This window comes from Eschrichtius robustus, chromosome 5 (assembly GCF_028021215.1).
Source record: "Eschrichtius robustus isolate mEscRob2 chromosome 5, mEscRob2.pri, whole genome shotgun sequence".
Taxonomy (NCBI): Eukaryota; Metazoa; Chordata; class Mammalia; order Artiodactyla; family Eschrichtiidae; genus Eschrichtius; species Eschrichtius robustus.
The window spans coordinates 99,495,703-99,639,881 of record NC_090828.1 but is presented as its reverse complement, the minus strand read 5'-3'; positions in this window follow the sequence as shown (position 1 = coordinate 99,639,881).

Genomic DNA, 144,179 nt, shown 5'->3' with positions numbered 1-144,179 from the left:
ATCATGCTGCTACTAGCCTTATGACGTTGATTTCATGGCTGAGTGATATTCCATTGTACCTAAGGACCACAACTTCTTTATCCATTTTTCTCCTTCCTGGGATATTTAAGGTGGAATGAAGTGGAGGTTCTTGTCAACAGAGCAACCCTAAACTTTGGAGTGCCTGTGCCTTGCTGATTTTTAGTTTTCCCAAATTAGACGCCCGTGAGTGGAAGTGCCCTATGCTATCTAAGCCGAGTTTTTTTAGATGTTTCAGGACACACCGTACACTTGTCCAGAGTGGCTGTTGGCAATTTACATCCCGCCCATCAGCGTAGCAAGGCTCCCATTTCTCCATGGCCTCTCCTGCATTTCTGGTTTTGACACTTTATTCAGCATGGCCCTTTTGACCGATGGGAAGCGAGACTTCTTTATAGCGCTGATTTGCCTTTTCAGGTTGCTTGGTTGGCCAAAAAGGGCGTATGCGTTTTTTCCTGAATATATTCAGGAAAAAACGCATACGCCCTTTTTGGCCAAGGGCATCATTGTCGAGGTTCTGCGCTTTTCCTGTGCTTTAAAGGCGATTCGAATCTACCTCCTGAAATCTGTTTCCTGCAATTCTGCCTTGCTTTCAAATCCTCTTCGTTGCCTTCCCTCAATATTTTTGTGGGCGAGAGTTATCGTTTATAACTCTGCAGGTTTGTGATTTGCAGTGCCCCTGAGCTCCATTTTTCAACTCGCTTTTTTGGGAGCTGGCCGCAAAAGCGTAGGATTGCTTCAGGCCATATTCTGGTTCCGGGCGGCAGGCTGAGCCTGTGGTTAATTCTTCTTCCTGATGGGAAAATAGAGTGACCTGTGCCTGTCCCAACACCTAGAGCTAGTCGCTCATTGGTTCCCCCTCTTCCCGTTCATCCTCAGGACAAATTGCAACCTGTACGGAACAGGAGGTTAAACGTGCTGATTCTCCAAGGAGGGAGATTGCTAGTAAAGCGGCTGGAATGGCGAACTCGAGCACAAGGAGATGAGAAATGAGGAGCGTTTTAGAACCCTTTCCCGATCACACGGTGTACCATCTTCTGGGTTTCTCATGCATGTTTTCGATGTAGGAAGATGCCCTTGAACCTGGAGATTTGGGACCCATGGGACGGGTACCACGCAGTATTACTTTAAAGGGTCTGCGTTTGCTCACCCAACCTCAGCAAACCTCTCAGCCCCAAGAGTGTCCACCCTTATGTCTCACTCACCTGTGTGTCTAGATATGGTCAATCCAGGTGGCATCACAGCCCCTGAACGAATTTTGTAACAATTTCTCTCTCTTTCACTGTCTTTGTTTCACGGGTTTTTAAAAGTAATTGATTTTCCTAATGGGGTTTAGCTGCTTTTCACTGCTGTGTTTATGCCGCTTTACACCCACTTGACTCACTTCCAGAGAGATATCAATACATAGGTTTGAAGATTCTTACTAGTCAGATATATTCTTGGTCGGTGAATAGGGGGTGTTGAGTCCACTTCACTGAGCAAGGAGTAGGTCTTGTCTATTACATATTGGGTTTATGGAACGGTATCTGAGCTAATTTGAAACCCTTGTTTTATGCATCACCCCACCTCAGCTTTCCCGTTAGGCAGCCATAGTATGTTTTCTAAATGTGTGACTCTGCTCTGTTTTGCAATTCACTTCAAGTGTAGCGGTTTGTACATTCCCTCTATAAGTGATATCTTATGACTAGTGTCTTTTTCTGTGTGACTTATTTCACTTAGAACCGTCGTACCTGAATCCACTCATCATGCTGTTACTAGCCTTATGACGTTGATTTCATGGCTGAGTGATATTCCATTGTACCTAAGGACCACAACTTCTTTATCCATTTTTCTCCTTCCTGGGATATTTAAGGTGGAATGAAGTGGAGGTTCTTGTCAACAGAGCAACCCTAAACTTTGGAGTGCCTGTGCCTTGCTGATTTTTAGTTTTCCCAAATTAGACACCCGTGAGTGGAAGTGCCCTATGCTCTCTAAGCCGAGTTTTTTAGATGTTTCAGGACACACCGTACACTTCTCCACAGTGGCTGTTGGCAATTTACATCCCGCCCAACAGCGTAGCAAGGCTCCCATTTCTCCATGGCCTCTCCTGCATTTCTGGTTTTGACACTTTATTCAGCATGGCCCTTTTGACCGATGGGAAGCGAGACTTCTTTGTAGCGCTGATTTGCCTTTCCAGGTTGCTTGGTTGGCCAAAAAGGGCGTATGCGTTTTTTCCTGAATATATTCAGGAAAAAACGCATACGCCCTTTTTAGCCAAGGGCATCATTGTCGAGGTTTTGCCGCTTTTCCTGTGCTTTAAAGGCGATTCGAATCTACCTCCTGAAATCTGTTTCCTGCAATTCTGCCTTGCTTTCAAATCCTCTTCGTTGCCTTCCCTCAATATTTTTGTGGGCGAGAGTTATCATTTATAACTCTGCAGGTTTGTGATTTGCAGTGCCCCTGAGCTCCATTTTTCAACTCGCTTTTTTGGGAGCTGGCCGCAAATCGTAGGATTGCTTCAGGCCCTATTCTGGTTCCGGTCGGCAGCCTGAGCCTGTGGTTAATTCTTCTTCCTGATGGGAAAATAGAGTGACCTGTGCCTGTCCCAACACCTAGAGCTACTCGCTCATTGGTTCCCCCCCTTCCCGTTCATCCTCAGGACAAATTGCAACCTGTACGGAACAGGAGGTTAAACGTGCTGATTCTCCAAGGAGGGAGTTTGCTAGTAAAGCGGCTGGAATGGCGAACCCGAGCACAAGGAGATGAGAAATGAGGTGCGTTTTAGAAACCTTTCCCGATCACACGGTGTACCATCTTCTGGGTTTCTCATGCATGTTTTCGATGTAGGAAGATGCCCTTGAACCTGGAGATTTGGGACCCATGGGACGGGTACCACGCAGTATTACTTTAAAGGGTCTGCGTTTGCTCACCCAACCTCACCAAACCTCTCAGCCCCAAGAGTGTCCACCCTTATGTCTCACTCAGCTGTGGGTCTAGATATGGTCAATCCAGGTGGCATCACAGCCCCTGAACGAATTTTGTAAGAATTTCTCTCTCTTTCACTGTCTTTGTTTCACGGGTTTTTAAAAGTAATTGATTTTCCTAATGGGGTTTAGCTGCTTTTCACTGCTGTGTTTATGCCGCTTTACACCCACTTGACTCACTTCCAGAGAGATATCAATACATAGGTTTGAAGATTCTTACTAGTCAGATATATTCTTGGGCGGTGAATAGGGGGTGTTGAGTCCACTTCACTGAGCAAGGAGTAGGTCTTGTCTATTACATATTGGGTTTATGGAACGGTATCTGAGCTAATTTGAAACCCTTGTGTTATGGATCACCCCACCTCACCTTTCCCGTTAGGCAGCCATAGTGTGTTTTCTAAATGTGTGACTCTGTTCTGTTTTGTAATTCACTTCAAGTGTAGCGGTTTGTACATTCCCTCTATAAGTGATATCTTATGACTAGTGTCTTTTTCTGTGTGACTTATTTCACTTAGAACCGTCGTACCTGAATCCACTCATCATGCTGCTACTAGCCTTATGACGTTGATTTCATGGCTGAGTGATATTCCATTGTACCTAAGGACCACAACTTCTTTATCCATTTTTCTCCTTCCTGGGATATTTAAGGTGGAATGAAGTGGAGGTTCTTGTCAACAGAGCAACCCTAAACTTTGGAGTGCCTGTGCCTTGCTGATTTTTATTTTTCCCAAATTAGACGCCCATGAGTGGAAGTGCCCTATGCTCTCTAAGCCGAGTTTTTTTAGATGTTTCAGGACACACCGTACACTTCTCCAGAGTGGCTGTTGGGAATTTACCTCCCGCCCATCAGCATAGCAAGGCTCCCATTTCTCCATGGCCTCTCCTGCATTTCTGGTTTTGACACTTTATTCAGCATGGCCCTTTTGACCGATGGGAAGCGAGACTTCTTTGTAGCGCTGATTTGCCTTTCCAGGTTGCTTGGTTGGCCAAAAAGGGCGTATGCGTTTTTTCCTGAATACATTCAGGAAAAAACGCATACGCCCTTTTTGGCCAAGGGCATCATTGTCGAGGTTTTGCCGCTTTTCCTGTGCTTTAAAGGCGATTCGAATCTACCTCCTGAAATCTGTTTCCTGCAATTCTGCCTTGCTTTCAAATCCTCTTCGTTGCCTTCCCTCAATATTTTTGTGGGCGAGAGTTATCATTTATAACTCTGCAGGTTTGTGATTTGCAGTGCCCCTGAGCTCCATTTTTCAACTCGCTTTTTTGGGAGCTGGCCGCAAAAGCGTAGGATTGCTTCAGGCCCTATTCTGGTTCCGGGCGGCAGGCTGAGCCTGTGGTTAATTCTTCTTCCTGATGGGAAAATAGAGTGACCTGTGCCTGTCCCAACACCTAGAGCTAGTCGCTCATTGGTTCCCCCCCTTCCCGTTCATCCTCAGGACAAATTGCAACCTGTACGGAACAGGAGGTTAAACGTGCTGATTTTCCAAGGAGGGAGATTGCTAGTAAAGCGGCTGGAATGGCGAACCCGAGCACAAGGAGATGAGAAATGAGGTGCGTTTTAGAAACCTTTCCCGATCACACGGTGTACCATCTTCTGGGTTTCTCATGCATGTTTTCGATGTAGGAAGATGCCCTTGAACCTGGAGATTTGGGACCCATGGGACGGGTACCACGCAGTATTACTTTAAAGGGTCTGCGTTTGCTCACCCAACCTCACCAAACCTCTCAGCCCCAAGAGTGTCCACCCTTATGTCTCAGTCAGCTGTGGGTCTAGATATGGTCAATCCAGGTGGCATCGCAGCCCCTGAACGAATTTTGTAAGAATTTCTCTCTCTTTCACTGTCTTTGTTTCACGGGTTTTTAAAAGTAATTGATTTTCCTAATGGGGTTTAGCTGCTTTTCACTGCTGTGTTTATGCCGCTTTACACCCACTTGACTCACTTCCAGAGAGATATCAATACATAGGTTTGAAGATTCTTACTAGTCAGATATATTCTTGGGCGGTGAATAGGGGGTGTTGAGTCCACTTCACTGAGCAAGGAGTAGGTCTTGTCTATTACATATTGGGTTTATGGAACGGTATCTGAGCTAATTTGAAACCCTTGTGTTATGCATCACACCACCTCACCTTTCCCGTTAGGCAGCCATAGTGTGTTTTCTAAATGTGTGACTCTGTTCTGTTTTGTAATTCACTTCAAGTGTAGCGGTTTGTACATTCCCTCTATAAGTGATATCTCATGACTAGTGTCTTTTTCTGTGTGACTTATTTCACTTAGAACCGTCGTACCTGAATCCACTCATCATGCTGCTACTAGCCTTATGACGTTGATTTCATGGCTGAGTGATATTGCATTGTACCTAAGGACCACAAATTCTTTATCCATTTTTCTCCTTCCTGGGATATTTAAGGTGGAATGAAGTGGAGGTTCTTCTCAACAGAGCAACCCTAAACTTTGGAGTGCCTGTGCCTTGCTGATTTTTTGTTTTCCCAAATTAGACACCCATGAGTGGAAGTGCCCTATGCTCTCTAAGCCGAGTTTTTTTAGATGTTTCAGGACACACCGTACACTTCTCCAGAGTGGCTGTTGGCAATTTACATCCCGCCCATCAGCGTAGCAAGGCTCCCATTTCTCCATGGCCTCTCCTGCATTTCTGGTTTTGACACTTTATTCAGCATGGCCCTTTTGACCGATGGGAAGCGAGACTTCTTTGTAGCGCTGATTTGCCTTTCCAGGTTGCTTGGTTGGCCAAAAAGGGCGTATGCGTTTTTTCCTGAATACATTCAGGAAAAAACGCATACGCCCTTTTTGGCCAAGGGCATCATTGTCGAGGTTTTGCCGCTTTTCCTGTGCTTTAAAGGCAATTCGAATCTTCCTCCTGAAATCTGTTTCCTGCAATTCTGCCTTGCTTTCAAATCCTCTTCGTTGCCTTCCCTCAATATTTTTGTGGGCGAGAGTTATCATTTATAACTCTGCAGGGTTGTGATTTGCAGTGCCCCTGAACTCCATTTTTCAACTCGCTTTTTTGGGAGCTGGCCGCAAAAGCGTAGGATTGCTTCAGGCCCTTTTCTGCTTCCTGGCGGCAGGCTGAGCCTGTGGTTAATACTTCTTCCTGATGGGAAAATAGAGTGACCTGTGCCTGTCCCAACACCTAGAGCTAGTCGCTCATTGGTTCCCCCTCTTCCCGTTCATCCTCAGAACAAATTGCAACCTGTACGGAACAGGAGGTTAAACGTGCTGATTCTCCAAGGAGGGAGATTGCTAGTAAAGCGGCTGGAATGGCGAACCCGAGCACAAGGAGATGAGAAATGAGGTGCGTTTTAGAAACCTTTCCCGATCACACGGTGTACCATCTTCTGGGTTTCTCATGCATGTTTTCGATGTAGGAAGATGCCCTTGAACCTGGAGATTTGGGACCCATGGGACGGGTACCACGCAGTATTACTTTAAAGGGTCTGCGTTTGCTCACCCAACCTCACCAAACCTCTCAGCCCCAAGAGTGTCCACCCTTATGTCTCACTCAGCTGTGGGTCTAGATATGGTCAATCCAGGTGGCATCACAGCCCCTGAACGAATTTTGTAAGAATTTCTCTCTCTTTCACTGTCTTTGTTTCACGGGTTTTTAAAAGTAATTGATTTTCCTAATGGGGTTTAGCTGCTTTTCACTGCTGTGTTTATGCCGCTTTACACCCACTTGACTCACTTCCAGAGAGATATCAATACATAGGTTTGAAGATTCTTACTAGTCAGATATATTCTTGGGCGGTGAATAGGGGGTGTTGTGTCCACTTCACTGAGCAAGGAGTAGGTCTTGTCTATTACATATTGGGTTTATGGAACGGTATCTGAGCTAATTTGAAACCCTTGTTTTATGCATCACACCACCTCACCTTTCCCGTTAGGCAGCCATAGTGTGTTTTCTAAATGTGTGACTCTGTTCTGTTTTGTAATTCACTTCAAGTGTAGCGGTTTGTACATTCCCTCTATAAGTGATATCTCATGACTAGTGTCTTTTTCTGTGTGACTTATTTCACTTAGAACCGTCGTACCTGAATCCACTCATCATGCTGCTACTAGCCTTATGACGTTGATTTCATGGCTGAGTGATATTGCATTGTACCTAAGGACCACAAATTCTTTATCCATTTTTCTCCTTCCTGGGATATTTAAGGTGGAATGAAGTGGAGGTTCTTGTCAACAGAGCAACCCTAAACTTTGGAGTGCCTGTGCCTTGCTGATTTTTAGTTTTCCCAAATTAGACACCCATGAGTGGAAGTGCCCTATGCTCTCTAAGCCGAGTTTTTTTAGATGTTTCAGGACACACCGTACACTTCTCCAGAGTGGCTGTTGGCAATTTACATCCCGCCCATCAGCGTAGCAAGGCTCCCATTTCTCCATGGCCTCTCCTGCATTTCTGGTTTTGACACTTTATTCAGCATGGCCCTTTTGACCGATGGGAAGCGAGACTTCTTTGTAGCGCTGATTTGCCTTTCCAGGTTGCTTGGTTGGCCAAAAAGGGCGTATGCGTTTTTTCCTGAATACATTCAGGAAAAAACGCATACGCCCTTTTTGGCCAAGGGCATCATTGTCGAGGTTTTGCCGCTTTTCCTGTGCTTTAAAGGTGATTCGAATCTACCTCCTGAAATCTGTTTCCTGCAATTCTGCCTTGCTTTCAAGTCCTCTTCGTTGCCTTCCCTCAATATTTTTGTGAGCGAGAGTTATCATTTATAACTCTGCAGGTTTGTGATTTGCAGTGTCCCTGAGCTCCATTTTTCAACTCGCTTTTTTGGGAGCTGGCCGCAAAAGCGTAGGATTGCTTCAGGCCCTATTCTGCTTCCGGGCGGCAGGCTGAGCCTGTGGTTAATTCTTCTTCCTGTTGGGAAAATAGAGTGACCTGTGCCTGTCCCAACACCTAGAGCTAGTCGCTCATTGGTTCCCCCTCTTCCCGTTCATCCTCAGGACAAATTGCAACCTGTACGGAACAGGAGGTTAAACGTGCTGATTCTCGAAGGAGGGAGATTGCTAGTAAAGCGGCTGGAATGGCGAACCCGAGCACAAGGAGATGAGTAATGAGGTGCGTTTTAGAAACCTTTCCCGATCACACGGTGTACCATCTTCTGGGTTTCTCATGCATGTTTTCGATGTAGGAAGATGCCCTTGAACCTGGAGATTTGGGACCCATGGGACAGGTACCACGCAGTATTACTTTAAAGGGTCTGCGTTTGCTCACCCAACCTCACCAAACCTCTCAGCCCGAAGAGTGTCCACCCTTATGTCTCACTCAGCTGTGGGTCTAGATATGGTCAATCCAGGTGGCATCACATCCCCTGAACGAATTTTGTAAGAATTTCTCTCTCTTTCACTGTCTTTGTTTCACGGGTTTTTAAAAGTAATTGATTTTCCTAATGGGGTTTAGCTGCTTTTCACTGCTGTGTTTATGCCGCTTTACACCCACTTGACTCACTTCCAGAGAGATATCAATACATAGGTTTGAAGATTCTTACTAATCAGATATATTCTTGGGCGGTGAATAGGGGGTGTTGAGTCCACTTCACTGAGCAAGGAGTAGGTCTTGTCTATTACATATTGGGTTTATGGAACGGTATCTGAGCTAATTTGAAACCCTTGTTTTATGCATCACCCCACCTCACCTTTCCCGTTAGGCAGCCATAGTGTGTTTTCTAAATGTGTGGCTATGTTCTGTTTTGTAATTCAGTTCAAGTGTAGCGGTTTGTACATTCCCTCTATAAGTGATATCTCATGACTAGTGTCTTTTTCTGTGTGACTTATTTCACTTAGAACCGTCGTACCTGAATCCACTCATCATGCTGCTACTAGCCTTATGACGTTGATTTCATGGCTGAGTGATATTGCATTGTACCTAAGGACCACAACTTCTTTATCCATTTTTCTCCTTCCTGGGATATTTAAGGTGGAATGAAGTGGAGGTTCTTGTCAACAGAGCAACCCTAAACTTTGGAGTGCCTGTGCCTTGCTGATTTTTAGTTTTCCCAAATTAGACACCCGTGAGTGGAAGTGCCCTATGCTCTCTAAGCCGAGTTTTTTAGATGTTTCAGGACACACCGTACACTTCTCCAGAGTGGCTGTTGGCAATTTACATCCCGCCCATCAGCGTAGCAAGGCTCCCATTTCTCCATGGCCTCTCCTGCATTTCTGGTTTTGACACTTTATTCAGCATGGCCCTTTTGACCGATGGGAAGCGAGACTTCTTTGTAGCGCTGATTTGCCTTTCCAGGTTGCTTGGTTGGCCAAAAAGGGCGTATGCGTTTTTTCCTGAATATATTCAGCAAAAAACGCATACGCCCTTTTTGGCCAAGGGCATCATTGTCGAGGTTTTGCCGCTTTTCCTGTGCTTTAAAGGCGATTCGAATCTACCTCCTGAAATCTGTTTCCTGCAATTCTGCCTTGCTTTCAAATCCTCTTCGTTGTCTTCCCTCAATATTTTTGTGGGCGAGAGTTATCATTTATAACTCTGCAGGTTTGTGATTTGCAGTGCCCCTGAGCTCCATTTTTCAACTCGCTTTTTTGGGAGCTGGCCGCAAATCGTAGGATTGCTTCAGGCCCTATTCTGGTTCCGGGCGGCAGCCTGAGCCTGTGGTTAATTCTTCTTCCTGATGGGAAAATAGAGTGACCTGTGCCTGTCCCAACACCTAGAGCTACTCGCTCATTGGTTCCCCCCCTTCCCGTTCATCCTCAGGACAAATTGCAACCTGTACGGAACAGGAGGTTAAACGTGCTGATTCTCCAAGGAGGGAGTTTGCTAGTAAAGCGGCTGGAATGGCGAACCCGAGCACAAGGAGATGAGAAATGAGGTGCGTTTTAGAAACCTTTCCCGATCACACGGTGTACCATCTTCTGGGTTTCTCATGCATGTTTTCGATGTAGGAAGATGCCCTTGAACCTGGAGATTTGGGACCCATGGGACGGGTACCACGCAGTATTACTTTAAAGGGTCTGCGTTTGCTCACCCAACCTCACCAAACCTCTCAGCCCCAAGAGTGTCCACCCTTATGTCTCACTCAGCTGTGGGTCTAGATATGGTCAATCCAGGTGGCATCACAGCCCCTGAACGAATTTTGTAAGAATTTCTCTCTCTTTCACTGTCTTTGTTTCACGGGTTTTTAAAAGTAATTGATTTTCCTAATGGGGTTTAGCTGCTTTTCACTGCTGTGTTTATGCCGCTTTACACCCACTTGACTCACTTCCAGAGAGATATCAATACATAGGTTTGAAGATTCTTACTAGTCAGATATATTCTTGGGCGGTGAATAGGGGGTGTTGAGTCCACTTCACTGAGCAAGGAGTAGGTCTTGTCTATTACATATTGGGTTTATGGAACGGTATCTGAGCTAATTTGAAACCCTTGTTTTATGCACCACCCCACCTCACCTTTCCCGTTAGGCAGCCATAGTGTGTTTTCTAAATGTGTGACTCTGCTCTGTTTTGCAATTCAGTTCAAGTGTAGCGGTTTTTACATTCCCTCTATAAGTGATATCTTATGACTAGTGTCTTTTTCTGTGTGACTTATTTCACTTAGAACCGTCGTACCTGAATCCACTCATCATGCTGCTACTAGCCTTATGACGTTGATTTCATGGCTGAGTGATATTCCATTGTACCTAAGGACCACAACTTCTTTATCCATTTTTCTCCTTCCTGGGATATTTAAGGTGGAATGAAGTGGAGGTTCTTGTCAACAGAGCAACCCTAAACTTTGGAGTGCCTGTGCCTTGCTGATTTTTAGTTTTCCCAAATTAGACACCCGTGAGTGGAAGTGCCCTATGCTCTCTAAGCCGAGTTTTTTAGATGTTTCAGGACACACCGTACACTTCTCCACAGTGGCTGTTGGCAATTTACATCCCGCCCATCAGCGTAGCAAGGCTCCCATTTCTCCATGGCCTCTCCTGCATTTCTGGTTTTGACACTTTATTCAGCATGGCCCTTTTGACCGATGGGAAGCGAGACTTCTTTGTAGCGCTGATTTGCCTTTCCAGGTTGCTTGGTTGGCCAAAAAGGGCGTATGCGTTTTTTCCTGAATATATTCAGGAAAAAACGCATACGCCCTTCTTGGCCAAGGGCATCATTGTCGAGGTTTTGCCGCTTTTCCTGTGCTTTAAAGGCGATTCGAATCTACCTCCTGAAATCTGTTTCCTGCAATTCTGCCTTGCTTTCAAATCCTCTTCGTTGTCTTCCCTCAATATTTTTGTGGGCGAGAGTTATCATTTATAACTCTGCATGTTTGTGATTTGCAGTGCCCCTGAGCTCCATTTTTCAACTCGCTTTTTTGGGAGCTGGCCGCAAAAGCGTAGGATTGCTTCAGGCCCTATTCTGCTTCCGGGCGGCAGGCTGAGCCTGTGGTTAATTCTTCTTCCTGTTGGGAAAATAGAGTGACCTGTGCCTGTCCCAACACCTAGAGCTAGTCGCTCATTGGTTCCCCCTCTTCCCGTTCATCCTCAGGACAAATTGCAACCTGTACGGAACAGGAGGTTAAACGTGCTGATTCTCGAAGGAGGGAGATTGCTAGTAAAGCGGCTGGAATGGCGAACCCGAGCACAAGGAGATGAGTAATGAGGTGCGTTTTAGAAACCTTTCCCGATCACACGGTGTACCATCTTCTGGGTTTCTCATGCATGTTTTCGATGTAGGAAGATGCCCTTGAACCTGGAGATTTGGGACCCATGGGACGGGTACCACGCAGTATTACTTTAAAGGGTCTGCGTTTGCTCACCCAACCTCACCAAACCTCTCAGCCCCAAGAGTGTCCACCCTTATGTCTCAGTCAGCTGTGGGTCTAGATATGGTCAATCCAGGTGGCATCACATCCCCTGAACGAATTTTGTAAGAATTTCTCTCTCTTTCACTGTCTTTGTTTCACGGGTTTTTAAAAGTAATTGATTTTCCTAATGGGGTTTAGCTGCTTTTCACGGCTGTGTTTATGCCGCTTTACACCCACTTGATTCCCTTCCAGAGAGATATCAATACATAGGTTTGAAGATTCTCACTAGTCAGATATATTCTTGGGCGGTGAATAGGGGGTGTTGAGTCCACTTCACTGAGCAAGGAGTAGGTCTTGTCTATTACATATTGGGTTTATGGAACGGTATCTGAGCTAATTTGAAACCCTTGTTTTATGCATCACACCACCTCACCTTTCCCGTTAGGCAGCCATAGTGTGTTTTCTAAATGTGTGACTCTGTTCTGTTTTGTAATTCACTTCAAGTGTAGCGGTTTGTACATTCCCTCTATAAGTGATATCTCATGACTAGTGTCTTTTTCTGTGTGACTTATTTCACTTAGAACCGTCGTACCTGAATCCACTCATCATGCTGCTACTAGCCTTATGACGTTGATTTCATGGCTGAGTGATATTGCATTGTACCTAAGGACCACAAATTCTTTATTAATTTTTCTCCTTCCTGGGATATTTAAGGTGGAATGAAGTGGAGTTTCTTCTCAACAGAGCAACCCTAAACTTTGGAGTGCCTGTGCCTTGCTGATTTTTAGTTTTCCCAAATTAGACACCCATGAGTGGAAGTGCCCTATGCTCTCTAAGCCGAGTTTTTTTAGATGTTTCAGGACACACCGTACACTTCTCCAGAGTGGCTGTTGGCAATTTACATCCCGCCCATCAGCGTAGCAAGGCTCCCATTTCTCCATGGCCTCTCCTGCATTTCTGGTTTTGACACTTTATTCAGCATGGCCCTTTTGACCGATGGGAAGCGAGACTTCTTTGTAGCTCTGATTTGCCTTTCCAGGTTGCTTGGTTGGCCAAAAAGGGCGTATGCGTTTTTTCCTGAATACATTCAGGAAAAAACGCTTACGCCCTTTTTGGCCAAGGGCATCATTGTCGAGGTTTTGCCGCTTTTCCTGTGCTTTAAAGGCCATTCGAATCTACCTCCTGAAATCTGTTTCCTGCAATTCTGCCTTGCTTTCAAATCCTCTTCGTTGCCTTCCCTCAATATTTTTGTGGGCGAGAGTTATCATTTATAACTCTGCAGGTTTGTGATTTGCAGTGCCCCTGAGCTCCATTTTTCAACTCGCTTTTTTGGGAGCTGGCCCCAAAAGCGTAGTATTGCTTCAGGCCCTATTCTGGTTCCGGGCGGCAGCCTGAGCCTGTGGTTAATTCTTCTTCCTGATGGGAAAATAGAGTGACCTGTGCCTGTCCCAACACCTAGAGTTAGTCGCTCATTGGTTCCCCCTCTTCCCGTTCATCCTCAGAACAAATTGCAACCTGTACGGAACAGGAGGTTAAACGTGCTGATTCTCCAAGGAGGGAGATTGCTTGTAAAGCGGCTGGAATGGCGAACCCGAGCACAAGGAGATGAGAAATGAGGTGCGTTTTAGAAACCTTTCCCGATCACACGGTGTACCATCTTCTGGGTTTCTCATGCATGTTTTCGATGTAGGAAGATGCCCTTGAACCTGGAGATTTGGGACCCATGGGACGGGTACCACGCAGTATTACTTTAAAGGGTCTGCGTTTGCTCACCCAACCTCACCAAACCTCTCAGCCCCAAGAGTGTCCACCCTTATGTCTCACTCAGCTGTGGGTCTAGATATGGTCAATCCAGGTGGCATCACAGCCCCTGAACGAATTTTGTAAGAATTTCTCTCTCTTTCACTGTCTTTGTTTCACGGGTTTTTAAAAGTAATTGATTTTCCTAATGGGGTTTAGCTGCTTTTCACTGCTGTGTTTATGCCGCTTTACACCCACTTGACTCACTTCCAGAGAGATATCAATACATAGGTTTGAAGATTCTTACTAGTCAGATATATTCTTGGGCGGTGAATAGGGGGTGTTGAGTCCACTTCACTGAGCAAGGAGTAGGTCTTGTCTATTACATATTGGGTTTATGGAACGGTATCTGAGCTAATTTGAAACCCTTGTTTTATGCATCACACCACCTCACCTTTCCCGTTAGGCAGCCATAGTGTGTTTTCTAAATGTGTGACTCTGTTCTGTTTTGTAATTCACTTCAAGTGTAGCGGTTTGTACATTCCCTCTATAAGTGATATCTCATGACTAGTGTCTTTTTCTGTGTGACTTATTTCACTTAGAACCGTCGTACCTGAATCCACTCATCATGCTGCTACTAGCCTTATGACGTTGATTTCATGGCTGAGTGATATTGCATTGTACCTAAGGACCACAAATTCTTTATCCATTTTTCTCCTTCCTGGGCTATTTAAGGTGGAATGAAGTGGAGGTTCTTCTCAACAGAGCAACCCTAAACTTTGGAGTGCCTGTGCCTTGCTGATTTTTAGTTTTCCCAAATTAGACACCCATGAGTGGAAGTGCCCTATGCTCTCTAAGCCGAGTTTTTTTAGATGTTTCAGGACACACCGTACAGTTCTCCACAGTGGCTGTTGGCAATTTACATCCCGCCCATCAGCGTAGCAAGGCTCCCATTTCTCCATGGCCTCTCCTGCATTTCTGGTTTTGACACTTTATTCAGCATGGCCCTTTTGACCGATGGGAAGCGAGACTTCTTTGTAGCGCTGATTTGCCTTTCCAGGTTGCTTGGTTGGCCAAAAAGGGCGTATGCGTTTTTTCCTGAATACATTCAGGAAAAAACGCATACGCCCTTTTTGGCCAAGGGCATCATTGTCGAGGTTTTGCCGCTTTTCCTGTGCTTTAAAGGTGATTCGAATCTACCTCCTGAAATCTGTTTCCTGCAATTCTGCCTTGCTTTCAAGTCCTCTTCGTTGCCTTCCCTCAATATTTTTGTGAGCGAGAGTTATCATTTATAACTCTGCAGGTTTGTGATTTGCAGTGCCCCTGAGCTCCATTTTTCAACTCGCTTTTTTGGGAGCTGGCCGCAAAAGCGTAGGATTGCTTCAGGCCCTATTCTGCTTCCGGGCGTCAGGCTGAGCCGGTGGTTAATTCTTCTTCCTGTTGGGAAAATAGAGTGACCTGTGCCTGTCCCAACACCTAGAGCTAGTCGCTCATTGGTTCCCCCTCTTCCCGTTCATCCTCAGGACAAATTGCAACCTGTACGGAACAGGAGGTTAAACGTGCTGATTCTCCAAGGAGGGAGATTGCTAGTAAAGCGGCTGGAATGGCGAACCCGAGCACAAGGAGATGAGAAATGAGGTGCGTTTTAGAAACCTTTCCCGATCACACGGTGTACCATCTTCTGGGTTTCTCATGCATGTTTTCGATGTAGGAAGATGCCCTTGAACCTGGAGATTTGGGACCCATGGGACGGGTACCACGCAGTATTACTTTAAAGGGTCTGCGTTTGCTCACCCAACCTCACCAAACCTCTCAGCCCCAAGAGTGTCCACCCTTATGTCTCACTCAGCTGTGGGTCTAGATATGGTCAATCCAGGTGGCATCACAGCCCCTGAACGAATTTTGTAAGAATTTCTCTCTCTTTCACTGTCTTTGTTTCACGGGTTTTTAAAAGTAATTGATGTTCCTAATGGGGTTTAGCTGCTTTTCACTGCTGTGTTTATGCCGCTTTACACCCACTTGACTCACTTCCAGAGAGATATCAATACATAGGTTTGAAGATTCTTACTAGTCAGATATATTCTTGGGCGGTGAATAGGGGGTGTTGAGTCCACTTCACTGAGCAAGGAGTAGGTCTTGTCTATTACATATTGGGTTTATGGAACGGTATCTGAGCTAATTTGAAACCCTTGTTTTATGCATCACACCACCTCACCTTTCCCGTTAGGCAGCCATAGTGTGTTTTCTAAATGTGTGACTCTGTTCTGTTTTGTAATTCACTTCAAGTGTAGCGGTTTGTACATTCCCTCTATAAGTGATATCTCATGACTAGTGTCTTTTTCTGTGTGACTTATTTCACTTAGAACCGTCGTACCTGAATCCACTCATCATGCTGCTACTAGCCTTATGACGTTGATTTCATGGCTGAGTGATATTGCATTGTACCTAAGGACCACAAATTCTTTATCCATTTTTCTCCTTCCTGGGCTATTTAAGGTGGAATGAAGTGGAGGTTCTTGTCAACAGAGCAACCCTAAACTTTGGAGTGCCTGTGCCTTGCTGATTTTTAGTTTTCCCAAATTAGACACCCATGAGTGGAAGTGCCCTATGCTCTCTAAGCCGAGTTTTTTTAGATGTTTCAGGACACACCGTACAGTTCTCCACAGTGGCTGTTGGCAATTTACATCCCGCCCATCAGCGTAGCAAGGCTCCCATTTCTCCATGGCCTCTCCTGCATTTCTGGTTTTGACACTTTATTCAGCATGGCCCTTTTGACCGATGGGAAGCGAGACTTCTTTGTAGCGCTGATTTGCCTTTCCAGGTTGCTTGGTTGGCCAAAAAGGGCGTATGCGTTTTTTCCTGAATACATTCAGGAAAAAACGCATACGCCCTTTTTGGCCAAGGGCATCATTGTCGAGGTTTTGCCGCTTTTCCTGTGCTTTAAAGGTGATTCGAATCTACCTCCTGAAATCTGTTTCCTGCAATTCTGCCTTGCTTTCAAGTCCTCTTCGTTGCCTTCCCTCAATATTTTTGTGAGCGAGAGTTATCATTTATAACTCTGCAGGTTTGTGATTTGCAGTGCCCCTGAGCTCCATTTTTCAACTCGCTTTTTTGGGAGCTGGCCGCAAAAGCGTAGGATTGCTTCAGGCCCTATTCTGCTTCCGGGCGGCAGGCTGAGCCTGTGGTTAATTCTTCTTCCTGTTGGGAAAATAGAGTGACCTGTGCCTGTCCCAACACCTAGAGCTAGTCGCTCATTGGTTCCCCCTCTTCCCGTTCATCCTCAGGACAAATTGCAACCTGTACGGAACAGGAGGTTAAACGTGCTGATTCTCGAAGGAGGGAGATTGCTAGTAAAGCGGCTGGAATGGCGAACCCGAGCACAAGGAGATGAGTAATGAGGAGCGTTTTAGAAACCTTTCCCGATCACACGGTGTACCATCTTCTGGGTTTCTCATGCATGTTTTCGATGTAGGAAGATGCCCTTGAACCTGGAGATTTGGGACCCATGGGACGGGTACCACGCAGTATTACTTTAAAGGGTCTGCGTTTGCTCACCCAACCTCACCAAACCTCTCAGCCCCAAGAGTGTCCACCCTTATGTCTCACTCAGCTGTGGGTCTAGATATGGTCAATCCAGGTGGCATCACATCCCCTGAACGAATTTTGTAAGAATTTCTCTCTCTTTCACTGTCTTTGTTTCACGGGTTTTTAAAAGTAATTGATTTTCCTAATGGGGTTTAGCTGCTTTTCACTGCTGTGTTTATGCCGCTTTACACCCACTTGACTCACTTCCAGAGAGATATCAATACATAGGTTTGAAGATTCTTACTAGTCAGATATATTCTTGGGCGGGGAATAGGGGGTGTTGAGTCCACTTCACTGAGCAAGGAGTAGGTCTTGTCTATTACATATTGGGTTTATGGAACGGTATCTGAGCTAATTTGAAACCCTTGTTTTATGCATCACCCCACCTCACCTTTCCCGTTAGGCAGCCATAGTGTGTTTTCTAAATGTGTGACTATGTTCTGTTTTGTAATTCAGTTCAAGTGTAGCGGTTTGTACATTCCCTCTATAAGTGATATCTCATGACTAGTGTCTTTTTCTGTGTGACTTATTTCACTTAGAACCGTCGTACCTGAATCCACTCATCATGCTGCTACTAGCCTTATGACGTTGATTTCATGGCTGAGTGATATTCCATTGTACCTAAGGACCACAACTTCTTTATCCATTTTTCTCCTCCCTGGGATATTTAAGGTGGAATGAAGTGGAGGTTCTTGTCAACAGAGCAACCCTAAACTTTGGAGTGCCTGTGCCTTGCTGATTTTTAGTTTTCCCAAATTAGACACCCGTGAGGGGAAGTGCCCTATGCTCTCTAAGCCGAGTTTTTTAGATGTTTCAGGACACACCGTACACTTCTCCACAGTGGCTGTTGGCAATTTACATCCCGCCCATCAGCGTAGCAAGGCTCCCATTTCTCCATGGCCTCTCCTGCATTTCTGGTTTTGACACTTTATTCAGCATGGCCCTTTTGACCGATGGGAAGCGAGACTTCTTTGTAGCGCTGATTTGCCTTTCCAGGTTGCTTGGTTGGCCAAAAAGGGCGTATGCGTTTTTTCCTGAATATATTCAGGAAAAAACGCATACGCCCTTTTTGGCCAAGGGCATCATTGTCGAGGTTTTGCCGCTTTTCCTGTGCTTTAAAGGCGATTCGAATCTACCTCCTGAAATCTGTTTCCTGCAATTCTGCCTTGCTTTCAAATCCTCTTCGTTGTCTTCCCTCAATATTTTTGTGGGCGAGAGTTATCATTTATAACTCTGCAGGTTTGTGATTTGCAGTGCCCCTGAGCTCCATTTTTCAACTCGCTTTTTTGGGAGCTGGCCGCAAATCGTAGGATTGCTTCAGGCCCTATTCTGGTTCCGGGCGGCAGGCTGAGCCTGTGGTTAATTCTTCTTCCTGATGGGAAAATAGAGTGACCTGTGCCTGTCCCAACACCTAGAGCTACTCGCTCATTGGTTCCCCCCCTTCCCGTTCATCCTCAGGACAAATTGCAACCTGTATGGAACAGGAGGTTAAACGTGCTGATTCTCCAAGGAGGGAGTTTGCTAGTAAAGCGGCTGGAATGGCGAACCCGAGCACAAGGAGATGAGAAATGAGGTGCGTTTTAGAAACCTTTCCCGATCACACGGTGTACCATCTTCTGGGTTTCTCATGCATGTTTTCGATGTAGGAAGATGCCCTTGAACCTGGAGATTTGGGACCCATGGGACGGGTACCACGCAGTATTACTTTAAAGGGTCTGCGTTTGCTCACCCAACCTCACCAAACCTCTCAGCCCCAAGAGTGTCCACCCTTATGTCTCACTCAGCTGTGGGTCTAGATATGGTCAATCCAGGTGGCATCACAGCCCCTGAACGAATTTTGTAAGAATTTCTCTCTCTTTCACTGTCTTTGTTTCACGGGTTTTTAAAAGTAATTGATTTTCCTAATGGGGTTTAGCTGCTTTTCACTGCTGTGTTTATGCCGCTTTACACCCACTTGACTCACTTCCAGAGAGATATCAATACATAGGTTTGAGGATTCTTACTAGTCAGATATATTCTTGGGCGGTGAATAGGGGGTGTTGAGTCCACTTCACTGAGCAAGGAGTAGGTCTTGTCTATTACATATTGGGTTTATGGAACGGTATCTGAGCTAATTTGAAACCCTTGTTTTATGCATCACCCCACCTCACCTTTCCCGTTAGGCAGCCATAGTGTGTTTTCTAAATGTGTGACTCTGTTCTGTTTTGTAATTCACTTCAAGTGTAGCGGTTTGTACATTCCCTCTATAAGTGATATCTCATGACTAGTGTCTTTTTCTGTGTGACTTATTTCACTTAGAACCGTCGTACCTGAATGCACTCATCATGCTGCTACTAGCCTTATGACGTTGATTTCATGGCTGAGTGATATTGCATTGTACCTAAGGACCACAAATTCTTTATCAATTTTTCTCCTTCCTGGGATATTTAAGGTGGAATGAAGTGGAGGTTCTTGTCAACAGAGCAACCCTAAACTTTGGAGTGCCTGTGCCTTGCTGATTTTTAGTTTTCCGAAATTAGACGCCCATGAGTGGAAGTGCCCTATGCTCTCTAAGCCGAGTTTTTTTAGATGTTTCAGGACACACCGTACACTTCTCCAGAGTGGCTGTTGGCAATTTACATCCCGCCCATCAGCGTAGCAAGGCTCCCATTTCTCCATGGCCTCTCCTGCATTTCTGGTTTTGACACTTTATTCAGCATGGCCCTTTTGACCGATGGGAAGCGAGACTTCCTTGTAGCGCTGATATGCCTTTCCAGGTTGCTTGGTTGGCCAAAAAGGGCGTATGCGTTTTTTTCCTGAATACATTCAGGAAAAAACGCATACGCCCTTTTTGGCCAAGGGCATCATTGTCGAGGTTTTGCCGCTTTTCCTGTGCTTTAAAGGCGATTGGAATCTACCTCCTGAAATCTGTTTCCTGCAATTCTGCCTTGCTTTCAAATCCTCTTCGTTGCCTTCCCTCAATATTTTTGTGGGCGAGAGTTATCATTTATAACTCTGCAGGTTTGTGATTTGCAGTGCCCCTGAGCTCCATTTTTCAACTCGCTTTTTTGGGAGCTGGCCACAAAAGTGTAGTATTGCTTCAGGCCCTATTCTGGTTCCGGGCGGCAGGCTGAGCCTGTGGTTAATTCTTCTTCCTGATGGGAAAATAGAGTGACCTGTGCCTGTCCCACCACCTAGAGCTAGTCGCTCATTGGTTCCCCCTCTTCCCGTTCATCCTCAGGACAAATTGAAACCTGTACGGAACAGGAGGTTAAAGTGCTGATTCTCCAAGGAGGGAGATTGCTATTAAAGTGGCTGGAATGGCGAACCCGAGCACAAGGAGATGAGAAATGAGGTGCGTTTTAGAAACCTTTCCCGATCACACGGTGTACCATCTTCTGGGTTTCTCATGCATGTTTTCGATGTAGGAAGATGCCCTTGAACCTGGAGATTTGGGACCCATCAGACGGGTACCACGCAGTATTACTTTAAAGGGTCTGCGTTTGCTCACCCAACCTCACCAAACCTCTCAGCCCCAAGAGTGTCCACCCTTATGTCTCAGTCAGCTGTGGGTCTAGATATGGTCAATCCAGGTGGCATCACAGCCCCTGAACGAATTTTGTAAGAATTTCTCTCTCTTTCACTGTCTTTGTTTCACGGGTTTTTAAAAGTAATTGATTTTCCTAATGGGGTTTAGCTGCTTTTCACTGCTGTGTTTATGCCGCTTTACTCCCACTTGACTCACTTACAGAGAGATATCAATACATAGGTTTGAAGATTCTTACTAGTCAGATCTATTCTTGGGCGGTGAATAGGGGGTGTTGAGTCCACTTCACTGAACAAGGAGTAGGTCTTGTCTATTACATATTGGGTTTATGGAACGGTATCTGAGCTAATTTGAAACCCTTGTTTTAGGCATCACCCCACCTCACCTTTCCCGTTAGGCAGCCATAGTGTGTTTTCTAAATGTGTGACTCTGTTCTGTTTTGTAATTCAGTTCAAGTGTAGCGGTTTGTACATTCCCTCTATAAGTGATATCTTATGACTAGTGTCTTTTTCTGTGTGACTTATTTCACTTAGAACCGTCGTACCTGAATCCACTCATCATGCTGCTACTAGCCTTATGACGTTGATTTCATGGCTGAGTGATATTCCATTGTACCTAAGGACCACAACTTCTTTATCCATTTTTCTCCTTCCTGGGATATTTAAGGTGGAATGAAGTGGAGGTTCTTGTCAACAGAGCAACCGTAAACTTTGGAGTGCCTGTGCTTGCTGATTTTTAGTTTTCCCAAATTAGACGCCCGTGAGTGGAAGTGCCCTATGCTCTCTAAGCCGAGTTTTTTAGATGTTTCAGGACACACCTTACACTTCTCCAGAGTGGCTGTTGGCAATTTACATCCCGCCCAACAGCGTAGCAAGGCTCCCATTTCTCCATGGCCTCTCCTGCATTTCTGGTTTTGACACTTTATTCAGCATGGCCATTTTGACCGATGGGAAGCGAGACTTCTTTGTAGCGCTGATTTGCCTTTCCAGGTTGCTTGGTTGGCCAAAAAGGGCGTATGCGTTTTTTCCTGAATATATTCAGGAAAAAACGCATACGCCCTTTTTGGCCAAGGGCATCATTTTCGAGGTTTTGTCGCTTTTCCTGTGCTTTACAGGCGATTCGAATCTACCTCCTGAAATCTGTTTCCTGCAATTCTGCCTTGCTTTCAAATCCTCTTCATTGCCTTCCCTCAATATTTTTGTGGGCGAGAGTTATCATTTCTAACTCTGCAGGTTTGTGATTTGCAGTGCCCCTGAGCTCCATTTTTCAACTCGCTTTTTTGGGAGCTGGCCACAAAAGCGTAGGATTGCTTCAGGCCCTATTCTGGTTCCGGGCGGCAGGCTGAGCCTGCGGTTAATTCTTCTTCCTGATGGGAAAATAGAGTGACCTGTGCCTTTCCCAACACCTAGAGCTAGTCGCTCATTGGTTCCCCTCTTCCCGTTCATCCTCAGGACAAACTGCAACCTCTACGGAACAGGAGGTTAAACGTGCTGATTCTCCAAGGAGGGAGATTGCTAGTAAAGCGGCTGGAATGGCGAACCCGAGCACAAGGAGATGAGAAATGAGGTGCGTTTTAGAAACCTTTCCCGATCACACGGTGTACCCTCTTCTGGGCTTCTCATGCATGTTTTCGATGTAGGAAGATGCCCTTGAACCTGGAGATTTGGGACCCATGGGACGGGTACCACGCAGTATTACTTTAAAGGGTCTGCGTTTGCTCACCCAACCTCACCAAAACTCTCAGCCCCAAGAGTGTCCACTCTTATGTCTCAGTCAGCTGTGGGTCTAGATATGGTCAATCCAGGTGGCATCACAGCCCCTGAACGAATTTTGTAAGAATTTCTCTCTCTTTCACTGTCTTTGTTTCACGGGTTTTTAAAAGTAATTGATTTTCCTAATGGGGTTTAGCTGCTTTTCACTGCTGTGTTTATGCCGCTTTACTCCCACTTGACTCACTTACGGAGAGATATCAATACATAGGTTTGAAGATTCTTACTAGTCAGATATATTCTTGGGCGGTGAATAGGGGGTGTTGAGTCCAGTTCACTGAGCAAGCAGTAGGTCTTGTCTATTACATATTGGGTTTATGGAACGGTATCTGAGCTAATTTGAAACCCTTGTTTTAGGCATCACCCCACCTCACCTTTCCCGTTAGGCAGCCATAGTGTGTTTTCTAAATGTGTGACTCTGTTCTGTTTTGTAATTCAGTTCAAGTGTAGCGGTTTTTACATTCCCTCTATAAGTGATATCTTCTGATTAGTGTCTTTTTCTGTGTGACTTATTTCACTTAGAACCGTCGTACCTGAATCCACTCATCATGCTGCTACTAGCCTTATGACGTTGATTTCATGGCTGAGTGATATTCCATTGTACCTAAGGACCACAACTTCTTTATCCATTTTTCTCTTTCCTGGGATATTTAAGGTGGAATGAAGTGGAGGTTCTTGTCAAGAGAGCAACCCTAAACTTTGGAGTGCCTGTGCCTTGCTGATTTTTAGTTTTCCCAAATTAGACGCCCATGAGTGGAAGTGCCCTATGCTCTCTAAGCCGAGTTTTTTAGATGTTTCAGGACACACCGTACACTTCTCCAGAGTGGCTGTTGGCAATTTACATCCCGCCCATCAGCGTAGCAAGGCTCCCATTTCTCCATGGCCTCTCCTGCATTTCTGGTTTTGACACTTTATTCAGCATGGCCCTTTTGACCGATGGGAAGCGAGACTTCTTTGTAGCTCTGATTTGCTTTTCCAGGTTGCTTGGTTGGCCAAAAAGGGCGTATGCGTTTTTTCCTGAATACATTCAGGAAAAAACGCATACGCCCTTTTTGGCCAAGGGCATCATTGTCGAGGTTTTGCCGCTTTTCCTGTGCTTTAAAGGCGATTCGAATCTACCTCCTGAAATCTGTTTCCTGCAATTCTGCCTTGCTTTCAAATCCTCTTCGTTGCCTTCCCTCAATATTTTTGTGAGCGAGAGTTATCATTTATAACTCTGCAGGTTTGTGATTTGCAGTGCCCCTGAGCTCCATTTTTCAACTCGCTTTTTTGGGAGCTGGCCGCAAAAGCGTAGGATTGCTTCAGGCCCTATTCTGCTTCCGGGCGGCAGGCTGAGCCTGTGGTTAATTCTTCTTCCTGATGGGAAAATAGAGTGACCTGTGCCTGTCCCAACACCTAGAGCTACTCGCTCATTGGTTCCCCCCCTTCCCGTTCATCCTCAGGACAAATTGCAACCTGTACGGAACAGGAGGTTAAACGTGCTGATTCTCCAAGGAGGGAGTTTGCTAGTAAAGCGGCTGGAATGGCGAACCCGAGCACAAGGAGATGAGAAATGAGGTGCGTTTTAGAAACCTTTCCCGATCACACGGTGTACCATCTTCTGGGTTTCTCATGCATGTTTTCGATGTAGGAAGATGCCCTTGAACCTGGAGATTTGGGACCCATGGGACGGGTATCACGCAGTATTACTTTAAAGGGTCTGCGTTTGCTCACCCAACCTCACCAAACCTCTCAGCCCCAAGAGTGTCCACCCTTATGTCTCACTCAGCTGTGGGTCTAGATATGGTCAATCCAGGTGGCATCACAGCCCCTGAATGAATTTTGTAAGAATTTCTCTCTCTTTCACTGTCTTTGTTTCACGGGTTTTTAAAAGTAATTGATTTTCCTAATGGGGTTTAGCTGCTTTTCACTGCTGTGTTTATGCCGCTTTACACCCACTTGACTCACTTCCAGAGAGATATCAATACATAGGTTTGAAGATTCTTACTAGTCAGATATATTCTTGGGCGGTGAATAGGGGGTGTTGAGTCCACTTCACTGAGCAAGGAGTAGGTCTTGTCTATTACATATTGGGTTTATGGAACGGTATCTGAGCTAATTTGAAACCCTTGTGTTATGCATCACCCCACCTCAACTTTCCGTTAGGCAGCCATAGTGTGTTTTCTAAATGTGTGACTCTGTTCTGTTTTGTAATTCACTGCAAGTGTAGCGGTTTGTACATTCCCTCTATAAGTGATATCTTATGACTAGTGTCTTTTTCTGTGTGACTTATTTCACTTAGAACCGTCGTACCTGAATCCACTCATCATGCTGCTACTAGCCTTATGACGTTGATTTCATGGCTGAGTGATATTCCATTGTACCTAAGGACCACAACTTCTTTATCCATTTTTCTCCTTCCTGGGATATTTAAGGTGGAATGAAGTGGAGGTTCTTGTCAACAGAGCAACCCTAAACTTTGGAGTGCCTGTGCCTTGCTGATTTTTAGTTTTCCCAAATTAGACACCCGTGAGTGGAAGTGCCCTATGCTCTCTAAGCCGAGTTTTTTAGATGTTTCAGGACACACCTTACACTTCTCCAGAGTGGCTGTTGGCAATTTACATTCCGCCCATCAGCGTAGCAAGGCTCCCATTTCTCCATGGCCTCTCCTGCATTTCTCATTTTGACACTTTATTCAGCATGGCCCTTTTGACCGATGGGAAGCGAGACTTCTTTGTAGCGCTGATTTGGCTTTCCAGGTTGCTTGGTTCGCCAAAAAGGGCGTATGCGTTTTTTTCCTGAATACATTCAGAAAAAACGCATACGCCCTTTTTGGCCAAGGGCATCATTGTCGAGGTTTTGCCGCTTTTCCTGTGCTTTAAAGGCGATTCGAATCTACCTCCTGAAATCTGTTTCCTGCAATTCTGCCTTGCTTTCAAATCCTCTCCGTTGCCTTCCCTCAATATTTTTGTGGGCGAGAGTTATCATTTATAACTCTGCAGGTTTGTGATTTGCAGTGCCCCTGAGCTCCATTTTTCAACTCGCTTTTTTGGGAGCTGGCCGCAAAAGCGTAGGATTGCTTCAGGCCCTATTCTGGTTCCGGGCGGCAGGCTGAGCCTGTGGTTAATTCTTCTTCCTGATGGGAAAATAGAGTGACCTGTGCCTGTCCCAACACCTAGAGCTAGTCGCTCATTGGTTCCCCCCCTTCCCGTTCATCCTCAGGACAAATTGCAACCTGTACGGAACAGGAGGTTAAACGTGCAGATTCTCCAAGGAGGGAGTTTGCTAGTAAAGCGGCTGGAATGGCGAACCCGAGCACAAGGAGATGAGAAATGAGGTGCGTTTTAGAAACCTTTCCCGATCACACGGTGTACCATCTTCTGGGTTTCTCATGCATGTTTTCGATGTAGGAAGATGCCCTTGAACCTGGAGATTTGGGACCCATGGGACGGGTACCACGCAGTATTACTTTAAAGGGTCTGCGTTTGCTCACCCAACCTCACCAAACCTCTCAGCCCCAAGAGTGTCCACCCTTTGTCTCACTCAGCTGTGGGTCTAGATATGGTCAATCCAGGTGGCATCACAGCCCCTGAACGAATTTTGTAAGAATTTTCTCTCTCTTTCACTGTCTTTGTTTCACGGGTTTTTAAAAGTAATTGATTTTCCTAATGGGGTTTAGCTGCTTTTCACTGCTGTGTTTATGCCGCTTTACACCCACTTGACTCACTTCCAGAGAGATATCAATACATAGGTTTGAAGATTCTTACTAGTCAGATATATTCTTGGGCGGTGAATAGGGGGTGTTGAGTCCACTTCACTGAGCAAGGAGTAGGTCTTGTCTATTACATATTGGGTTTATGGAACGGTATCTGACCTAATTTGAAACCCTTGTTTTATGCATCACCCCACCTCACCTTTCCCGTTAGGCAGCCATAGTGTGTTTTCTAAATGTGTGACTCTGTTCTGTTTTGTAATTGAGTTCAAGTGTAGCGGTTTGTACATTCCCTCTATAAGTGATATCTTATGACTAGTGTCTTTTTCTGTGTGACTTATTTCACTTAGAACCGTCGTACCTGAATCCACTCATCATTCTGCTTCTAGCCTTATGACGTTGATTTCATGGCTGAGTGATATTCCATTGTACCTAAGGACCACAACTTCTTTATGCATTTTACTCCTTCCTGGGATATTTAAGGTGGAGTGAAGTGGAGGTTCTTGTCAACAGAGCAACCCTAAACTTTGGAGTGCCTGTGCCTTGCTGATTTTTAGTTATCCAAAATTAGACGCCCGTGAGTGGAAGTGCCCTATGCTCTCTAAGCCGAGTTTTTTTAGATGTTTCAGGACACACCGTACACTTCTCCAGAGTGGCTGTTGGCAATTTACATCCCGCCCATCAGCGTAGCAAGGCTCCCATTTCTCCATGGCCTCTCCTGCATTTCTGGTTTTGACACTTTATTCAGCATGGCCCTTTTGACCGATGGGAAGCGAGACTTCTTTGTAGCTCTGATTTGCCTTTCCAGGTTGCTTGGTTGGCCAAAAAGGGCGTATGCGTTTTTTCCTGAATACATTCAGGAAAAAACGCATACGCCGTTTTTGGCCAAGGGCATCATTGTCGAGGTTTTGCCGCTTTTCCTGTGCTTTAAAGGCCATTCGAATCTACCTCCTGAAATCTGTTTCCTGCAATTCTGCCTTGCTTTCAAATCCTCTTCGTTGCCTTCCCTCAATATTTTTGTGGGCGAGAGTTATCATTTATAACTCTGCAGGTTTGTGATTTGCAGTGCCCCTGAGCTCCATTTTTCAACTCGCTTTTTTGGGAGCTGGCCCCAAAAGCGTAGTATTGCTTCAGGCCCTATTCTGGTTCCGGGCGGCAGGCTGAGCCTGTGGTTAATTCTTCTTCCTGTTGGGAAAATAGAGTGACCTGTGCCTGTCCCAACACCTAGAGCTAGTCGCTCATTGGTTCCCCCCCTTCCCGTTCATCCTCAGGACAAATTGCAACCTGTACGGAACAGGAGGTTAAACGTGCTGATTCTCCAAGGAGGGAGATTGCTAGTAAAGCGGCTGGAATGGCGAACCCGAGCACAAGGATATGAGAAATGAGGTGCGTTTTAGAAACCTTTCCCGATCACACGGTGTACCATCTTCTGGGTTTCTCATGCATGTTTTCGATGTAGGAAGATGCCCTTGAACCTGGAGATTTGGGACCCATGGGACGGGTACCACGCAGTATTACTTTAAAGGGTCTGCGTTTGCTCACCCAACCTCACCAAACCTCTCAGCCCCAAGAGTGTCCACCCTTATGTCTCACTCAGCTGTGGGTCTAGATATGGTCAATCCAGGTGGCATCACAGCCCCTGAACGAATTTTGTAAGAATTTCTCTCTCTTTCACTGTCTTTGTTTCACGGGTTTTTAAAAGTAATTGATTTTCCTAATGGGGTTTAGCTGCTTTTCACTGCTGTGTTTATGCCGCTTTACACCCACTTGACTCACTTCCAGAGAGATATCAATACATAGGTTTGAAGATTCTTACTAGTCAGATCTATTCTTGGGCGGTGAATAGGGGGTGTTGAGTCCAGTTCACTGAGCAAGCAGTAGGTCTTGTCTATTACATATTGGGTTTATGGAACGGTATCTGAGCTAATTTGAAACCCTTGTTTTAGGCATCACCCCACCTCACCTTTCCCGTTAGGCAGCCATAGTGTGTTTTCTAAATGTGTGACTCTGTTCTGTTTTGTAATTCACTTCAAGTGTAGCGGTTTGTACATTCCCTCTATAAGTGATATCTCATGACTAGTGTCTTTTTCTGTGTGACTTATTTCACTTAGAACCGTCGTACCTGAATCCACTCATCATGCTGCTACTAGCCTTATGACGTTGATTTCATGGCTGAGTGATATTGCATTGTACCTAAGGACCACAAATTATTTATCCATTTTTCTCCTTCCTGGGATATTTAAGGTGGAATGAAGTGGAGGTTCTTGTCAACAGAGCAACCCTAAATTTTGGAGTGCCTGTGCCTTGCTGATTTTTAGTTTTCCGAAATTAGACGCCCATGAGTGGAAGTGCCCTATGCTCTCTAAGCCGAGTTTTTTTAGATGTTTCAGGACACACCGTACACTTCTCCAGAGTGGCTGTTGGCAATTTACATCCCGCCCATCAGCGTAGCAAGGCTCCCATTTCTCCATGGCCTCTCCTTCATTTCTGGTTTTGACACTTTATTCAGCATGGCCCTTTTGACCGATGGGAAGCGAGACTTCCATGTAGCGCTGATTTGCCTTTCCAGGTTGCTTGGTTGGCCAAAAAGGGCGTATGCGTTTTTTTCCTGAATACATTCAGGAAAAAACGCATACGCCCTTTTTGGCCAAGGGCATCATTGTCGAGGTTTTGCCGCTTTTCCTGTGCTTTAAAGGTGATTCGAATCTACCTCCTGAAATCTGTTTCCTGCAATTCTGCCTTGCTTTCAAGTCCTCTTCGTTGCCTTCCCTCAATATTTTTGTGAGCGAGAGTTATCATTTATAACTCTGCAGGTTTGTGATTTGCAGTGCCCCTGAGCTCCATTTTTCAACTCGCTTTTTTGGGAGCTGGCCGCAAAAGCGTAGGATTGCTTCAGGCCCTATTCTGGTTCCGGGCGGCAGGCTGAGCCTGTGGTTAATTCTTCTTCCTGATGTGAAAATAGAGTGACCTGTGCCTGTCCCAACACCTAGAGCTAGTCGCTCATTGGTTCCCCCCCTTCCCGTTCATCCTCAGGACAAATTGCAACCTGTACGGAACAGGAGGTTAAACGTGCTGATTCTCCAAGGAGGGAGATTGCTAGTAAAGCGGCTGGAATGGCGAACCCGAGCACAAGGAGATGAGAAATGAGGTGCGTTTTAGAAACCTTTCCCGATCACTCGGTGTACCATCTTCTGGGTTTCTCATGCATGTTTTCGATGTAGGAAGATGCCCTTGAACCTGGAGATTTGGGACCCATGGGACGGGTATCACGCAGTATTACTTTAAAGGGTCTGCGTTTGCTCACCCAACCTCACCAAACCTCTCAGCCCCAAGAGTGTCCACCCTTATGTCTCACTCAGCTGTGGGTCTAGATATGGTCAATCCAGGTGGCATCACAGCCCCTGAATGAATTTTGTAAGAATTTCTCTCTCTTTCACTGTCTTTGTTTCACGGGTTTTTAAAAATAATTGATGTTCCTAATGGGGTTTAGCTGCTTTTCACTGCTGTGTTTATGCCGCTTTACACCCACTTGACTCACTTCCAGAGAGATATCAATACATAGGTTTGAAGATTCTTACTAGTCAGATATATTCTTGGGCGGTGAATAGGGGGTGTTGAGTCCACTTCACTGAGCAAGGAGTAGGTCTTGTCTATTACATATTGGGTTTATGGAACGGTATCTGAGCTAATTTGAAACCCGTGTGTTATGCATCACCCCACCTCACCTTTCCCGTTAGGCAGCCATAGTGTGTTTTCTAAATGTGTGACTCTGTTCTGTTTTGTAATTCACTTCAAGTGTAGCGGTTTGTACATTCCCTCTATAAGTGATATCTTATGACTAGTGTCTTTTTCTGTGTGACTTATTTCACTTAGAACCGTCGTACCTGAATCCACTCATCATGCTGCTACTAGCCTTATGACGTTGATTTCATGGCTGAGTGATATTCCATTGTACCTAAGGACCACAACTTCTTTATCCATTTTTCTCCTTCCTGGGATATTTAAGGTGGAATGAAGTGGAGGTTCTTGTCAACAGAGCAACCCTAAACTTTGGAGTGCCTGTGCCTTGCTGATTTTTAGTTTTCCCAAATTAGACACCCGTGAGTGGAAGTGCCCTATGCTCTCTAAGCCGAGTTTTTTAGATGTTTCAGGACACACCGTACACTTCTCCAGAGTGGCTGTTGGCAATTTACATCCCGCCCATCAGCGTAGCAAGGCTCCCATTTCTCCATGGCCTCTCCTGCATTTCTGGTTTTGACACTTTATTCAGCATGGCCCTTTTGACCGATGGGAAGCGAGACTTCTTTGTAGCGCTGATTTGCCTTTCCAGGTTGCTTGGTTGGCCAAAAAGGGCGTATGCGTTTTTTCCTGAATACATTCAGGAAAAAACGCATACGCCCTTTTTGGCCAAGGGCATCATTGTCGAGGTTTTGCCGCTTTTCCTGTGCTTTAAAGGCGATTCGAATCTACCTCCTGAAATCTGTTTCCTGCAATTCTGCCTTGCTTTCAAATTCTCTTCGTTGCCTTCCCTCAATATTTTTGTGGGCGAGAGTTATCATTTATAACTCTGCAGGTTTGTGACTTGCAGTGCCCCTGAGCTCCATTTTTCAACTCGCTTTTTTGGGAGCTGGCCCCAAAAGCGTAGTATTGCTTCAGGCCCTATTCTGGTTCCGGGCGGCAGGCTGAGCCTGTGGTTAATTCTTCTTCCTGATGGGAAAATAGAGTGACCTGTGCCTGTCCCAACACCTAGAGCTAGTCGCTCATTGGTTCCCCCTCTTCCCGTTCATCCTCAGAACAAATTGCAACCTGTACGGAACAGGAGGTTAAACGTGCTGATTCTCCAAGGAGGGAGATTGCTAGGAAAGCGGCTGGAATGGCGAACCCGAGCACAAGGAGATGAGAAATGAGGTGCGTTTTAGAAACCTTTCCCGATCACACGGTGTACCATCTTCTGGGTTTCTCATGCTTGTTTTCGATGTAGGAAGATGCCCTTGAACCTGGAGATTTGGGACCCATGGGACGGGTATCACGCAGTATTACTTTAAAGGGTCTGCGTTTGCTCACCCAACCTCACCAAACCTCTCAGCCCCAAGAGTGTCCACCCTTATGTCTCACTCAGCTGTGGGTCTACATATGGTCAATCCAGGTGGCATCACAGCCCCTGAACGAATTTTGTAAGAATTTCTCTCTCTTTCACTGTCTTTGTTTCACGGGTTTTTAAAAGTAATTGATTTTCCTAATGGGGTTTAGCTGCTTTTCACTGCTGTGTTTATGCCGCTTTACACCCACTTGACTCACTTCCAGAGAGATATCAATACATAGGTATGAAGATTCTTACTAGTCAGATATATTCTTGGGCGGTGAATAGGGGGTGTTGAGTCCACTTCACTGAGCAAGGAGTAGGTCTTGTCTATTACATATTGGGTTTATGGAACGGTATCTGAGCTAATTTGAAACCCTTGTGTTATGCATCACCCCACCTCACCTTTCCCGTTAGGCAGCCATAGTGTGTTTTCTAAATGTGTGACTCTGTTCTGTTTTGTAATTGAGTTCAAGTGTAGCGGTTTGTACATTCCCTCTATAAGTGATATCTCATGACTAGTGTCTTTTTCTGTGTGACTTATTTCACTTAGAACCGTCGTACCTGAATCCACTCATCATTCTGCTTCTAGCCTTATGACGTTGATTTCATGGCTGAGTGATATTCCATTGTACCTAAGGACCACAACTTCTTTATGCATTTTACTCCTTCCTGGGATATTTAAGGTGGAGTGAAGTGGAGGTTCTTGTCAACAGAGCAACCCTAAACTTTGGAGTGCCTGTGCCTTGCTGATTTTTAGTTATCCAAAATTAGACGCCCATGAGGGAAGTGCCCTATGCTCTCTAAGCCGAGTTTTTTTAGATGTTTCAGGACACACCGTACACTTCTCCAGAGTGGCTGTTGGCAATTTACATCCCGCCCATCAGCGTAGCAAGGCTCCCATTTCTCCATGGCCTCTCCTGCATTTCTGGTTTTGACACTTTATTCAGCATGGCCCTTTTGACCGATGGGAAGCGAGACTTCTTTGTAGCGCTGATTTGCCTTTCCAGGTTGCTTGGTTGGCCAAAAAGGGCGTATGCGTTTTTTCCTGAATACATTCAGGAAAAAACGCATACGCCCTTTTTGGCCAAGGGCATCATTGTCGAAGTTTTGCCGCTTTTCCTGTGCTTTAAAGGCCATTCGAATCTACCTGCTGAAATCTGTTTCCTGCAATTCTGCCTTGCTTTCAAATCCTCTTCGTTGCCTTCCCTCAATATTTTTGTGGGCGAGAGTTATCATTTATAACTCTGCAGGTTTGTGATTTGCAGTGCCCCTGAACTGCATTTTTCAACTCGCTTTTTTGGGAGCTGGCCGCAAAAGCGTAGGATTGCTTCAGGCCCTTTTCTGCTTCCTGGCGGCAGGCTGAGCCTGTGGTTAATTCTTCTTCCTGATGGGAAAATAGAGTGACCTGTGCCTGTCCCAACACCTAGAGCTAGTCGCTCATTGGTTCCCCCTCTTCCCGTTCATCCTCAGAACAAATTGCAACCTGTACGGAACAGGAGGTTAAACGTGCTGATTCTCCAAGGAGGGAGATTGCTAGTAAAGCGGCTGGAATGGCGAACCCGAGCACAAGGAGATGAGAAATGAGGTGCGTTTTAGAAACCTTTCCCGATCACACGGTGTACCATCTTCTGGGTTTCTCATGCATGTTTTCGATGTAGGAAGATGCCCTTGAACCTGGAGATTTGGGACCCATGGGACGGGTACCACGCAGTATTACTTTAAAGGGTCTGCGTTTGCTCACCCAACCTCACCAAACCTCTCAGCCCCAAGAGTGTCCACCCTTATGTCTCACTCAGCTGTGGGTCTACATATGGTCAATCCAGGTGGCATCACAGCCCCTGAACGAATTTTGTAAGAATTTCTCTCTCTTTCACTGTCTTTGTTTCACGGGTTTTTAAAAGTAATTGATTTTCCTAATGGGGTTTAGCTGCTTTTCACTGCTGTGTTTATGCCGCTTTACACCCACTTGACTCACTTCCAGAGAGATATCAATACATAGGTTTGAAGATTCTTACTAGTCAGATATATTCTTGGGCGGTGAATAGGGGGTGTTGAGTCCACTTCACTGAGCAAGGAGTAGGTCTTGTCTATTACATATTGGGTTTATGGAACGGTATCTGAGCTAATTTGAAACCCTTGTTTTATGCATCACCCCACCTCACCTTTCCCGTTAGGCAGCCATAGTGTGTTTTCTAAATGTGTGACTCTGTTCTGTTTTGTAATTCACTTCACGTGTAGCGGTTTGTACATTCCCTCTATAAGTGATATCTTATGACTAGTGTCTTTTTCTGTGTGACTTATTTCACTTAGAACCGTCGTACCTGAATCCACTCATCATGCTGCTACTAGCCTTATGACGTTGATTTCATGGCTGAGTGATATTCCATTGTACCTAAGGACCACAACTTCTTTATCCATTTTTCTCCTTCCTGGGATATTTAAGGTGGAATGAAGTGGAGGTTCTTGTCAACAGAGCAACCGTAAACTTTGGAGTGCCTGTGCCTTGCTGATTTTTATTTTTCCCAAATTAGACGCCCATGAGTGGAAGTGCCCTATGCTCTCTAAGCCGAGTTTTTTTAGATGTTTCAGGACACACCGTACACTTCTCCAGAGTGGCTGTTGGCAGTTTACATCCCGCCCATCAGCGTAGCAAGGCTCCCATTTCTCCATGGCCTCTCCTGCATTTCTGGTTTTGACACTTTATTCAGCATGGCCCTTTTGACCGATGGGAAGCGAGACTTCTTTGTAGCGCTGATTTGCCTTTCCAGGTTGCTTGGTTGGCCAAAAAGGGCGTTTGAGTTTTTTCCTGAATACATTCAGGAAAAAACGCATACGCCCTTTTTGGCCAAGGGCATCATTGTCGAGGTTTTGCCGCTTTTCCTGTGCTTTAAAGGCGATTCGAATCTACCTCCTGAAATCTGTTTCCTGCAATTCTGCCTTGCTTTCAAATCCTCTTCGTTGCCTTCCCTCAATATTTTTGTGGGCGAGAGTTATCATTTATAACTCTGCAGGTTTGTGATTTGCAGTGCCCCTGAGCTCCATTTTTCAACTCGCCTTTTTGGGAGCTGTCCGCAAAAGCGTAGGATTGCTTCAGGCCCTATTCTGGTTTCGGGCGGCAGCCTGAGCCTGTGGTTAATTCTTCTTCCTGATGGGAAAATAGAGTGACCTGTGCCTGTCCCAACACCTAGAGCTAGTCGCTCATTGGTTCCCCCCCTTCCCGTTCATCCTCAGGACAAATTGCAACCTGTACGGAACAGGAGGTTAAACGTGCTGATTCTCCAAGGAGGGAGATTGCTAGTAAAGCGGCTGGAATGGCGAACCCGAGCACAAGGAGATGAGAAATGAGGTGCGTTTTAGAAACCTTTCCCGATCACACGGTGTACCATCTTCTGGGTTTCTCATGCATGTTTTCGATGTAGGAAGATGCCCTTGAACCTGGAGATTTGGGACCCATGGGACGGGTATCACGCAGTATTACTTTAAAGGGTCTGCGTTTGCTCACCCAACCTCACCAAACCTCTCAGCCCCAAGAGTGTCCACCCTTATGTCTCAGTCAGCTGTGGGTCTAGATATGGTCAATCCAGGTGGCATCACAGCCCCTGAACGAATTTTGTAAGAATTTCTCTCTCTTTCACTGTCTTTGTTTCACGGGTTTTTAAAAGTAATTGATGTTCCTAATGGGGTTTAGCTGCTTTTCACTGCTGTGTTTATGCCGCTTTACACCCACTTGACTCACTTCCAGAGAGATATCAATACATAGGTTTGAAGATTCTTACTAGTCAGATCTATTCTTGGGCGGTGAATAGGGGGTGTTGAGTCCAGTTCACTGAGCAAGGAGTAGGTCTTGTCTATTACATATTGGGTTTATGGAACGGTATCTGAGCTAATTTGAAACCCTTGTTTTAGGCATCACCCCACCTCACCTTTCCCGTTAGGCAGCCATAGTGTGTTTTCTAAATGTGTGACTCTGTTCTGTTTTGTAATTCAGTTCAAGTGTAGCGGTTTGTACATTCCCTCTATAAGTGATATCTTATGACTAGTGTCTTTTTCTGTGTGACTTATTTCACTTAGAACCGTCGTACCTGAATCCACTCATCATGCTGCTACTAGCCTTATGACGTTGATTTCATGGCTGAGTGATATTCCATTGTACCTAAGGACCACAACTTCTTTATCCATTTTTCTCCTTCCTGGGATATTTAAGGTGGAATGAAGTGGAGGTTCTTGTCAACAGAGCAACCGTAAACTTTGGAGTGCCTGTGCCTTGCTGATTTTTAGTTTTCCCAAATTAGACGCCCGTGAGTGGAAGTGCCCTATGCTCTCTAAGCCGAGTTTTTTAGATGTTTCAGGACACACCTTACACTTCTCCAGAGTGGCTGTTGGCAATTTACATCCCGCCCAACAGTGTAGCAAGGCTCCCATTTCTCCATGGCCTCTCCTGCATTTCTGGTTTTGACACTTTATTCAGCATGGCCATTTTGACCGATGGGAAGCGAGACTTCTTTGTAGCGCTGATTTGCCTTTCCAGGTTGCTTGGTTGGCCAAAAAGGGCGTATGCGTTTTTTCCTGAATATATTCAGGAAAAAACGCATACGCCCTTTTTGGCCAAGGGCATCATTGTCGAGGTTTTGTCGCTTTTCCTGTGCTTTACAGGCGATTCGAATCTACCTCCTGAAATCTGTTTCCTGCAATTCTGCCTTGCTTTCAAATCCTCTTCATTGCCTTCCCTCAATATTTTTGTGGGCGAGAGTTATCATTTCTAACTCTGCAGGTTTGTGATTTGCAGTGCCCCTGAGCTCAATTTTTCAACTCGCTTTTTTGGGAGCTGGCCGCAAAAGCGTAGGATTGCTTCAGGCCCTATTCTGGTTCCGGGCGGCAGGCTGAGCCTGTGGTTAATTCTTCTTCCTGATTGGAAAATAGAGTGACCTGTGCCTTTCTCAACACCTAGAGCTAGTCGCTCATTGGTTCCCCTCTTCCCGTTCATCCTCAGGACAAACTGCAACCTGTACGGAACAGGAGGTTAAACGTGCTGATTCTCCAAGAGGGAGATTGCTAGTAAAGCGGCTGGAATGGCGAACCCGAGCACAAGGAGATGAGAAATGAGGTGCGTTTTAGAAACCTTTCCCGATCACACGGTGTACCATCTTCTGGGTTTCTCATGCATGTTTTCGATGTAGGAAGATGCCCTTGAACCTGGAGATTTGGGACCCATGGGACGGGTACCACGCAGTATTACTTTAAAGGGTCTGCGTTTGCTCACCCAACCTCACCAAAACTCTCAGCCCCAAGAGTGTCCACCCTTATGTCTCAGTCAGCTGTGGGTCTAGATATGGTCAATCCAGGTGGCATCACAGCCCCTGAACGAATTTTGTAAGAATTTCTCTCTCTTTCACTGTCTTTGTTTCACGGGTTTTTAAAAGTAATTGATTTTCCTAATGGGGTTTAGCTGCTTTTCACTGCTGTGTTTATGCCGCTTTACTCCCACTTGACTCACTTACGGAGAGATATCAATACATAGGTTTGAAGATTCTTACTAGTCAGATCTATTCTTGGGCGGTGAATAGGGGGTGTTGAGTCCACTTCACTGAGCAAGCAGTAGGTCTTGTCTATTACATATTGGGTTTATGGAACGGTATCTGAGCTAATTTGAAACCCTTGTTTTAGGCATCACCCCACCTCACCTTTCCCGTTAGGCAGCCATAGTGTGTTTTCTAAATGTGTGACTCTGTTCTGTTTTGTAATTCAGTTCAAGTGTAGCGGTTTTTACATTCCCTCTATAAGTGATATCTTCTGATTAGTGCCTTTTTCTGTGTGACTTATTTCACTTAGAACTGTCGTACCTGAATCCACTCATCATGCTGCTACTAGCCTTATGACGTTGATTTCATGGCTGAGTGATATTCCGTTGTACCTAAGGACCACAACTTCTTTATCCATTTTTCTCCTTCCTGGGATATTTAAGGTGGAATGAAGTGGAGGTTCTTGTCAACAGAGCAACCCTAAACTTTGGAGTGCCTGTGCCTTGCTGATTTTTAGTTTTCCCAAATTAGACGCCCATGAGTGGAAGTGCCCTATGCTCTCTAAGCCGAGTTTTTTAGATGTTTCAGGACACACCGTACACTTCTCCAGAGTGGCTGTTGGCAATTTACATCCCGCCCATCAGCGTAGCAAGGCTCCCATTTCTCCATGGCCTCTCCTGCATTTCTGGTTTTGACACTTTATTCAGCATGGCCCTTTTGACCGATGGGAAGCGAGACTTCTTTGTAGCGCTGATTTGCCTTTCCAGGTTGCTTGGTTGGCCAAAAAGGGCGTATGCGTTTTTTCCTGAATATATTCAGGAAAAAACGCATACGCCCTTTTTGGCCAAGGGCATCATTGTCGAGGTTTTGCCGCTTTTCCTGTGCTTTACAGGCGATTCGAATCTACCTCCTGAAATCTGTTTCCTGCAATTCTGCCTTGCTTTCAAATCCTCTTCGTTGCCTTCCCTCAATATTTTTGTGGGCGAGAGTTATCATTTATCACTCTGCAGGTTTGTGATTTGCAGTGCCCCTAAGCTCCATTTTTCAACTCGCTTTTTTGGGAGCTGGCCGCAAAAGCGTAGGATTGCTTCAGGCCCTATTCTGGTTCCGGGCGGCAGGCTGAGCCTGCGGTTAATTCTTCTTCCTGATGGGAAAATAGAGTGACCTGTGCCTGTCCCAACACCTAGAGCTAGTCGCTCATTGGTTCCCCCTCTTCCCGTTCATCCTCAGGACAAATTGCAACCTGTACGGAACAGGAGGTTAAACGTGCTGATTCTCCAAGGAGGGAGATTGCTAGTAAAGCGGCTGGAATGGCGAACCCGAGCACAAGGAGATGAGAAATGAGGTGCGTTTTAGAAACCTTTCCCGATCACACGGTGTACCATCTTCTGGGTTTCTCATGCATGTTTTCGATGTAGGAAGATGCCCTTGAACCTGGAGATTTGGGACCCATGGGACGGGTACCACGCAGTATTACTTTAAAGGGTCTGCGTTTGCTCACCCAACCTCACCAAACCTCTCAGCCCCAAGAGTGTCCACCCTTATGTCTCACTCAGCTGTGGGTCTAGATATGGTCAATCCAGGTGGCATCACATCCCCTGAACGAATTTTGTAAGAATTTCTCTCTCTTTCACTGTCTTTGTTTCACGGGTTTTTAAAAGTAATTGATTTTCCTAATGGGGTTTAGCTGCTTTTCACTGCTGTGTTTATGCCGCTTTACACCCACTTGACTCACTTCCAGAGAGATATCAATACATAGGTTTGAAGATTCTTACTAGTCAGATATATTCTTGGGCGGTGAATAGGGGGTGTTGAGTCCACTTCACTGAGCAAGGAGTAGGTCTTGTCTATTACATATTGGGTTTATGGAACGGTATCTGAGCTAATTTGAAACCCTTGTGTTATGCATCACCCCACCTCACCTTTCCCGTTAGGCAGCCATAGTGTGTTTTCTAAATGTGTGACTCTGTTCTGTTTTGTAATTCACTTCAAGTGTAGCGGTTTGTACATTCCCTCTATAAGTGATATCTTATGACTAGTGTCTTTTTCTGTGTGACTTATTTCACTTAGAACCGTCGTACCTGAATCCACTCATCATGCTGCTACTAGCCTTATGACGTTGATTTCATGGCTGAGTGATATTCCAATGTACCTAAGGACCACAACTTCTTTATCCATTTTTCTCCTTCCTGGGATATTTAAGGTGGAATGAAGTGGAGGTTCTTGTCAACAGAGCAACCCTAAACTTTGGAGTGCCTGTGCCTTGCTGATTTTTATTTTTCCCAAATTAGACGCCCATGAGTGGAAGTGCGCTATGCTCTCTAAGCCGAGTTTTTTTAGATGTTTCAGGACACACCGTACACTTCTCCAGAGTGGCTGTTGGCAATTTACATCCCGCCCATCAGCGTAGCAAGGCTCCCATTTCTCCATGGCGTCTCCTGCATTTCTGGTTTTGACACTTTATTCAGCATGGCCCTTTTGACCGATGGGAAGCGAGACTTCTTTGTAGCGCTGATTTGCCTTTCCAGGTTGCTTGGTTGGCCAAAAAGGGCGTATGCGTTTTTTCCTGAATACATTCAGGAAAAAACGCATACGCCCTTTTTGGCCAAGGGCATCATTGTCGAGGTTTTGCCGCTTTTCCTGTGCTTTAAAGGCGATTCGAATCTACCTCCTGAAATCTGTTTCCTGCAATTCTGCCTTGCTTTCAAATCCTCTTCGTTGCCTTCCCTCAATATTATTGTGGGCGAGAGTTATCATTTATAACTCTGCAGGTTTGTGATTTGCAGTGCCCCTGAGCTCCATTTTTCAACTCGCCTTTTTGGGAGCTGGCCGCAAAAGCGTAGGATTGCTTCAGGCCCTATTCTGGTTCCGGGGGGCAGCCTGAGCCTGTGGTTAATTCTTATTCCTGATGGGAAAATAGAGTGAACTGTGCCTGTCCCAACACCTAGAGCTAGTCGCTCATTGGTTCCCCCTCTTCCCGTTCATCCTCAGGACAAATTGCAACCTGTACGGAACAGGAGGTTAAACGTGCTGATTCTCGAAGGAGGGAGATTGCTAGTAAAGCGGCTGGAATGGCGAACCCGAGCACAAGGAGATGAGAAATGAGGTGCGTTTTAGAAACCTTTCCCGATCACTGTGTACCATCTTCTGGGTTTCTCATGCATGTTTTCGATGTAGGAAGATGCCCTTGAACCTGGAGATTTGGGACCCATGGGACGGGTACCACGCAGTATTACTTTAAAGGGTCTGCGTTTGCTCACCCAACCTCACCAAACCTCTCAGCCCCAAGAGTGTCCACCCTTATGTCTCAGTCAGCTGTGGGTCTAGATATGGTCAATCCAGGTGGCATCACAGCCCCTGAACGAATTTTGTAAGAATTTCTCTCTCTTTCACTGTCTTTGTTTCACGGGTTTTTAAAAGTAATTGATTTTCCTAATGGGGTTTAGCTGCTTTTCAGTGCTGTGTTTATGCCACTTTACACCCACTTGACTCACTTCCAGAGAGATATCAATACATAGGTTGGAAGATTCTTACTAGTCAGATCTATTCTTGGGCGGTGAATAGGGGGTGTTGAGTCCAGTTCACTGAGCAAGGAGTATGTCTTGTCTATTACATATTGGGTTTATCGAACGGTATCTGAGCTAATTTGAAACCCTTGTTTTATGCATCACCCCACCTCACCTTTCCCGTTAGGCAGCCATAGTGTGTTTTCTAAATATGTGACTCTCTTCTGTTTTGTAATTCAGTTCAAGTGTAGCGGTTTGTACAATCCCTCTATAAATGATATCTTCTGATTAGTGTCTTTTTCTGTGTGACTTATTTCACTTAGAACCGTCGTACCTGAATCCACTCATCATGCTGCTACTAGCCTTATGACGTTGATTTCATGGCTGAGTGATATTCCATTGTACCTAAGGACCACAACTTCTTTATCCATTTTTCTCCTTCCTGGGATATTTAAGGTGGAATGAAGTGGAGGTTCTTGTCAACAGAGCAACCCTAAACTTTGGAGTGCCTGTGCCTTGCTGATTTTTAGTTTTCCCAAATTAGACGCCCATGAGTGGAAGTGCCCTATGCTGTCTAAGCCGAGTTTTTTTAGATGTTTCAGGACACACCGTACACTTCTCCAGAGTGGCTGTTGGCAATTTACATCCCGCCCATCAGCGTAGCAAGGCTCCCATTTCTCCATGGCCTCTCCTGCATTTCTGGTTTTGACACTTTATTCAGCATGGCCCTTTTGACCGATGGGAAGCGAGACTTCTTTGTAGCGCTGATTTGCCTTTCCAGGTTGCTGGGTTGGCCAAAAAGGGCGTATGCGTTTTTTCCTGAATACATTCAGGAAAAAACGCATACGCCCTTTTTGGCCAAGGGCATCATTGTCGAGGTTTTGCCGCTTTTCCTGTGCTTTACAGGTGATTCGAATCTACCTCCTGAAATCTGTTTCCTGCAATTCTGCCTTGCTTTCAAATCCTCTTCGTTGCCTTCCCTCAATATTTTTGTGGGCGAGAGTTATCATTTATAACTCTGCAGGTGTGTGATTTGCAGTGCCCCTGAGCTCCATTTTTCAACTCGCTTTTTTGGGAGCTGGCCGCAAAAGCGCAGGATTGCTTCAGGCCCTATTGTGGTTCCGGGCGGCAGGCTGAGCCTGCGGTTAATTCTTCTTCCTGATGGGAAAATAGAGTGACCTGTGCCTGTCCCAACACCTAGAGCTAGTCGCTCATTGGTTCCCCCTCTTCCCGTTCATCCTCAGGACAAATTGCAACCTGTACGGAACAGGAGGTTAAACGTGCTGATTCTCCAAGGAGGGAGATTGCTAGTAAAGCGGCTGGAATGGCGAACCCGAGCTCAAGGAGATGAGAAATGAGGTGCGTTTTAGAAACCTTTCCCGATCACACGGTGTACCATCTTCTGGGCTTCTCATGCATGTTTTCGATGTAGGAAGATGCCCTTGAACCTGGAGATTTGGGACCCATGGGACGGGTATCACGCAGTATTACTTTAAAGGGTCTGCGTTTGCTCACCCAACCTCACCAAACCTCTCAGCCCCAAGAGTGTCCACCCTTATGTCTCAGTCAGCTGTGGGTCTAGATATGGTCAATCCAGGTGGCATCACAGCCCCTGAACGAATTTTGTAAGAATTTCTCTCTCTTTCACTGTCTTTGTTTCACGGGTTTTTAAAAGTAATTGATTTTCCTAATGGGGTTTAGCTGCTTTTCACTGCTGTGTTTATGCCGCTTTACTCCCACTTGACTCACTTACGGAGAGATATCAATACATAGGTTTGAAGATTCTTACTAGTCAGATCTATTCTTGGGCGGTGAATAGGGGGTGTTGAGTCCACTTCACTGAGCAAGCAGTAGGTCTTGTCTATTACATATTGGGTTTATGGAACGGTATCTGAGCTAATTTGAAACCCTTGTTTTAGGCATCACCCCACCTCACCTTTCCCGTTAGGCAGCCATAGTGTGTTTTCTAAATGTGTGACTCTGTTCTGTTTTGTAATTCAGTTCAAGTGTAGCGGTTTTTACATTCCCTCTATAAGTGATATCTTCTGATTAGTGCCTTTTTCTGTGTGACTTATTTCACTTAGAACTGTCGTACCTGAATCCACTCATCATGCTGCTACTAGCCTTATGACGTTGATTTCATGGCTGAGTGATATTCCGTTGTACCTAAGGACCACAACTTCTTTATCCATTTTTCTCCTTCCTGGGATATTTAAGGTGGAATGAAGTGGAGGTTCTTGTCAACAGAGCAACCCTAAACTTTGGAGTGCCTGTGCCTTGCTGATTTTTAGTTTTCCCAAATTAGACGCCCATGAGTGGAAGTGCCCTATGCTCTCTAAGCCGAGTTTTTTAGATGTTTCAGGACACACCGTACACTTCTCCAGAGTGGCTGTTGGCAATTTACATCCCGCCCATCAGCGTAGCAAGGCTCCCATTTCTCCATGGCCTCTCCTGCATTTCTGGTTTTGACACTTTATTCAGCATGGCCCTTTTGACCGATGGGAAGCGAGACTTCTTTGTAGCGCTGATTTGCCTTTCCAGGTTGCTTGGTTGGCCAAAAAGGGCGTATGCGTTTTTTCCTGAATATATTCAGGAAAAAACGCATACGCCCTTTTTGGCCAAGGGCATCATTGTCGAGGTTTTGCCGCTTTTCCTGTGCTTTACAGGCGATTCGAATCTACCTCCTGAAATCTGTTTCCTGCAATTCTGCCTTGCTTTCAAATCCTCTTCGTTGCCTTCCCTCAATATTTTTGTGGGCGAGAGTTATCATTTATCACTCTGCAGGTTTGTGATTTGCAGTGCCCCTAAGCTCCATTTTTCAACTCGCTTTTTTGGGAGCTGGCCGCAAAAGCGTAGGATTGCTTCAGGCCCTATTCTGGTTCCGGGCGGCAGGCTGAGCCTGCGGTTAATTCTTCTTCCTGATGGGAAAATAGAGTGACCTGTGCCTGTCCCAACACCTAGAGCTAGTCGCTCATTGGTTCCCCCTCTTCCCGTTCATCCTCAGGACAAATTGCAACCTGTACGGAACAGGAGGTTAAACGTGCTGATTCTCCAAGGAGGGAGATTGCTAGTAAAGCGGCTGGAATGGCGAACCCGAGCACAAGGAGATGAGAAATGAGGTGCGTTTTAGAAACCTTTCCCGATCACACGGTGTACCATCTTCTGGGTTTCTCATGCATGTTTTCGATGTAGGAAGATGCCCTTGAACCTGGAGATTTGGGACCCATGGGACGGGTACCACGCAGTATTACTTTAAAGGGTCTGCGTTTGCTCACCCAACCTCACCAAACCTCTCAGCCCCAAGAGTGTCCACCCTTATGTCTCACTCAGCTGTGGGTCTAGATATGGTCAATCCAGGTTCCATCACAGCCCCTGAACGAATTTTGTAAGAATTTCTCTCTCTTTCACTGTCTTTGTTTCACGGGTTTTTAAAAGTAATTGATTTTCCTAATGGGGTTTAGCTGCTTTTCACTGCTGTGTTTATGCCGCTTTACACCCACTTGACTCACTTCCAGAGAGATATCAATACATAGGTTTGAAGATTCTTACTAGTCAGATATATTCTTGGGCGGTGAATAGGGGGTGTTGAGTCCACTTCACTGAGCAAGGAGTAGGTCTTGTCTATTACATATTGGGTTTATGGAACGGTATCTGAGCTAATTTGAAACCCTTGTGTTATGCATCACCCCACCTCACCTTTCCCGTTAGGCAGCCATAGTGTGTTTTCTAAATGTGTGACTCTGTTCTGTTTTGTAATTCACTTCAAGTGTAGCGGTTTGTACATTCCCTCTATAAGTGATATCTTATGACTAGTGTCTTTTTCTGTGTGACTTATTTCACTTAGAACCGTCGTACCTGAATCCACTCATCATGCTGCTACTAGCCTTATGACGTTGATTTCATGGCTGAGTGATATTCCAATGTACCTAAGGACCACAACTTCTTTATCCATTTTTCTCCTTCCTGGGATATTTAAGGTGGAATGAAGTGGAGGTTCTTGTCAACAGAGCAACCCTAAACTTTGGAGTGCCTGTGCCTTGCTGATTTTTATTTTTCCCAAATTAGACGCCCATGAGTGGAAGTGCGCTATGCTCTCTAAGCCGAGTTTTTTTAGATGTTTCAGGACACACCGTACACTTCTCCAGAGTGGCTGTTGGCAATTTACATCCCGCCCATCAGCGTAGCAAGGCTCCCATTTCTCCATGGCGTCTCCTGCATTTCTGGTTTTGACACTTTATTCAGCATGGCCCTTTTGACCGATGGGAAGCGAGACTTCTTTGTAGCGCTGATTTGCCTTTCCAGGTTGCTTGGTTGGCCAAAAAGGGCGTATGCGTTTTTTCCTGAATACATTCAGGAAAAAACGCATACGCCCTTTTTGGCCAAGGGCATCATTGTCGAGGTTTTGCCGCTTTTCCTGTGCTTTAAAGGCGATTCGAATCTACCTCCTGAAATCTGTTTCCTGCAATTCTGCCTTGCTTTCAAATCCTCTTCGTTGCCTTCCCTCAATATTATTGTGGGCGAGAGTTATCATTTATAACTCTGCAGGTTTGTGATTTGCAGTGCCCCTGAGCTCCATTTTTCAACTCGCCTTTTTGGGAGCTGGCCGCAAAAGCGTAGGATTGCTTCAGGCCCTATTCTGGTTCCGGGGGGCAGCCTGAGCCTGTGGTTAATTCTTATTCCTGATGGGAAAATAGAGTGAACTGTGCCTGTCCCAACACCTAGAGCTAGTCGCTCATTGGTTCCCCCTCTTCCCGTTCATCCTCAGGACAAATTGCAACCTGTACGGAACAGGAGGTTAAACGTGCTGATTCTCGAAGGAGGGAGATTGCTAGTAAAGCGGCTGGAATGGCGAACCCGAGCACAAGGAGATGAGAAATGAGGTGCGTTTTAGAAACCTTTCCCGATCACTGTGTACCATCTTCTGGGTTTCTCATGCATGTTTTCGATGTAGGAAGATGCCCTTGAACCTGGAGATTTGGGACCCATGGGACGGGTACCACGCAGTATTACTTTAAAGGGTCTGCGTTTGCTCACCCAACCTCACCAAACCTCTCAGCCCCAAGAGTGTCCACCCTTATGTCTCAGTCAGCTGTGGGTCTAGATATGGTCAATCCAGGTGGCATCACAGCCCCTGAACGAATTTTGTAAGAATTTCTCTCTCTTTCACTGTCTTTGTTTCACGGGTTTTTAAAAGTAATTGATTTTCCTAATGGGGTTTAGCTGCTTTTCAGTGCTGTGTTTATGCCACTTTACACCCACTTGACTCACTTCCAGAGAGATATCAATACATAGGTTGGAAGATTCTTACTAGTCAGATCTATTCTTGGGCGGTGAATAGGGGGTGTTGAGTCCAGTTCACTGAGCAAGGAGTATGTCTTGTCTATTACATATTGGGTTTATCGAACGGTATCTGAGCTAATTTGAAACCCTTGTTTTAGGCATCACCCCACCTCACCTTTCCCGTTAGGCAGCCATAGTGTGTTTTCTAAATATGTGACTCTCTTCTGTTTTGTAATTCAGTTCAAGTGTAGCGGTTTGTACAATCCCTCTATAAATGATATCTTCTGATTAGTGTCTTTTTCTGTGTGACTTATTTCACTTAGAACCGTCGTACCTGAATCCACTCATCATGCTGCTACTAGCCTTATGACGTTGATTTCATGGCTGAGTGATATTCCATTGTACCTAAGGACCACAACTTCTTTATCCATTTTTCTCCTTCCTGGGATATTTAAGGTGGAATGAAGTGGAGGTTCTTGTCAACAGAGCAACCCTAAACTTTGGAGTGCCTGTGCCTTGCTGATTTTTAGTTTTCCCAAATTAGACGCCCATGAGTGGAAGTGCCCTATGCTGTCTAAGCCGAGTTTTTTTAGATGTTTCAGGACACACCGTACACTTCTCCAGAGTGGCTGTTGGCAATTTACATCCCGCCCATCAGCGTAGCAAGGCTCCCATTTCTCCATGGCCTCTCCTGCATTTCTGGTTTTGACACTTTATTCAGCATGGCCCTTTTGACCGATGGGAAGCGAGACTTCTTTGTAGCGCTGATTTGCCTTTCCAGGTTGCTGGGTTGGCCAAAAAGGGCGTATGCGTTTTTTCCTGAATACATTCAGGAAAAAACGCATACGCCCTTTTTGGCCAAGGGCATCATTGTCGAGGTTTTGCCGCTTTTCCTGTGCTTTACAGGTGATTCGAATCTACCTCCTGAAATCTGTTTCCTGCAATTCTGCCTTGCTTTCAAATCCTCTTCGTTGCCTTCCCTCAATATTTTTGTGGGCGAGAGTTATCATTTATAACTCTGCAGGTGTGTGATTTGCAGTGCCCCTGAGCTCCATTTTTCAACTCGCTTTTTTGGGAGCTGGCCGCAAAAGCGCAGGATTGCTTCAGGCCCTATTGTGGTTCCGGGCGGCAGGCTGAGCCTGCGGTTAATTCTTCTTCCTGATGGGAAAATAGAGTGACCTGTGCCTGTCCCAACACCTAGAGCTAGTCGCTCATTGGTTCCCCCTCTTCCCGTTCATCCTCAGGACAAATTGCAACCTGTACGGAACAGGAGGTTAAACGTGCTGATTCTCCAAGGAGGGAGATTGCTAGTAAAGCGGCTGGAATGGCGAACCCGAGCTCAAGGAGATGAGAAATGAGGTGCGTTTTAGAAACCTTTCCCGATCACACGGTGTACCATCTTCTGGGCTTCTCATGCATGTTTTCGATGTAGGAAGATGCCCTTGAACCTGGAGATTTGGGACCCATGGGACGGGTATCACGCAGTATTACTTTAAAGGGTCTGCGTTTGCTCACCCAACCTCACCAAACCTCTCAGCCCCAAGAGTGTCCACCCTTATGTCTCAGTCAGCTGTGGGTCTAGATATGGTCAATCCAGGTGGCATCACAGCCCCTGAACGAATTTTGTAAGAATTTCTCTCTCTTTCACTGTCTTTGTTTCACGGGTTTTTAAAAGTAATTGATTTTCCTAATGGGGTTTAGCTGCTTTTCACTGCTGTGTTTATGCCGCTTTACTCCCACTTGACTCACTTACGGAGAGATATCAATACATAGGTTTGAAGATTCTTACTAGTCAGATCTATTCTTGGGCGGTGAATAGGGGGTGTTGAGTCCACTTCACTGAGCAAGCAGTAGGTCTTGTCTATTACATATTGGGTTTATGGAACGGTATCTGAGCTAATTTGAAACCCTTGTTTTAGGCATCACCCCACCTCACCTTTCCCGTTAGGCAGCCATAGTGTGTTTTCTAAATGTGTGACTCTGTTCTGTTTTGTAATTCAGTTCAAGTGTAGCGGTTTTTACATTCCCTCTATAAGTGATATCTTCTGATTAGTGCCTTTTTCTGTGTGACTTATTTCACTTAGAACTGTCGTACCTGAATCCACTCATCATGCTGCTACTAGCCTTATGACGTTGATTTCATGGCTGAGTGATATTGCATTGTACCTAAGGACCACAAATTATTTATCCATTTTTCTCCTTCCTGGGATATTTAAGGTGGAATGAAGTGGAGGTTCTTGTCAACAGAGCAACCCTAAATTTTGGAGTGCCTGTGCCTTGCTGATTTTTAGTTTTCCGAAATTAGACGCCCATGAGTGGAAGTGCCCTATGCTCTCTAAGCCGAGTTTTTTTAGATGTTTCAGGACACACCGTACACTTCTCCAGAGTGGCTGTTGGCAATTTACATCCCGCCCATCAGCGTAGCAAGGCTCCCATTTCTCCATGGCCTCTCCTTCATTTCTGGTTTTGACACTTTATTCAGCATGGCCCTTTTGACCGATGGGAAGCGAGACTTCCATGTAGCGCTGATTTGCCTTTCCAGGTTGCTTGGTTGGCCAAAAAGGGCGTATGCGTTTTTTTCCTGAATACATTCAGGAAAAAACGCATACGCCCTTTTTGGCCAAGGGCATCATTGTCGAGGTTTTGCCGCTTTTCCTGTGCTTTAAAGGTGATTCGAATCTACCTCCTGAAATCTGTTTCCTGCAATTCTGCCTTGCTTTCAAGTCCTCTTCGTTGCCTTCCCTCAATATTTTTGTGAGCGAGAGTTATCATTTATAACTCTGCAGGTTTGTGATTTGCAGTGCCCCTGAGCTCCATTTTTCAACTCGCTTTTTTGGGAGCTGGCCGCAAAAGCGTAGGATTGCTTCAGGCCCTATTCTGGTTCCGGGCGGCAGGCTGAGCCTGTGGTTAATTCTTCTTCCTGATGTGAAAATAGAGTGACCTGTGCCTGTCCCAACACCTAGAGCTAGTCGCTCATTGGTTCCCCCCCTTCCCGTTCATCCTCAGGACAAATTGCAACCTGTACGGAACAGGAGGTTAAACGTGCTGATTCTCCAAGGAGGGAGATTGCTAGTAAAGCGGCTGGAATGGCGAACCCGAGCACAAGGAGATGAGAAATGAGGTGCGTTTTAGAAACCTTTCCCGATCACTCGGTGTACCATCTTCTGGGTTTCTCATGCATGTTTTCGATGTAGGAAGATGCCCTTGAACCTGGAGATTTGGGACCCATGGGACGGGTATCACGCAGTATTACTTTAAAGGGTCTGCGTTTGCTCACCCAACCTCACCAAACCTCTCAGCCCCAAGAGTGTCCACCCTTATGTCTCACTCAGCTGTGGGTCTAGATATGGTCAATCCAGGTGGCATCACAGCCCCTGAATGAATTTTGTAAGAATTTCTCTCTCTTTCACTGTCTTTGTTTCACGGGTTTTTAAAAATAATTGATGTTCCTAATGGGGTTTAGCTGCTTTTCACTGCTGTGTTTATGCCGCTTTACACCCACTTGACTCACTTCCAGAGAGATATCAATACATAGGTTTGAAGATTCTTACTAGTCAGATATATTCTTGGGCGGTGAATAGGGGGTGTTGAGTCCACTTCACTGAGCAAGGAGTAGGTCTTGTCTATTACATATTGGGTTTATGGAACGGTATCTGAGCTAATTTGAAACCCGTGTGTTATGCATCACCCCACCTCACCTTTCCCGTTAGGCAGCCATAGTGTGTTTTCTAAATGTGTGACTCTGTTCTGTTTTGTAATTCACTTCAAGTGTAGCGGTTTGTACATTCCCTCTATAAGTGATATCTTATGACTAGTGTCTTTTTCTGTGTGACTTATTTCACTTAGAACCGTCGTACCTGAATCCACTCATCATTCTGCTTCTAGCCTTATGACGTTGATTTCATGGCTGAGTGATATTCCATTGTACCTAAGGACCACAACTTCTTTATGCATTTTACTCCTTCCTGGGATATTTAAGGTGGAGTGAAGTGGAGGTTCTTGTCAACAGAGCAACCCTAAACTTTGGAGTGCCTGTGCCTTGCTGATTTTTAGTTATCCAAAATTAGACGCCCATGAGGGAAGTGCCCTATGCTCTCTAAGCCGAGTTTTTTTAGATGTTTCAGGACACACCGTACACTTCTCCAGAGTGGCTGTTGGCAATTTACATCCCGCCCATCAGCGTAGCAAGGCTCCCATTTCTCCATGGCCTCTCCTGCATTTCTGGTTTTGACACTTTATTCAGCATGGCCCTTTTGACCGATGGGAAGCGAGACTTCTTTGTAGCGCTGATTTGCCTTTCCAGGTTGCTTGGTTGGCCAAAAAGGGCGTATGCGTTTTTTCCTGAATACATTCAGGAAAAAACGCATACGCCCTTTTTGGCCAAGGGCATCATTGTCGAAGTTTTGCCGCTTTTCCTGTGCTTTAAAGGCCATTCGAATCTACCTGCTGAAATCTGTTTCCTGCAATTCTGCCTTGCTTTCAAATCCTCTTCGTTGCCTTCCCTCAATATTTTTGTGGGCGAGAGTTATCATTTATAACTCTGCAGGTTTGTGATTTGCAGTGCCCCTGAACTGCATTTTTCAACTCGCTTTTTTGGGAGCTGGCCGCAAAAGCGTAGGATTGCTTCAGGCCCTTTTCTGCTTCCTGGCGGCAGGCTGAGCCTGTGGTTAATTCTTCTTCCTGATGGGAAAATAGAGTGACCTGTGCCTGTCCCAACACCTAGAGCTAGTCGCTCATTGGTTCCCCCTCTTCCCGTTCATCCTCAGAACAAATTGCAACCTGTACGGAACAGGAGGTTAAACGTGCTGATTCTCCAAGGAGGGAGATTGCTAGTAAAGCGGCTGGAATGGCGAACCCGAGCACAAGGAGATGAGAAATGAGGTGCGTTTTAGAAACCTTTCCCGATCACACGGTGTACCATCTTCTGGGTTTCTCATGCATGTTTTCGATGTAGGAAGATGCCCTTGAACCTGGAGATTTGGGACCCATGGGACGGGTACCACGCAGTATTACTTTAAAGGGTCTGCGTTTGCTCACCCAACCTCACCAAACCTCTCAGCCCCAAGAGTGTCCACCCTTATGTCTCACTCAGCTGTGGGTCTACATATGGTCAATCCAGGTGGCATCACAGCCCCTGAACGAATTTTGTAAGAATTTCTCTCTCTTTCACTGTCTTTGTTTCACGGGTTTTTAAAAGTAATTGATTTTCCTAATGGGGTTTAGCTGCTTTTCACTGCTGTGTTTATGCCGCTTTACACCCACTTGACTCACTTCCAGAGAGATATCAATACATAGGTTTGAAGATTCTTACTAGTCAGATATATTCTTGGGCGGTGAATAGGGGGTGTTGAGTCCACTTCACTGAGCAAGGAGTAGGTCTTGTCTATTACATATTGGGTTTATGGAACGGTATCTGAGCTAATTTGAAACCCTTGTTTTATGCATCACCCCACCTCACCTTTCCCGTTAGGCAGCCATAGTGTGTTTTCTAAATGTGTGACTCTGTTCTGTTTTGTAATTCACTTCACGTGTAGCGGTTTGTACATTCCCTCTATAAGTGATATCTTATGACTAGTGTCTTTTTCTGTGTGACTTATTTCACTTAGAACCGTCGTACCTGAATCCACTCATCATGCTGCTACTAGCCTTATGACGTTGATTTCATGGCTGAGTGATATTCCATTGTACCTAAGGACCACAACTTCTTTATCCATTTTTCTCCTTCCTGGGATATTTAAGGTGGAATGAAGTGGAGGTTCTTGTCAACAGAGCAACCGTAAACTTTGGAGTGCCTGTGCCTTGCTGATTTTTATTTTTCCCAAATTAGACGCCCATGAGTGGAAGTGCCCTATGCTCTCTAAGCCGAGTTTTTTTAGATGTTTCAGGACACACCGTACACTTCTCCAGAGTGGCTGTTGGCAGTTTACATCCCGCCCATCAGCGTAGCAAGGCTCCCATTTCTCCATGGCCTCTCCTGCATTTCTGGTTTTGACACTTTATTCAGCATGGCCCTTTTGACCGATGGGAAGCGAGACTTCTTTGTAGCGCTGATTTGCCTTTCCAGGTTGCTTGGTTGGCCAAAAAGGGCGTTTGAGTTTTTTCCTGAATACATTCAGGAAAAAACGCATACGCCCTTTTTGGCCAAGGGCATCATTGTCGAGGTTTTGCCGCTTTTCCTGTGCTTTAAAGGCGATTCGAATCTACCTCCTGAAATCTGTTTCCTGCAATTCTGCCTTGCTTTCAAATCCTCTTCGTTGCCTTCCCTCAATATTTTTGTGGGCGAGAGTTATCATTTATAACTCTGCAGGTTTGTGATTTGCAGTGCCCCTGAGCTCCATTTTTCAACTCGCCTTTTTGGGAGCTGTCCGCAAAAGCGTAGGATTGCTTCAGGCCCTATTCTGGTTTCGGGCGGCAGCCTGAGCCTGTGGTTAATTCTTCTTCCTGATGGGAAAATAGAGTGACCTGTGCCTGTCCCAACACCTAGAGCTAGTCGCTCATTGGTTCCCCCCCTTCCCGTTCATCCTCAGGACAAATTGCAACCTCTACGGAACAGGAGGTTAAACGTGCTGATTCTCCAAGGAGGGAGATTGCTAGTAAAGCGGCTGGAATGGCGAACCCGAGCACAAGGAGATGAGAAATGAGGTGCGTTTTAGAAACCTTTCCCGATCACACGGTGTACCATCTTCTGGGTTTCTCATGCATGTTTTCGATGTAGGAAGATGCCCTTGAACCTGGAGATTTGGGACCCATGGGACGGGTATCACGCAGTATTACTTTAAAGGGTCTGCGTTTGCTCACCCAACCTCACCAAACCTCTCAGCCCCAAGAGTGTCCACCCTTATGTCTCAGTCAGCTGTGGGTCTAGATATGGTCAATCCAGGTGGCATCACAGCCCCTGAACGAATTTTGTAAGAATTTCTCTCTCTTTCACTGTCTTTGTTTCACGGGTTTTTAAAAGTAATTGATGTTCCTAATGGGGTTTAGCTGCTTTTCACTGCTGTGTTTATGCCGCTTTACACCCACTTGACTCACTTCCAGAGAGATATCAATACATAGGTTTGAAGATTCTTACTAGTCAGATCTATTCTTGGGCGGTGAATAGGGGGTGTTGAGTCCAGTTCACTGAGCAAGGAGTAGGTCTTGTCTATTACATATTGGGTTTATGGAACGGTATCTGAGCTAATTTGAAACCCTTGTTTTAGGCATCACCCCACCTCACCTTTCCCGTTAGGCAGCCATAGTGTGTTTTCTAAATGTGTGACTCTGTTCTGTTTTGTAATTCAGTTCAAGTGTAGCGGTTTGTACATTCCCTCTATAAGTGATATCTTATGACTAGTGTCTTTTTCTGTGTGACTTATTTCACTTAGAACCGTCGTACCTGAATCCACTCATCATGCTGCTACTAGCCTTATGACGTTGATTTCATGGCTGAGTGATATTCCATTGTACCTAAGGACCACAACTTCTTTATCCATTTTTCTCCTTCCTGGGATATTTAAGGTGGAATGAAGTGGAGGTTCTTGTCAACAGAGCAACCGTAAACTTTGGAGTGCCTGTGCCTTGCTGATTTTTAGTTTTCCCAAATTAGACGCCCGTGAGTGGAAGTGCCCTATGCTCTCTAAGCCGAGTTTTTTAGATGTTTCAGGACACACCTTACACTTCTCCAGAGTGGCTGTTGGCAATTTACATCCCGCCCAACAGTGTAGCAAGGCTCCCATTTCTCCATGGCCTCTCCTGCATTTCTGGTTTTGACACTTTATTCAGCATGGCCATTTTGACCGATGGGAAGCGAGACTTCTTTGTAGCGCTGATTTGCCTTTCCAGGTTGCTTGGTTGGCCAAAAAGGGCGTATGCGTTTTTTCCTGAATATATTCAGGAAAAAACGCATACGCCCTTTTTGGCCAAGGGCATCATTGTCGAGGTTTTGTCGCTTTTCCTGTGCTTTACAGGCGATTCGAATCTACCTCCTGAAATCTGTTTCCTGCAATTCTGCCTTGCTTTCAAATCCTCTTCATTGCCTTCCCTCAATATTTTTGTGGGCGAGAGTTATCATTTCTAACTCTGCAGGTTTGTGATTTGCAGTGCCCCTGAGCTCAATTTTTCAACTCGCTTTTTTGGGAGCTGGCCGCAAAAGCGTAGGATTGCTTCAGGCCCTATTCTGGTTCCGGGCGGCAGGCTGAGCCTGTGGTTAATTCTTCTTCCTGATTGGAAAATAGAGTGACCTGTGCCTTTCTCAACACCTAGAGCTAGTCGCTCATTGGTTCCCCTCTTCCCGTTCATCCTCAGGACAAACTGCAACCTGTACGGAACAGGAGGTTAAACGTGCTGATTCTCCAAGAGGGAGATTGCTAGTAAAGCGGCTGGAATGGCGAACCCGAGCACAAGGAGATGAGAAATGAGGTGCGTTTTAGAAACCTTTCCCGATCACACGGTGTACCATCTTCTGGGTTTCTCATGCATGTTTTCGATGTAGGAAGATGCCCTTGAACCTGGAGATTTGGGACCCATGGGACGGGTACCACGCAGTATTACTTTAAAGGGTCTGCGTTTGCTCACCCAACCTCACCAAAACTCTCAGCCCCAAGAGTGTCCACCCTTATGTCTCAGTCAGCTGTGGGTCTAGATATGGTCAATCCAGGTGGCATCACAGCCCCTGAACGAATTTTGTAAGAATTTCTCTCTCTTTCACTGTCTTTGTTTCACGGGTTTTTAAAAGTAATTGATTTTCCTAATGGGGTTTAGCTGCTTTTCACTGCTGTGTTTATGCCGCTTTACTCCCACTTGACTCACTTACGGAGAGATATCAATACATAGGTTTGAAGATTCTTACTAGTCAGATCTATTCTTGGGCGGTGAATAGGGGGTGTTGAGTCCACTTCACTGAGCAAGGAGTAGGTCTTGTCTATTACATATTGGGTTTATGGAACGGTATCTGAGCTAATTTGAAACCCGTGTGTTATGCATCACCCCACCTCACCTTTCCCGTTAGGCAGCCATAGTGTGTTTTCTAAATGTGTGACTCTGTTCTGTTTTGTAATTCACTTCAAGTGTAGCGGTTTGTACATTCCCTCTATAAGTGATATCTTATGACTAGTGTCTTTTTCTGTGTGACTTATTTCACTTAGAACCGTCGTACCTGAATCCACTCATCATTCTGCTTCTAGCCTTATGACGTTGATTTCATGGCTGAGTGATATTCCATTGTACCTAAGGACCACAACTTCTTTATGCATTTTACTCCTTCCTGGGATATTTAAGGTGGAGTGAAGTGGAGGTTCTTGTCAACAGAGCAACCCTAAACTTTGGAGTGCCTGTGCCTTGCTGATTTTTAGTTATCCAAAATTAGACGCCCATGAGGGAAGTGCCCTATGCTCTCTAAGCCGAGTTTTTTTAGATGTTTCAGGACACACCGTACACTTCTCCAGAGTGGCTGTTGGCAATTTACATCCCGCCCATCAGCGTAGCAAGGCTCCCATTTCTCCATGGCCTCTCCTGCATTTCTGGTTTTGACACTTTATTCAGCATGGCCCTTTTGACCGATGGGAAGCGAGACTTCTTTGTAGCGCTGATTTGCCTTTCCAGGTTGCTTGGTTGGCCAAAAAGGGCGTATGCGTTTTTTCCTGAATACATTCAGGAAAAAACGCATACGCCCTTTTTGGCCAAGGGCATCATTGTCGAAGTTTTGCCGCTTTTCCTGTGCTTTAAAGGCCATTCGAATCTACCTGCTGAAATCTGTTTCCTGCAATTCTGCCTTGCTTTCAAATCCTCTTCGTTGCCTTCCCTCAATATTTTTGTGGGCGAGAGTTATCATTTATAACTCTGCAGGTTTGTGATTTGCAGTGCCCCTGAACTGCATTTTTCAACTCGCTTTTTTGGGAGCTGGCCGCAAAAGCGTAGGATTGCTTCAGGCCCTTTTCTGCTTCCTGGCGGCAGGCTGAGCCTGTGGTTAATTCTTCTTCCTGATGGGAAAATAGAGTGACCTGTGCCTGTCCCAACACCTAGAGCTAGTCGCTCATTGGTTCCCCCTCTTCCCGTTCATCCTCAGAACAAATTGCAACCTGTACGGAACAGGAGGTTAAACGTGCTGATTCTCCAAGGAGGGAGATTGCTAGTAAAGCGGCTGGAATGGCGAACCCGAGCACAAGGAGATGAGAAATGAGGTGCGTTTTAGAAACCTTTCCCGATCACACGGTGTACCATCTTCTGGGTTTCTCATGCATGTTTTCGATGTAGGAAGATGCCCTTGAACCTGGAGATTTGGGACCCATCAGACGGGTACCACGCAGTATTACTTTAAAGGGTCTGCGTTTGCTCACCCAACCTCACCAAACCTCTCAGCCCCAAGAGTGTCCACCCTTATGTCTCACTCAGCTGTGGGTCTACATATGGTCAATCCAGGTGGCATCACAGCCCCTGAACGAATTTTGTAAGAATTTCTCTCTCTTTCACTGTCTTTGTTTCACGGGTTTTTAAAAGTAATTGATTTTCCTAATGGGGTTTAGCTGCTTTTCACTGCTGTGTTTATGCCGCTTTACACCCACTTGACTCACTTCCAGAGAGATATCAATACATAGGTTTGAAGATTCTTACTAGTCAGATATATTCTTGGGCGGTGAATAGGGGGTGTTGAGTCCACTTCACTGAGCAAGGAGTAGGTCTTGTCTATTACATATTGGGTTTATGGAACGGTATCTGAGCTAATTTGAAACCCTTGTTTTATGCATCACCCCACCTCACCTTTCCCGTTAGGCAGCCATAGTGTGTTTTCTAAATGTGTGACTCTGTTCTGTTTTGTAATTCACTTCACGTGTAGCGGTTTGTACATTCCCTCTATAAGTGATATCTTATGACTAGTGTCTTTTTCTGTGTGACTTATTTCACTTAGAACCGTCGTACCTGAATCCACTCATCATGCTGCTACTAGCCTTATGACGTTGATTTCATGGCTGAGTGATATTCCATTGTACCTAAGGACCACAACTTCTTTATCCATTTTTCTCCTTCCTGGGATATTTAAGGTGGAATGAAGTGGAGGTTCTTGTCAACAGAGCAACCGTAAACTTTGGAGTGCCTGTGCCTTGCTGATTTTTATTTTTCCCAAATTAGACGCCCATGAGTGGAAGTGCCCTATGCTCTCTAAGCCGAGTTTTTTTAGATGTTTCAGGACACACCGTACACTTCTCCAGAGTGGCTGTTGGCAGTTTACATCCCGCCCATCAGCGTAGCAAGGCTCCCATTTCTCCATGGCCTCTCCTGCATTTCTGGTTTTGACACTTTATTCAGCATGGCCCTTTTGACCGATGGGAAGCGAGACTTCTTTGTAGCGCTGATTTGCCTTTCCAGGTTGCTTGGTTGGCCAAAAAGGGCGTTTGAGTTTTTTCCTGAATACATTCAGGAAAAAACGCATACGCCCTTTTTGGCCAAGGGCATCATTGTCGAGGTTTTGCCGCTTTTCCTGTGCTTTAAAGGCGATTCGAATCTACCTCCTGAAATCTGTTTCCTGCAATTCTGCCTTGCTTTCAAATCCTCTTCGTTGCCTTCCCTCAATATTTTTGTGGGCGAGAGTTATCATTTATAACTCTGCAGGTTTGTGATTTGCAGTGCCCCTGAGCTCCATTTTTCAACTCGCCTTTTTGGGAGCTGTCCGCAAAAGCGTAGGATTGCTTCAGGCCCTATTCTGGTTTCGGGCGGCAGCCTGAGCCTGTGGTTAATTCTTCTTCCTGATGGGAAAATAGAGTGACCTGTGCCTGTCCCAACACCTAGAGCTAGTCGCTCATTGGTTCCCCCCCTTCCCGTTCATCCTCAGGACAAATTGCAACCTCTACGGAACAGGAGGTTAAACGTGCTGATTCTCCAAGGAGGGAGATTGCTAGTAAAGCGGCTGGAATGGCGAACCCGAGCACAAGGAGATGAGAAATGAGGTGCGTTTTAGAAACCTTTCCCGATCACACGGTGTACCATCTTCTGGGTTTCTCATGCATGTTTTCGATGTAGGAAGATGCCCTTGAACCTGGAGATTTGGGACCCATGGGACGGGTATCACGCAGTATTACTTTAAAGGGTCTGCGTTTGCTCACCCAACCTCACCAAACCTCTCAGCCCCAAGAGTGTCCACCCTTATGTCTCAGTCAGCTGTGGGTCTAGATATGGTCAATCCAGGTGGCATCACAGCCCCTGAACGAATTTTGTAAGAATTTCTCTCTCTTTCACTGTCTTTGTTTCACGGGTTTTTAAAAGTAATTGATGTTCCTAATGGGGTTTAGCTGCTTTTCACTGCTGTGTTTATGCCGCTTTACACCCACTTGACTCACTTCCAGAGAGATATCAATACATAGGTTTGAAGATTCTTACTAGTCAGATCTATTCTTGGGCGGTGAATAGGGGGTGTTGAGTCCAGTTCACTGAGCAAGGAGTAGGTCTTGTCTATTACATATTGGGTTTATGGAACGGTATCTGAGCTAATTTGAAACCCTTGTTTTAGGCATCACCCCACCTCACCTTTCCCGTTAGGCAGCCATAGTGTGTTTTCTAAATGTGTGACTCTGTTCTGTTTTGTAATTCAGTTCAAGTGTAGCGGTTTGTACATTCCCTCTATAAGTGATATCTTATGACTAGTGTCTTTTTCTGTGTGACTTATTTCACTTAGAACCGTCGTACCTGAATCCACTCATCATGCTGCTACTAGCCTTATGACGTTGATTTCATGGCTGAGTGATATTCCATTGTACCTAAGGACCACAACTTCTTTATCCATTTTTCTCCTTCCTGGGATATTTAAGGTGGAATGAAGTGGAGGTTCTTGTCAACAGAGCAACCGTAAACTTTGGAGTGCCTGTGCCTTGCTGATTTTTAGTTTTCCCAAATTAGACGCCCGTGAGTGGAAGTGCCCTATGCTCTCTAAGCCGAGTTTTTTAGATGTTTCAGGACACACCTTACACTTCTCCAGAGTGGCTGTTGGCAATTTACATCCCGCCCAACAGTGTAGCAAGGCTCCCATTTCTCCATGGCCTCTCCTGCATTTCTGGTTTTGACACTTTATTCAGCATGGCCATTTTGACCGATGGGAAGCGAGACTTCTTTGTAGCGCTGATTTGCCTTTCCAGGTTGCTTGGTTGGCCAAAAAGGGCGTATGCGTTTTTTCCTGAATATATTCAGGAAAAAACGCATACGCCCTTTTTGGCCAAGGGCATCATTGTCGAGGTTTTGTCGCTTTTCCTGTGCTTTACAGGCGATTCGAATCTACCTCCTGAAATCTGTTTCCTGCAATTCTGCCTTGCTTTCAAATCCTCTTCATTGCCTTCCCTCAATATTTTTGTGGGCGAGAGTTATCATTTCTAACTCTGCAGGTTTGTGATTTGCAGTGCCCCTGAGCTCAATTTTTCAACTCGCTTTTTTGGGAGCTGGCCGCAAAAGCGTAGGATTGCTTCAGGCCCTATTCTGGTTCCGGGCGGCAGGCTGAGCCTGTGGTTAATTCTTCTTCCTGATTGGAAAATAGAGTGACCTGTGCCTTTCTCAACACCTAGAGCTAGTCGCTCATTGGTTCCCCTCTTCCCGTTCATCCTCAGGACAAACTGCAACCTGTACGGAACAGGAGGTTAAACGTGCTGATTCTCCAAGAGGGAGATTGCTAGTAAAGCGGCTGGAATGGCGAACCCGAGCACAAGGAGATGAGAAATGAGGTGCGTTTTAGAAACCTTTCCCGATCACACGGTGTACCATCTTCTGGGTTTCTCATGCATGTTTTCGATGTAGGAAGATGCCCTTGAACCTGGAGATTTGGGACCCATGGGACGGGTACCACGCAGTATTACTTTAAAGGGTCTGCGTTTGCTCACCCAACCTCACCAAAACTCTCAGCCCCAAGAGTGTCCACCCTTATGTCTCAGTCAGCTGTGGGTCTAGATATGGTCAATCCAGGTGGCATCACAGCCCCTGAACGAATTTTGTAAGAATTTCTCTCTCTTTCACTGTCTTTGTTTCACGGGTTTTTAAAAGTAATTGATTTTCCTAATGGGGTTTAGCTGCTTTTCACTGCTGTGTTTATGCCGCTTTACTCCCACTTGACTCACTTACGGAGAGATATCAATACATAGGTTTGAAGATTCTTACTAGTCAGATCTATTCTTGGGCGGTGAATAGGGGGTGTTGAGTCCACTTCACTGAGCAAGCAGTAGGTCTTGTCTATTACATATTGGGTTTATGGAACGGTATCTGAGCTAATTTGAAACCCTTGTTTTAGGCATCACCCCACCTCACCTTTCCCGTTAGGCAGCCATAGTGTGTTTTCTAAATGTGTGACTCTGTTCTGTTTTGTAATTCAGTTCAAGTGTAGCGGTTTTTACATTCCCTCTATAAGTGATATCTTCTGATTAGTGCCTTTTTCTGTGTGACTTATTTCACTTAGAACTGTCGTACCTGAATCCACTCATCATGCTGCTACTAGCCTTATGACGTTGATTTCATGGCTGAGTGATATTCCGTTGTACCTAAGGACCACAACTTCTTTATCCATTTTTCTCCTTCCTGGGATATTTAAGGTGGAATGAAGTGGAGGTTCTTGTCAACAGAGCAACCCTAAACTTTGGAGTGCCTGTGCCTTGCTGATTTTTAGTTTTCCCAAATTAGACGCCCATGAGTGGAAGTGCCCTATGCTCTCTAAGCCGAGTTTTTTAGATGTTTCAGGACACACCGTACACTTCTCCAGAGTGGCTGTTGGCAATTTACATCCCGCCCATCAGCGTAGCAAGGCTCCCATTTCTCCATGGCCTCTCCTGCATTTCTGGTTTTGACACTTTATTCAGCATGGCCCTTTTGACCGATGGGAAGCGAGACTTCTTTGTAGCGCTGATTTGCCTTTCCAGGTTGCTTGGTTGGCCAAAAAGGGCGTATGCGTTTTTTCCTGAATATATTCAGGAAAAAACGCATACGCCCTTTTTGGCCAAGGGCATCATTGTCGAGGTTTTGCCGCTTTTCCTGTGCTTTACAGGCGATTCGAATCTACCTCCTGAAATCTGTTTCCTGCAATTCTGCCTTGCTTTCAAATCCTCTTCGTTGCCTTCCCTCAATATTTTTGTGGGCGAGAGTTATCATTTATCACTCTGCAGGTTTGTGATTTGCAGTGCCCCTAAGCTCCATTTTTCAACTCGCTTTTTTGGGAGCTGGCCGCAAAAGCGTAGGATTGCTTCAGGCCCTATTCTGGTTCCGGGCGGCAGGCTGAGCCTGCGGTTAATTCTTCTTCCTGATGGGAAAATAGAGTGACCTGTGCCTGTCCCAACACCTAGAGCTAGTCGCTCATTGGTTCCCCCTCTTCCCGTTCATCCTCAGGACAAATTGCAACCTGTACGGAACAGGAGGTTAAACGTGCTGATTCTCCAAGGAGGGAGATTGCTAGTAAAGCGGCTGGAATGGCGAACCCGAGCACAAGGAGATGAGAAATGAGGTGCGTTTTAGAAACCTTTCCCGATCACACGGTGTACCATCTTCTGGGTTTCTCATGCATGTTTTCGATGTAGGAAGATGCCCTTGAACCTGGAGATTTGGGACCCATGGGACGGGTACCACGCAGTATTACTTTAAAGGGTCTGCGTTTGCTCACCCAACCTCACCAAACCTCTCAGCCCCAAGAGTGTCCACCCTTATGTCTCACTCAGCTGTGGGTCTAGATATGGTCAATCCAGGTTCCATCACAGCCCCTGAACGAATTTTGTAAGAATTTCTCTCTCTTTCACTGTCTTTGTTTCACGGGTTTTTAAAAGTAATTGATTTTCCTAATGGGGTTTAGCTGCTTTTCACTGCTGTGTTTATGCCGCTTTACACCCACTTGACTCACTTCCAGAGAGATATCAATACATAGGTTTGAAGATTCTTACTAGTCAGATATATTCTTGGGCGGTGAATAGGGGGTGTTGAGTCCACTTCACTGAGCAAGGAGTAGGTCTTGTCTATTACATATTGGGTTTATGGAACGGTATCTGAGCTAATTTGAAACCCTTGTGTTATGCATCACCCCACCTCACCTTTCCCGTTAGGCAGCCATAGTGTGTTTTCTAAATGTGTGACTCTGTTCTGTTTTGTAATTCACTTCAAGTGTAGCGGTTTGTACATTCCCTCTATAAGTGATATCTTATGACTAGTGTCTTTTTCTGTGTGACTTATTTCACTTAGAACCGTCGTACCTGAATCCACTCATCATGCTGCTACTAGCCTTATGACGTTGATTTCATGGCTGAGTGATATTCCAATGTACCTAAGGACCACAACTTCTTTATCCATTTTTCTCCTTCCTGGGATATTTAAGGTGGAATGAAGTGGAGGTTCTTGTCAACAGAGCAACCCTAAACTTTGGAGTGCCTGTGCCTTGCTGATTTTTATTTTTCCCAAATTAGACGCCCATGAGTGGAAGTGCGCTATGCTCTCTAAGCCGAGTTTTTTTAGATGTTTCAGGACACACCGTACACTTCTCCAGAGTGGCTGTTGGCAATTTACATCCCGCCCATCAGCGTAGCAAGGCTCCCATTTCTCCATGGCGTCTCCTGCATTTCTGGTTTTGACACTTTATTCAGCATGGCCCTTTTGACCGATGGGAAGCGAGACTTCTTTGTAGCGCTGATTTGCCTTTCCAGGTTGCTTGGTTGGCCAAAAAGGGCGTATGCGTTTTTTCCTGAATACATTCAGGAAAAAACGCATACGCCCTTTTTGGCCAAGGGCATCATTGTCGAGGTTTTGCCGCTTTTCCTGTGCTTTAAAGGCGATTCGAATCTACCTCCTGAAATCTGTTTCCTGCAATTCTGCCTTGCTTTCAAATCCTCTTCGTTGCCTTCCCTCAATATTATTGTGGGCGAGAGTTATCATTTATAACTCTGCAGGTTTGTGATTTGCAGTGCCCCTGAGCTCCATTTTTCAACTCGCCTTTTTGGGAGCTGGCCGCAAAAGCGTAGGATTGCTTCAGGCCCTATTCTGGTTCCGGGGGGCAGCCTGAGCCTGTGGTTAATTCTTATTCCTGATGGGAAAATAGAGTGAACTGTGCCTGTCCCAACACCTAGAGCTAGTCGCTCATTGGTTCCCCCTCTTCCCGTTCATCCTCAGGACAAATTGCAACCTGTACGGAACAGGAGGTTAAACGTGCTGATTCTCGAAGGAGGGAGATTGCTAGTAAAGCGGCTGGAATGGCGAACCCGAGCACAAGGAGATGAGAAATGAGGTGCGTTTTAGAAACCTTTCCCGATCACTGTGTACCATCTTCTGGGTTTCTCATGCATGTTTTCGATGTAGGAAGATGCCCTTGAACCTGGAGATTTGGGACCCATGGGACGGGTACCACGCAGTATTACTTTAAAGGGTCTGCGTTTGCTCACCCAACCTCACCAAACCTCTCAGCCCCAAGAGTGTCCACCCTTATGTCTCAGTCAGCTGTGGGTCTAGATATGGTCAATCCAGGTGGCATCACAGCCCCTGAACGAATTTTGTAAGAATTTCTCTCTCTTTCACTGTCTTTGTTTCACGGGTTTTTAAAAGTAATTGATTTTCCTAATGGGGTTTAGCTGCTTTTCAGTGCTGTGTTTATGCCACTTTACACCCACTTGACTCACTTCCAGAGAGATATCAATACATAGGTTGGAAGATTCTTACTAGTCAGATCTATTCTTGGGCGGTGAATAGGGGGTGTTGAGTCCAGTTCACTGAGCAAGGAGTATGTCTTGTCTATTACATATTGGGTTTATCGAACGGTATCTGAGCTAATTTGAAACCCTTGTTTTATGCATCACCCCACCTCACCTTTCCCGTTAGGCAGCCATAGTGTGTTTTCTAAATATGTGACTCTCTTCTGTTTTGTAATTCAGTTCAAGTGTAGCGGTTTGTACAATCCCTCTATAAATGATATCTTCTGATTAGTGTCTTTTTCTGTGTGACTTATTTCACTTAGAACCGTCGTACCTGAATCCACTCATCATGCTGCTACTAGCCTTATGACGTTGATTTCATGGCTGAGTGATATTCCATTGTACCTAAGGACCACAACTTCTTTATCCATTTTTCTCCTTCCTGGGATATTTAAGGTGGAATGAAGTGGAGGTTCTTGTCAACAGAGCAACCCTAAACTTTGGAGTGCCTGTGCCTTGCTGATTTTTAGTTTTCCCAAATTAGACGCCCATGAGTGGAAGTGCCCTATGCTGTCTAAGCCGAGTTTTTTTAGATGTTTCAGGACACACCGTACACTTCTCCAGAGTGGCTGTTGGCAATTTACATCCCGCCCATCAGCGTAGCAAGGCTCCCATTTGTCCATGGCCTCTCCTGCATTTCTGGTTTTGACACTTTATTCAGCATGGCCCTTTTGACCGATGGGAAGCGAGACTTCTTTGTAGCGCTGATTTGCCTTTCCAGGTTGCTGGGTTGGCCAAAAAGGGCGTATGCGTTTTTTCCTGAATACATTCAGGAAAAAACGCATACGCCCTTTTTGGCCAAGGGCATCATTGTCGAGGTTTTGCCGCTTTTCCTGTGCTTTACAGGTGATTCGAATCTACCTCCTGAAATCTGTTTCCTGCAATTCTGCCTTGCTTTCAAATCCTCTTCGTTGCCTTCCCTCAATATTTTTGTGGGCGAGAGTTATCATTTATAACTCTGCAGGTGTGTGATTTGCAGTGCCCCTGAGCTCCATTTTTCAACTCGCTTTTTTGGGAGCTGGCCGCAAAAGCGCAGGATTGCTTCAGGCCCTATTGTGGTTCCGGGCGGCAGGCTGAGCCTGCGGTTAATTCTTCTTCCTGATGGGAAAATAGAGTGACCTGTGCCTGTCCCAACACCTAGAGCTAGTCGCTCATTGGTTCCCCCTCTTCCCGTTCATCCTCAGGACAAATTGCAACCTGTACGGAACAGGAGGTTAAACGTGCTGATTCTCCAAGGAGGGAGATTGCTAGTAAAGCGGCTGGAATGGCGAACCCGAGCTCAAGGAGATGAGAAATGAGGTGCGTTTTAGAAACCTTTCCCGATCACACGGTGTACCATCTTCTGGGCTTCTCATGCATGTTTTCGATGTAGGAAGATGCCCTTGAACCTGGAGATTTGGGACCCATGGGACGGGTATCACGCAGTATTACTTTAAAGGGTCTGCGTTTGCTCACCCAACCTCACCAAACCTCTCAGCCCCAAGAGTGTCCACCCTTATGTCTCAGTCAGCTGTGGGTCTAGATATGGTCAATCCAGGTGGCATCACAGCCCCTGAACGAATTTTGTAAGAATTTCTCTCTCTTTCACTGTCTTTGTTTCACGGGTTTTTAAAAGTAATTGATTTTCCTAATGGGGTTTAGCTGCTTTTCACTGCTGTGTTTATGCCGCTTTACACCCACTTGACTCACTTCCAGAGAGATATCAATACATAGGTTTGAAGATTCTTACTAGTCAGATCTATTCTTGGGCGGTGAATAGGGGGTGTTGAGTCCAGTTCACTGAGCAAGGAGTAGGTCTTGTCTATTACATATTGGGTTTATGGAACGGTATCTGAGCTAATTTGAAACCCTTGTTTTAGGCATCACCCCACCTCACCTTTCCCGTTAGGCAGCCATAGTGTGTTTTCTAAATGTGTGACTCTGTTCTGTTTTGTAATTCAGTTCAAGTGTAGCGGTTTGTACATTCCCTCTATAAGTGATATCTTATGACTAGTGTCTTTTTCTGTGTGACTTATTTCACTTAGAACCGTCGTACCTGAATCCACTCATCATGCTGCTACTAGCCTTATGACGTTGATTTCATGGCTGAGTGATATTCCATTGTACCTAAGGACCACAACTTCTTTATCCATTTTTCTCCTTCCTGGGATATTTAAGGTGGAATGAAGTGGAGGTTCTTGTCAACAGAGCAACCGTAAACTTTGGAGTGCCTGTGCCTTGCTGATTTTTAGTTTTCCCAAATTAGACGCCCGTGAGTGGAAGTGCCCTATGCTCTCTAAGCCGAGTTTTTTAGATGTTTCAGGACACACCTTACACTTCTCCAGAGTGGCTTTTGGCAATTTACCTCCCGCCCAACAGTGTAGCAAGGCTCCCATTTCTCCATGGCCTCTCCTGCATTTCTGGTTTTGACACTTTATTCAGCATGGCCATTTTGACCGATGGGAAGCGAGACTTCTTTGTAGCGCTGATTTGCCTTTCCAGGTTGCTTGGTTGGCCAAAAAGGGCGTATGCGTTTTTTCCTGAATATATTCAGGAAAAAACGCATACGCCCTTTTTGGCCAAGGGCATCATTGTCGAGGTTTTGTCGCTTTTCCTGTGCTTTACAGGCGATTCGAATCTACCTCCTGAAATCTGTTTCCTGCAATTCTGCCTTGCTTTCAAATCCTCTTCATTGCCTTCCCTCAATATTTTTGTGGGCGAGAGTTCTCATTTCTAACTCTGCAGGTTTGTGATTTGCAGTGCCCCTGAGCTCAATTTTTCAACTCGCTTTTTTGGGAGCTGGCCGCAAAAGCGTAGGATTGCTTCAGGCCCTATTCTGGTTCCGGGCGGCAGGCTGAGCCTGTGGTTAATTCTTCTTCCTGATGGGAAAATAGAGTGACCTGTGCCTTTCCCAACACCTAGAGCTAGTCGCTCATTGGTTCCCCTCTTCCCGTTCATCCTCAGGACAAACTGCAACCTGTACGGAACAGGAGGTTAAACGTGCTGATTCTCCAAGAGGGAGATTGCTAGTAAAGCGGCTGGAATGGCGAACCCGAGCACAAGGAGATGAGAAATGAGGTGCGTTTTAGAAACCTTTCCCGATCACACGGTGTACCCTCTTCTGGGCTTCTCATGCATGTTTTCGATGTAGGAAGATGCCCTTGAACCTGGAGATTTGGGACCCATGGGACGGGTACCACGCAGTATTACTTTAAAGGGTCTGCGTTTGCTCACCCAACCTCACCAAAACTCTCAGCCCCAAGAGTGTCCACCCTTATGTCTCAGTCAGCTGTGGGTCTAGATATGGTCAATCCAGGTGGCATCACAGCCCCTGAACGAATTTTGTAAGAATTTCTCTCTCTTTCACTGTCTTTGTTTCACGGGTTTTTAAAAGTAATTGATTTTCCTAATGGGGTTTAGCTGCTTTTCACTGCTGTGTTTATGCCGCTCTACTCCCACTTGACTCACTTACGGAGAGATATCAATACATAGGTTTGAAGATTCTTACTAGTCAGATCTATTCTTGGGCGGTGAATAGGGGGTGTTGAGTCCAGTTCACTGAGCAAGCAGTAGGTCTTGTCTATTACATATTGGGTTTATGGAACGGTATCTGAGCTAATTTGAAACCCTTGTTTTAGGCATCACCCCACCTCACCTTTCCCGTTAGGCAGCCATAGTGTGTTTTCTAAATGTGTGACTCTGTTCTGTTTTGTAATTCAGTTCAAGTGTAGCGGTTTTTACATTCCCTCTATAAGTGATATCTTCTGATTAGTGCCTTTTTCTGTGTGACTTATTTCACTTAGAACTGTCGTACCTGAATCCACTCATCATGCTGCTACTAGCCTTATGACGTTGATTTCATGGCTGAGTGATATTCCGTTGTACCTAAGGACCACAACTTCTTTATCCATTTTTCTCCTTCCTGGGATATTTAAGGTGGAATGAAGTGGAGGTTCTTGTCAACAGAGCAACCCTAAACTTTGGAGTGCCTGTGCCTTGCTGATTTTTAGTTTTCCCAAATTAGACGCCCATGAGTGGAAGTGCCCTATGCTCTCTAAGCCGAGTTTTTTAGATGTTTCAGGACACACCGTACACTTCTCCAGAGTGGCTGTTGGCAATTTACATCCCGCCCATCAGCGTAGCAAGGCTCCCATTTCTCCATGGCCTCTCCTGCATTTCTGGTTTTGACACTTTATTCAGCATGGCCCTTTTGACCGATGGGAAGCGAGACTTCTTTGTAGCGCTGATTTGCCTTTCCAGGTTGCTTGGTTGGCCAAAAAGGGCGTATGCGTTTTTTCCTGAATATATTCAGGAAAAAACGCATACGCCCTTTTTGGCCAAGGGCATCATTGTCGAGGTTTTGCCCCTTTTCCTGTGCTTTACAGGCGATTCGAATCTACCTCCTGAAATCTGTTTCCTGCAATTCTGCCTTGCTTTCAAATCCTCTTCGTTGCCTTCCCTCAATATTTTTGTGGGCGAGAGTTATCATTTATCACTCTGCAGGTTTGTGATTTGCAGTGCCCCTAAGCTCCATTTTTCAACTCGCTTTTTTGGGAGCTGGCCGCAAAAGCGTAGGATTGCTTCAGGCCCTATTCTGGTTCTGGGCGGCAGGCTGAGCCTGCGGTTAATTCTTCTTCCTGATGGGAAAATAGAGTGACCTGTGCCTGTCCCAACACCTAGAGCTAGTCGCTCATTGGTTCCCCCTCTTCCCGTTCATCCTCAGGACAAATTGCAACCTGTACGGAACAGGAGGTTAAACGTGCTGATTCTCCAAGGAGGGAGATTGCTAGTAAAGCGGCTGGAATGGCGAACCCGAGCACAAGGAGATGAGAAATGAGGTGCGTTTTAGAAACCTTTCCCGATCACACGGTGTACCATCTTCTGGGTTTCTCATGCATGTTTTCGATGTAGGAAGATGCCCTTGAACCTGGAGATTTGGGACCCATGGCACGGGTACTACGCAGTATTACTTTAAAGGGTCTGCGTTTGCTCACCCAACCTCACCAAACCTCTCAGCCCCAAGAGTGTCCACCCTTATGTCTCAGTCAGCTGTGGGTCTAGATATGGTCAATCCAGGTGGCATCACAGCCCCTGAACGAATTTTGTAAGAATTTCTCTCTCTTTCACTGTCTTTGTTTCACGGGTTTTTAAAAGTAATTGATGTTCCTAATGGGGTTTAGCTGCTTTTCACTGCTGTGTTTATGCCGCTTTACACCCACTTGACTCACTTCCAGAGAGATATCAATACATAGGTTTGAAGATTCTTACTAGTCAGATCTATTCTTGGGCGGTGAATAGGGGGTGTTGAGTCCACTTCACAGAGCAAGGAGTAGGACTTGTCTATTACATATTGGGTTTATGGAACGGTATCTGAGCTAATTTGAAACCCTTGTTTTATGCATCACCCCACCTCGCCTTTCCCGTTAGGCAGCCATAGTGTGTTTTCTAAATGTGTGACTCTGTTCTGTTTTGTAATTCAGTTCAAGTGTAGCGGTTTGTACATTCCCTCTATAAGTGATATCTTATGACTAGTGTCTTTTTCTGTGTGACTTATTTCTCTTAGAACCGTCGTACCTGAATCCACTCATCATGCTGCTACTAGCCTTATGACGTTGATTTCATGGCTGAGTGATATTCCATTGTACCTAAGGACCACAACTTCTTTATCCATTTTTCTCCTTCCTGGGATATTTAAGGTGGAATGAAGTGGAGGTTCTTGTCAACAGAGCAACCCTAAACTTTGGAGTGCATGTGCTTGCTGATTTTTAGTTTTCCCAAATTAGACGCCCATGAGTGGAAGTGCCCTATGCTCTCTAAGCCGAGTTTTTTTTAGATGTTTCAGGACACACCGTACACTTCTCCAGAGTGGCTGTTGGCAATTTACATCCCGCCCATCAGCGTAGCAAGGCTCCCATTTCTCCATGGCCTCTCCTGCATTTCTGGTTTTGACACTTTATTCAGCATGGCCCTTTTGACCGATGGGAAGCGAGACTTCTTTGTAGCGCTGATTTGCCTTTCCAGGTTGCTTGGTTGGCCAAAAAGGGAGTATGCGTTTTTTCCTGAATACATTCAGGAAAAAACGCATACGCCGTTTTTGGCCAAGGGCATCATTGTCGAGGTTTTGCCGCTTTTCCTGTGCTTTAAAGGCGATTGGAATCTACCTCCTGAAATCTGTTTCCTGCAATTCTGCCTTGCTTTCAAATCCTCTTCGTTGCCTTCCCTCAATATTTTTGTGGGCGAGAGTTATCATTTATCACTCTGCAGGTTTGTGATTTGCAGTGCCCCTAAGCTCCATTTTTCAACTCGCTTTTTTGGGAGCTGGCCGCAAAAGCGTAGGATTGCTTCAGGCCCTATTCTGGTTCCGGGCGGCAGGCTGAGCCTGCGGTTAATTCTTCTTCCTGATGGGAAAATAGAGTGACCTGTGCCTGTCCCAACACCTAGAGCTAGTCGCTCATTGGTTCCCCCTCTTCCCGTTCATCCTCAGGACAAATTGCAACCTGTACGGAACAGGAGGTTAAACGTGCTGATTCTCCAAGGAGGGAGATTGCTAGTAAAGCGGCTGGAATGGCGAACCCGAGCACAAGGAGATGAGAAATGAGGTGCGTTTTAGAAACCTTTCCCGATCACACGGTGTACCATCTTCTGGGTTTCTCATGCATGTTTTCGATGTAGGAAGATGCCCTTGAACCTGGAGATTTGGGACCCATGGGACGGGTACCACGCAGTATTACTTTAAAGGGTCTGCGTTTGCTCACCCAACCTCACCAAACCTCTCAGCCCCAAGAGTGTCCACCCTTATGTCTCAGTCAGCTGTGGGTCTAGATATAGTCAATCCAGATGGCATCACAGCCCCTGAACGAATTTTGTAAGAATTTCTCTCTCTTTCACTGTCTTTGTTTCACGGGTTTTTAAAAGTAATTGATTTTCCTAATGGGGTTTAGCTGCTTTTCACTGCTGTGTTTATGCCGCTTTACTCCCACTTGACTCACTTACAGAGAGATATCAATACATAGGTTTGAAGATTCTTACTAGTCAGATCTATTCTTGGGCGGTGAATAGGGGGTGTTGAGTCCAGTTCACTGAGCAAGGAGTAGGTCTTGTCTATTACATATTGGGTTTATGGAACGGTATCTGAGCTAATTTGAAACCCTTGTTTTAGGCATCACCCCACCTCACCTTTCCCGTTAGGCAGCCATAGTGTGTTTTCTAAATGTGTGACTCTGTTCTGTTTTGTAATTCAGTTCAAGTGTAGCGGTTTGTACATTCCCTCTATAAGTGATATCTTATGACTAGTGTCTTTTTCTGTGTGACTTATTTCACTTAGAACCGTCGTACCTGAATCCACTCATCATGCTGCTACTAGCCTTATGACGTTGATTTCATGGCTGAGTGATATTCCATTGTACCTAAGGACCACAACTTCTTTATCCATTTTTCTCCTTCCTGGGATATTTAAGGTGGAATGAAGTGGAGGTTCTTGTCAACAGAGCAACCGTAAACTTTGGAGTGCCTGTGCCTTGCTGATTTTTAGTTTTCCCAAATTAGACGCCCGTGAGTGGAAGTGCCCTATGCTCTCTAAGCCGAGTTTTTTAGATGTTTCAGGACACACCTTACACTTCTCCAGAGTGGCTTTTGGCAATTTACCTCCCGCCCAACAGTGTAGCAAGGCTCCCATTTCTCCATGGCCTCTCCTGCATTTCTGGTTTTGACACTTTATTCAGCATGGCCATTTTGACCGATGGGAAGCGAGACTTCTTTGTAGCGCTGATTTGCCTTTCCAGGTTGCTTGGTTGGCCAAAAAGGGCGTATGCGTTTTTTCCTGAATATATTCAGGAAAAAACGCATACGCCCTTTTTGGCCAAGGGCATCATTGTCGAGGTTTTGTCGCTTTTCCTGTGCTTTACAGGCGATTCGAATCTACCTCCTGAAATCTGTTTCCTGCAATTCTGCCTTGCTTTCAAATCCTCTTCATTGCCTTCCCTCAATATTTTTGTGGGCGAGAGTTATCATTTCTAACTCTGCAGGTTTGTGATTTGCAGTGCCCCTGAGCTCAATTTTTCAACTCGCTTTTTTGGGAGCTGGCCGCAAAAGCGTAGGATTGCTTCAGGCCCTATTCTGGTTCCGGGCGGCAGGCTGAGCCTGTGGTTAATTCTTCTTCCTGATGGGAAAATAGAGTGACCTGTGCCTTTCCCAACACCTAGAGCTAGTCGCTCATTGGTTCCCCTCTTCCCGTTCATCCTCAGGACAAACTGCAACCTGTACGGAACAGGAGGTTAAACGTGCTGATTCTCCAAGAGGGAGATTGCTAGTAAAGCGGCTGGAATGGCGAACCCGAGCACAAGGAGATGAGAAATGAGGTGCGTTTTAGAAACCTTTCCCGATCACACGGTGTACCCTCTTCTGGGCTTCTCATGCATGTTTTCGATGTAGGAAGATGCCCTTGAACCTGGAGATTTGGGACCCATGGGACGGGTACCACGCAGTATTACTTTAAAGGGTCTGCGTTTGCTCACCCAACCTCACCAAAACTCTCAGCCCCAAGAGTGTCCACCCTTATGTCTCAGTCAGCTGTGGGTCTAGATATGGTCAATCCAGGTGGCATCACAGCCCCTGAACGAATTTTGTAAGAATTTCTCTCTCTTTCACTGTCTTTGTTTCACGGGTTTTTAAAAGTAATTGATTTTCCTAATGGGGTTTAGCTGCTTTTCACTGCTGTGTTTATGCCGCTTTACTCCCACTTGACTCACTTACGGAGAGATATCAATACATAGGTTTGAAGATTCTTACTAGTCAGATATATTCTTGGGCGGTGAATAGGGGGTGTTGAGTCCACTTCACTGAGCAAGGAGTAGGTCTTGTCTATTACATATTGGGTTTATGGAACGGTATCTGAGCTAATTTGAAACCCTTGTTTTAGGCATCACCCCACCTCACCTTTCCCGTTAGGCAGCCATAGTGTGTTTTCTAAATGTGTGACTCTGTTCTGTTTTGTAATTCAGTTCAAGTGTAGCGGTTTTTACATTCCCTCTATAAGTGATATCTTCTGATTAGTGCCTTTTTCTGTGTGACTTATTTCACTTAGAACTGTCGTACCTGAATCCACTCATCATGCTGCTACTAGCCTTATGACGTTGATTTCATGGCTGAGTGATATTCCGTTGTACCTAAGGACCACAACTTCTTTATCCATTTTTCTCCTTCCTGGGATATTTAAGGTGGAATGAAGTGGAGGTTCTTGTCAACAGAGCAACCCTAAACTTTGGAGTGCCTGTGCCTTGCTGATTTTTAGTTTTCCCAAATTAGACGCCCATGAGTGGAAGTGCCCTATGCTCTCTAAGCCGAGTTTTTTAGATGTTTCAGGACACACCGTACACTTCTCCAGAGTGGCTGTTGGCAATTTACATCCCGCCCATCAGCGTAGCAAGGCTCCCATTTCTCCATGGCCTCTCCTGCATTTCTGGTTTGACACTTTATTCAGCATGGCCCTTTTGACCGATGGGAAGCGAGACTTCTTTGTAGCGCTGATTTGCCTTTCCAGGTTGCTTGGTTGGCCAAAAAGGGCGTATGCGTTTTTTCCTGAATATATTCAGGAAAAAACGCATACGCCCTTTTTGGCCAAGGGCATCATTGTCGAGGTTTTGCCGCTTTTCCTGTGCTTTACAGGCGATTCGAATCTACCTCCTGAAATCTGTTTCCTGCAATTCTGCCTTGCTTTCAAATCCTCTTCGTTGCCTTCCCTCAATATTTTTGTGGGCGAGAGTTATCATTTATCACTCTGCAGGTTTGTGATTTGCAGTGCCCCTAAGCTCCATTTTTCAACTCGCTTTTTTGGGAGCTGGCCGCAAAAGCGTAGGATTGCTTCAGGCCCTATTCTGGTTCCGGGCGGCAGGCTGAGCCTGCGGTTAATTCTTCTTCCTGATGGGAAAATAGAGTGACCTGTGCCTGTCCCAACACCTAGAGCTAGTCGCTCATTGGTTCCCCCTCTTCCCGTTCATCCTCAGGACAAATTGCAACCTGTACGGAACAGGAGGTTAAACGTGCTGATTCTCCAAGGAGGGAGATTGCTAGTAAAGTGGCTGGAATGGCGAACCCGAGCACAAGGAGATGAGAAATGAGGTGCGTTTTAGAAACCTTTCCCGATCACACGGTGTACCATCTTCTGGGTTTCTCATGCATGTTTTCGATGTAGGAAGATGCCCTTGAACCTGGAGATTTGGGACCCATGGGACGGGTACCACGCAGTATTACTTTAAAGGGTCTGCGTTTGCTCACCCAACCTCACCAAACCTCTCAGCCCCAAGAGTGTCCACCCTTATGTCTCAGTCAGCTGTGGGTCTAGATATGGTCAATCCAGGTGGCATCACAGCCCCTGAACGAATTTTGTAAGAATTTCTCTCTCTTTCACTGTCTTTGTTTCACGGGTTTTTAAAAGTAATTGATTTTCCTAATGGGGTTTAGCTGCTTTTCACTGCTGTGTTTATGCGGCTTTACTCCCACTTGACTCACTTACAGAGAGATATCAATACATAGGTTTGAAGATTCTTACTAGTCAGATCTATTCTTGGGCGGTGAATAGGGGGTGTTGAGTCCAGTTCACTGAGCAAGGAGTAGGTCTTGTCTATTACATATTGGGTTTATGGAACGGTATCTGAGCTAATTTGAAACCCTTATTTTAGGCATCACCCCACCTCACCTTTCCCGTTAGGCAGCCATAGTGTGTTTTCTAAATGTGTGACTGTTCTGTTTTGTAATTCAGTTCAAGTGTAGCGGTTTGTACATTCCCTCTATAAGTGATATCTTATGACTAGTGTCTTTTTCTGTGTGACTTATTTCACTTAGAACCGTCGTACCTGAATCCACTCATCATGCTGCTACTAGCCTTATGACGTTGATTTCATGGCTGAGTGATATTCCATTGTACCTAAGGACCACAACTTCTTTATCCATTTTTCTCCTTCCTGGGATATTTAAGGTGGAATGAAGTGGAGGTTCTTGTCAACAGAGCAACCGTAAACTTTGGAGTGCCTGTGCCTTGCTGATTTTTAGTTTTCCCAAATTAGACGCCCGTGAGTGGAAGTGCCCTATGCTCTCTAAGCCGAGTTTTTTAGATGTTTCAGGACACACCTTACACTTCTCCAGAGTGGCTGTTGGCAATTTACATCCCTCCCAACAGCGTAGCAAGGCTCCCATTTCTCCATGGCCTCTCCTGCATTTCTGGTTTTGACACTTTATTCAGCATGGCCCTTTTGACCGATGGGAAGCGAGACTTCTTTGTAGCGCTGATTTGCCTTTCCAGGTTGCTTGGTTGGCCAAAAAGGGCGTATGCGTTTTTTCCTGAATATATTCAGGAAAAAACGCATACGCCCTTTTTGGCCAAGGGCATCATTGTCGAGGTTTTGTCGCTTTTCCTGTGCTTTACAGGCGATTCGAATCTACCTCCTGAAATCTGTTTCCTGCAATTCTGCCTTGCTTTCAAATCCTCTTCATTGCCTTCCCTCAATATTTTTGTGGGCGAGAGTTATCATTTCTAACTCTGCAGGTTTGTGATTTGCAGTGCCCCTGAGCTCAATTTTTCAACTCGCTTTTTTGGGAGCTGGCCGCAAAAGCGTAGGATTGCTTCAGGCCCTATTCTGGTTCCGGGCGGCAGGCTGAGCCTGCGGTTAATTCTTCTTCCTGATGGGAAAATAGAGTGACCTGTGCCTTTCCCAACACCTAGAGCTAGTCGCTCATTGGTTCCCCTCTTCCCGTTCATCCTCAGGACAAACTGCAACCTGTACGGAACAGGAGGTTAAACGTGCTGATTCTCCAAGGAGGGAGTTTGCTAGTAAAGCGGCTGGAATGGCGAACCCGAGCACAAGGAGATGAGAAATGAGGTGCGTTTTAGAAACCTTTCCCGATCACACGGTGTACCATCTTCTGGGTTTCTCATGCATGTTTTCGATGTAGGAAGATGCCCTTGAACCTGGAGATTTGGGACCCATGGGACGGGTACCACGCAGTATTACTTTAAAGGGTCTGCGTTTGCTCACCCAACCTCACCAAACCTCTCAGCCCCAAGAGTGTCCACCCTTATGTCTCACTCAGCTGTGGGTCTACATATGGTCAATCCAGGTGGCATCACAGCCCCTGAACGAATTTTGTAAGAATTTCTCTCTCTTTCACTGTCTTTGTTTCACGGGTTTTTAAAAGTAATTGATTTTCCTAATGGGGTTTAGCTGCTTTTCACTGCTGTGTTTATGCCGCTTTACACCCACTTGACTCACTTCCAGAGAGATATCAATACATAGGTATGAAGATTCTTACTAGTCAGATATGTTCTTGGGCGGTGAATAGGGGGTGTTGAGTCCACTTCACTGAGCAAGGAGTAGGTCTTGTCTATTACATATTGGGTTTATGGAACGGTATCTGAGCTAATTTGAAACCCTTGTTTTATGCATCACCCCACCTCACCTTTCCCGTTAGGCAGCCATAGTGTGTTTTCTAAATGTGTGACTCTGTTCTGTTTTGTAATTCACTTCAAGTGTAGCGGTTTGTACATTCCCTCTATAAGTGATATCTTATGACTAGTGTCTTTTTCTGTGTGACTTATTTCACTTAGAACCGTCGTACCTGAATCCACTCATCATGCTGCTACTAGCCTTATGACGTTGATTTCATGGCTGAGTGATATTCCATTGTACCTAAGGACCACAACTTCTTTATCCATTTTTCTCCTTCCTGGGATATTTAAGGTGGAATGAAGTGGAGGTTCTTGTCAACAGAGCAACCCTAAACTTTGGAGTGCCTGTGCCTTGCTGATTTTTATTTTTCCCAAATTAGACGCCCATGAGTGGAAGTGCCCTATGCTCTCTAAGCCGAGTTTTTTTAGATGTTTCAGGACACACCGTACACTTCTCCAGAGTGGCTGTTGGCAGTTTACATCCCGCCCATCAGCGTAGCAAGGCTCCCATTTCTCCATGGCCTCTCCTGCATTTCTGGTTTTGACACTTTATTCAGCATGGCCCTTTTGACCGATGGGAAGCGAGACTTCTTTGTAGCGCTGATTTGCCTTTCCAGGTTGCTTGGTTGGCCAAAAAGGGCGTATGCGTTTTTTCCTGAATACATTCAGGAAAAAACGCATACGCCCTTTTTCGCCAAGGGCATCATTGTCGAGGTTTTGCCGCTTTTCCTGTGCTTTAAAGGCGATTCGAATCTACCTCCTGAAATCTGTTTCCTGCAATTCTGCCTTGCTTTCAAATCCTCTTCGTTGCCTTCCCGCAATATTTTTGTGGGCGAGAGTTATCATTTATAACTCTGCAGGTTTGTGATTTGCAGTGCCCCTGAGCTCCATTTTTCAACTCGCCTTTTTGGGAGCTGTCCGCAAAAGCGTAGGATTGCTTCAGGCCCTATTCTGGTTTCGGGCGGCAGCCTGAGCCTGTGGTTAATTCTTCTTCCTGATGGTAAAATAGAGTGACCTGTGCCTGTCCCAACGCCTAGAGCTAGTCGCTCATTGGTTCCCCCTCTTCCCGTTCATCCTCAGGACAAATTGCAACCTGTACGGAATAGGAGGTTAAACGTGCTGATTCTCCAAGGAGGGAGTTTGCTAGTAAAGCGGCTGGAATGGCGAACCCGAGCACAAGGAGATGAGAAATGAGGTGCGTTTTAGAAACCTTTCCCGATCACACGGTGTACCATCTTCTGGGTTTCTCATGCATGTTTTCGATGTAGGAAGATGCCCTTGAACCTGGAGATTTGGGACCCATGGGACGGGTACCACGCAGTATTACTTTAAAGGGTCTGCGTTTGCTCACCCAACCTCACCAAACCTCTCAGCCCCAAGAGTGTCCACCCTTATGTCTCACTCAGCTGTGGGTCTACATATGGTCAATCCAGGTGGCATCACAGCCCCTGAACGAATTTTGTAAGAATTTCTCTCTCTTTCACTGTCTTTGTTTCACGGGTTTTTAAAAGTAATTGATTTTCCTAATGGGGTTTAGCTGCTTTTCACTGCTGTGTTTATGCCGCTTTACACCCACTTGACTCACTTCCAGAGAGATATCAATACATAGGTATGAAGATTCTTACTAGTCAGATATATTCTTGGGCGGTGAATAGGGGGTGTTGAGTCCACTTCACTGAGCAAGGAGTAGGTCTTGTCTATTACATATTGGGTTTATGGAACGGTATCTGAGCTAATTTGAAACCCTTGTTTTATGCATCACCCCACCTCACCTTTCCCGTTAGGCAGCCATAGTGTGTTTTCTAAATGTGTGACTCTGTTCTGTTTTGTAATTCACTTCAAGTGTAGCGGTTTGTACATTCCCTCTATAAGTGATATCTTATGACTAGTGTCTTTTTCTGTGTGACTTATTTCACTTAGAACCGTCGTACCTGAATCCACTCATCATGCTGCTACTAGCCTTATGACGTTGATTTCATGGCTGAGTGATATTCCATTGTACCTAAGGACCACAACTTCTTTATCCATTTTTCTCCTTCCTGGGATATTTAAGGTGGAATGAAGTGGAGGTTCTTGTCAACAGAGCAACCCTAAACTTTGGAGTGCCTGTGCCTTGCTGATTTTTATTTTTCCCAAATTAGACGCCCGTGAGTGGAAGTGCCCTATGCTCTCTAAGCCGAGTTTTTTTAGATGTTTCAGGACACACCGTACACTTCTCCAGAGTGGCTGTTGGCAATTTACATCCCGCCCATCAGCGTAGCAAGGCTCCCATTTCTCCATGGCCTCTCCTGCATTTCTGGTTTTGACACTTTATTCAGCATGGCCCTTTTGACCGATGGGAAGCGAGACTTCTTTGTAGCGCTGATTTGCCTTTCCAGGTTGCTTGGTTGGCCAAAAAGGGCGTATGCGTTTTTTCCTGAATATATTCAGGAAAAAACGCATACGCCCTTTTTGGCCAAGGGCATCATTGTCGAGGTTTTGCCGCTTTTCCTGTGCTTTACAGGCGATTCGAATCTACCTCCTGAAATCTGTTTCCTGCAATTCTGCCTTGCTTTCAAATCCTCTTCGTTGCCTTCCCTCAATATTTTTGTGGGCGAGAGTTATCATTTATCACTCTGCAGGTTTGTGATTTGCAGTGCCCCTAAGCTCCATTTTTCAACTCGCTTTTTTGGGAGCTGGCCGCAAAAGCGTAGGATTGCTTCAGGCCCTATTCTGGTTCCGGGCGGCAGGCTGAGCCTGCGGTTAATTCTTCTTCCTGATGGGAAAATAGAGTGACCTGTGCCTGTCCCAACACCTAGAGCTAGTCGCTCATTGGTTCCCCCTCTTCCCGTTCATCCTCAGGACAAATTGCAACCTGTACGGAACAGGAGGTTAAACGTGCTGATTCTCCAAGGAGGGAGATTGCTAGTAAAGTGGCTGGAATGGCGAACCCGAGCACAAGGAGATGAGAAATGAGGTGCGTTTTAGAAACCTTTCCCGATCACACGGTGTACCATCTTCTGGGTTTCTCATGCATGTTTTCGATGTAGGAAGATGCCCTTGAACCTGGAGATTTGGGACCCATGGGACGGGTACCACGCAGTATTACTTTAAAGGGTCTGCGTTTGCTCACCCAACCTCACCAAACCTCTCAGCCCCAAGAGTGTCCACCCTTATGTCTCAGTCAGCTGTGGGTCTAGATATGGTCAATCCAGGTGGCATCACAGCCCCTGAACGAATTTTGTAAGAATTTCTCTCTCTTTCACTGTCTTTGTTTCACGGGTTTTTAAAAGTAATTGATTTTCCTAATGGGGTTTAGCTGCTTTTCACTGCTGTGTTTATGCCGCTTTACTCCCACTTGACTCACTTACAGAGAGATATCAATACATAGGTTTGAAGATTCTTACTAGTCAGATCTATTCTTGGGCGGTGAATAGGGGGTGTTGAGTCCAGTTCACTGAGCAAGGAGTAGGTCTTGTCTATTACATATTGGGTTTATGGAACGGTATCTGAGCTAATTTGAAACCCTTATTTTAGGCATCACCCCACCTCACCTTTCCCGTTAGGCAGCCATAGTGTGTTTTCTAAATGTGTGACTGTTCTGTTTTGTAATTCAGTTCAAGTGTAGCGGTTTGTACATTCCCTCTATAAGTGATATCTTATGACTAGTGTCTTTTTCTGTGTGACTTATTTCACTTAGAACCGTCGTACCTGAATCCACTCATCATGCTGCTACTAGCCTTATGACGTTGATTTCATGGCTGAGTGATATTCCATTGTACCTAAGGACCACAACTTCTTTATCCATTTTTCTCCTTCCTGGGATATTTAAGGTGGAATGAAGTGGAGGTTCTTGTCAACAGAGCAACCGTAAACTTTGGAGTGCCTGTGCCTTGCTGATTTTTAGTTTTCCCAAATTAGACGCCCGTGAGTGGAAGTGCCCTATGCTCTCTAAGCCGAGTTTTTTAGATGTTTCAGGACACACCTTACACTTCTCCAGAGTGGCTGTTGGCAGTTTACATCCCGCCCAACAGCGTAGCAAGGCTCCCATTTCTCCATGGCCTCTCCTGCATTTCTGGTTTTGACACTTTATTCAGCATGGCCCTTTTGACCGATGGGAAGCGAGACTTCTTTGTAGCGCTGATTTGCCTTTCCAGGTTGCTTGGTTGGCCAAAAAGGGCGTATGCGTTTTTTCCTGAATATATTCAGGAAAAAACGCATACGCCCTTTTTGGCCAAGGGCATCATTGTCGAGGTTTTGTCGCTTTTCCTGTGCTTTACAGGCGATTCGAATCTACCTCCTGAAATCTGTTTCCTGCAATTCTGCCTTGCTTTCAAATCCTCTTCATTGCCTTCCCTCAATATTTTTGTGGGCGAGAGTTATCATTTCTAACTCTGCAGGTTTGTGATTTGCAGTGCCCCTGAGCTCAATTTTTCAACTCGCTTTTTTGGGAGCTGGCCGCAAAAGCGTAGGATTGCTTCAGGCCCTATTCTGGTTCCGGGCGGCAGGCTGAGCCTGCGGTTAATTCTTCTTCCTGATGGGAAAATAGAGTGACCTGTGCCTTTCCCAACACCTAGAGCTAGTCGCTCATTGGTTCCCCTCTTCCCGTTCATCCTCAGGACAAACTGCAACCTGTACGGAACAGGAGGTTAAACGTGCTGATTCTCCAAGGAGGGAGTTTGCTAGTAAAGCGGCTGGAATGGCGAACCCGAGCACAAGGAGATGAGAAATGAGGTGCGTTTTAGAAACCTTTCCCGATCACACGGTGTACCATCTTCTGGGTTTCTCATGCATGTTTTCGATGTAGGAAGATGCCCTTGAACCTGGAGATTTGGGACCCATGGGACGGGTACCACGCAGTATTACTTTAAAGGGTCTGCGTTTGCTCACCCAACCTCACCAAACCTCTCAGCCCCAAGAGTGTCCACCCTTATGTCTCACTCAGCTGTGGGTCTACATATGGTCAATCCAGGTGGCATCACAGCCCCTGAACGAATTTTGTAAGAATTTCTCTCTCTTTCACTGTCTTTGTTTCACGGGTTTTTAAAAGTAATTGATTTTCCTAATGGGGTTTAGCTGCTTTTCACTGCTGTGTTTATGCCGCTTTACACCCACTTGACTCACTTCCAGAGAGATATCAATACATAGGTATGAAGATTCTTACTAGTCAGATATGTTCTTGGGCGGTGAATAGGGGGTGTTGAGTCCACTTCACTGAGCAAGGAGTAGGTCTTGTCTATTACATATTGGGTTTATGGAACGGTATCTGAGCTAATTTGAAACCCTTGTTTTATGCATCACCCCACCTCACCTTTCCCGTTAGGCAGCCATAGTGTGTTTTCTAAATGTGTGACTCTGTTCTGTTTTGTAATTCACTTCAAGTGTAGCGGTTTGTACATTCCCTCTATAAGTGATATCTTATGACTAGTGTCTTTTTCTGTGTGACTTATTTCACTTAGAACCGTCGTACCTGAATCCACTCATCATGCTGCTACTAGCCTTATGACGTTGATTTCATGGCTGAGTGATATTCCATTGTACCTAAGGACCACAACTTCTTTATCCATTTTTCTCCTTCCTGGGATATTTAAGGTGGAATGAAGTGGAGGTTCTTGTCAACAGAGCAACCCTAAACTTTGGAGTGCCTGTGCCTTGCTGATTTTTATTTTTCCCAAATTAGACGCCCATGAGTGGAAGTGCCCTATGCTCTCTAAGCCGAGTTTTTTTAGATGTTTCAGGACACACCGTACACTTCTCCAGAGTGGCTGTTGGCAGTTTACATCCCGCCCATCAGCGTAGCAAGGCTCCCATTTCTCCATGGCCTCTCCTGCATTTCTGGTTTTGACACTTTATTCAGCATGGCCCTTTTGACCGATGGGAAGCGAGACTTCTTTGTAGCGCTGATTTGCCTTTCCAGGTTGCTTGGTTGGCCAAAAAGGGCGTATGCGTTTTTTCCTGAATACATTCAGGAAAAAACGCATACGCCCTTTTTCGCCAAGGGCATCATTGTCGAGGTTTTGCCGCTTTTCCTGTGCTTTAAAGGCGATTCGAATCTACCTCCTGAAATCTGTTTCCTGCAATTCTGCCTTGCTTTCAAATCCTCTTCGTTGCCTTCCCTCAATATTTTTGTGGGCGAGAGTTATCATTTATAACTCTGCAGGTTTGTGATTTGCAGTGCCCCTGAGCTCCATTTTTCAACTCGCCTTTTTGGGAGCTGTCCGCAAAAGCGTAGGATTGCTTCAGGCCCTATTCTGGTTTCGGGCGGCAGCCTGAGCCTGTGGTTAATTCTTCTTCCTGATGGTAAAATAGAGTGACCTGTGCCTGTCCCAACGCCTAGAGCTAGTCGCTCATTGGTTCCCCCTCTTCCCGTTCATCCTCAGGACAAATTGCAACCTGTACGGAATAGGAGGTTAAACGTGCTGATTCTCCAAGGAGGGAGTTTGCTAGTAAAGCGGCTGGAATGGCGAACCCGAGCACAAGGAGATGAGAAATGAGGTGCGTTTTAGAAACCTTTCCCGATCACACGGTGTACCATCTTCTGGGTTTCTCATGCATGTTTTCGATGTAGGAAGATGCCCTTGAACCTGGAGATTTGGGACCCATGGGACGGGTACCACGCAGTATTACTTTAAAGGGTCTGCGTTTGCTCACCCAACCTCACCAAACCTCTCAGCCCCAAGAGTGTCCACCCTTATGTCTCACTCAGCTGTGGGTCTACATATGGTCAATCCAGGTGGCATCACAGCCCCTGAACGAATTTTGTAAGAATTTCTCTCTCTTTCACTGTCTTTGTTTCACGGGTTTTTAAAAGTAATTGATTTTCCTAATGGGGTTTAGCTGCTTTTCACTGCTGTGTTTATGCCGCTTTACACCCACTTGACTCACTTCCAGAGAGATATCAATACATAGGTATGAAGATTCTTACTAGTCAGATATATTCTTGGGCGGTGAATAGGGGGTGTTGAGTCCACTTCACTGAGCAAGGAGTAGGTCTTGTCTATTACATATTGGGTTTATGGAACGGTATCTGAGCTAATTTGAAACCCTTGTTTTATGCATCACCCCACCTCACCTTTCCCGTTAGGCAGCCATAGTGTGTTTTCTAAATGTGTGACTCTGTTCTGTTTTGTAATTCACTTCAAGTGTAGCGGTTTGTACATTCCCTCTATAAGTGATATCTTATGACTAGTGTCTTTTTCTGTGTGACTTATTTCACTTAGAACCGTCGTACCTGAATCCACTCATCATGCTGCTACTAGCCTTATGACGTTGATTTCATGGCTGAGTGATATTCCATTGTACCTAAGGACCACAACTTCTTTATCCATTTTTCTCCTTCCTGGGATATTTAAGGTGGAATGAAGTGGAGGTTCTTGTCAACAGAGCAACCCTAAACTTTGGAGTGCCTGTGCCTTGCTGATTTTTATTTTTCCCAAATTAGACGCCCATGAGTGGAAGTGCCCTATGCTCTCTAAGCCGAGTTTTTTTAGATGTTTCAGGACACACCGTACACTTCTCCAGAGTGGCTGTTGGCAATTTACATCCCGCCCATCAGCGTAGCAAGGCTCCCATTTCTCCATGGCCTCTCCTGCATTTCTGGTTTTGACACTTTATTCAGCATGGCCCTTTTGACCGATGGGAAGCGAGACTTCCTTGTAGCGCTGATTTGCCTTTCCAGGTTGCTTGGTTGGCCAAAAAGGGCGTATGCGTTTTTTTCCTGAATACATTCAGGAAAAAACGCATACGCCCTTTTTGGCCAAGGGCATCATTGTCGAGGTTTTGCCGCTTTTCCTGTGCTTTAAAGGTGATTCGAATCTACCTCCTGAAATCTGTTTCCTGCAATTCTGCCTTGCTTTCAAGTCCTCTTCGTTGCCTTCCCTCAATATTTTTGTGGGCGAGAGTTATCATTTATAACTCTACAGGTTTGTGATTTGCAGTGCCCCTGAGCTCCATTTTTCAACTCGCTTTTTTGGGAGCTGGCCGCAAAAGCGTAGGATTGCTTCAGGCCCTATTCTGGTTCCGGGCGGCAGCCTGAGCCTGTGGTTAATTCTTCTTCCTGATGGTAAAATAGAGTGACCTGTGCCTGTCCCAACGCCTAGAGCTAGTCGCTCATTGGTTCCCCCTCTTCCCGTTCATCCTCAGGACAAATTGCAACCTGTACGGAATAGGAGGTTAAACGTGCTGATTCTCCAAGGAGGGAGTTTGCTAGTAAAGCGGCTGGAATGGCGAACCCGAGCACAAGGAGATGAGAAATGAGGTGCGTTTTAGAAACCTTTCCCGATCACACGGTGTACCATCTTCTGGGTTTCTCATGCATGTTTTCGATGTAGGAAGATGCCCTTGAACCTGGAGATTTGGGACCCATGGGACGGGTACCACGCAGTATTACTTTAAAGGGTCTGCGTTTGCTCACCCAACCTCACCAAACCTCTCAGCCCCAAGAGTGTCCACCCTTATGTCTCACTCAGCTGTGGGTCTACATATGGTCAATCCAGGTGGCATCACAGCCCCTGAACGAATTTTGTAAGAATTTCTCTCTCTTTCACTGTCTTTGTTTCACGGGTTTTTAAAAGTAATTGATTTTCCTAATGGGGTTTAGCTGCTTTTCACTGCTGTGTTTATGCCGCTTTACACCCACTTGACTCACTTCCAGAGAGATATCAATACATAGGTATGAAGATTCTTACTAGTCAGATATGTTCTTGGGCGGTGAATAGGGGGTGTTGAGTCCACTTCACTGAGCAAGGAGTAGGTCTTGTCTATTACATATTGGGTTTATGGAACGGTATCTGAGCTAATTTGAAACCCTTGTTTTATGCATCACCCCACCTCACCTTTCCCGTTAGGCAGCCATAGTGTGTTTTCTAAATGTGTGACTCTGTTCTGTTTTGTAATTCACTTCAAGTGTAGCGGTTTGTACATTCCCTCTATAAGTGATATCTTATGACTAGTGTCTTTTTCTGTGTGACTTATTTCACTTAGAACCGTCGTACCTGAATCCACTCATCATGCTGCTACTAGCCTTATGACGTTGATTTCATGGCTGAGTGATATTCCATTGTACCTAAGGACCACAACTTCTTTATCCATTTTTCTCCTTCCTGGGATATTTAAGGTGGAATGAAGTGGAGGTTCTTGTCAACAGAGCAACCCTAAACTTTGGAGTGCCTGTGCCTTGCTGATTTTTATTTTTCCCAAATTAGACGCCCATGAGTGGAAGTGCCCTATGCTCTCTAAGCCGAGTGTTTTTAGATGTTTCAGGACACACCGTACACTTCTCCAGAGTGGCTGTTGGCAGTTTACATCCCGCCCATCAGCGTAGCAAGGCTCCCATTTCTCCATGGCCTCTCCTGCATTTCTGGTTTTGACACTTTATTCAGCATGGCCCTTTTGACCGATGGGAAGCGAGACTTCTTTGTAGCGCTGATTTGCCTTTCCAGGTTGCTTGGTTGGCCAAAAAGGGCGTATGCGTTTTTTCCTGAATACATTCAGGAAAAAACGCATACGCCCTTTTTCGCCAAGGGCATCATTGTCGAGGTTTTGCCGCTTTTCCTGTGCTTTAAAGGCGATTCGAATCTACCTCCTGAAATCTGTTTCCTGCAATTCTGCCTTGCTTTCAAATCCTCTTCGTTGCCTTCCCTCAATATTTTTGTGGGCGAGAGTTATCATTTATAACTCTGCAGGTTTGTGATTTGCAGTGCCCCTGAGCTCCATTTTTCAACTCGCCTTTTTGGGAGCTGTCCGCAAAAGCGTAGGATTGCTTCAGGCCCTATTCTGGTTTCGGGCGGCAGCCTGAGCCTGTGGTTAATTCTTCTTCCTGATGGTAAAATAGAGTGACCTGTGCCTGTCCCAACGCCTAGAGCTAGTCGCTCATTGGTTCCCCCTCTTCCCGTTCATCCTCAGGACAAATTGCAACCTGTACGGAATAGGAGGTTAAACGTGCTGATTCTCCAAGGAGGGAGTTTGCTAGTAAAGCGGCTGGAATGGCGAACCCGAGCACAAGGAGATGAGAAATGAGGTGCGTTTTAGAAACCTTTCCCGATCACACGGTGTACCATCTTCTGGGTTTCTCATGCATGTTTTCGATGTAGGAAGATGCCCTTGAACCTGGAGATTTGGGACCCATGGGACGGGTACCACGCAGTATTACTTTAAAGGGTCTGCGTTTGCTCACCCAACCTCACCAAACCTCTCAGCCCCAAGAGTGTCCACCCTTATGTCTCACTCAGCTGTGGGTCTACATATGGTCAATCCAGGTGGCATCACAGCCCCTGAACGAATTTTGTAAGAATTTCTCTCTCTTTCACTGTCTTTGTTTCACGGGTTTTTAAAAGTAATTGATTTTCCTAATGGGGTTTAGCTGCTTTTCACTGCTGTGTTTATGCCGCTTTACACCCACTTGACTCACTTCCAGAGAGATATCAATACATAGGTATGAAGATTCTTACTAGTCAGATATATTCTTGGGCGGTGAATAGGGGGTGTTGAGTCCACTTCACTGAGCAAGGAGTAGGTCTTGTCTATTACATATTGGGTTTATGGAACGGTATCTGAGCTAATTTGAAACCCTTGTTTTATGCATCACCCCACCTCACCTTTCCCGTTAGGCAGCCATAGTGTGTTTTCTAAATGTGTGACTCTGTTCTGTTTTGTAATTCACTTCAAGTGTAGCGGTTTGTACATTCCCTCTATAAGTGATATCTTATGACTAGTGTCTTTTTCTGTGTGACTTATTTCACTTAGAACCGTCGTACCTGAATCCACTCATCATGCTGCTACTAGCCTTATGACGTTGATTTCATGGCTGAGTGATATTCCATTGTACCTAAGGACCACAACTTCTTTATCCATTTTTCTCCTTCCTGGGATATTTAAGGTGGAATGAAGTGGAGGTTCTTGTCAACAGAGCAACCCTAAACTTTGGAGTGCCTGTGCCTTGCTGATTTTTATTTTTCCCAAATTAGACGCCCATGAGTGGAAGTGCCCTATGCTCTCTAAGCCGAGTTTTTTTAGATGTTTCAGGACACACCGTACACTTCTCCAGAGTGGCTGTTGGCAATTTACATCCCGCCCATCAGCGTAGCAAGGCTCCCATTTCTCCATGGCCTCTCCTGCATTTCTGGTTTTGACACTTTATTCAGCATGGCCCTTTTGACCGATGGGAAGCGAGACTTCTTTGTAGCGCTGATTTGCCTTTCCAGGTTGCTTGGTTGGCCAAAAAGGGCGTATGCGTTTTTTCCTGAATACATTCAGGAAAAAACGCATACGCCCTTTTTGGCCAAGGGCATCATTGTCGAGGTTTGCCGCTTTTCCTGTGCTTTAAAGGCGATTTGAATCTACCTCCTGAAATCTGTTTCCTGCAATTCTGCCTTGCTTTCAAATCCTCTTCGTTGCCTTCCCTCAATATTTTTGTGGGCGAGAGTTATCATTTATAACTCTACAGGTTTGTGATTTGCAGTGCCCCTGAGCTCCATTTTTCAACTCGCCTTTTTTGGAGCTGGCCGCAAAAGCGTAGGATTGCTTCAGGCCCTATTCTGGTTCCGGGCGGCAGCCTGAGACTGTGGTTAATTCTTCTTCCTGATGGTAAAATAGAGTGACCTGTGCCTGTCCCAACGCCTAGAGCTAGTCGCTCATTGGTTCCCCCTCTTCCCGTTCATCCTCAGGACAAATTGCAACCTGTACGGAATAGGAGGTTAAACGTGCTGATTCTCCAAGGAGGGAGTTTGCTAGTAAAGCGGCTGGAATGGCGAACCCGAGCACAAGGAGATGAGAAATGAGGTGCGTTTTAGAAACCTTTCCCGATCACACGGTGTACCCTCTTCTGGGCTTCTCATGCATGTTTTCGATGTAGGAAGATGCCCTTGAACCTGGAGATTTGGGACCCATGGGACGGGTACCACGCAGTATTACTTTAAAGGGTCTGCGTTTGCTCACCCAACCTCACCAAAACTCTCAGCCCCAAGAGTGTCCACCCTTATGTCTCAGTCAGCTGTGGGTCTAGATATGGTCAATCCAGGTGGCATCACAGCCCCTGAACGAATTTTGTAAGAATTTCTCTCTCTTTCACTGTCTTTGTTTCACGGGTTTTTAAAAGTAATTGATTTTCCTAATGGGGTTTAGCTGCTTTTCACTGCTGTGTTTATGCCGCTTTACTCCCACTTGACTCACTTACGGAGAGATATCAATACATAGGTTTGAAGATTCTTACTAGTCAGATCTATTCTTGGGCGGTGAATAGGGGGTGTTGAGTCCAGTTCACTGAGCAAGCAGTAGGTCTTGTCTATTACATATTGGGTTTATGGAACGGTATCTGAGCTAATTTGAAACCCTTGTTTTATGCATCACCCCACCTCACCTTTCCCGTTAGGCAGCCATAGTGTGTTTTCTAAATGTGTGACTCTGTTCTGTTTTGTAATTCAGTTCAAGTGTAGCGGTTTTTACATTCCCTCTATAAGTGATATCTTCTGATTAGTGCCTTTTTCTGTGTGACTTATTTCACTTAGAACTGTCGTACCTGAATCCACTCATCATGCTGCTACTAGCCTTATGACGTTGATTTCATGGCTGAGTGATATTCCGTTGTACCTAAGGACCACAACTTCTTTATCCATTTTTCTCCTTCCTGGGATATTTAAGGTGGAATGAAGTGGAGGTTCTTGTCAACAGAGCAACCCTAAACTTTGGAGTGCCTGTGCCTTGCTGATTTTTAGTTTTCCCAAATTAGACGCCCATGAGTGGAAGTGCCCTATGCTCTCTAAGCCGAGTTTTTTAGATGTTTCAGGACACACCGTACACTTCTCCAGAGTGGCTGTTGGCAATTTACATCCCGCCCATCAGCGTAGCAAGGCTCCCATTTCTCCATGGCCTCTCCTGCATTTCTGGTTTTGACACTTTATTCAGCATGGCCCTTTTGACCGATGGGAAGTGAGACTTCTTTGTAGCGCTGATTTGCCTTTCCAGGTTGCTTGGTTGGCCAAAAAGGGCGTATGCGTTTTTTCCTGAATATATTCAGGAAAAAACGCATACGCCCTTTTTGGCCAAGGGCATCATTGTCGAGGTTTTGCCGCTTTTCCTGTGCTTTACAGGCGATTCGAATCTACCTCCTGAAATCTGTTTCCTGCAATTCTGCCTTGCTTTCAAATCCTCTTCGTTGCCTTCCCTCAATATTTTTGTGGGCGAGAGTTATCATTTATCACTCTGCAGGTTTGTGATTTGCAGTGCCCCTAAGCTCCATTTTTCAACTCGCTTTTTTGGGAGCTGGCCGCAAAAGCGTAGGATTGCTTCAGGCCCTATTCTGGTTCCGGGCGGCAGGCTGAGCCTGCGGTTAATTCTTCTTCCTGATGGGAAAATAGAGTGACCTGTGCCTGTCCCAACACCTAGAGCTAGTCGCTCATTGGTTCCCCCTCTTCCCGTTCATCCTCAGGACAAATTGCAACCTGTACGGAACAGGAGGTTAAACGTGCTGATTCTCCAAGGAGGGAGATTGCTAGTAAAGCGGCTGGAATGGCGAACCCGAGCACAAGGAGATGAGAAATGAGGTGCGTTTTAGAAACCTTTCCCGATCACACGGTGTACCATCTTCTGGGTTTCTCATGCATGTTTTCGATGTAGGAAGATGCCCTTGAACCTGGAGATTTGGGACCCATGGGACGGGTACCACGCAGTATTACTTTAAAGGGTCTGCGTTTGCTCACCCAACCTCACCAAACCTCTCAGCCCCAAGAGTGTCCACCCTTATGTCTCAGTCAGCTGTGGGTCTAGATATGGTCAATCCAGGTGGCATCACAGCCCCTGAACGAATTTTGTAAGAATTTCTCTCTCTTTCACTGTCTTTGTTTCACGGGTTTTTAAAAGTAATTGATTTTCCTAATGGGGTTTAGCTGCTTTTCACTGCTGTGTTTATGCCGCTTTACTCCCACTTGACTCACTTACAGAGAGATATCAATACATAGGTTTGAAGATTCTTACTAGTCAGATCTATTCTTGGGCGGTGAATAGGGGGTGTTGAGTCCAGTTCACTGAGCAAGGAGTAGGTCTTGTCTATTACATATTGGGTTTATGGAACGGTATCTGAGCTAATTTGAAACCCTTGTTTTAGGCATCACCCCACCTCACCTTTCCCGTTAGGCAGCCATAGTGTGTTTTCTAAATGTGTGACTCTGTTCTGTTTTGTAATTCAGTTCAAGTGTAGCGGTTTGTATATTCCCTCTATAAGTGATATCTTATGACTAGTGTCTTTTTCTGTGTGACTTATTTCACTTAGAACCGTCGTACCTGAATCCACTCATCATGCTGCTACTAGCCTTATGACGTTGATTTCATGGCTGAGTGATATTCCATTGTACCTAATGACCACAACTTCTTTATCCATTTTTCTCCTTCCTGGGATATTTAAGGTGGAATGAAGTGGAGGTTCTTGTCAACAGAGCAACCGTAAACTTTGGAGTGCCTGTGCCTTGCTGATTTTTAGTTTTCCCAAATTAGACGCCCGTGAGTGGAAGTGCCCTATGCTCTCTAAGCCGAGTTTTTTAGATGTTTCAGGACACACCTTACACTTCTCCAGAGTGGCTGTTGGCAATTTACATCCCACCCAACAGCGTAGCAAGGCTCCCATTTCTCCATGGCCTCTCCTGCATTTCTGGTTTTGACACTTTATTCAGCATGGCCATTTTGACCGATGGGAAGCGAGACTTCTTTGTAGCGCTGATTTGCCTTTCCAGGTTGCTTGGTTGGCCAAAAAGGGCGTATGCGTTTTTTCCTGAATATATTCAGGAAAAAACGCATACGCCCTTTTAGGCCAAGGGCATCATTGTCGAGGTTTTGTCGCTTTTCCTGTGCTTTACAGGCGATTCGAATCTACCTCCTGAAATCTGTTTCCTGCAATTCTGCCTTGCTTTCAAATCCTCTTCATTGCCTTCCCTCAATATTTTTGTGGGCGAGAGTTATCATTTCTAACTCTGCAGGTTTGTGATTTGCAGTGCCCCTGAGCTCAATTTTTCAACTCGCTTTTTTGGGAGCTGGCCGCAAAAGCGTAGGATTGCTTCAGGCCCTATTCTGGTTCCGGGCGGCAGGCTGAGCCTGTGGTTAATTCTTCTTCCTGATGGGAAAATAGAGTGACCTGTGCCTTTCCCAACACCTAGAGCTAGTCGCTCATTGGTTCCCCTCTTCCCGTTCATCCTCAGGACAAACTGCAACCTGTACGGAACAGGAGGTTAAACGTGCTGATTCTCCAAGGAGGGAGATTGCTAGTAAAGCGGCTGGAATGGCGAACCCGAGCACAAGGAGATGAGAAATGAGGTGCGTTTTAGAAACCTTTCCCGATCACACGGTGTACCCTCTTCTGGGCTTCTCATGCATGTTTTCGATGTAGGAAGATGCCCTTGAACCTGGAGATTTGGGACCCATGGGACGGGTACCACGCAGTATTACTTTAAAGGGTCTGCGTTTGCTCACCCAACCTCACCAAAACTCTCAGCCCCAAGAGTGTCCACCCTTATGTCTCAGTCAGCTGTGGGTCTAGATATGGTCAATCCAGGTGGCATCACAGCCCCTGAACGAATTTTGTAAGAATTTCTCTCTCTTTCACTGTCTTAGTTTCACGGGTTTTTAAAAGTAATTGATTTTCCTAATGGGGTTTAGCTGCTTTTCACTGCTGTGTTTATGCCGCTTTACTCCCACTTGACTCACTTACGGAGAGATATCAATACATAGGTTTGAAGATTCTTACTAGTCAGATATATTCTTGGGCGATGAATAGGGGGTGTTGAGTCCAGTTCACTGAGCAAGCAGTAGGTCTTGTCTATTACATATTGGGTTTATGGAACGGTATCTGAGCTAATTTGAAACCCTTGTTTTAGGCATCACCCCACCTCACCTTTCCCGTTAGGCAGCCATAGTGTGTTTTCTAAATGTGTGACTCTGTTCTGTTTTGTAATTCAGTTCAAGTGTAGCGGTTTTTACATTCCCTCTATAAGTGATATCTTCTGATTAGTGCCTTTTTCTGTGTGACTTATTTCACTTAGAACCGTCGTACCTGAATCCACTCATCATGCTGCTACTAGCCTTATGACGTTGATTTCATGGCTGAGTGATATTCCATTGTACCTAAGGACCACAACTTCTTTATCCATTTTTCTCCTTCCTGGGATATTTAAGGTGGAATGAAGTGGAGGTTCTTGTCAACAGAGCAACCCTAAACTTTGGAGTGCCTGTGCCTTGCTGATTTTTAGTTTTCCCAAATTAGACGCCCATGAGTGGAAGTGCCCTATGCTCTCTAAGCCGAGTTTTTTAGATGTTTCAGGACACACCGTACACTTCTCCAGAGTGGCTGTTGGCAATTTACATCCCGCCCATCAGCGTAGCAAGGCTCCCATTTCTCCATGGCCTCTCCTGCATTTCTGGTTTTGACACTTTATTCAGCATGGCCCTTTTGACCGATGGGAAGCGAGACTTCTTTGTAGCGCTGATTTGCCTTTCCAGGTTGCTTGGTTGGCCAAAAAGGGGGTATGCGTTTTTTCCTGAATATATTCAGGAAAAAACGCATACGCCCTTTTAGGCCAAGGGCATCATTGTCGAGGTTTTGCCGCTTTTCCTGTGCTTTACAGGCGATTCGAATCTACCTCCTGAAATCTGTTTCCTGCAATTCTGCCTTGCTTTCAAATCCTCTTCGTTGCCTTCCCTCAATATTTTTGTGGGCGAGAGTTATCATTTATCACTCTGCAGGTTTGTGATTTGCAGTGCCCCTAAGCTCCATTTTTCAACTCGCTTTTTTGGGAGCTGGCCGCAAAAGCGTAGGATTGCTTCAGGCCCTATTCTGGTTCCGGGCGGCAGGCTGAGCCTGCGGTTAATTCTTCTTCCTGATGGGAAAATAGAGTGACCTGTGCCTGTCCCAACACCTAGAGCTAGTCGCTCATTGGTTCCCCTCTTCCCGTTCATCCTCAGGACAAATTGCAACGTGTACGGAACAGGAGGTTAAACGTGCTGATTCTCCAAGGAGGGAGATTGCTAGTAAAGCGGCTGGAATGGCGAACCCGAGCACAAGGAGATGAGAAATGAGGTGCGTTTTAGAAACCTTTCCCGATCACACGGTGTACCCTCTTCTGGGTTTCTCATGCATGTTTTCGATGTAGGTAGATGCCCTTGAACCTGGAGATTTGGGACCCATGGGACGGGTACCACGCAGTATTACTTTAAAGGGTCTGCGTTTGCTCACCCAACCTCACCAAAACTCTCAGCCCCAAGAGTGTCCACCCTTATGTCTCAGTCAGCTGTGGGTCTAGATATGGTCAATCCAGGTGGCATCACAGCCCCTGAACGAATTTTGTAAGAATTTCTCTCTCTTTCACTGTCTTTGTTTCACGGGTTTTTAAAAGTAATTGATTTTCCTAATGGGGTTTAGCTGCTTTTCACTGCTGTGTTTATGCCGCTTTACTCCCACTTGACTCACTTACGGAGAGATATCAATACATAGGTTTGAAGATTCTTACTAGTCAGATCTATTCTTGGGCGGTGAATAGGGGGTGTTGAGTCCAGTTCACTGAGCAAGCAGTAGGTCTTGTCTATTACATATTGGGTTTATGGAACGGTATCTGAGCTAATTTGAAACCCTTGTTTTAGGCATCACCCCACCTCACCTTTCCCGTTAGGCAGCCATAGTGTGTTTTCTAAATGTGTGACTCTGTTCTGTTTTGTAATTCAGTTCAAGTGTAGCGGTTTTTACATTCCCTCTATAAGTGATATCTTCTGATTAGTGCCTTTTTCTGTGTGACTTATTTCACTTAGAACTGTCGTACCTGAATCCACTCATCATGCTGCTACTAGCCTTATGACGTTGATTTCATGGCTGAGTGATATTCCGTTGTACCTAAGGACCACAACTTCTTTATCCATTTTTCTCCTTCCTGGGATATTTAAGGTGGAATGAAGTGGAGGTTCTTGTCAACAGAGCAACCCTAAACTTTGGAGTGCCTGTGCCTTGCTGATTTTTAGTTTTCCCAAATTAGACGCCCATGAGTGGAAGTGCCCTATGCTCTCTAAGCCGAGTTTTTTAGATGTTTCAGGACACACCGTACACTTCTCCAGAGTGGCTGTTGGCAATTTACATCCCGCCCATCAGCGTAGCAAGGCTCCCATTTCTCCATGGCCTCTCCTGCATTTCTGGTTTTGACACTTTATTCAGCATGGCCCTTTTGACCGATGGGAAGCGAGACTTCTTTGTAGCGCTGATTTGCCTTTCCAGGTTGCTTGGTTGGCCAAAAAGGGCGTATGCGTTTTTTCCTGAATATATTCAGGAAAAAACGCATACGCCCTTTTTGGCCAAGGGCATCATTGTCGAGGTTTTGCCGCTTTTCCTGTGCTTTACAGGCGATTCGAATCTACCTCCTGAAATCTGTTTCCTGCAATTCTGCCTTGCTTTCAAATCCTCTTCGTTGCCTTCCCTCAATATTTTTGTGGGCGAGAGTTATCATTTATCACTCTGCAGGTTTGTGATTTGCAGTGCCCCTAAGCTCCATTTTTCAACTCGCTTTTTTGGGAGCTGGCCGCAAAAGCGTAGGATTGCTTCAGGCCCTATTCTGGTTCCGGGCGGCAGGCTGAGCCTGCGGTTAATTCTTCTTCCTGATGGGAAAATAGAGTGACCTGTGCCTGTCCCAACACCTAGAGCTAGTCGCTCATTGGTTCCCCCTCTTCCCGTTCATCCTCAGGACAAATTGCAACCTGTACGGAACAGGAGGTTAAACGTGCTGATTCTCCAAGGAGGGAGATTGCTAGTAAAGCGGCTGGAATGGCGAACCCGAGCACAAGGAGATGAGAAATGAGGTGCGTTTTAGAAACCTTTCCCGATCACACGGTGTACCATCTTCTGGGTTTCTCATGCATGTTTTCGATGTAGGAAGATGCCCTTGAACCTGGAGATTTGGGACCCATGGGACGGGTACCACGCAGTATTACTTTAAAGGGTCTGCGTTTGCTCACCCAACCTCACCAAACCTCTCAGCCCCAAGAGTGTCCACCCTTATGTCTCAGTCAGCTGTGGGTCTAGATATGGTCAATCCAGGTGGCATCACAGCCCCTGAACGAATTTTGTAAGAATTTCTCTCTCTTTCACTGTCTTTGTTTCACGGGTTTTTAAAAGTAATTGATTTTCCTAATGGGGTTTAGCTGCTTTTCACTGCTGTGTTTATGCCGCTTTACTCCCACTTGACTCACTTACAGAGAGATATCAATACATAGGTTTGAAGATTCTTACTAGTCAGATCTATTCTTGGGCGGTGAATAGGGGGTGTTGAGTCCACTTCACTGAGCAAGGAGTAGGTCTTGTCTATTACATATTGGGTTTATGGAACGGTATCTGAGCTAATTTGAAACCCTTGTTTTAGGCATCACCCCACCTCACCTTTCCCGTTAGGCAGCCATAGTGTGTTTTCTAAATGTGTGACTCTGTTCTGTTTTGTAATTCAGTTCAAGTGTAGCGGTTTGTACATTCCCTCTATAAGTGATATCTTATGACTAGTGTCTTTTTCTGTGTGACTTATTTCAGTTAGAACCGTCGTACCTGAATCCACTCATCATGCTGCTACTAGCCTTATGACGTTGATTTCATGGCTGAGTGATATTCCATTGTACCTAAGGACCACAACTTCTTTATCCATTTTTCTCCTTCCTGGGATATTTAAGGTGGAATGAAGTGGAGGTTCTTGTCAACAGAGCAACCGTAAACTTTGGAGTGCCTGTGCCTTGCTGATTTTTAGTTTTCCCAAATTAGACGCCCATGAGTGGAAGTGCCCTATGCTCTCTAAGCCGAGTTTTTTAGATGTTTCAGGACACACCGTACACTTCTCCAGAGTGGCTGTTGGCAATTTACATCCCGCCCATCAGCGTAGCAAGGCTCCCATTTCTCCATGGCCTCTCCTGCATTTCTGGTTTTGACACTTTATTCAGCATGGCCCTTTTGACCGATGGGAAGCGAGACTTCTTTGTAGCGCTGATTTGCCTTTCCAGGTTGCTTGGTTGGCCAAAAAGGGCGTATGCGTTTTTTCCTGAATATATTCAGGAAAAAACGCATACGCCCTTTTTGGCCAAGGGCATCATTGTCGAGGTTTTGCCGCTTTTCCTGTGCTTTACAGGCGATTCGAATCTACCTCCTGAAATCTGTTTCCTGCAATTCTGCCTTGCTTTCAAATCCTCTTCATTGCCTTCCCTCAATATTTTTGTGGGCGAGAGTTATCATTTCTAACTCTGCAGGTTTGTGATTTGCAGTGCCCCTGAGCTCAATGTTTCAACTCGCTTTTTTGGGAGCTGGCCGCAAAAGCGTAGGATTGCTTCAGGCCCTATTCTGGTTCCGGGCGGCAGGCTGAGCCTGCGGTTAATTCTTCTTCCTGATGGGAAAATAGAGTGACCTGTGCCTGTCCCAACACCTAGAGCTAGTCGCTCATTGGTTCCCCCTCTTCCCGTTCATCCTCAGGACAAATTGCAACCTGTACGGAACAGGAGGTTAAACGTGCTGATTCTCCAAGGAGGGAGTTTGCTAGTAAAGCGGCTGGAATGGCGAACCCGAGCACAAGGAGATGAGAAATGAGGTGCGTTTTAGAAACCTTTCCCGATCACACGGTGTACCATCTTCTGGGTTTCTCATGCATGTTTTCGATGTAGGAAGATGCCCTTGAACCTGGAGATTTGGGACCCATGGGACGGGTACCACGCAGTATTACTTTAAAGGGTCTGCGTTTGCTCATCCAACCTCACCAAACCTCTCAGCCCCAAGAGTGTCCACCCTTATGTCTCACTCAGCTGTGGGTCTAGATATAGTCAATCCAGGTGGCATCACAGCCCCTGAACGAATTTTGTAAGAATTTCTCTCTCTTTTACTGTCTTTGTTTCACGGGTTTTTAAAAGTAATTGATTTTCCTAATGGGGTTTAGCTGCTTTTCACTGCTGTGTTTATGCCGCTTTACACCCACTTGACTCACTTCCAGAGAGATATCAATACATAGGTTTGAAGATTCTTACTAGTCAGATCTATTCTTGGGCGGTGAATAGGGGGTGTTGAGTCCAGTTCACTGAGCAAGGAGTAGGTCTTGTCTATTACATATTGGGTTTATGGAACGGTATCTGAGCTAATTTGAAACCCTTGTTTTAGGCATCACCCCACCTCACCTTTCCCGTTAGGCAGCCATAGTGTGTTTTCTAAATGTGTGACTCTGTTCTGTTTTGTAATTCAGTTCAAGTGTAGCGGTTTGTACATTCCCTCTATAAGTGATATCTTATGACTAGTGTCTTTTTCTGTGTGACTTATTTCACTTAGAACCGTCGTACCTGAATCCACTCATCATGCTGCTACTAGCCTTATGACGTTGATTTCATGGCTGAGTGATATTCCAATGTACCTAAGGACCACAACTTCTTTATCCATTTTTCTCCTTCCTGGGATATTTAAGGTGGAATGAAGTGGAGGTTCTTGTCAACAGAGCAACCCTAAACTTTGGAGTGCCTGTGCCTTGCTGATTTTTATTTTTCCCAAATTAGACGCCCATGAGTGGAAGTGCCCTATGCTCTCCAAGCCGACTTTTTTTAGATGTTTCAGGACACACCGTACACTTCTCCAGAGTGGCTGTTGGCAATTTACATCCCGCCCATCAGCGTAGCAAGGCTCCCATTTCTCCATGGCCTCTCCTGCATTTCTGGTTTTGACACTTTATTCAGCATGGCCCTTTTGACCGATGGGAAGCGAGACTTCTTTGTAGCGCTGATTTGCCTTTCCAGGTTGCTTGGTTGGCCAAAAAGGGCGTATGCGTTTTTTCCTGAATACATTCAGGAAAAAACGCATACGCCCTTTTTGGCCAAGGGCATCATTGTCGAGGTTTTGCCGCTTTTCCTGTGCTTTAAAGGCGATTGGAATCTACCTCCTGAAATCTGTTTACTGCAATTCTGCCTTGCTTTCAAATCCTCTTCGTTGCCTTCCCTCAATATTATTGTGGGCGAGAGTTATCATTTATAACTCTGCAGGTTTGTGATTTGCAGTGCCCCTGAGCTCCATTTTTCAACTCGCCTTTTTGGGAGCTGGCCGCAAAAGCATAGGATTGCTTCAGGCCCTATTCTGGTTCCGGGCGGCAGCCTGAGCCTGTGGTTAATTCTTATTCCTGATGGGAAAATAGAGTGACCTGTGCCTGTCCCAACACCTAGAGCTAGTCGCTCATTGGTTCCCCCTCTTCCCGTTCATCCTCAGGACAAATTGCAACCTGTACGGAACAGGAGGTTAAACGTGCTGATTCTCCAAGGAGGGAGTTTGCTAGTAAAGCGGCTGGAATGGCGAACCCGAGCACAAGGAGATGAGAAATGAGGTGCGTTTTAGAAACCTTTCCCGATCACACGGTGTACCATCTTCTGGGTTTCTCATGCATGTTTTCGATGTAGGAAGATGCCCTTGAACCTGGAGATTTGGGACCCATGGGACGGGTACCACGCAGTATTACTTTAAAGGGTCTGCGTTTGCTCATCCAACCTCACCAAACCTCTCAGCCCCAAGAGTGTCCACCCTTATGTCTCACTCAGCTGTGGGTCTAGATATGGTCAATCCAGGTGGCATCACAGCCCCTGAACGAATTTTGTAAGAATTTCTCTCTCTTTTACTGTCTTTGTTTCACGGGTTTTTAAAAGTAATTGATTTTCCTAATGGGGTTTAGCTGCTTTTCACTGCTGTGTTTATGCCGCTTTACACCCACTTGACTCACTTCCAGAGAGATATCAATACATAGGTTTGAAGATTCTTACTAGTCAGATCTATTCTTGGGCGGTGAATAGGGGGTGTTGAGTCCAGTTCACTGAGCAAGGAGTAGGTCTTGTCTATTACATATTGGGTTTATGGAACGGTATCTGAGCTAATTTGAAACCCTTGTTTTAGGCATCACCCCACCTCACCTTTCCCGTTAGGCAGCCATAGTGTGTTTTCTAAATGTGTGACTCTGTTCTGTTTTGTAATTCAGTTCAAGTGTAGCGGTTTGTACATTCCCTCTATAAGTGATATCTTATGACTAGTGTCTTTTTCTGTGTGACTTATTTCACTTAGAACCGTCGTACCTGAATCCACTCATCATGCTGCTACTAGCCTTATGACGTTGATTTCATGGCTGAGTGATATTCCAATGTACCTAAGGACCACAACTTCTTTATCCATTTTTCTCCTTCCTGGGATATTTAAGGTGGAATGAAGTGGAGGTTCTTGTCAACAGAGCAACCCTAAACTTTGGAGTGCCTGTGCCTTGCTGATTTTTAGTTTTCCCAAATTAGACGCCCGTGAGTGGAAGTGCCCTATGCTCTCTAAGCCGAGTTTTTTAGATGTTTCAGGACACACCTTACACTTCTCCAGAGTGGCTGTTGGCAATTTACATCCCGCCCAACAGCGTAGCAAGGCTCCCATTTCTCCATGGCCTCTCCTGCATTTCTGGTTTTGACACTTTATTCAGCATGGCCATTTTGACCGATGGGAAGCGAGACTTCTTTGTAGCGCTGATTTGCCTTTCCAGGTTGCTTGGTTGGCCAAAAAGGGCGTATGCGTTTTTTCCTGAATATATTCAGGAAAAAACGCATACGCCCTTTTTGGCCAAGGGCATCATTGTCGAGGTTTTGCCGCTTTTCCTGTGCTTTACAGGCGATTCGAATCTACCTCCTGAAATCTGTTTCCTGCAATTCTGCCTTGCTTTCAAATCCTCTTCGTTGCCTTCCCTCAATATTTTTGTGGGCGAGAGTTATCATTTATAACTCTGCAGGTTTGTGATTTGCAGTGCCCCTGAGCTCCATTTTTCAACTCGCTTTTTTGGGAGCTGGCCGCAAAAGCGCAGGATTGCTTCAGGCCCTATTGTGGTTCCGGGCGGCAGGCTGAGCCTGCGGTTAATTCTTCTTCCTGATGGGAAAATAGAGTGACCTGTGCCTGTCCCAACACCTAGAGCTAGTCGCTCATTGGTTCCCCCTCTTCCCGTTCATCCTCAGGACAAATTGCAACCTGTACGGAACAGGAGGTTAAACGTGCTGATTCTCCAAGGAGGGAGATTGCTAGTAAAGCGGCTGGAATGGCGAACCCGAGCACAAGGAGATGAGAAATGAGGTGCGTTTTAGAAACCTTTCCCGATCACACGGTGTACCATCTTCTGGGCTTCTCATGCATGTTTTCGATGTAGGAAGATGCCCTTGAACCTGGAGATTTGGGACCCATGGGACGGGTATCACGCAGTATTACTTTAAAGGGTCTGCGTTTGCTCACCCAACCTCACCAAACCTCTCAGCCCCAAGAGTGTCCACCCTTATGTCTCAGTCAGCTGTGGGTCTAGATATGGTCAATCCAGGTGGCATCACAGCCCCTGAACGAATTTTGTAAGAATTTCTCTCTCTTTCACTGTCTTTGTTTCACGGGTTTTTAAAAGTAATTGATTTTCCTAATGGGGTTTAGCTGCTTTTCACTGCTGTGTTTATGCCGCTTTACACCCACTTGACTCACTTCCAGAGAGATATCAATACATAGGTTTGAAGATTCTTACTAGTCAGATCTATTCTTGGGCGGTGAATAGGGGGTGTTGAGTCCAGTTCACTGAGCAAGGAGTAGGTCTTGTCTATTACATATTGGGTTTATGGAACGGTATCTGAGCTAATTTGAAACCCTTGTTTTAGGCATCACCCCACCTCACCTTTCCCGTTAGGCAGCCATAGTGTGTTTTCTAAATGTGTGACTCTGTTCTGTTTTGTAATTCAGTTCAAGTGTAGCGGTTTGTACATTCCCTCTATAAGTGATATCTTATGACTAGTGTCTTTTTCTGTGTGACTTATTTCACTTAGAACCGTCGTACCTGAATCCACTCATCATGCTGCTACTAGCCTTATGACGTTGATTTCATGGCTGAGTGATATTCCATTGTACCTAAGGACCACAACTTCTTTATCCATTTTTCTCCTTCCTGGGATATTTAAGGTGGAATGAAGTGGAGGTTCTTGTCAACAGAGCAACCGTAAACTTTGGAGTGCCTGTGCCTTGCTGATTTTTAGTTTTCCCAAATTAGACGCCCGTGAGTGGAAGTGCCCTATGCTCTCTAAGCCGAGTTTTTTAGATGTTTCAGGACACACCTTACACTTCTCCAGAGTGGCTGTTGGCAATTTACATCCCGCCCAACAGTGTAGCAAGGCTCCCATTTCTCCATGGCCTCTCCTGCATTTCTGGTTTTGAAACTTTATTCAGCATGGCCATTTTGACCGATGGGAAGCGAGACTTCTTTGTAGCGCTGATTTGCCTTTCCAGGTTGCTTGGTTGGCCAAAAAGGGCGTATGCGTTTTTTCCTGAATATATTCAGGAAAAAACGCATACGCCCTTTTTGGCCAAGGGCATCATTGTCGAGGTTTTGTCGCTTTTCCTGTGCTTTACAGGCGATTCGAATCTACCTCCTGAAATCTGTTTCCTGCAATTCTGCCTTGCTTTCAAATCCTCTTCATTGCCTTCCCTCAATATTTTTGTGGGCGAGAGTTATCATTTCTAACTCTGCAGGTTTGTGATTTGCAGTGCCCCTGAGCTCAATTTTTCAACTCGCTTTTTTGGGAGCTGGCCGCAAAAGCGTAGGATTGCTTCAGGCCCTATTCTGGTTCCGGGCGGCAGGCTGAGCCTGTGGTTAATTCTTCTTCCTGATGGGAAAATAGAGTGACCTGTGCCTTTCCCAACACCTAGAGCTAGTCGCTCATTGGTTCCCCTCTTCCCGTTCATCCTCAGGACAAACTGCAACCTGTACGGAACAGGAGGTTAAACGTGCTGATTCTCCAAGAGGGAGATTGCTAGTAAAGCGGCTGGAATGGCGAACCCGAGCACAAGGAGATGAGAAATGAGGTGCGTTTTAGAAACCTTTCCCGATCACACGGTGTACCATCTTCTGGGTTTCTCATGCATGTTTTCGATGTAGGAAGATGCCCTTGAACCTGGAGATTTGGGACCCATGGGACGGGTACCACGCAGTATTACTTTAAAGGGTCTGCGTTTGCTCACCCAACCTCACCAAACCTCTCAGCCCCAAGAGTGTCCACCCTTATGTCTCAGTCAGCTGTGGGTCTAGATATGGTCAATCCAGGTGGCATCACAGCCCCTGAACGAATTTTGTAAGAATTTCTCTCTCTTTCACTGTCTTTGTTTCACGGGTTTTTAAAAGTAATTGATTTTCCTAATGGGGTTTAGCTGCTTTTCACTGCTGTGTTTATGCCGCTTTACACCCACTTGACTCACTTCCAGAGAGATATCAATACATAGGTTTGAAGATTCTTACTAGTCAGATCTATTCTTGGGCGGTGAATAGGGGGTGTTGAGTCCAGTTCACTGAGCAAGGAGTAGGTCTTGTCTATTACATATTGGGTTTATGGAACGGTATCTGAGCTAATTTGAAACCCTTGTTTTAGGCATCACCCCACCTCACCTTTCCCGTTAGGCAGCCATAGTGTGTTTTCTAAATGTGTGACTCTGTTCTGTTTTGTAATTCAGTTCAAGTGTAGCGGTTTGTACATTCCCTCTATAAGTGATATCTTATGACTAGTGTCTTTTTCTGTGTGACTTATTTCACTTAGAACCGTCGTACCTGAATCCACTCATCATGCTGCTACTAGCCTTATGACGTTGATTTCATGGCTGAGTGATATTCCATTGTACCTAAGGACCACAACTTCTTTATCCATTTTTCTCCTTCCTGGGATATTTAAGGTGGAATGAAGTGGAGGTTCTTGTCAACAGAGCAACCGTAAACTTTGGAGTGCCTGTGCCTTGCTGATTTTTAGTTTTCCCAAATTAGACGCCCGTGAGTGGAAGTGCCCTATGCTCTCTAAGCCGAGTTTTTTAGATGTTTCAGGACACACCTTACACTTCTCCAGAGTGGCTGTTGGCAATTTACATCCCGCCCAACAGTGTAGCAAGGCTCCCATTTCTCCATGGCCTCTCCTGCATTTCTGGTTTTGACACTTTATTCAGCATGGCCATTTTGACCGATGGGAAGCGAGACTTCTTTGTAGCGCTGATTTGCCTTTCCAGGTTGCTTGGTTGGCCAAAAAGGGCGTATGCGTTTTTTCCTGAATATATTCAGGAAAAAACGCATACGCCCTTTTTGGCCAAGGGCATCATTGTCGAGGTTTTGCCGCTTTTCCTGTGCTTTAAAGGCGATTCGAATCTACCTCCTGAAATCTGTTTCCTGCAATTCTGCCTTGCTTTCAAATCCTCTTCGTTGTCTTCCCTCAATATTTTTGTGGGCGAGAGTTATCATTTATAACTCTGCAGGTTTGTGATTTGCAGTGCCCCTGAGCTCCATTTTTCAACTCGCTTTTTTGGGAGCTGGCCGCAAATCGTAGGATTGCTTCAGGCCCAATTCTGGTTCCGGGCGGCAGCCTGAGCCTGTGGTTAATTCTTCTTCCTGATGGGAAAATAGAGTGACCTGTGCCTGTCCCAACACCTAGAGCTACTCGCTCATTGGTTCCCCCCCTTCCCGTTCATCCTCAGGACAAATTGCAACCTGTACGGAACAGGAGGTTAAACGTGCTGATTCTCGAAGGAGGGAGATTGCTAGTAAAGCGGCTGGAATGGCGAACCCGAGCACAAGGAGATGAGAAATGAGGTGCGTTTTAGAAACCTTTCCCGATCACACGGTGTACCATGTTCTGGGTTTCTCATGCATGTTTTCGATGTAGGAAGATGCCCTTGAACCTGGAGATTTGGGACCCATGGGACGGGTATCACGCAGTATTACTTTAAAGGGTCTGCGTTTGCTCACCCAACCTCACCAAACCTCTCAGCCCCAAGAGTGTCCACCCTTATGTCTCACTCAGCTGTGGGTCTAGATATGGTCAATCCAGGTGGCATCACAGCCCCTGAACGAATTTTGTAAGAATTTCTCTCTCTTTCACTGTCTTTGTTTCACGGGTTTTTAAAAGTAATTGATTTTCCTAATGGGGTTTAGCTGCTTTGCACTGCTGTGTTTATGCCGCTTTACTCCCACTTGACTCACTTCCAGAGAGATATCAATACATAGGTTTGAAGATTCTTACTAGTCAGATATATTCTTGGGCGGTGAATAGGGGGTGTTGAGTCCACTTCACTGAGCAAGGAGTAGGTCCTGTCTATTACATATTGGGTTTATGGAACGGTATCTGAGCTAATTTGAAACCCTTGTTTTATGCATCACCCCACCTCACCTTTCCCGTTAGGCAGCCATAGTGTGTTTTCTAAATGTGTGACTCTGTTCTGTTTTGTAATTCACTTCAAGTGTAGCGGTTTGTACATTCCCTCTATAAGTGATATCTCATGACTAGTGTCTTTTTCTGTGTGACTTATTTCACTTAGAACCGTCGTACCTGAATCCACTCATCATGCTGCTACTAGCCTTATGACGTTGATTTCATGGCTGAGTGATATTGCATTGTACCTAAGGACCACAAAATCTTTATCCATTTTTCTCCTTCCTGGGATATTTAAGGTGGAATGAAGTGGAGGTTCTTGTCAACAGAGCAACCCTAAACTTTGGAGTGCCTGTGCCTTGCTGATTTTTAGTTTTCCGAAATTAGACGCCCATGAGTGGAAGTGCCCTATGCTCTCTAAGCTGAGTTTTTTTAGATGTTTCAGGACACACCGTACACTTCTCCAGAGTGGCTGTTGGCAATTTACATCCCGCCCATCAGCGTAGCAAGGCTCCCATTTCTCCATGGCCTCTCCTGCATTTCTGGTTTTGACACTTTATTCAGCATGGCCCTTTTGACCGATGGGAAGCGAGACTTCCTTGTAGCGCTGATTTGCCTTTCCAGGTTGCTTGGTTGGCCAAAAAGGGCGTATGCGTTTTTTTCCTGAATACATTCAGGAAAAAACGCATACGCCCTTTTTGGCCAAGGGCATCATTGTCGAGGTTTTGCCGCTTTTCCTGTGCTTTAAAGGTGATTCGAATCTACCTCCTGAAATCTGTTTCCTGCAATTCTACCTTGCTTTCAAGTCCTCTTCGTTGCCTTCCCTCAATATTTTTGTGAGCGAGAGTTATCATTTATAACTCTGCAGGTTTGTGATTTGCAGTGCCCCTGAGCTCCATTTTTCAACTCGCTTTTTTGGGAGCTGGCCGCAAAAGCGTAGGATTGCTTCAGGCCCTATTCTGCTTCCGGGCGGCAGGCTGAGCCTGCGGTTAATTCTTCTTCCTGATGGGAAAATAGAGTGACCTGTGCCTGTCCCAACACCTAGAGCTACTCGCTCATTGGTTCCCCCCCTTCCCATTCATCCTCAGGACAAATTGCAACCTGTACGGAACAGGAGGTTAAACGTGCTGATTCTCCAAGGAGGGAGATTGCTAGTAAAGCGGCTGGAATGGCGAACCCGAGCACAAGGAGATGAGAAATGAGGTGCGTTTTAGAAACCTTTCCCGATCACACGGTGTACCATCTTCTGGGTTTCTCATGCATGTTTTCGATGTAGGAAGATGCCCTTGAACCTGGAGATTTGGGACCCATGGGACGGGTATCACGCAGTATTACTTTAAAGGGTCTGCGTTTGCTCACCCAACCTCACCAAACCTCTCAGCCCCAAGAGTGTCCACCCTTATGTCTCACTCAGCTGTGGGTCTAGATATGGTCAATCCAGGTGGCATCACAGCCCCTGAATGAATTTTGTAAGAATTTCTCTCTCTTTCACTGTCTTTGTTTCACGGGTTTTTAAAAGTAATTGATTTTCCTAATGGGGTTTAGCTGCTTTTCACTGCTGTGTTTATGCCGCTTTACACCCACTTGACTCACTTCCAGAGAGATATCAATACATAGGTTTGAAGATTCTTACTAGTCAGATATATTCTTGGGCGGTGAATAGGGGGTGTTGAGTCCACTTCACTGAGCAAGGAGTAGGTCTTGTCTATTACATATTGGGTTTATGGAACGGTATCTGAGCTAATTTGAAACCCTTGTTTTATGCATCACCCCACCTCACCTTTCCCGTTAGGCAGCCATAGTGTGTTTTCTAAATGTGTGACTCTGTTCTGTTTTGTAATTCACTTCAAGTGTAGCGGTTTGTACATTCCCTCTATAAGTGATATCTTATGACTACTGTCTTTTACTGTGTGACTTATTTCACTTAGAACCGTCGTACCTGAATCCACTCATCATTCTGCTTCTAGCCTTATGACGTTGATTTCATGGCTGAGTGATATTCCATTGTACCTAAGGACCACAACTTCTTTATCCATTTTTCTCCTTCCTGGGATATTTAAGGTGGAATGAAGTGGAGGTTCTTGTCAACAGAGCAACCCTAAACTTTGGAGTGCCTGTGCCTTGCTGATTTTTATTTTTCCCAAATTAGACGCCCATGAGTGGAAGTGCCCTATGCTCTCTAAGCCGAGTTTTTTTAGATGTTTCAGGACACACCGTACACTTCTCCAGAGTGGCTGTTGGCAATTTACATCCCGCCCATCAGCGTAGCAAGGCTCCCATTTCTCCATGGCGTCTCCTGCATTTCTGGTTTTGACACTTTATTCAGCATGGCCCTTTTGACCGATGGGAAGCGAGACTTCTTTGTAGCGCTGATTTGCCTTTCCAGGTTGCTTGGTTGGCCAAAAAGGGCGTATGCGTTTTTTCCTGAATATATTCAGGAAAAAACGCATACGCCCTTTTAGGCCAAGGGCATCATTGTCGAGGTTTTGTCGCTTTTCCTGTGCTTTACAGGCGATTCGAATCTACCTCCTGAAATCTGTTTCCTGCAATTCTGCCTTGCTTTCAAATCCTCTTCGTTGCCTTCCCTCAATATTATTGTGGGCGAGAGTTATCATTTATAACTCTGCAGGTTTGTGATTTGCAGTGCCCCTGAGCTCCATTTTTCAACTCGCCTTTTTGGGAGCTGGCCGCAAAAGCGTAGGATTGCTTCAGGCCCTATTCTGGTTCCGGGGGGCAGCCTGAGCCTGTGGTTAATTCTTCTTCCTGATGGGAAAATAGAGTGACCTGTGCCTGTCCCAACACCTAGAGCTTGTCGCTCATTGGTTCCCCCTCTTCCCGTTCATCCTCAGGACAAATTGCAACCTGTACGGAACAGGAGGTTAAACGTGCTGATTCTCGAAGGAGGGAGATTGCTAGTAAAGCGGCTGGAATGGCGAACCCGAGCACAAGGAGATGAGAAATGAGGTGCGTTTTAGAAACCTTTCCCGATCACTGTGTACCATCTTCTGGGTTTCTCATGCATGTTTTCGATGTAGGAAGATGCCCTTGAACCTGGAGATTTGGGACCCATGGGACGGGTACCACGCAGTATTACTTTAAAGGGTCTGCGTTTGCTCACCCAACCTCACCAAACCTCTCAGCCCCAAGAGTGTCCACCCTTATGTCTCAGTCAGCTGTGGGTCTAGATATGGTCAATCCAGGTGGCATCACAGCCCCTGAACGAATTTTGTAAGAATTTCTCTCTCTTTCACTGTCTTTGTTTCACGGGTTTTTAAAAGTAATTGATTTTCCTAATGGGGTTTAGCTGCTTTTCACTGCTGTGTTTATGCCACTTTACACCCACTTGACTCACTTCCAGAGAGATATCAATACATAGGTTGGAAGATTCTTACTAGTCAGATCTATTCTTGGGCGGTGAATAGGGGGTGTTGAGTCCAGTTCACTGAGCAAGGAGTATGTCTTGTCTATTACATATTGGGTTTATCGAACGGTATCTGAGCTAATTTGAAACCCTTGTTTTATGCATCACCCCACCTCACCTTTCCCGTTAGGCAGCCATAGTGTGTTTTCTAAATATGTGACTCTCTTCTGTTTTGTAATTCAGTTCAAGTGTAGCGGTTTGTACAATCCCTCTATAAATGATATCTTCTGATTAGTGTCTTTTTCTGTGTGACTTATTTCACTTAGAACCGTCGTACCTGAATCCACTCATCATGCTGCTACTAGCCTTATGACGTTGATTTCATGGCTGAGTGATATTCCATTGTACCTAAGGACCACAACTTCTTTATCCATTTTTCTCCTTCCTGGGATATTTAAGGTGGAATGAAGTGGAGGTTCTTGTCAACAGAGCAACCCTAAACTTTGGAGTGACTGTGCCTTGCTGATTTTTAGTTTTCCCAAATTAGACGCCCATGAGTGGAAGTGCCCTATGCTGTCTAAGCCGAGTTTTTTTAGATGTTTCAGGACACACCGTACACTTCTCCAGAGTGGCTGTTGGCAATTTACATCCCGCCCATCAGCGTAGCAAGGCTCCCATTTGTCCATGGCCTCTCCTGCATTTCTGGTTTTGACACTTTATTCAGCATGGCCCTTTTGACCGATGGGAAGCGAGACTTCTTTGTAGCGCTGATTTGCCTTTCCAGGTTGCTTGGTTGGCCAAAAAGGGCGTATGCGTTTTTTCCTGAATACATTCAGGAAAAAACGCATACGCCCTTTTTGGCCAAGGGCATCATTGTCGAGGTTTTGCCGCTTTTCCTGTGCTTTACAGGCGATTCGAATCTACCTCCTGAAATCTGTTTCCTGCAATTCTGCCTTGCTTTCAAATCCTCTTCGTTGCCTTCCCTCAATATTTTTGTGGGCGAGAGTTATCATTTATAACTCTGCAGGTTTGTGATTTGCAGTGCCCCTGAGCTCCATTTTTCAACTCGCTTTTTTGGGAGCTGGCCGCAAAAGCGCAGGATTGCTTCAGGCCCTATTGTGGTTCCGGGCGGCAGGCTGAGCCTGCGGTTAATTCTTCTTCCTGATGGGAAAATAGAGTGACCTGTGCCTGTCCCAACACCTAGAGCTAGTCGCTCATTGGTTCCCCCTCTTCCCGTTCATCCTCAGGACAAATTGCAACCTGTACGGAACAGGAGGTTAAACGTGCTGATTCTCCAAGGAGGGAGATTGCTAGTAAAGCGGCTGGAATGGCGAACCCGAGCACAAGGAGATGAGAAATGAGGTGCGTTTTAGAAACCTTTCCCGATCACACGGTGTACCATCTTCTGGGCTTCTCATGCATGTTTTCGATGTAGGAAGATGCCCTTGAACCTGGAGATTTGGGACCCATGGGACGGGTATCACGCAGTATTACTTTAAAGGGTCTGCGTTTGCTCACCCAACCTCACCAAACCTCTCAGCCCCAAGAGTGTCCACCCTTATGTCTCAGTCAGCTGTGGGTCTAGATATGGTCAATCCAGGTGGCATCACAGCCCCTGAACGAATTTTGTAAGAATTTCTCTCTCTTTCACTGTCTTTGTTTCACGGGTTTTTAAAAGTAATTGATTTTCCTAATGGGGTTTAGCTGCTTTTCACTGCTGTGTTTATGCCGCTTTACACCCACTTGACTCACTTCCAGAGAGATATCAATACATAGGTTTGAAGATTCTTACTAGTCAGATATATTCTTGGGCGGTGAATAGGGGGAGTTGAGTCCACTTCACTGAGCAAGGAGTAGGTCTTGTCTATTACATATTGGGTTTATGGAACGGTATCTGAGCTAATTTGAAACCCTTGTTTTAGGCATCACCCCACCTCACCTTTCCCGTTAGGCAGCCATAGTGTGTTTTCTAAATGTGTGACTCTGTTCTGTTTTGTAATTCAGTTCAAGTGTAGCGGTTTGTACATTCCCTCTATAAGTGATATCTTATGACTAGTGTCTTTTTCTGTGTGACTTATTTCACTTAGAACCGTCGTACCTGAATCCACTCATCATGCTGCTACTAGCCTTATGACGTTGATTTCATGGCTGAGTGATATTCCATTGTACCTAAGGACCACAACTTCTTTATCCATTTTTCTCCTTCCTGGGATATTTAAGGTGGAATGAAGTGGAGGTTCTTGTCAACAGAGCAACCGTAAACTTTGGAGTGCCTGTGCCTTGCTGATTTTTAGTTTTCCCAAATTAGACGCCCGTGAGTGGAAGTGCCCTATGCTCTCTAAGCCGAGTTTTTTAGATGTTTCAGGACACACCTTACACTTCTCCAGAGTGGCTGTTGGCAATTTACATCCCGCCCAACAGTGTAGCAAGGCTCCCATTTCTCCATGGCCTCTCCTGCATTTCTGGTTTTGACACTTTATTCAGCATGGCCATTTTGACCGATGGGAAGCGAGACTTCTTTGTAGCGCTGATTTGCCTTTCCAGGTTGCTTGGTTGGCCAAAAAGGGCGTATGCGTTTTTTCCTGAATATATTCAGGAAAAAACGCATACGCCCTTTTTGGCCAAGGGCATCATTGTCGAGGTTTTGTCGCTTTTCCTGTGCTTTACAGGCGATTCGAATCTACCTCCTGAAATCTGTTTCCTGCAATTCTGCCTTGCTTTCAAATCCTCTTCGTTGCCTTCCCTCAATATTTTTGTGGGCGAGAGTTATCATTTCTAACTCTGCAGGTTTGTGATTTGCAGTGCCCCTGAGCTCAATTTTTCAACTCGCTTTTTTGGGAGCTGGCCGCAAAAGCGTAGGATTGCTTCAGGCCCTATTCTGGTTCCGGGCGGCAGGCTGAGCCTGTGGTTAATTCTTCTTCCTGATGGGAAAATAGAGTGACCTGTGCCTTTCCCAACACCTAGAGCTAGTCGCTCATTGGTTCCCCTCTTCCCGTTCATCCTCAGGACAAACTGCAACCTGTACGGAACAGGAGGTTAAATGTGCTGATTCTCCAAGAGGGAGATTGCTAGTAAAGCGGCTGGAATGGCGAACCCGAGCACAAGGAGATGAGAAATGAGGTGCGTTTTAGAAACCTTTCCCGATCACACGGTGTACCCTCTTCTGGGCTTCTCATGCATGTTTTCGATGTAGGAAGATGCCCTTGAACCTGGAGATTTGGGACCCATGGGACGGGTACCACGCAGTATTACTTTAAAGGGTCTGCGTTTGCTCACCCAACCTCACCAAAACTCTCAGCCCCAAGAGTGTCCACCCTTATGTCTCAGTCAGCTGTGGGTCTAGATATGGTCAATCCAGGTGGCATCACAGCCCCTGAACGAATTTTGTAAGAATTTCTCTCTCTTTCACTGTCTTTGTTTCACGGGTTTTTAAAAGTAATTGATTTTCCTAATGGGGTTTAGCTGCTTTTCACTGCTGTGTTTATGCCGCTTTACACCCACTTGACTCACTTCCAGAGAGATATCAATACATAGGTTTGAAGATTCTTACTAGTCAGATATATTCTTGGGCGGTGAAGAGGGGGTGTTGAGTCCACTTCACTGAGCAAGGAGTAGGTCTTGTCTATTACATATTGGGTTTATGGAACGGTATCTGAGCTAATTTGAAACCCTTGTTTTAGGCATCACCCCACCTCACCTTTCCCGTTAGGCAGCCATAGTGTGTTTTCTAAATGTGTGACTCTGTTCTGTTTTGTAATTCAGTTCAAGTGTAGCGGTTTGTACATTCCCTCTATAAGTGATATCTTATGACTAGTGTCTTTTTCTGTGTGACTTATTTCACTTAGAACCGTCGTACCTGAATCCACTCATCATGCTGCTACTAGCCTTATGACGTTGATTTCATGGCTGAGTGATATTCCATTGTACCTAAGGACCACAACTTCTTTATCCATTTTTCTCCTTCCTGGGATATTTAAGGTGGAATGAAGTGGAGGTTCTTGTCAAGAGAGCAACCCTAAACTTTGGAGTGCCTGTGCCTTGCTGATTTTTAGTTTTCCCAAATTAGACGCCCGTGAGTGGAAGTGCCCTATGCTCTCTAAGCCGAGTTTTTTAGATGTTTCAGGACACACCGTACACTTCTCCAGAGTGGCTGTTGGCAATTTACATCCCGCCCATCAGCGTAGCAAGGCTCCCATTTCTCCATGGCCTCTCCTGCATTTCTGGTTTTGACACTTTATTCAGCATGGCCATTTTGACCGATGGGAAGCGAGACTTCTTTGTAGCGCTGATTTGCCTTTCCAGGTTGCTTGGTTGGCCAAAAATGGCGTATGCGTTTTTTCCTGAATATATTCAGGAAAAAACGCATACGCCCTTTTTGGCCAAGGGCATCATTGTCGAGGTTTTGTCGCTTTTCCTGTGCTTTACAGGCGATTCGAATCTACCTCCTGAAATCTGTTTCCTGCAATTCTGCCTTGCTTTCAAATCCTCTTCGTTGCCTTCCCTCAATATTTTTGTGGGCGAGAGTTATCATTTCTAACTCTGCAGGTTTGTGATTTGCAGTGCCCCTGAGCTCAATTTTTCAACTCGCTTTTTTGGGAGCTGGCCGCAAAAGCGTAGGATTGCTTCAGGCCCTATTCTGGTTCCGGGCGGCAGGCTGAGCCTGTGGTTAATTCTTCTTCCTGATGGGAAAATAGAGTGACCTGTGCCTTTCCCAACACCTAGAGCTAGTCGCTCATTGGTTCCCCTCTTCCCGTTCATCCTCAGGACAAACTGCAACCTGTACGGAACAGGAGGTTAAATGTGCTGATTCTCCAAGAGGGAGATTGCTAGTAAAGCGGCTGGAATGGCGAACCCGAGCACAAGGAGATGAGAAATGAGGTGCGTTTTAGAAACCTTTCCCGATCACACGGTGTACCCTCTTCTGGGCTTCTCATGCATGTTTTCGATGTAGGAAGATGCCCTTGAACCTGGAGATTTGGGACCCATGGGACGGGTACCACGCAGTATTACTTTAAAGGGTCTGCGTTTGCTCACCCAACCTCACCAAAACTCTCAGCCCCAAGAGTGTCCACCCTTATGTCTCAGTCAGCTGTGGGTCTAGATATGGTCAATCCAGGTGGCATCACAGCCCCTGAACGAATTTTGTAAGAATTTCTCTCTCTTTCACTGTCTTTGTTTCACGGGTTTTTAAAAGTAATTGATTTTCCTAATGGGGTTTAGCTGCTTTTCACTGCTGTGTTTATGCCGCTTTACACCCACTTGACTCACTTCCAGAGAGATATCAATACATAGGTTTGAAGATTCTTACTAGTCAGATATATTCTTGGGCGGTGAATAGGGGGTGTTGAGTCCACTTCACTGAGCAAGGAGTAGGTCTTGTCTATTACATATTGGGTTTATGGAACGGTATCTGAGCTAATTTGAAACCCTTGTTTTAGGCATCACCCCACCTCACCTTTCCCGTTAGGCAGCCATAGTGTGTTTTCTAAATGTGTGACTCTGTTCTGTTTTGTAATTCAGTTCAAGTGTAGCGGTTTGTACATTCCCTCTATAAGTGATATCTTATGACTAGTGTCTTTTTCTGTGTGACTTATTTCACTTAGAACCGTCGTACCTGAATCCACTCATCATGCTGCTACTAGCCTTATGACGTTGATTTCATGGCTGAGTGATATTCCATTGTACCTAAGGACCACAACTTCTTTATCCATTTTTCTCCTTCCTGGGATATTTAAGGTGGAATGAAGTGGAGGTTCTTGTCAACAGAGCAACCGTAAACTTTGGAGTGCCTGTGCCTTGCTGATTTTTAGTTTTCCCAAATTAGACGCCCGTGAGTGGAAGTGCCCTATGCTCTCTAAGCCGAGTTTTTTAGATGTTTCAGGACACACCTTACACTTCTCCAGAGTGGCTGTTGGCAATTTACATCCCGCCCAACAGTGTAGCAAGGCTCCCATTTCTCCATGGCCTCTCCTGCATTTCTGGTTTTGACACTTTATTCAGGATGGCCATTTTGACCGATGGGAAGCGAGACTTCTTTGTAGCGCTGATTTGCCTTTCCAGGTTGCTTGGTTGGCCAAAAAGGGCGTATGCGTTTTTTCCTGAATATATTCAGGAAAAAACGCATACGCCCTTTTTGGCCAAGGGCATCATTGTCGAGGTTTTGTCGCTTTTCCTGTGCTTTAAAGGCGATTCGAATCTACCTCCTGAAATCTGTTTCCTGCAATTCTGCCTTGCTTTCAAATCCTCTTCGTTGCCTTCCCTCAATATTTTTGTGGGCGAGAGTTATCATTTATAACTCTGCAGGTTTCTGATTTGCAGTGCCCCTGAGCTCTATTTTTCAACTCGCCTTTTTGGGAGCTGGCCGCAAAAGCGTAGGATTGCTTCAGGCCCTATTCTGGTTCCGGGCGGCAGCCTGAGCCTGTGGTTAATTCTTCTTCCTGATGGGAAAATAGAGTGACCTGTGCCTGTCCCAACACCTAGAGCTTGTCGCTCATTGGTTCCCCCTCTTCCCGTTCATCCTCAGGACAAATTGCAACCTGTACGGAACAGGAGGTTAAACGTGCTGATTCTCGAAGGAGGGAGATTGCTAGTAAAGCGGCTGGAATGGCGAACCCGAGCACAAGGAGATGAGAAATGAGGTGCGTTTTAGAAACCTTTCCCGATCACACGGTGTACCATCTTCTGGGTTTCTCATGCATGTTTTCGATGTAGGAAGATGCCCTTGAACCTGGAGATTTGGGACCCATGGGACGGGTACCACGCAGTATTACTTTAAAGGGTCTGCGTTTGCTCACCCAACCTCACCAAACCTCTCAGCCCCAAGAGTGTCCACCCTTATGTCTCAGTCAGCTGTGGGTCTAGATATGGTCAATCCAGGTGGCATCACAGCCCCTGAACGAATTTTGTAAGAATTTCTCTCTCTTTCACTGTCTTTGTTTCACGGGTTTTTAAAAGTAATTGATTTTCCTAATGGGGTTTAGCTGCTTTTCACTGCTGTGTTTATGCCGCTTTACACCCACTTGACTCACTTCCAGAGAGATATCAATACATAGGTTTGAAGATTCTTACTAGTCAGATATATTCTTGGGCGGTGAATAGGGGGTGTTGAGTCCACTTCACTGAGCAAGGAGTAGGTCTTGTCTATTACATATTGGGTTTATGGAACGGTATCTGAGCTAATTTGAAACCCTTGTTTTATGCATCACACCACCTCACCTTTCCCGTTAGGCAGCCATAGTGTGTTTTCTAAATGTGTGACTCTGTTCTGTTTTGTAATTCACTTCAAGTGTAGCGGTTTGTACATTCCGTCTATAAGTGATATCTTATGACTAGTGTCTTTTTCTGTGTGACTTATTTCACTTAGAACCGTCGTACCTGAATCCACTCATCATGCTGCTACTAGCCTTATGACGTTGATTTCATGGCTGAGTGATATTCCATTGTACCTAAGGACCACAACTTCTTTATCCATTTTTCTCCTTCCTGGGATATTTAAGGTGGAATGAAGTGGAGGTTCTTGTCAACAGAGCAACCCTAAACTTTGGAGTGCCTCTGCCTTGCTGATTTTTATTTTTCCCAAATTAGACGCCCATGAGTGGAAGTGCCCTATGCTCTCTAAGCCGAGTTTTTTTAGATGTTTCAGGACACACCGTACACTTCTCCAGAGTGGCTGTTGGCAGTTTACATCCCGCCCATCAGCGTAGCAAGGCTCCCATTTCTCCATGGCCTCTCCTGCATTTCTGGTTTTGACACTTTATTCAGCATGGCCCTTTTGACCGATGGGAAGCGAGACTTCTTTGTAGCGCTGATTTGCCTTTCCAGGTTGCTTGGTTGGCCAAAAAGGGCGTATGCGTTTTTTCCTGAATACATTCAGGAAAAAACGCATACGCCCTTTTTGGCCAAGGGCATCATTGTCGAGGTTTTGCCGCTTTTCCTGTGCTTTAAAGGCGATTCGAATCTACCTCCTGAAATCTGTTTCCTGCAATTCTGCCTTGCTTTCAAATCCTCTTCGTTGCCTTCCCTCAATATTTTTGTGGGCGAGAGGTATCATTTATAACTCTGCAGGTTTCTGATTTGCAGTGCCCCTGAGCTCTATTTTTCAACTCGCCTTTTTGGGAGCTGGCCGCAAAAGCGTAGGATTGCTTCAGGCCCTATTCTGGTTCCGGGCGGCAGCCTGAGCCTGTGGTTAAATCTTCTTCCTGATGGGAAAATAGAGTGACCTGTGCCTGTCCCAACACCTAGAGCTTGTCGCTCATTGGTTCCCCCTCTTCCCGTTCATCCTCAGGACAAATTGCAACCTGTACGGAACAGGAGGTTAAACGTGCTGATTCTCGAAGGAGGGAGATTGCTAGTAAAGCGGCTGGAATGGCGAACCCGAGCACAAGGAGATGAGAAATGAGGTGCGTTTTAGAAACCTTTCCCGATCACACGGTGTACCATCTTCTGGGTTTCTCATGCATGTTTTCGATGTAGGAAGATGCCCTTGAACCTGGAGATTTGGGACCCATGGGACGGGTACCACGCAGTATTACTTTAAAGGGTCTGCGTTTGCTCACCCAACCTCACCAAACCTCTCAGCCCCAAGAGTGTCCACCCTTATGTCTCACTCAGCTGTGGGTCTAGATATGGTCAATCCAGGTGGCATCACAGCCCCTGAACGAATTTTGTAAGAATTTCTCTCTCTTTCACTGTCTTTGTTTCACGGGTTTTTAAAAGTAATTGATTTTCCTAATGGGGTTCAGCTGCTTTTCACTGCTGTGTTTATGCCGCTTTACACCCACTTGACTCACTTCCAGAGAGATATCAATACATAGGTTTGAAGATTCTTACTAGTCAGATATATTCTTGGGCGGTGAATAGGGGGTGTTGAGTCCACTTCACTGAGCAAGGAGTAGATCTTGTCTATTACATATTGGGTTTATGGAACGGTATCTGAGCTAATTTGAAACCCTTGTGTTATGCATCACCCCACCTCACCTTTCCCGTTAGGCAGCCATAGTGTGTTTTCTAAATGTGTGACTCTGTTCTGTTTTGTAATTCACTTCAAGTGTAGCGGTTTGTACATTCCCTCTATAAGTGATATCTTATGACTAGTGTCTTTTTCTGTGTGACTTATTTCACTTAGAACCGTCGTACCTGAATCCACTCATCATGCTGCTACTAGCCTTATGACGTTGATTTCATGGCTGAGTGATATTCCAATGTACCTAAGGACCACAACTTCTTTATCCATTTTTCTCCTTCCTGGGATATTTAAGGTGGAATGAAGTGGAGGTTCTTGTCAACAGAGCAACCCTAAACTTTGGAGTGCCTGTGCCTTGCTGATTTTTAGTTTTCCCAAATTAGACGCCCATGAGTGGAAGTGCCCTATGCTCTCTAAGCCGAGTTTTTTTAGATGTTTCAGGACACACCGTACACTTCTCCAGAGTGGCTGTTGGCAGTTTACATCCCGCCCATCAGCGTAGCAAGGCTCCCATTTCTCCATGGCCTCTCCTGCATTTCTGGTTTTGACACTTTATTCAGCATGGCCCTTTTGACCGATGGGAAGCGAGACTTCTTTGTAACGCTGATTTGCCTTTCCAGGTTGCTTGGTTGGCCAAAAAGGGCGTATGCGTTTTTTTCCTGAATACATTCAGGAAAAAACGCATACGCCCTTTTTGGCCAAGGGCATCATTGTCGAGGTTTTGCCGCTTTTCCTGTGCTTTAAAGGCGATTCGAATCTACCTCCTGAAATCTGTTTCCTGCAATTCTGCCTTGCTTTCAATTCCTCTTCGTTGCATTCCCTCAATATTTTTGTGGGCGAGAGTTATCATTTATAACTGTGCAGGTTTGTGATTTGCAGTGCCCCTGAGCTCCATTTTTCAACTCGCCTTTTTGGGAGCTGGCCGCAAAAGCGTAGGATTGCTTCAGGCCCTATTCTGGTTCCGGGCGGCAGCCTGAGCCTGTGGTTAATTCTTCTTCCTGATGGGAAAATAGAGTGACCTGTGCCTGTCCCTACACCTAGAGCTAGTCGCTCATTGGTTCCCCCTCTTCCCGTTCATCCTCAGGACAAATTGCAACCTGTACGGAACAGGAGGTTAAACGTGCTGATTCTCCAAGGAGGGAGATTGCTAGTAAAGCGGCTGGAATGGCGAACCCGAGCACAAGGAGATGAGAAATGAGGTGCGTTTTAGAAACCTTTCCCGATCACACGGTGTACCATCTTCTGGGTTTCTCATGCATGTTTTCGATGTAGGAAGATGCCCTTGAACCTGGAGATTTGGGACCCATGGGACGGGTACCACGCAGTATTACTTTAAAGGGTCTGCGTTTGCTCACCCAACCTCACCAAACCTCTCAGCCCCAAGAGTGTCCACCCTTATGTCTCAGTCAGCTGTGGGTCTAGATATGGTCAATCCAGGTGGCATCACAGCCCCTGAACGAATTTTGTAAGAATTTCTCTCTCTTTCACTGTCTTTGTTTCACGGGTTTTTAAAAGTAATTGATTTTCCTAATGGGGTTTAGCTGCTTTTCACTGCTGTGTTTATGCCGCTTTACTCCCACTTGACTCACTTACAGAGAGATATCAATACATAGGTTTGAAGATTCTTACTAGTCAGATCTATTCTTGGGCGGTGAATAGGGGGTGTTGAGTCCAGTTCACTGAGCAAGGAGTAGGTCTTGTCTATTACATATTGGGTTTATGGAACGGTATCTGAGCTAATTTGAAACCCTTGTTTTAGGCATCACCCCACCTCACCTTTCCCGTTAGGCAGCCATAGTGTGTTTTCTAAATGTGTGACTCTGTTCTGTTTTGTAATTCAGTTCAAGTGTAGCGGTTTGTACATTCCCTCTATAAGTGATATCTTATGACTAGTGTCTTTTTCTGTGTGACTTATTTCACTTAGAACCGTCGTACCTGAATCCACTCATCATGCTGCTACTAGCCTTATGACGTTGATTTCATGGCTGAGTGATATTCCATTGTACCTAAGGACCACAACTTCTTTATCCATTTTTCTCCTTCCTGGGATATTTAAGGTGGAATGAAGTGGAGGTTCTTGTCAACAGAGCAACCGCAAACTTTGGAGTGCCTGTGCCTTGCTGATTTTTAGTTTTCCCAAATTAGACGCCCGTGAGTGGAAGTGCCCTATGCTCTCTAAGCCGAGTTTTTTAGATGTTTCAGGACACACCTTACACTTCTCCAGAGTGGCTGTTGGCAATTTACATCCCGCCCAACAGCGTAGCAAGGCTCCCATTTCTCCATGGCCTCTCCTGCATTTCTGGTTTTGACACTTTATTCAGCATGGCCATTTTGACCGATGGGAAGCGAGACTTCTTTGTAGCGCTGATTTGCCTTTCCAGGTTGCTTGGTTGGCCAAAAAGGGCGTATGCGTTTTTTCCTGAATATATTCAGGAAAAAACGCATACGCCCTTTTAGGCCAAGGGCATCATTGTCGAGGTTTTGTCGCTTTTCCTGTGCTTTACAGGCGATTCGAATCTACCTCCTGAAATCTGTTTCCTGCAATTCTGCCTTGCTTTCAAATCCTCTTCATTGCCTTCCCTCAATATTTTTGTGGGCGAGAGTTATCATTTCTAACTCTGCAGGTTTGTGATTTGCAGTGCCCCTGAGCTCAATTTTTCAACTCGCTTTTTTGGGAGCTGGCCGCAAAAGCGTAGGATTGCTTCAGGCCCTATTCTGGTTCCGGGCGGCAGGCTGAGCCTGTGGTTAATTCTTCTTCCTGATGGGAAAATAGAGTGACCTGTGCCTTTCCCAACACCTAGAGCTAGTCGCTCATTGGTTCCCCTCTTCCCGTTCATCCTCAGGACAAACTGCAACCTGTACGGAACAGGAGGTTAAACGTGCTGATTCTCCAAGGAGGGAGATTGCTAGTAAAGCGGCTGGAATGGCGAACCCGAGCACAAGGAGATGAGAAATGAGGTGCGTTTTAGAAACCTTTCCCGATCACACGGTGTACCCTCTTCTGGGCTTCTCATGCATGTTTTCGATGTAGGAAGATGCCCTTGAACCTGGAGATTTGGGACCCATGGGACGGGTACCACGCAGTATTACTTTAAAGGGTCTGCGTTTGCTCACCCAACCTCACCAAAACTCTCAGCCCCAAGAGTGTCCACCCTTATGTCTCAGTCAGCTGTGGGTCTAGATATGGTCAATCCAGGTGGCATCACAGCCCCTGAACGAATTTTGTAAGAATTTCTCTCTCTTTCACTGTCTTTGTTTCACGGGTTTTTAAAAGTAATTGATTTTCCTAATGGGGTTTAGCTGCTTTTCACTGCTGTGTTTATGCCGCTTTACTCCCACTTGACTCACTTACGGAGAGATATCAATACATAGGTTTGAAGATTCTTACTAGTCAGATATATTCTTGGGCGATGAATAGGGGGTGTTGAGTCCAGTTCACTGAGCAAGCAGTAGGTCTTGTCTATTACATATTGGGTTTATGGAACGGTATCTGAGCTAATTTGAAACCCTTGTTTTAGGCATCACCCCACCTCACCTTTCCCGTTAGGCAGCCATAGTGTGTTTTCTAAATGTGTGACTCTGTTCTGTTTTGTAATTCAGTTCAAGTGTAGCGGTTTTTACATTCCCTCTATAAGTGATATCTTCTGATTAGTGCCTTTTTCTGTGTGACTTATTTCACTTAGAACCGTCGTACCTGAATCCACTCATCATGCTGCTACTAGCCTTATGACGTTGATTTCATGGCTGAGTGATATTCCATTGTACCTAAGGACCACAACTTCTTTATCCATTTTTCTCCTTCCTGGGATATTTAAGGTGGAATGAAGTGGAGGTTCTTGTCAACAGAGCAACCCTAAACTTTGGAGTGCCTGTGCCTTGCTGATTTTTAGTTTTCCCAAATTAGACGCCCATGAGTGGAAGTGCCCTATGCTCTCTAAGCCGAGTTTTTTAGATGTTTCAGGACACACCGTACACTTCTCCAGAGTGGCTGTTGGCAATTTACATCCCGCCCATCAGCGTAGCAAGGCTCCCATTTCTCCATGGCCTCTCCTGCATTTCTGGTTTTGACACTTTATTCAGCATGGCCCTTTTGACCGATGGGAAGCGAGACTTCTTTGTAGCGCTGATTTGCCTTTCCAGGTTGCTTGGTTGGCCAAAAAGGGCGTATGCGTTTTTTCCTGAATATATTCAGGAAAAAACGCATACGCCCTTTTAGGCCAAGGGCATCATTGTCGAGGTTTTGCCGCTTTTCCTGTGCTTTACAGGCGATTCGAATCTACCTCCTGAAATCTGTTTCCTGCAATTCTGCCTTGCTTTCAAATCCTCTTCGTTGCCTTCCCTCAATATTTTTGTGGGCGAGAGTTATCATTTATCACTCTGCAGGTTTGTGATTTGCAGTGCCCCTAAGCTCCATTTTTCAACTCGCTTTTTTGGGAGCTGGCCGCAAAAGCGTAGGATTGCTTCAGGCCCTGTTCTGGTTCCGGGCGGCAGGCTGAGCCTGCGGTTAATTCTTCTTCCTGATGGGAAAATAGAGTGACCTGTGCCTGTCCCAAAACCTAGAGCTAGTCGCTCATTGGTTCCCCTCTTCCCGTTCATCCTCAGGACAAATTGCAACCTGTACGGAACAGGAGGTTAAACGTGCTGATTCTCCAAGGAGGGAGATTGCTAGTAAAGCGGCTGGAATGGCGAACCCGAGCACAAGGAGATGAGAAATGAGGTGCGTTTTAGAAACCTTTCCCGATCACACGGTGTACCCTCTTCTGGGTTTCTAATGCATGTTTTCGATGTAGGAAGATGCCCTTGAACCTGGAGATTTGGGACCCATGGGACGGGTACCACGCAGTATTACTTTAAAGGGTCTGCGTTTGCTCACCCAACCTCACCAAAACTCTCAGCCCCAAGAGTGTCCACCCTTATGTCTCAGTCAGCTGTGGGTCTAGATATGGTCAATCCAGGTGGCATCACAGCCCCTGAACGAATTTTGTAAGAATTTCTCTCTCTTTCACTGTCTTTGTTTCACGGGTTTTTAAAAGTAATTGATTTTCCTAATGGGGTTTAGCTGCTTTTCACTGCTGTGTTTATGCCGCTTTACTCCCACTTGACTCACTTACGGAGAGATATCAATACATAGGTTTGAAGATTCTTACTAGTCAGATATATTCTTGGGCGGTGAATAGGGGGTGTTGAGTCCAGTTCACTGAGCAAGCAGTAGGTCTTGTCTATTACATATTGGGTTTATGGAACGGTATCTGAGCTAATTTGAAACCCTTGTTTTAGGCATCACCCCACCTCACCTTTCCCGTTAGGCAGCCATAGTGTGTTTTCTAAATGTGTGACTCTGTTCTGTTTTGTAATTCAGTTCAAGTGTAGCGGTTTTTACATTCCCTCTATAAGTGATATCTTCTGATTAGTGTCTTTTTCTGTGTGACTTATTTCACTTAGAACCGTCGTACCTGAATCCACTCATCATGCTGCTACTAGCCTTATGACGTTGATTTCATGGCTGAGTGATATTCCATTGTACCTAAGGACCACAACATCTTTATCCATTTTTCTCTTTCCTGGGATATTTAAGGTGGAATGAAGTGGAGGTTCTTGTCAAGAGAGCAACCCTAAACTTTGGAGTGCCTGTGCCTTGCTGATTTTTAGTTTTCCCAAATTAGACGCCCATGAGTGGAAGTGCCCTATGCTCTCTAAGCCGAGTTTTTTAGATGTTTCAGGACACACCGTACACTTCTCCAGAGTGGCTGTTGGCAATTTACATCCCGCCCATCAGCGTAGCAAGGCTCCCATTTCTCCATGGCCTCTCCTGCATTTCTGGTTTTGACACTTTATTCAGCATGGCCCTTTTGACCGATGGGAAGCGAGACTTCTTTGTAGCGCTGATTTGCCTTTCCAGGTTGCTTGGTTGGCCAAAAAGGGCGTATGCGTTTTTTCCTGAATATATTCAGGAAAAAACGCATACGCCCTTTTAGGCCAAGGGCATCATTGTCGAGGTTTTGCCGCTTTTCCTGTGCTTTACAGGCGATTCGAATCTACCTCCTGAAATCTGTTTCCTGCAATTCTGCCTTGCTTTCAAATCCTCTTCATTGCCTTCCCTCAATATTTTTGTGGGCGAGAGTTATCATTTCTAACTCTGCAGGTTTGTGATTTGCAGTGCCCCTGAGCTCCATTTTTCAACTCGCTTTTTTGGGAGCTGGCCGCAAAAGCGTAGGATTGCTTCAGGCCCTATTCTGGTTCCGGGCGGCAGGCTGAGCCTGCGGTTAATTCTTCTTCCTGATGGGAAAATAGAGTAACCTGTGCCTGTCCCAACACCTAGAGCTAGTCGCTCATTGGTTCCCCTCTTCCCGTTCATCCTCAGGACAAACTGCAACCTGTACGGAACAGGAGGTTAAACGTGCTGATTCTCCAAGGAGGGAGATTGCTAGTAAAGCGGCTGGAATGGCGAACCCGAGCACAAGGAGATGAGAAATGAGGTGCGTTTTAGAAACCTTTCCCGATCACACGGTGTACCCTCTTCTGGGCTTCTCATGCATGTTTTCGATGTAGGAAGATGCCCTTGAACCTGGAGATTTGGGACCCATGGGACGGGTACCACGCAGTATTACTTTAAAGGGTCTGCGTTTGCTCACCCAACCTCACCAAAACTCTCAGCCCCAAGAGTGTCCACCCTTATGTCTCAGTCAGCTGTGGGTCTAGATATGGTCAATCCAGGTGGCATCACAGCCCCTGAACGAATTTTGTAAGAATTTCTCTCTCTTTCACTGTCTTTGTTTCACGGGTTTTTAAAAGTAATTGATTTTCCTAATGGGGTTTAGCTGCTTTTCACTGCTGTGTTTATGCCGCTTTACTCCCACTTGACTCACTTACGGGGAGATATCAATACATAGGTTTGAAGATTCTTACTAGTCAGATATATTCTTGGGCGGTGAATAGGGGGTGTTGAGTCCAGTTCACTGAGCAAGCAGTAGGTCTTGTCTATTACATATTGGGTTTATGGAACGGTATCTGAGCTAATTTGAAACCCTTGTTTTAGGCATCACCCCACCTCACCTTTCCCGTTAGGCAGCCATAGTGTGTTTTCTAAATGTGTGACTCTGTTCTGTTTTGTAATTCAGTTCAAGTGTAGCGGTTTTTACATTCCCTCTATAAGTGATATCTTCTGATTAGTGTCTTTTTCTGTGTGACTTATTTCACTTAGAACCGTCGTACCTGAATCCACTCATCATGCTGCTACTAGCCTTATGACGTTGATTTCATGGCTGAGTGATATTCCATTGTACCTAAGGACCACAACTTCTTTATCCATTTTTCTCTTTCCTGGGATATTTAAGGTGGAATGAAGTGGAGGTTCTTGTCAAGAGAGCAACCCTAAACTTTGGAGTGCCTGTGCCTTGCTGATTTTTAGTTTTCCCAAATTAGACGCCCATGAGTGGAAGTGCCCTATGCTCTCTAAGCCGAGTTTTTTAGATGTTTCAGGACACACCGTACACTTCTCCAGAGTGGCTGTTGGCAATTTACATCCCGCCCATCAGCGTAGCAAGGCTCCCATTTGTCCATGGCCTCTCCTGCATTTCTGGTTTTGACACTTTATTCAGCATGGCCCTTTTGACCGATGGGAAGCGAGACTTCTTTATAGCGCTGATTTGCCTTTCCAGGTTGCTTGGTTGGCCAAAAAGGGCGTATGCGTTTTTTCCTGAATATATTCAGGAAAAAACGCATACGCCCTTTTTGGCCAAGGGCATCATTGTCGAGGTTTTGTCGCTTTTCCTGTGCTTTACAGGCGATTCGAATCTACCTCCTGAAATCTGTTTCCTGCAATTCTGCCTTGCTTTCAAATCCTCTTCATTGCCTTCCCTCAATATTTTTGTGGGCGAGAGTTATCATTTCTAACTCTGCAGGTTTGTGATTTGCAGTGCCCCTGAGCTCCATTTTTCAACTCGCTTTTTTGGGAGCTGGCCGCAAAAGCGTAGGATTGCTTCAGGCCCTATTCTGGTTCCGGGCGGCAGGCTGAGCCTGCGGTTAATTCTTCTTCCTGATGGGAAAATAGAGTGACCTGTGCCTTTCCCAACACCTAGAGCTAGTCGCTCATTGGTTCCCCTCTTCCCGTTCATCCTCAGGACAAACTGCAACCTGTACGGAACAGGAGGTTAAACGTGCTGATTCTCCAAGGAGGGAGATTGCTAGTAAAGCGGCTGGAATGGCGAACCCGAGCACAAGGAGATGAGAAATGAGGTGCGTTTTAGAAACCTTTCCCGATCACACGGTGTACCCTCTTCTGGGCTTCTCATGCATGTTTTCGATGTAGGAAGATGCCCTTGAACCTGGAGATTTGGGACCCATGGGACGGGTACCACGCAGTATTACTTTAAAGGGTCTGCGTTTGCTCACCCAACCTCACCAAAACTCTCAGCCCCAAGAGTGTCCACCCTTATGTCTCAGTCAGCTGTGGGTCTAGATATGGTCAATCCAGGTGGCATCACAGCCCCTGAACGAATTTTGTAAGAATTTCTCTCTCTTGCACTGTCTTTGTTTCACGGGTTTTTAAAAGTAATTGATTTTCCTAATGGGGTTTAGCTGCTTTTCACTGCTGTGTTTATGCCGCTTTACTCCCACTTGACTCACTTACGGAGAGATATCAATACATAGGTTTGAAGATTCTTACTAGTCAGATATATTCTTGGGCGGTGAATAGGGGGTGTTGAGTCCAGTTCACTGAGCAAGCAGTAGGTCTTGTCTATTACATATTGGGTTTATGGAACGGTATCTGAGCTAATTTGAAACCCTTGTTTTAGGCATCACCCCACCTCACCTTTCCCGTTAGGCAGCCATAGTGTGTTTTCTAAATGTGTGACTCTGTTCTGTTTTGTAATTCAGTTCAAGTGTAGCGGTTTTTACATTCCCTCTATAAGTGATATCTTCTGATTAGTGTCTTTTTCTGTGTGACTTATTTCACTTAGAACCGTCGTACCTGAATCCACTCATCATGCTGCTACTAGCCTTATGACGTTGATTTCATGGCTGAGTGATATTCCATTGTACCTAAGGACCACAACTTCTTTATCCATTTTTCTCTTTCCTGGGATATTTAAGGTGGAATGAAGTGGAGGTTCTTGTCAAGAGAGCAACCCTAAACTTTGGAGTGCCTGTGCCTTGCTGATTTTTAGTTTTCCCAAATTAGACGCCCATGAGTGGAAGTGCCCTATGCTCTCTAAGCCGAGTTTTTTAGATGTTTCAGGACACACCGTACACTTCTCCAGAGTGGCTGTTGGCAATTTACATCCCGCCCATCAGCGTAGCAAGGCTCCCATTTCTCCATGGCCTCTCCTGCATTTCTGGTTTTGACACTTTATTCAGCATGGCCCTTTTGACCGATGGGAAGCGAGACTTCTTTGTAGCGCTGATTTGCCTTTCCAGGTTGCTTGGTTGGCCAAAAAGGGCGTATGCGTTTTTTCCTGAATATATTCAGGAAAAAACGCATACGCCCTTTTTGGCCAAGGGCATCATTGTCGAGGTTTTGCCGCTTTTCCTGTGCTTTACAGGCGATTCGAATCTACCTCCTGAAATCTGTTTCCTGCAATTCTGCCTTGCTTTCAAATCCTCTTCGTTGCCTTCCCTCAATATTTTTGTGGGCGAGACTTATCATTTCTAACTCTGCAGGTTTGTGATTTGCAGGGCCCCTGACCTTCATTTTTCAACTCGCTTTTTTGGGAGCTGGCCGCAAAAGCGTAGGATTGCTTCAGGCCCTCTTCTGGTTCCGGGCGGCAGGCTGAGCCTGTGGTTAATTCTTCTTCCTGATGGGAAAATAGAGTGACCTGTGCCTGTCCCAACACCTAGAGCTACTCGCTCATTGGTTCCCCCCCTTCCCGTTCATCCTCAGGACAAATTGCAACCTGTACGGAACAGGAGGTTAAACGTGCTGATTCTCCAAGGAGGGAGATTGCTAGTAATGCGGCTGGAATGGCGAACCCGAGCACAAGGAGATGAGAAATGAGGTGCGTTTTAGAAACCTTTCCCGATCACACGGTGTACCATCTTCTGGGTTTCTCATGCATGTTTTCGATGTAGGAAGATGCCCTTGAACCTGGAGATTTGGGACCCATCGGACGGGTACCACGCAGTATTACTTTAAAGGGTCTGCGTTTGCTCACCCAACCTCACCAAACCTCTCAGCCCCAAGAGTGTCCACCCTTATGTCTCACTCAGCTGTGGGTCTAGATATGGTCAATCCAGGTGGCATCACAGCCCTTGAATGAATTTTGTAAGAATTTCTCTCTCTTTCACTGTCTTTGTTTCACGGGTTTTTAAAAGTAATTGATGTTCCTAATGGGGTTTAGCTGCTTTTCACTGCTGTGTTTATGCCGCTTTACACCCACTTGACTCACTTCCAGAGAGATATCAATACATAGGCTTGAAGATTCTTACTAGTCAGATATATTCTTGGGCGGTGAATAGGGGGTGTTGAGTCCAGTTCACTGAGCAAGGAGTAGGTCTTGTCTATTACATATTGGGTTTATGGAACGGTATCTGAGCTAATTTGAAACCCTTGTTTTAGGCGTCACCCCACCTCACCTTTCCCGTTAGGCAGCCATAGTGTGTTTTCTAAATGTGTGACTCTGTTCTGTTTTGTAATTCAGTTCAAGTGTAGCGGTTTGTACATTCCCTCTATAAGTGATATCTTATGACTAGTGTCTTTTTCTGTGTGACTTATTTCACTTAGAACCGTCGTACCTGAATCCACTCATCATGCTGCTACTAGCCTTATGACGTTGATTTCATGGCTGAGTGATATTCCAATGTACCTAAGGACCACAACTTCTTTATCCATTTTTCTCCTTCCTGGGATATTTAAGGTGGAATGAAGTGGAGGTTCTTGTCAACAGAGCAACCGCAAACTTTGGAGTGCCTGTGCCTTGCTGATTTTTAGTTTTCCCAAATTAGACGCCCGTGAGTGGAAGTGCCCTATGCTCTCTAAGCCGAGTTTTTTAGATGTTTCAGGACACACCTTACACTTCTCCAGAGTGGCTGTTGGCAATTTACATCCCGCCCAACAGCGTAGCAAGGCTCCCATTTCTCCATGGCCTCTCCTGCATTTCTGGTTTTGACACTTTATTCAGCATGGCCATTTTGACCGATGGGAAGCGAGACTTCTTTGTAGCGCTGATTTGCCTTTCCAGGTTGCTTGGTTGGCCAAAAAGGGCGTATGCGTTTTTTCCTGAATATATTCAGGAAAAAACGCATACGCCCTTTTAGGCCAAGGGCATCATTGTCGAGGTTTTGTCGCTTTTCCTGTGCTTTACAGGCGATTCGAATCTACCTCCTGAAATCTGTTTCCTGCAATTCTGCCTTGCTTTCAAATCCTCTTCATTGCCTTCCCTCAATATTTTTGTGGGCGAGAGTTATCATTTCTAACTCTGCAGGTTTGTGATTTGCAGTGCCCCTGAGCTCAATTTTTCAACTCGCTTTTTTGGGAGCTGGCCGCAAAAGCGTAGGATTGCTTCAGGCCCTATTCTGGTTCCGGGCGGCAGGCTGAGCCTGTGGTTAATTCTTCTTCCTGATGGGAAAATAGAGTGACCTGTGCCTTTCCCAACACCTAGAGCTAGTCGCTCATTGGTTCCCCTCTTCCCGTTCATCCTCAGGACAAACTGCAACCTGTACGGAACAGGAGGTTAAACGTGCTGATTCTCCAAGGAGGGAGATTGCTAGTAAAGCGGCTGGAATGGCGAACCCGAGCACAAGGAGATGAGAAATGAGGTGCGTTTTAGAAACCTTTCCCGATCACACGGTGTACCCTCTTCTGGGCTTCTCATGCATGTTTTCGATGTAGGAAGATGCCCTTGAACCTGGAGATTTGGGACCCATGGGACGGGTACCACGCAGTATTACTTTAAAGGGTCTGCGTTTGCTCACCCAACCTCACCAAAACTCTCAGCCCCAAGAGTGTCCACCCTTATGTCTCAGTCAGCTGTGGGTCTAGATATGGTCAATCCAGGTGGCATCACAGCCCCTGAACGAATTTTGTAAGAATTTCTCTCTCTTTCACTGTCTTTGTTTCACGGGTTTTTAAAAGTAATTGATTTTCCTAATGGGGTTTAGCTGCTTTTCACTGCTGTGTTTATGCCGCTTTACTCCCACTTGACTCACTTACGGAGAGATATCAATACATAGGTTTGAAGATTCTTACTAGTCAGATATATTCTTGGGCGATGAATAGGGGGTGTTGAGTCCAGTTCACTGAGCAAGCAGTAGGTCTTGTCTATTACATATTGGGTTTATGGAACGGTATCTGAGCTAATTTGAAACCCTTGTTTTAGGCATCACCCCACCTCACCTTTCCCGTTAGGCAGCCATAGTGTGTTTTCTAAATGTGTGACTCTGTTCTGTTTTGTAATTCAGTTCAAGTGTAGCGGTTTTTACATTCCCTCTATAAGTGATATCTTCTGATTAGTGCCTTTTTCTGTGTGACTTATTTCACTTAGAACCGTCGTACCTGAATCCACTCATCATGCTGCTACTAGCCTTATGACGTTGATTTCATGGCTGAGTGATATTCCATTGTACCTAAGGACCACAACTTCTTTATCCATTTTTCTCCTTCCTGGGATATTTAAGGTGGAATGAAGTGGAGGTTCTTGTCAACAGAGCAACCCTAAACTTTGGAGTGCCTGTGCCTTGCTGATTTTTAGTTTTCCCAAATTAGACGCCCATGAGTGGAAGTGCCCTATGCTCTCTAAGCCGAGTTTTTTAGATGTTTCAGGACACACCGTACACTTCTCCAGAGTGGCTGTTGGCAATTTACATCCCGCCCATCAGCGTAGCAAGGCTCCCATTTCTCCATGGCCTCTCCTGCATTTCTGGTTTTGACACTTTATTCAGCATGGCCCTTTTGACCGATGGGAAGCGAGACTTCTTTGTAGCGCTGATTTGCCTTTCCAGGTTGCTTGGTTGGCCAAAAAGGGCGTATGCGTTTTTTCCTGAATATATTCAGGAAAAAACGCATACGCCCTTTTAGGCCAAGGGCATCATTGTCGAGGTTTTGCCGCTTTTCCTGTGCTTTACAGGCGATTCGAATCTACCTCCTGAAATCTGTTTCCTGCAATTCTGCCTTGCTTTCAAATCCTCTTCGTTGCCTTCCCTCAATATTTTTGTGGGCGAGAGTTATCATTTCTAACTCTGCAGGTTTGTGATTTGCAGTGCCCCTGAGCTCCATTTTTCAACTCGCTTTTTTGGGAGCTGGCCGCAAAAGCGTAGGATTGCTTCAGGCCCTATTCTGGTTCCGGGCGGCAGGCTGAGCCTGTGGTTAATTCTTCTTCCTGATTGGAAAATAGAGTGACCTGTGCCTTTCTCAACACCTAGAGCTAGTCGCTCATTGGTTCCCCTCTTCCCGTTCATCCTCAGGACAAACTGCAACCTGTACGGAACAGGAGGTTAAACGTGCTGATTCTCCAAGGAGGGAGATTGCTAGTAAAGCGGCTGGAATGGCGAACCCGAGCACAAGGAGATGAGAAATGAGGTGCGTTTTAGAAACCTTTCCCGATCACACGGTGTACCCTCTTCTGGGCTTCTCATGCATGTTTTCGATGTAGGAAGATGCCCTTGAACCTGGAGATTTGGGACCCATGGGACGGGTACCACGCAGTATTACTTTAAAGGGTCTGCGTTTGCTCACCCAACCTCACCAAAACTCTCAGCCCCAAGAGTGTCCACCCTTATGTCTCAGTCAGCTGTGGGTCTAGATATGGTCAATCCAGGTGGCATCACAGCCCCTGAACGAATTTTGTAAGAATTTCTCTCTCTTTCACTGTCTTTGTTTCACGGGTTTTTAAAAGTAATTGATTTTCCTAATGGGGTTTAGCTGCTTTTCACTGCTGTGTTTATGCCGCTTTACTCCCACTTGACTCACTTACGGGGAGATATCAATACATAGGTTTGAAGATTCTTACTAGTCAGATATATTCTTGGGCGGTGAATAGGGGGTGTTGAGTCCAGTTCACTGAGCAAGCAGTAGGTCTTGTCTATTACATATTGGGTTTATGGAACGGTATCTGAGCTAATTTGAAACCCTTGTTTTAGGCATCACCCCACCTCACCTTTCCCGTTAGGCAGCCATAGTGTGTTTTCTAAATGTGTGACTCTGTTCTGTTTTGTAATTCAGTTCAAGTGTAGCGGTTTTTACATTCCCTCTATAAGTGATATCTTCTGATTAGTGTCTTTTTCTGTGTGACTTATTTCACTTAGAACCGTCGTACCTGAATCCACTCATCATGCTGCTACTAGCCTTATGACGTTGATTTCATGGCTGAGTGATATTCCATTGTACCTAAGGACCACAACTTCTTTATCCATTTTTCTCTTTCCTGGGATATTTAAGGTGGAATGAAGTGGAGGTTCTTGTCAAGAGAGCAACCCTAAACTTTGGAGTGCCTGTGCCTTGCTGATTTTTAGTTTTCCCAAATTAGACGCCCATGAGTGGAAGTGCCCTATGCTCTCTAAGCCGAGTTTTTTAGATGTTTCAGGACACACCGTACACTTCTCCAGAGTGGCTGTTGGCAATTTACATCCCGCCCATCAGCGTAGCAAGGCTCCCATTTCTCCATGGCCTCTCCTGCATTTCTGGTTTTGACACTTTATTCAGCATGGCCCTTTTGACCGATGGGAAGCGAGACTTCTTTGTAGCGCTGATTTGCCTTTCCAGGTTGCTTGGTTGGCCAAAAAGGGCGTATGCGTTTTTTCCTGAATATATTCAGGAAAAAACGCATACGCCCTTTTTGGCCAAGGGCATCATTGTCGAGGTTTTGTCGCTTTTCCTGTGCTTTACAGGCGATTCGAATCTACCTCCTGAAATCTGTTTCCTGCAATTCTGCCTTGCTTTCAAATCCTCTTCATTGCCTTCCCTCAATATTTTTGTGGGCGAGAGTTATCATTTCTAACTCTGCAGGTTTTTGATTTGCAGTGCCCCTGAGCTCCATTTTTCAACTCGCTTTTTTGGGAGCTGGCCGCAAAAGCGTAGGATTGCTTCAGGCCCTATTCTGGTTCCGGGCGGCAGGCTGAGCCTGCGGTTAATTCTTCTTCCTGATGGGAAAATAGAGTGACCTGTGCCTTTCCCAACACCTAGAGCTAGTCGCTCATTGGTTCCCCTCTTCCCGTTCATCCTCAGGACAAACTGCAACCTGTACGGAACAGGAGGTTAAACGTGCTGATTCTCCAAGGAGGGAGATTGCTAGTAAAGCGGCTGGAATGGCGAACCCGAGCACAAGGAGATGAGAAATGAGGTGCGTTTTAGAAACCTTTCCCGATCACACGGTGTACCCTCTTCTGGGCTTCTCATGCATGTTTTCGATGTAGGAAGATGCCCTTGAACCTGGAGATTTGGGACCCATGGGACGGGTACCACGCAGTATTACTTTAAAGGGTCTGCGTTTGCTCACCCAACCTCACCAAAACTCTCAGCCCCAAGAGTGTCCACCCTTATGTCTCAGTCAGCTGTGGGTCTAGATATGGTCAATCCAGGTGGCATCACAGCCCCTGAACGAATTTTGTAAGAATTTCTCTCTCTTTCACTGTCTTTGTTTCACGGGTTTTTAAAAGTAATTGATTTTCCTAATGGGGTTTAGCTGCTTTTCACTGCTGTGTTTATGCCGCTTTACTCCCACTTGACTCACTTACGGAGAGATATCAATACATAGGTTTGAAGATTCTTACTAGTCAGATATATTCTTGGGCGGTGAATAGGGGGTGTTGAGTCCAGTTCACTGAGCAAGCAGTAGGTCTTGTCTATTACATATTGGGTTTATGGAACGGTATCTGAGCTAATTTGAAACCCTTGTTTTAGGCATCACCCCACCTCACCTTTCCCGTTAGGCAGCCATAGTGTGTTTTCTAAATGTGTGACTCTGTTCTGTTTTGTAATTCAGTTCAAGTGTAGCGGTTTTTACATTCCCTCTATAAGTGATATCTTCTGATTAGTGTCTTTTTCTGTGTGACTTATTTCACTTAGAACCGTCGTACCTGAATCCACTCATCATGCTGCTACTAGCCTTATGACGTTGATTTCATGGCTGAGTGATATTCCATTGTACCTAAGGACCACAACTTCTTTATCCATTTTTCTCTTTCCTGGGATATTTAAGGTGGAATGAAGTGGAGGTTCTTGTCAAGAGAGCAACCCTAAACTTTGGAGTGCCTGTGCCTTGCTGATTTTTAGTTTTCCCAAATTAGACGCCCATGAGTGGAAGTGCCCTATGCTCTCTAAGCCGAGTTTTTTAGATGTTTCAGGACACACCGTACACTTCTCCAGAGTGGCTGTTGGCAATTTACATCCCGCCCATCAGCGTAGCAAGGCTCCCATTTCTCCATGGCCTCTCCTGCATTTCTGGTTTTGACACTTTATTCAGCATGGCCCTTTTGACCGATGGGAAGCGAGACTTCTTTGTAGCGCTGATTTGCCTTTCCAGGTTGCTTGGTTGGCCAAAAAGGGCGTATGCGTTTTTTCCTGAATATATTCAGGAAAAAACGCATACGCCCTTTTTGGCCAAGGGCATCATTGTCGAGGTTTTGCCGCTTTTCCTGTGCTTTACAGGCGATTCGAATCTACCTCCTGAAATCTGTTTCCTGCAATTCTGCCTTGCTTTCAAATCCTCTTCGTTGCCTTCCCTCAATATTTTTGTGGGCGAGACTTATCATTTCTAACTCTGCAGGTTTGTGATTTGCAGGGCCCCTGACCTTCATTTTTCAACTCGCTTTTTTGGGAGCTGGCCGCAAAAGCGTAGGATTGCTTCAGGCCCTCTTCTGGTTCCGGGCGGCAGGCTGAGCCTGTGGTTAATTCTTCTTCCTGATGGGAAAATAGAGTGACCTGTGCCTGTCCCAACACCTAGAGCTACTCGCTCATTGGTTCCCCCCCTTCCCGTTCATCCTCAGGACAAATTGCAACCTGTACGGAACAGGAGGTTAAACGTGCTGATTCTCCAAGGAGGGAGATTGCTAGTAAAGCGGCTGGAATGGCGAACCCGAGCACAAGGAGATGAGAAATGAGGTGCGTTTTAGAAACCTTTCCCGATCACACGGTGTACCATCTTCTGGGTTTCTCATGCATGTTTTCGATGTAGGAAGATGCCCTTGAACCTGGAGATTTGGGACCCATGGGACGGGTACCACGCAGTATTACTTTAAAGGGTCTGCGTTTGCTCACCCAACCTCACCAAACCTCTCAGCCCCAAGAGTGTCCACCCTTATGTCTCACTCAGCTGTGGGTCTAGATATGGTCAATCCAGGTGGCATCACAGCCCTTGAATGAATTTTGTAAGAATTTCTCTCTCTTTCACTGTCTTTGTTTCACGGGTTTTTAAAAGTAATTGATGTTCCTAATGGGGTTTAGCTGCTTTTCACTGCTGTGTTTATGCCGCTTTACACCCACTTGACTCACTTCCAGAGAGATATCAATACATAGGTTTGAAGATTCTTACTAGTCAGATATATTCTTGGGCGGTGAATAGGGGGTGTTGAGTCCACTTCACTGAGCAAGGAGTCGGTCTTGTCTATTACATATTGGGTTTATGGAACGGTATCTGAGCTAATTTGAAACCCTTGTTTTAGGCATCACCCCACCTCACCTTTCCCGTTAGGCAGCCATAGTGTGTTTTCTAAATGTGTGACTCTGTTCTGTTTTGTAATTCAGTTCAAGTGTAGCGGTTTGTACATTCCCTCTATAAGTGATATCTTATGACTAGTGTCTTTTTCTGTGTGACTTATTTCACTTAGAACCGTCGTACCTGAATCCACTCATCATGCTGCTACTAGCCTTATGACGTTGATTTCATGGCTGAGTGATATTCCATTGTACCTAAGGACCACAACTTCTTTATCCATTTTTCTCCTTCCTGGGATATTTAAGGTGGAATGAAGTGGAGGTTCTTGTCAACAGAGCAACCGCAAACTTTGGAGTGCCTGTGCCTTGCTGATTTTTAGTTTTCCCAAATTAGACGCCCGTGAGTGGAAGTGCCCTATGCTCTCTAAGCCGAGTTTTTTAGATGTTTCAGGACACACCTTACACTTCTCCAGAGTGGCTGTTGGCAATTTACATCCCGCCCAACAGCGTAGCAAGGCTCCCATTTCTCCATGGCCTCTCCTGCATTTCTGGTTTTGACACTTTATTCAGCATGGCCATTTTGACCGATGGGAAGCGAGACTTCTTTGTAGCGCTGATTTGCCTTTCCAGGTTGCTTGGTTGGCCAAAAAGGGCGTATGCGTTTTTTCCTGAATATATTCAGGAAAAAACGCATACGCCCTTTTAGGCCAAGGGCATCATTGTCGAGGTTTTGTCGCTTTTCCTGTGCTTTACAGGCGATTCGAATCTACCTCCTGAAATCTGTTTCCTGCAATTCTGCCTTGCTTTCAAATCCTCTTCATTGCCTTCCCTCAATATTTTTGTGGGCGAGAGTTATCATTTCTAACTCTGCAGGTTTGTGATTTGCAGTGCCCCTGAGCTCAATTTTTCAACTCGCTTTTTTGGGAGCTGGCCGCAAAAGCGTAGGATTGCTTCAGGCCCTATTCTGGTTCCGGGCGGCAGGCTGAGCCTGTGGTTAATTCTTCTTCCTGATGGGAAAATAGAGTGACCTGTGCCTTTCCCAACACCTAGAGCTAGTCGCTCATTGGTTCCCCTCTTCCCGTTCATCCTCAGGACAAACTGCAACCTGTACGGAACAGGAGGTTAAACGTGCTGATTCTCCAAGGAGGGAGATTGCTAGTAAAGCGGCTGGAATGGCGAACCCGAGCACAAGGAGATGAGAAATGAGGTGCGTTTTAGAAACCTTTCCCGATCACACGGTGTACCCTCTTCTGGGCTTCTCATGCATGTTTTCGATGTAGGAAGATGCCCTTGAACCTGGAGATTTGGGACCCATGGGACGGGTACCACGCAGTATTACTTTAAAGGGTCTGCGTTTGCTCACCCAACCTCACCAAAACTCTCAGCCCCAAGAGTGTCCACCCTTATGTCTCAGTCAGCTGTGGGTCTAGATATGGTCAATCCAGGTGGCATCACAGCCCCTGAACGAATTTTGTAAGAATTTCTCTCTCTTTCACTGTCTTTGTTTCACGGGTTTTTAAAAGTAATTGATTTTCCTAATGGGGTTTAGCTGCTTTTCACTGCTGTGTTTATGCCGCTTTACTCCCACTTGACTCACTTACGGAGAGATATCAATACATAGGTTTGAAGATTCTTACTAGTCAGATATATTCTTGGGCGATGAATAGGGGGTGTTGAGTCCAGTTCACTGAGCAAGCAGTAGGTCTTGTCTATTACATATTGGGTTTATGGAACGGTATCTGAGCTAATTTGAAACCCTTGTTTTAGGCATCACCCCACCTCACCTTTCCCGTTAGGCAGCCATAGTGTGTTTTCTAAATGTGTGACTCTGTTCTGTTTTGTAATTCAGTTCAAGTGTAGCGGTTTTTACATTCCCTCTATAAGTGATATCTTCTGATTAGTGCCTTTTTCTGTGTGACTTATTTCACTTAGAACCGTCGTACCTGAATCCACTCATCATGCTGCTACTAGCCTTATGACGTTGATTTCATGGCTGAGTGATATTCCATTGTACCTAAGGACCACAACTTCTTTATCCATTTTTCTCCTTCCTGGGATATTTAAGGTGGAATGAAGTGGAGGTTCTTGTCAACAGAGCAACCCTAAACTTTGGAGTGCCTGTGCCTTGCTGATTTTTAGTTTTCCCAAATTAGACGCCCATGAGTGGAAGTGCCCTATGCTCTCTAAGCCGAGTTTTTTAGATGTTTCAGGACACACCGTACACTTCTCCAGAGTGGCTGTTGGCAATTTACATCCCGCCCATCAGCGTAGCAAGGCTCCCATTTCTCCATGGCCTCTCCTGCATTTCTGGTTTTGACACTTTATTCAGCATGGCCCTTTTGACCGATGGGAAGCGAGACTTCTTTGTAGCGCTGATTTGCCTTTCCAGGTTGCTTGGTTGGCCAAAAAGGGCGTATGCGTTTTTTCCTGAATATATTCAGGAAAAAACGCATACGCCCTTTTAGGCCAAGGGCATCATTGTCGAGGTTTTGCCGCTTTTCCTGTGCTTTACAGGCGATTCGAATCTACCTCCTGAAATCTGTTTCCTGCAATTCTGCCTTGCTTTCAAATCCTCTTCGTTGCCTTCCCTCAATATTTTTGTGGGCGAGAGTTATCATTTATCACTCTGCAGGTTTGTGATTTGCAGTGCCCCTAAGCTCCATTTTTCAACTCGCTTTTTTGGGAGCTGGCCGCAAAAGCGTAGGATTGCTTCAGGCCCTATTCTGGTTCCGGGCGGCAGGCTGAGCCTGCGGTTAATTCTTCTTCCTGATGGGAAAATAGAGTGACCTGTGCCTGTCCCAAAACCTAGAGCTAGTCGCTCATTGGTTCCCCTCTTCCCGTTCATCCTCAGGACAAATTGCAACCTGTACGGAACAGGAGGTTAAACGTGCTGATTCTCCAAGGAGGGAGATTGCTAGTAAAGCGGCTGGAATGGCGAACCCGAGCACAAGGAGATGAGAAATGAGGTGCGTTTTAGAAACCTTTCCCGATCACACGGTGTACCATCTTCTGGGTTTCTCATGCATGTTTTCGATGTAGGAAGATGCCCTTGAACCTGGAGATTTGGGACCCATGGGACGGGTACCACGCAGTATTACTTTAAAGGGTCTGCGTTTGCTCACCCAACCTCACCAAACCTCTCAGCCCCAAGAGTGTCCACCCTTATGTCTCAGTCAGCTGTGGGTCTAGATATGGTCAATCCAGGTGGCATCACAGCCCCTGAACGAATTTTGTAAGAATTTCTCTCTCTTTCACTGTCTTTGTTTCACGGGTTTTTAAAAGTAATTGATTTTCCTAATGGGGTTTAGCTGCTTTTCACTGCTGTGTTTATGCCGCTTTACTCCCACTTGACTCACTTACAGAGAGATATCAATACATAGGTTTGAAGATTCTTACTAGTCAGATCTATTCTTGGGCGGTGAATAGGGGGTGTTGAGTCCACTTCACTGAGCAAGGAGTAGGTCTTGTCTATTACATATTGGGTTTATGGAACGGTATCTGAGCTAATTTGAAACCCTTGTTTTAGGCATCACCCCACCTCACCTTTCCCGTTAGGCAGCCATAGTGTGTTTTCTAAATGTGTGACTCTGTTCTGTTTTGTAATTCAGTTCAAGTGTAGCGGTTTGTACATTCCCTCTATAAGTGATATCTTATGACTAGTGTCTTTTTCTGTGTGACTTATTTCACTTAGAACCGTCGTACCTGAATCCACTCATCATGCTGCTACTAGCCTTATGACGTTGATTTCATGGCTGAGTGATATTCCATTGTACCTAAGGACCACAACTTCTTTATCCATTTTTCTCCTTCCTGGGATATTTAAGGTGGAATGAAGTGGAGGTTCTTGTCAACAGAGCAACCGCAAACTTTGGAGTGCCTGTGCCTTGCTGATTTTTAGTTTTCCCAAATTAGACGCCCGTGAGTGGAAGTGCCCTATGCTCTCTAAGCCGAGTTTTTTAGATGTTTCAGGACACACCTTACACTTCTCCAGAGTGGCTGTTGGCAATTTACATCCCGCCCAACAGCGTAGCAAGGCTCCCATTTCTCCATGGCCTCTCCTGCATTTCTGGTTTTGACACTTTATTCAGCATGGCCATTTTGACCGATGGGAAGCGAGACTTCTTTGTAGCGCTGATTTGCCTTTCCAGGTTGCTTGGTTGGCCAAAAAGGGCGTATGCGTTTTTTCCTGAATATATTCAGGAAAAAACGCATACGCCCTTTTAGGCCAAGGGCATCATTGTCGAGGTTTTGTCGCTTTTCCTGTGCTTTACAGGCGATTCGAATCTACCTCCTGAAATCTGTTTCCTGCAATTCTGCCTTGCTTTCAAATCCTCTTCATTGCCTTCCCTCAATATTTTTGTGGGCGAGAGTTATCATTTCTAACTCTGCAGGTTTGTGATTTGCAGTGCCCCTGAGCTCAATTTTTCAACTCGCTTTTTTGGGAGCTGGCCCCAAAAGCGTAGGATTGCTTCAGGCCCTATTCTGGTTCCGGGCGGCAGGCTGAGCCTGTGGTTAATTCTTCTTCCTGATGGGAAAATAGAGTGACCTGTGCCTTTCCCAACACCTAGAGCTAGTCGCTCATTGGTTCCCCTCTTCCCGTTCATCCTCAGGACAAACTGCAACCTGTACGGAACAGGAGGTTAAACGTGCTGATTCTCCAAGGAGGGAGATTGCTAGTAAAGCGGCTGGAATGGCGAACCCGAGCACAAGGAGATGAGAAATGAGGTGCGTTTTAGAAACCTTTCCCGATCACACGGTGTACCCTCTTCTGGGCTTCTCATGCATGTTTTCGATGTAGGAAGATGCCCTTGAACCTGGAGATTTGGGACCCATGGGACGGGTACCACGCAGTATTACTTTAAAGGGTCTGCGTTTGCTCACCCAACCTCACCAAAACTCTCAGCCCCAAGAGTGTCCACCCTTATGTCTCAGTCAGCTGTGGGTCTAGATATGGTCAATCCAGGTGGCATCACAGCCCCTGAACGAATTTTGTAAGAATTTCTCTCTCTTTCACTGTCTTTGTTTCACGGGTTTTTAAAAGTAATTGATTTTCCTAATGGGGTTTAGCTGCTTTTCACTGCTGTGTTTATGCCGCTTTACTCCCACTTGACTCACTTACGGAGAGATATCAATACATAGGTTTGAAGATTCTTACTAGTCAGATATATTCTTGGGCGATGAATAGGGGGTGTTGAGTCCAGTTCACTGAGCAAGCAGTAGGTCTTGTCTATTACATATTGGGTTTATGGAACGGTATCTGAGCTAATTTGAAACCCTTGTTTTAGGCATCACCCCACCTCACCTTTCCCGTTAGGCAGCCATAGTGTGTTTTCTAAATGTGTGACTCTGTTCTGTTTTGTAATTCAGTTCAAGTGTAGCGGTTTTTACATTCCCTCTATAAGTGATATCTTCTGATTAGTGCCTTTTTCTGTGTGACTTATTTCACTTAGAACCGTCGTACCTGAATCCACTCATCATGCTGCTACTAGCCTTATGACGTTGATTTCATGGCTGAGTGATATTCCATTGTACCTAAGGACCACAACTTCTTTATCCATTTTTCTCCTTCCTGGGATATTTAAGGTGGAATGAAGTGGAGGTTCTTGTCAACAGAGCAACCCTAAACTTTGGAGTGCCTGTGCCTTGCTGATTTTTAGTTTTCCCAAATTAGACGCCCATGAGTGGAAGTGCCCTATGCTCTCTAAGCCGAGTTTTTTAGATGTTTCAGGACACACCGTACACTTCTCCAGAGTGGCTGTTGGCAATTTACATCCCGCCCATCAGCGTAGCAAGGCTCCCATTTCTCCATGGCCTCTCCTGCATTTCTGGTTTTGACACTTTATTCAGCATGGCCCTTTTGACCGATGGGAAGCGAGACTTCTTTGTAGCGCTGATTTGCCTTTCCAGGTTGCTTGGTTGGCCAAAAAGGGCGTATGCGTTTTTTCCTGAATATATTCAGGAAAAAACGCATACGCCCTTTTAGGCCAAGGGCATCATTGTCGAGGTTTTGCCGCTTTTCCTGTGCTTTACAGGCGATTCGAATCTACCTCCTGAAATCTGTTTCCTGCAATTCTGCCTTGCTTTCAAATCCTCTTCGTTGCCTTCCCTCAATATTTTTGTGGGCGAGAGTTATCATTTATCACTCTGCAGGTTTGTGATTTGCAGTGCCCCTAAGCTCCATTTTTCAACTCGCTTTTTTGGGAGCTGGCCGCAAAAGCGTAGGATTGCTTCAGGCCCTATTCTGGTTCCGGGCGGCAGGCTGAGCCTGCGGTTAATTCTTCTTCCTGATGGGAAAATAGAGTGACCTGTGCCTGTCCCAAAACCTAGAGCTAGTCGCTCATTGGTTCCCCTCTTCCCGTTCATCCTCAGGACAAATTGCAACCTGTACGGAACAGGAGGTTAAACGTGCTGATTCTCCAAGGAGGGAGATTGCTAGTAAAGCGGCTGGAATGGCGAACCCGAGCACAAGGAGATGAGAAATGAGGTGCGTTTTAGAAACCTTTCCCGATCACACGGTGTACCCTCTTCTGGGTTTCTCATGCATGTTTTCGATGTAGGAAGATGCCCTTGAACCTGGAGATTTGGGACCCATGGGACGGGTACCACGCAGTATTACTTTAAAGGGTCTGCGTTTGCTCACCCAACCTCACCAAAACTCTCAGCCCCAAGAGTGTCCACCCTTATGTCTCAGTCAGCTGTGGGTCTAGATATGGTCAATCCAGGTGGCATCACAGCCCCTGAACGAATTTTGTAAGAATTTCTCTCTCTTTCACTGTCTTTGTTTCACGGGTTTTTAAAAGTAATTGATTTTCCTAATGGGGTTTAGCTGCTTTTCACTGCTGTGTTTATGCCGCTTTACTCCCACTTGACTCACTTACGGAGAGATATCAATACATAGGTTTGAAGATTCTTACTAGTCAGATATATTCTTGGGCGGTGAATAGGGGGTGTTGAGTCCAGTTCACTGAGCAAGCAGTAGGTCTTGTCTATTACATATTGGGTTTATGGAACGGTATCTGAGCTAATTTGAAACCCTTGTTTTAGGCATCACCCCACCTCACCTTTCCCGTTAGGCAGCCATAGTGTGTTTTCTAAATGTGTGACTCTGTTCTGTTTTGTAATTCAGTTCAAGTGTAGCGGTTTTTACATTCCCTCTATAAGTGATATCTTCTGATTAGTGTCTTTTTCTGTGTGACTTATTTCACTTAGAACCGTCGTACCTGAATCCACTCATCATGCTGCTACTAGCCTTATGACGTTGATTTCATGGCTGAGTGATATTCCATTGTACCTAAGGACCACAACTTCTTTATCCATTTTTCTCTTTCCTGGGATATTTAAGGTGGAATGAAGTGGAGGTTCTTGTCAAGAGAGCAACCCTAAACTTTGGAGTGCCTGTGCCTTGCTGATTTTTAGTTTTCCCAAATTAGACGCCCATGAGTGGAAGTGCCCTATGCTCTCTAAGCCGAGTTTTTTAGATGTTTCAGGACACACCGTACACTTCTCCAGAGTGGCTGTTGGCAATTTACATCCCGCCCATCAGCGCAGGAAGGCTCCCATTTCTCCATGGCCTCTCCTGCATTTCTGGTTTTGACACTTTATTCAGCATGGCCCTTTTGACCGATGGGAAGCGAGACTTCTTTGTAGCGCTGATTTGCCTTTCCAGGTTGCTTGGTTGGCCAAAAAGGGCGTATGCGTTTTTTCCTGAATATATTCAGGAAAAAACGCATACGCCCTTTTAGGCCAAGGGCATCATTGTCGAGGTTTTGCCGCTTTTCCTGTGCTTTACAGGCGATTCGAATCTACCTCCTGAAATCTGTTTCCTGCAATTCTGCCTTGCTTTCAAATCCTCTTCGTTGCCTTCCCTCAATATTTTTGTGGGCGAGAGTTATCATTTATCACTCTGCAGGTTTGTGATTTGCAGTGCCCCTAAGCTCCATTTTTCAACTCGCTTTTTTGGGAGCTGGCCGCAAAAGCGTAGGATTGCTTCAGGCCCTATTCTGGTTCCGGGCGGCAGGCTGAGCCTGCGGTTAATTCTTCTTCCTGATGGGAAAATAGAGTGACCTGTGCCTGTCCCAACACCTAGAGCTAGTCGCTCATTGGTTCCCCCTCTTCCCGTTCATCCTCAGGACAAATTGCAACCTGTACGGAACAGGAGGTTAAACGTGCTGATTCTCCAAGGAGGGAGATTGCTAGTAAAGCGGCTGGAATGGCGAACCCGAGCACAAGGAGATGAGAAATGAGGTGCGTTTTAGAAACCTTTCCCGATCACACGGTGTACCATCTTCTGGGTTTCTCATGCATGTTTTCGATGTAGGAAGATGCCCTTGAACCTGGAGATTTGGGACCCATGGGACGGGTACCACGCAGTATTACTTTAAAGGGTCTGCGTTTGCTCACCCAACCTCACCAAACCTCTCAGCCCCAAGAGTGTCCACCCTTATGTCTCAGTCAGCTGTGGGTCTAGATATGGTCAATCCAGGTGGCATCACAGCCCCTGAACGAATTTTGTAAGAATTTCTCTCTCTTTCACTGTCTTTGTTTCACGGGTTTTTAAAAGTAATTGATTTTCCTAATGGGGTTTAGCTGCTTTTCACTGCTGTGTTTATGCCGCTTTACTCCCACTTGACTCACTTACAGAGAGATATCAATACATAGGTTTGAAGATTCTTACTAGTCAGATCTATTCTTGGGCGGTGAATAGGGGGTGTTGAGTCCACTTCACTGAGCAAGGAGTAGGTCTTGTCTATTACATATTGGGTTTATGGAACGGTATCTGAGCTAATTTGAAACCCTTGTTTTAGGCATCACCCCACCTCACCTTTCCCGTTAGGCAGCCATAGTGTGTTTTCTAAATGTGTGACTCTGTTCTGTTTTGTAATTCAGTTCAAGTGTAGCGGTTTGTACATTCCCTCTATAAGTGATATCTTATGACTAGTGTCTTTTTCTGTGTGACTTATTTCAGTTAGAACCGTCGTACCTGAATCCACTCATCATGCTGCTACTAGCCTTATGACGTTGATTTCATGGCTGAGTGATATTCCATTGTACCTAAGGACCACAACTTCTTTATCCATTTTTCTCCTTCCTGGGATATTTAAGGTGGAATGAAGTGGAGGTTCTTGTCAACAGAGCAACCGTAAACTTTGGAGTGCCTGTGCCTTGCTGATTTTTAGTTTTCCCAAATTAGACGCCCGTGAGTGGAAGTGCCCTATGCTCTCTAAGCCGAGTTTTTTAGATGTTTCAGGACACACCTTACACTTCTCCAGAGTGGCTGTTGGCAATTTACATCCCGCCCAACAGCGTAGCAAGGCTCCCATTTCTCCATGGCCTCTCCTGCATTTCTGGTTTTGACACTTTATTCAGCATGGCCATTTTGACCGATGGGAAGCGAGACTTCTTTGTAGCGCTGATTTGCCTTTCCAGGTTGCTTGGTTGGCCAAAAAGGGCGTATGCGTTTTTTCCTGAATATATTCAGGAAAAAACGCATACGCCCTTTTTGGCCAAGGGCATCATTGAGGAGGTTTTGTCGCTTTTCCTGTGCTTTACAGGCGATTCGAATCTACCTCCTGAAATCTGTTTCCTGCAATTCTGCCTTGCTTTCAAATCCTCTTCATTGCCTTCCCTCAATATTTTTGTGGGCGAGAGTTATCATTTCTAACTCTGCAGGTTTGTGATTTGCAGTGCCCCTGAGCTCCATTTTTCAACTCGCTTTTTTGGGAGCTGGCCGCAAAAGCGTAGGATTGCTTCAGGCCCTATTCTGGTTCCGGGCGGCAGGCTGAGCCTGCGGTTAATTCTTCTTCCTGATGGGAAAATAGAGTGACCTGTGCCTGTCCCAACACCTAGAGCTAGTCGCTCATTGGTTCCCCTCTTCCCGTTCATCCTCAGGACAAACTGCAACCTGTACGGAACAGGAGGTTAAACGTGCTGATTCTCCAAGGAGGGAGATTGCTAGTAAAGCGGCTGGAATGGCGAACCCGAGCACAAGGAGATGAGAAATGAGGTGCGTTTTAGAAACCTTTCCCGATCACACGGTGTACCCTCTTCTGGGCTTCTCATGCATGTTTTCGATGTAGGAAGATGCCCTTGAACCTGGAGATTTGGGACCCATGGGACGGGTACCACGCAGTATTACTTTAAAGGGTCTGCGTTTGCTCACCCAACCTCACCAAAACTCTCAGCCCCAAGAGTGTCCACCCTTATGTCTCAGTCAGCTGTGGGTCTAGATATGGTCAATCCAGGTGGCATCACAGCCCCTGAACGAATTTTGTAAGAATTTCTCTCTCTTTCACTGTCTTTGTTTCACGGGTTTTTAAAAGTAATTGATTTTCCTAATGGGGTTTAGCTGCTTTTCACTGCTGTGTTTATGCCGCTTTACTCCCACTTGACTCACTTACAGAGAGATATCAATACATAGGTTTGAAGATTCTTACTAGTCAGATCTATTCTTGGGCGGTGAATAGGGGGTGTTGAGTCCACTTCACTGAGCAAGGAGTAGGTCTTGTCTATTACATATTGGGTTTATGGAACGGTATCTGAGCTAATTTGAAACCCTTGTTTTAGGCATCACCCCACCTCACCTTTCCCGTTAGGCAGCCATAGTGTGTTTTCTAAATGTGTGACTCT